At 40.2% G+C, this 115,048-nt stretch overlaps 2 protein-coding genes and 1 long non-coding RNA gene across 3 annotated transcripts; 2 read left to right on the forward strand and 1 right to left on the reverse strand.

Moving 5' to 3' along the window:
- The first annotated feature begins 3,753 nt into the window (after nucleotides 1-3,753).
- ccnt2a (cyclin T2a) lies at nucleotides 3,754-13,851 on the forward strand. The gene is given in 11 exon segments (XM_030124477.1): nucleotides 3,754-3,933; nucleotides 4,625-4,706; nucleotides 4,822-4,950; nucleotides 5,250-5,310; nucleotides 5,850-5,912; nucleotides 7,433-7,478; nucleotides 9,626-9,789; nucleotides 9,938-10,008; nucleotides 10,760-11,162; nucleotides 11,165-12,046; nucleotides 12,939-13,851. Coding segments are annotated over 11 exon segments (2,178 nt in total). The 5' UTR covers nucleotides 3,754-3,775; the 3' UTR covers nucleotides 13,058-13,851.
- Nucleotides 13,852-56,103: 42,252 nt separating this feature from the next.
- Nucleotides 56,104-78,218, reverse strand: map3k19 (mitogen-activated protein kinase kinase kinase 19). Its single transcript, XM_030124103.1, has 11 exons — nucleotides 78,162-78,218; nucleotides 77,154-77,241; nucleotides 75,758-75,871; nucleotides 75,395-75,549; nucleotides 75,187-75,218; nucleotides 62,513-64,738; nucleotides 60,445-60,543; nucleotides 60,044-60,282; nucleotides 58,555-58,807; nucleotides 56,843-57,051; nucleotides 56,104-56,718 (listed from the first exon to the last, which is right to left on the reverse strand). Exons 2-11 carry the CDS (start codon nucleotides 77,207-77,209, stop codon nucleotides 56,586-56,588), a joined length of 3,516 nt encoding a protein of 1,171 aa, XP_029979963.1. The 5' UTR covers nucleotides 77,210-77,241; nucleotides 78,162-78,218; the 3' UTR covers nucleotides 56,104-56,585.
- Nucleotides 78,219-88,583: 10,365 nt separating this feature from the next.
- Nucleotides 88,584-103,796, forward strand: LOC115411803 (uncharacterized). Its single transcript, XR_003934267.1, has 3 exons — nucleotides 88,584-88,594; nucleotides 93,050-93,059; nucleotides 103,615-103,796. It is a non-coding gene; the product is annotated as an uncharacterized LOC115411803 (long non-coding RNA).
- The last annotated feature ends 11,252 nt before the right edge of the window (nucleotides 103,797-115,048 follow it).

A 115,048-nucleotide genomic window follows, 5' to 3' on the forward strand; every position in this document is an offset into this window, starting at 1 on the left:
CAAAATACCAGTAAAACTATCTGCATTCCATAAACAAACACTTTTAGCATGGGCACTCATATTTAACCTCCTAAGACCCAGCTATGGGTTTTCTGTCCACATTTGTGGACAAGGGTTTCACAACTTTGTACAAAAACAAAAGGAAAGAAAACTGTCCACCACAAAGGACATTCCATAAAAATTTAAAAAACTGCATCTGAAAAAACTTTTGCATCATGATGTTTCCAATATAGGCACTTATTTAATAACAAAAAAGCTTGTGCTTTGCTGTTAGGGATGCAGTGTCCAGCGAAGTAGTCACCATGGATGGTGTTACCCTGAATCCCAAAACTACTGTGAGGAATCTAGGCGTTATTTTCGATCAGGATCTATCGTTTAGCTCTCGTATAAAACAGATTTCTAGAACTGCTTTCTTTCATCTGTGTAATATTACTAAAAGTAGGCATATTTTAACACAGAACGATGCAGAAAAATTAGTCCATGCTTTTATTACATCCAGACTAGATTATTGTAACAACTCACTTCTCTCAGGCTGTCCCAAAAAGTCCTTAAAGTCCCTTCAGCTAATCCAAAATGCTGCTGCCTGTGTACTGACTAGAACCAGTATCAGACACCATATTTCTCCTGAGTTGGCTTCTCTGCACTGGCTCCCTGTAAAAGCTAGGATAGACTTCAAAATACTCCTCCTCACTTACAAAGCCCTTCATGGCCAGGCACCTACTTATCTGAAAGAGCTTTTAGTTCCATACAATCCATCTAGAGCACTACGCTCTCAACATACAGGCTTACTGGTGGACCCTAGAATCTCCAAAAGTAGGACCTGCTGCTGTGGACCTGCCTCTCTCCTACCTTCATTGTCATCACGCACTTATCCATATAGTTTTGATAGTGTTTATTATATAGTTCCATAAATGGTAGAGGTTTCTGTTAATTGTACTAACTGTTGTAATGGTAGTATATACACTATTAGTACTTGTATTTGTTGTAGTAGTATGAACAGTCATGGACCTTTGTTCTGGTTTTAGTAATTATACTAACACTAGCTGATCTACTTTTGACAGTTCTAGTTCAGTTATCTGTGCATCAACTGCATCCATGTGTCTCCCCCTTCTCCCGCTCTGCCCCAGTCTCTCTCTATCTCTATCGCTCTCTCTTTTTCTCCTCCTTTACCCTCTATCTCTAACCCAACTGGTCAAGGCAGATGGCCATCCTCCAGGAGTCTGGGTCTGCTCGAGGTTTCTGCCTGTTAAAAGGAAGTTTTTCCTCGCCATTGTCACCAGTCACAAGTTTTTGATCCTGGAGGATTCTGTTGGGTTAGAGTCTGGGTTTCGACCAACTCGATATGTAAAGCGTCATGAGATAACTTTTGTTATGATTTGGTGCTATATAAATAAAATTTGATTTGATGATTTGCTGACATTTCCGAGGTGTCAGGAGGATAAACTCTACCCATAATTTCTTTATCTGGAATAACAAATATATACTTTGTAAGAACAAATCGTTATGTTATCCTCATTGGTTTGACAAGAATATCCAACTGATGGGTCAGCTTTTTGACAGGGATGGACATTTATTGAGATATGATGAATTCAACCTGAAATATAACCTTACTGTAACTCCTATTGTCTTCGATGCTGTTGCTAGGGAAACCTGTGAACTATTTAAAAGTATGATCATTGATGAATGCACGTCTTCATTATCTGTAACTGACACCCCTGTTGGTAAAGCTTGTTTTACTCCTGCTCATAAAAATAACAAAAGAATGCATGCATTGTTTCAACAAGATATCATCTCTATGCCCTATTCAGTTTTTTTATCAGTAAAACTTTGTCCCTGATGACAAATGGAAAAAACGCTGGTTGTTATATGAAAAGTTATTACTAAACAACAAAATGAAAGATGTCGCTTTTAAACTTATGCACAGAATTTATCCTACTAATCTATACATGTTAAGATATATTAAGACAATTGACCCTAACTGCACCTTTTGTAAAGAACACCCAGAAACAATCAGTCATCTTTTTTGGAAGTGCTCAGTCACAAAGAGTTTTTGGAAAGATTGCTTGCAGTTTATAAGATGTAATTTTGATTCTGGATTCTTGTTAAATTTGAACATATCATTTTTCGTTTTCATAGAAAGAATATGGACACAAACAAAAAAAGGCAATTACTTTAATTATCATTTTCAGCAAATTTTATATCCATAAACAGGGGCGTAGAATTGGGCAGGGACGCTAGGGACACGTACCTACCGATATCAAGCCACTACTGTGTATTCCTTCTCAATACAACCGCTGTCCATAGCGTTTAGTCAATGATTATGGCCTAAAGGGTTAACAATTGGTCTCTGCAAGAAGTCCCTCCTCTAACCTAAATATCGCTCTCCGATAGGCTTTGTGATTTTGCTAACGTACATGCGATTGGTCGTCCCCGCTGTCACTCCATCTACTTGTAAAAGGAGCCTGCTAATTGGACAGTTGTACTGCTAGCGCAAGTTGTCAATATGTTTGGCATTTGCTCTACGTGGGCCACGTCAGCTAGACGGATTTTAATATCAGTGGTGTCATTTACATTTACATTTGTACATGTGTCTGTTCGCCTGCCTGCGTGTGTGCGTGTCTGTGCGTGTGTGCTTGGTAATTAGGATTTGAAGGATGTCAAAGAAAAGAAAACTGGTCAGAAGACTCTTCTTTAGGAGTCAAGGGTATAGAACTGTAGAGGCTCAACAATACAGATATTGAATAAAAGACACCATTTAATGCCAAACAGATACACTTTTTTACAGTTATTTTTTTATTTATTATTTTCATGTATTTCAATAGAAGAGGGCAACTGTATAAAAAGCACAAATAAATAAAATTTCTGGGGGAAAATACAATAAAACCTCAGATTCTAGATGTGATTTTATCCATATTCTTGGGGAATAAATTACATGTAATAATTGAAGGTAAAAGCCTTTTTTGCTCAGGCAAAAACTGTACCATCAAACTCTGATCATTGTATTCATAATCTATTCATATGTCATGCATCATCATATTTTTGTCAGGTGACAAATAGTTGAGAGACTGGAAGAAGTAGAGGAGGAGAAGCTGGAGGAGAGGCTAGGAATTCACAGGTGAGGTTAAATAATGATGGAGATGTTAGTCATGAGAATAACATTGCAGAATGCATTCAATTCTTGTATTGTCTTTAGAAATTCGGATATGCATGATAAACAAAGACTTTTTTTTTGGACTATGTTTACTTGTTTGCTGTACATGACGTGAAATTATGATTGCAAATGCAAAAAAAAACATCAGCTTTCAGGAGTACTGCCTTGGAGCACTTTTGTGTCCCCATCAATGTCAGAATCAAACCTACTCCCTTGTCCATAAGTGTAAATTATCATCTTCATCTCTATTTGTCCCTGTTTTAATTAATGAAATTGAACTGTACTTTTCAACTATTTCATAGAGCTTGTACAAAAAAGCTGTTAACACATATGAAAATTGTTTATCACTGAATGTCTTTAAAATGTCATAACCATTTTATATTTATAATATATATATACATATAAAGTATGGTTTTGTTTTTGTTTTGTTTTTTGTTTTTTTTGTTTTTTGATATTTGAGCTTTCTCTGTATATTCCCCCCCACCCCCCCCCCCGTAAACATGTCTATGATGGCATCGGTCTACAGGGCTCTGGTGCGTCCGTCTCGCTCGAATAAGACACTGTTTCCTGTGCGTGCTAACGCCACATCCGCTGCCTGTATGCCCCAGGGAACGTCGGAGCGCTATGGCCGTGTGCCGGGGATCTTCGTCAAAATGGTTTTTTACCCGGGAGCAACTGGAAAATACGCCGTCCCATCGATGTGGGGTAGAACCAGACCGGGAGCTCTCCTACCGTCAACAGGCGGCGAACCTGATCCAAGACATGGGTCAGAGGCTCAACGTGTATCCTTTGTAAACAAACTTAAACGTTGCTCATTGAAGTAGACTCGGTGGCCTTACGTTTCGCTGCGGCCCGTTAACGTTCAGTTAAAGCTAGCTCACTCCTATCTTATTACTTGTGGCTTTTGTCAAGTGGGAGACCGTTTTGGTTCTTTGGTTGACTTGTGTTACTTGTGTTCATATCTTATGTTGTCGTATCATTTAAGGTATTTTTTTTGTCAGTGTCTTATTGAGTCTACTCGCACACTCGGCTACTCGCACACTCGGCTAGCTGTGAGTGGGGCTGCGCTAATAAGGCCATTTGCTTTAGCATTAGCGTAGTCGCGTTTGCAGCCATTCGTAGCTTCAGTGTTGACCACAGAAAAGAAGAGGCAGTCGTTCTCACACGGCAAAACCGATGTCGTTAATCAAACGTACTTATATTTCTCAAAAGACATTTTGTTGGCCTCATAAAATTGCCCCAGTTCAGTATAAAACCTGCCTTATAGCTACGTGGGCTAGCTCGCCGTGTAGAAGTTCTCTTTACTATATAGGTAACCAGTTGTTATTGAGTGTTAACCAACTGTTTAATTGTACTAAGCCACCTAACAAAGTTATCAAATTAAAATACCTCAGCAAAGGTAATCCTGTGAATTTAAGGAATAATCTATGTTTACTTTATTTCCACATACATTTTCCTTGACACACCTTCCAGCTCTCAATTAACAATAAATACGGCAATTGTTTACATGCATAGATTTTATATGCACCGCTCTTTCACCAAATTCCATAGGAATGTAAGTACCGCATTATCTTTAGTTCTTTTTGTAACTTGGTGTCCAACATTCGGTACACTGACATGATTCTCATAATTGCAGTATATCCAACATTTATGTCTTCACGTTTTTACAGATTATATCTCCAACCACCTTATTCTTGGCTGCAAAAGTGGAAGAGCAACCTCGCAAACTCGAACATGTGATCAAAGTTGCACATGCTTGCCTAAATCCCCAAGAACCACCTCTAGACACAAAAAGTAATGTAAGTTTGGGTAGTTCTGCCAATGGTATGGCTCTGAAAGTTTCTCTCCCTTTCCACATGTCTGTTTGCAGTTCTCTGCATATGGGTTGGGGTTTTTCTTGTACTGCATGTCTTTTCCTGGTACAGAACAGTGTTACTTTTCCTACTTTGGCCTGTGGCTGGTACGTACAAGAACACAACATGTATATTGTAAGTGAAAGGAGCCTCTTGCTTTTGAGATTTGACTATTTGAGATAAGTTGTTAGGGGATGAATGGACTCATTACAATTGTTATGTAATGATTGTGTATCAAACTTTAGGCATACCTCCAGCAAGCTCAAGAGCTGGTGATACTTGAATCCATAGTGCTGCAGACCCTCGGTAAGTAGTGCTGACTGGAGTGATTGGCTTGAGAAAGCGCACACTTTCTTTCAAATTTAGGATCGTTGGCTTATTAACATTAAGGGAGTTGTGTTTTTGACCATTGTTGACTTTATACATCACAGCTTGTTGAGTTAAATGTTTTATCAGCTACTGTATGGGTACCTTGTCAAATATGTATCTTCAGTAAGTAATATAAAGGTGACATGTCATTTTATCTCATTATTTCATGGTCATTTTCAAAATATTTGATCTTAAATGTATATCTGTGATCCCTGTGGCAATATTTTATGGCCACAACGTATTTCATATTTGCATTGATATTATACTAAGTAATGCTAGTGGTTAATCGTGGAAGTTTTAAGGACAAACAATTTAGCCACCAAGCTAAAGAATTCACTAGGAATATCAGCATGTCTACGTAGGCTGAAACTGAACAGTACAATTGTTTGGTTCATTGTAAAAAAAAAGAAAAAAAATGGAATGTCACCTCAGAGCTGTGTCTGTGTTGAACTCACCTGTCATGTATTTTGTTCCAGGCTTTGAAATTACTATTGATCACCCACACACTGATGTGGTGAAATGTTCCCAGCTAGTGCGAGGTAGAGGCTTCCTTCTTTGCTCTTTGTGCCCTCTGCTCTTGTCTGTCCCACCTCAGATATGGGTGGGAAGGGGGTCAAAAATCCTGCCAATTTTAATGATATAACGTGAAGACATTTTTTTTTTTCTTTCTGCTGATCTTTCAAGTCCATTTTGCATCAGTGGACATGAAAGACATGCATTGGCACACTTTGGGCTAAGTCCAAGACTGATTTGTAAGCATTAATTTTATTTCTCTAATTCAGTGAGATTGTTGATTCCACCTAATATTACATTAATGTTCCTTAGTAGTTCATGAGTACAGTGTACACAGCACATCACATGTGATCACAGAACCATCTTTCAACCATTAAAGGGGCATTTAGGTCTTTTTTGGTCCAGAGGACTGGACTTTCAGTTAAATCCAAGTCAGATTTGTAGGTGTGGAGTCCAAACAGACCAAACATCTGGTCTATAGTACAACCATGGAGAACTTGGGTCGTATCAAATTGAACCATGATTTGTTTAATTTACAGTGTGAAGACACTTTTGAAGATTCTCTAGATGTAGTAAAGATAGTAAAATAATCAGCAACTTGTTTGTGAGATTGGATCAGCTGAAGCAGTGCTGTTACTTTGGTGTGATACGGTCATATGCATCGTTTTTGATTCGTTAGTTGCTACAGCTCTGAAATATGTGTTAATACCACTAATGCGCTGATCAAGATTAGTACCTTACTTAAATGCGTAACACTCTTGAGAAAAAAGTACTAACAGCTGTATTTACCACCATTAGATTGCAATATTTACAGTGTGTTGGTCAAATTAATGTGCATATATATAAACATGCAGGTCAGTCATGTTCTTGGCAGAGTTGCTTGTTAATTATTTTATCAAACTGCTTTATTGGTGACAAATAGCCTGCATGAGTTTTAAAGACCTAAAGTGTTATTTTTACAGACCTGATTGGAAGCACAAATGTTTTCTCAGGTCTCTAACCCTCTTTGGTTTACCAGAGCTGTAGCATTAGCGTTAGTTGCTGATGACATAGCAATCATCTGTCAACTGCATACCTGCTGCAATCCTGCACATAACTGTCCATCTTAAAGCTAAGCAGCAGTGTTTGAGAGGTTTTAGCATCACTTGGCTAAAATCCATTAATTGTCTTTCAGCACTTTGAACTTAAAGTGGTGTGAGAGGAAACAAGACTGCAGCATCTCCCTTTGCCTGTGCTATCAGACTACAGAAAATAATCTGCCACCCATATTTTGGTAAATTACAGGTGTTTTCAGACAGGTGGTGTCGGGGGTTAACTCATGGTTTTCATATAAAGAGCCTTATCTCACAGTCAAAGTCATTTCACCTCCCAGCTGTTCCTGTCAGAGATTATTTTCAGTCTTGGTCTTGGTTCAATTAGTGTTTTGTAAATTAATAAACCTATTAAACAACAAACATTCTATTCTTGTCCTGGTGATTATAAAATGCTGTTGATGTGCAGGACTAGTAATGTCTTCTCTCCCAATGTTTGTTTTTCTATCTTACAGCAAGCAAGGATCTGGCACAGACTTCCTATTTCATGGCTACCAACAGGTTGTTATCCTGCCCCTCCTTTGTTGCACTTTGACTGCACACCATAGCTTCCTGTAATGCAGGGTACCCTTTCAGTGTCCAACGGGCCCTACTTGCGCTGGTGGTTGTTGGGGCGCTTGCCTTCTCCCCTCACCCCCCCCCCCCCCCCATTAATGGAAGGGAATGGGAAGGGGGCGGCTCGTAGCGTTACCGGCCCCAGTTGCAGTGCGGTGTATTGTACAAGGGACCAAGTGTTGGCACAGATGGGTTGAATGCAAGATGTGAAGTGTAGTGGTGCGCTTGAAACCCACATGTTTGTTTGGTTGCGAAAAAGTGCATAATTCTAAACGAAAGACACTTTGGTAGCCTGAATAGCAGCTAAAGATTTCACAGATGTAAACATTTCTCGTAGAGGTCCTTCCGGTAAGTACCACAAGTTCATTTTAAATTTTTTTTTTTTTTTACATTGATTTGTTCAAATGCACTATCCTGAAAAAACTCATCTTTTGCAGCATTTCTTGTCTTATCTGCACATTTTTCTGGCCATTCTAACGTTTGTCATGAATTAACAAAAGACAATCATCATCATTAAGACCCATTAAGGACCTGTAGTTTAGAATAATTCACACCATTCTGAGACCATAGGCTGATCACACATGAGTCTGGTGGTGATAGTTTTCAAATTGCAAAACAGTTTTGTGTATTTAGTTTATTTAGGACAAACAAGATGGTCAGTAGGAAGACTGGGTCCTTAAAGGGTTTAATAGAAGTAGGTTGTCGTGGAAAAGAACTATTATTCATGAAATTAGCCTGCACTTACTTTAAATCAATTGACAATGTCTGGATACTGATTGTGGATAGTGATGTGGAGTTCTGCACAAAGCTATGGACAACTGTCACACTTAAAATGACTCTTAAATGAACTCGTATTTAACAAGAAACTAAGTTGTAATGTTGCAAAGGTCTAGGGGTATGTACAGCTGAGATGGGTCTTCAGGGCCCCTGGAATCTAACACATCAGACTCCAGACATTGGATTTTACCACATCCTTAACATCCAGATGTGTAAAATGTAGTGCTACATAAGTTGTTCTATTTTGTTTTTTTAAATGAATGAGTGGATGCAGACTCATGGTGTTTGTAAAACTTGATTGCTGTTGAATCTAGTGTAGGAATGAGGACATTTTTAATCTCATGACCTAGGAGTGCAATGTTCATGTTTATCTTGGTCGTTCACCATAAAACTTGAAACTGAAACTCCAAATTATTACAAGGGACTTGAACATTATTTGGATGATAGCCATATATCTAATTTTAATTACTGTGTAATTTCATCTTTGCTAAGCCCCTCCTAACAACTGTCACTGTCCAATCCTACGATTTCAACCGCAACCTGCCACAGGAGGCCCATACAGGTTTTAGAAATAGTGAAAATAGTGGGAAAAAACAATATATATGGAACCTAAGTCTGTTAGTAGATAACATCAATCTTTAGACGTACTTTTCCACAGCTAAAAACTGAAAAGGTTGGGATCTACTCGGGTATAACTTTTCACTCTTTCAATTCCACTGCTGCCCCATATATTCAGACTTACTAAATTCTTGTTTAATATGATAATGAGGCCAGGTTTGTAGTGACATTTAGCATGGCTCCTAATTCATACATTTCTCTGCTGTACATGTTTGCCTCTGTCCTTGAAATGTACAATTCCACTGACTTATCTCTAACCTTTGAGTTTTGTATTGTACAACAGCCAGCTCACACTTAGCTACACAGGGTGACCACACCCACTACTAACCATGTTATGTAACGTGACATTCAAAGCAGCCACAAACTGTAAAATCATTGTCATGTGGCACATCCCAGTGATTCCTTCCCAGGAAGTGATGGTCTTAGTTATGTTGCATAACAACTGTTCCAGTATCAGAGTTGACCGTGTCACAGTCAAAGGCCTTACCTTTTGAAAAGTTTTCTATTTTTGCAAACAGTGCAAACAAGAAATTAATGCTATGTGCTCCTTGTGTTTTTGTTTTTTCTTTTCTCCACATGTTGGACCAACTGTGACTACGCCTGGCTTGAATCCACTCTCACATACTTATACCCTTCCTCATATAAACTTGTCTAACATACACCACACACTTTTTTCATATACCCTCTGACACCAACAGCCTACACCTCACAACTTTTTGCCTCCAATACAAGCCCACTGTGATCGCCTGCGTATGCATTCATCTGGCATGTAAGTGGTCCAATTGGGAGATTCCAGTTTCCACTGATGGGAAACACTGGTGGGAGTATGTGGATAACACCGTCACTCTGGAACTGCTTGATGGTGAGATTCAGTTTCTGCTTTTCTTTACTGATTGGTCTGTCCAGCTTTATTAGAATGGTTTAGTTCTTATGTATGTTTTGACTACTTAAACAATGGCTGGTGCTGTGAATGTGCAGTTTGACATGACCTTGTGTCCTATTATTTGTAGAGCTGACCCATGAATTTCTGCAAATTCTGGAGAAGACACCGAGTCGGTTAAAGAGGATACGCAACTGGCGGGTGTGTTATTTTAGAGAGTTGTATAGGTGTATAACTTACAGTGTTTTTCGAGAATACGTCCATGTGCATGCTGTCTTCAACTGGCTCAAGGAAAACACTTTTTACAACCAGTGCATGTTAGGAATTATGACCATGTCATTGAAGAACTTAACAGTTCTCACATGGTAATGGTGTGGTAATAGGTGCTGCTTATTAGCCTGCTGCAGCAAATTAGTGGCTTCATAAAAGGAACAAAATCAGGGGATATATGATACAGATGCATGTGTTAAACATATTTTCAACCCAAAAATGTCTTCATTTTTAGACATTTCATGCAGCTATGAACCTCTCCTTAGCTTTTACCCATGCATGCACCTGCTAACCCTATTTAAACTTAAAGTAAACCCTAGGCTGAAAGAGGGTGCTAATGGAATCAATATTTCATTATATTTTTGCAGGAAAGAACTGTTTTTAGTGAAATTACTTGTAGCCATGTCAGTTTTCCACACTAACATAATGTAAACTGAAACGGGATGTAGTGTAAAGCAGTAAAATGGATTTGTTAGAGTTTTTTCCTTTGCATAAAATTGTGTGCTATGTTCTGATAGTTGAAATTTTAAAGAATCTCCTTTTAATACACTGGGATGTATATCCCAGTGTATTAAAATATAACCCTTTTTGTGATGATACTGTGAGTAGATCCTTATCACAGCTCTTTGTTAAAACGAAATACCTCACAATTTGAATTTCTCTCTAATTTCTTGTTTTTCAGGCAACACAAGCTGCCAAAAAGCCCAAAACAGAGAGTAGCCACTTGGCTGATAACTCGTTTGCTGGGCCCTCCATGCTCCAGGACCACTCCCAGGGTGAATCATCACTTCCAGGAGTCATCTCCTCTAATCCAGGTTTTTCCAAAGTTGGCACTAGCTTTACTGCGGCCATGCCTGGTCAGTCTGTTGACGCAGCCCTGTCTCTGGACACAATGACTACCACATATAATCCAGCCAGTCACAGCGAATGGCCCCAGGCCAACCAGAGCCAAGCAGGACACCCCCCCACATGTATAAAACAGGAACACTTCAGCATCCCCCCCCAGGAGCCACTGTCCCTGCAGACGTCCACGTCGTCTTTACTTCCACATGCTGCAGTATACAGAACTGATAAACCAATTTCATTGCTGTTAAACAGGAACAAAAGGGAGCTGGTGGGAGCACAGGAGGGAAGCATCAGGCCCCACCACTGCCCCCCTTCCCTCCAGCACCTCAGCCTCTGACATTTCAGCCCTCCCCAGCACAAAAACTGTCTTTAGACAAATACAGGGAGAAGCAGGCTGCAGAGCTATCCATGTCTGGTCAGAAACGAAGACCGGAGCTGCACGGGGGAGATTTATTTGATGCAAGTGGCGGGGGGTTATTGTCTTCCTCATCTTCTAACTATGCAATGTCATCCACAACCCCACTAGACCACAGAAAACATTCACAGCCTCAGCTAACAGTGCAACATGGCCATGGCAGTGGCAGCACCACTGCTTCCCCTGTGAAAAAGGCTCAGTCATCCACCGATCGTCGTCATCACAGCGACAAGCGCGACAAAGGCTCCCTTAAAGTCCGCCTGGCTGTTCCTGGGTTGGGGGGTGGTTCCCTACTGGAGAAAGGTGCAAACAAAGATGAGTTGAAAATGAAGATAAAGGTTTCTTCATCAGAGCACCACAGCTCATCAGAGGAAGGTGTGGCCAACAACAACACAAAGAGTAAACATTCCAGCCCACTGATCAGCAAAGAGAAACAGCACCGTGGACTTGCTGAGCACAATTTTCATCGGCACTACAAGCACAGTCACCCCCACAGCGGCAATGGACGAGGAGGTTCGGACAGCGCCACTGGGTTGATGCGAGGTCCTCCCGGTCTGGTCAGCATTGAAGGAATGAGTTTAGCTCCTTCCGGAGCCACCTCATCACGCAAGAGGGTTCACCCAGAGGTCAGCCACAACCACCACCCTTCATCCTCAGCCTCTTGCTCCAAAACGAGCAAAATCTCTAAGGGTGTCGTTGGTGCTCCAGGTACTTCACCTTTTTCTCCACCCTTTGTTCCCCCTCTCTCCTCTCTTGTACCGCATTGTGTCTCCTCTGGCGTGAATCATTCCCTCCTGTGACGGAGCACTAGGGCCACTTCAAAAGGGCACAAGTCCAAGAGTTAAAGTTGTGAGAAAAAAAAAACAGTTTCTGGAGGAGCAAAAATTTTTCATAATCTCACAAACACATAATGTTAATAACAACAAAATATATAAAGTGAAATATACATAAAAATAGTAATTTGTGGCCTGAGGATTGTCTTCAGAAGTCATGTTTCATCAGTAATATAATGAAACAATCTCTTCAGCTTTAAAACTGTATTTACAAAATGCACTTCAGTTTTTGCATTGTCACTGCTGCTTTTGGGTCATTTAAGAATTTTGACAATCATTGCTACCACTTTATTCTTGTCATATCTTTTTCCTTTAACTATTACAACATTATATGTGTAATATTGTGACCCTTATCCCTGTTGTTGACTTTTCGTAATATTTACTCTTGTTTGGATATTGACTTTTTCTTTAGAATATGATTTTAGTCTTCCAACATTTTTTCAACCTTTTTTACCCAAAATATTTCAGTTTTGTTGTTTGTTGAATTTGATTTCTGTCCTACAATAACAATTTTTCTTAATATTTTTTTTTCCATAAGGCCTTATTTGCAAAATGCCATGAGCATATGAATTTTTTCCCAACATTGACTTTTTACTTGTAATATTCTCTGTTCTTTCGTATAACTTTGACTTATAACATTATTCTGGAAGTATTTGTTTTTTAATTTCTTTGTTCCCCTTCATTGTGGACCTAATATTCTGTCATCCCCTTCTCCTTCTTTTCTTTTTCCTCCTCACTCTTATTTCTTCTTATGCCATTACACCCAGGTGGGCTGCGGACCTCTCAGCAGTACCCTCCTCCTCCTCCACCTCCTCCTCCACCACCTCCTCCTCCTCCTCCTCCTCCTAGTGAATCACCACATGAAGTGGGAGAGCAGAGACACTGAGTCGGCCACATGTGGGCAAACGGCTACAGACTACCCACAGTCTGAGACTGAAGACTATGCTCACCTCCCTGTTAAGTGCCCAAGAAAAAAAGGACTCCTTATGTGTTGATAAACCCTTTACTAAAAGGCAGAAAGGCATATCTGCAACAGAGTACGTTGGACTTTGAAGATGAAACTCGATGCTTCCTTACTGTCAGATGTTGGAGCTGTGATGCTCAGCCCGGTCTTTCTGTTAGTGTCGAGTTGCTCTTTGGTTCTTCCCCAGATCAGTCTAGGAGTGTGTAAAGCTTATTGGGAGAGGGCTAATTTCCATTAGGTTGGGTGGTCCATCCCAGCATTTCACATTTTCATACCGGAAAGAATAGTATTACAGTTCTATAAAGACAGATGATGCACTTTCTGTATTTTTCTTTCCTGTGTTTGAAACTACTAATTTAATTGAGTTGCATTTCTGCAGAGGGCAGAAAAAATCACTTGGAGATGTGTATAACTTATATTTGCTGGCATTCAGTTTGTTGATGGATGCATTTTTTTTTTTTTTTTGGTGTAAACTTTTATCTCCTTGATTCCTTTCTCATCTCCATTTCTTTTTATACTCTACTACTGTGCGTTAATTTGCATGTTTCAATCATCAAAGGGATTTAAAAGGAGAACTCCCTGTTTACAGAAAGTGGAGATAAATGTACATACGTTTTTGTATGTTTAAAGAAAAACCCATGACTTCTCAGGTTTGGAGCTGCTTGTAAGTATAACAAAGTAATACCTATAAAATCCTCTTATTTTGTCGATGAACAGATTTGTGTCATTCAATTCAATTTTATTCAATTTTATTTGTAGAGCCCTATACAAGGTTACCTCACAGGACTTTACATAATTAGTTCAATATGAAAACAAACAACAGTCATCAGGTGAATGATTGCGGATTTTATTAGTGTGTGTGAGTATTCAGCAATTAATCATAGCCAGTGGCAGCTGGTGAAATAATTTTTTTGTGGAGCGCAGTATGCAAGTTGGTTTTTGGGTACACTATAACCACATCACCACTAGAATACACCAAAGCACATGCACCACTATTTTAACATTAATTTAAATTAAAATAAAAATACAAAGTATGTGTTTTCAGTTTTTTTTATATGTAAATTTCACCTGTCTATCCGTCAAACGTGTCACTTTTTCCATGATTCTACTGTTAAAAGTTAGGCATGTTCCTGACAAGTGTCTTTTCCACGGATAGTATAACCAATGCATTTAGAACAGGGGTGAAAGTAGTACGAGTAGATCACATGACATTAAAAATATAGAAAACTCTTGTCTCCCACATCAAAGCCAGTAGTGCTACCCGCTGAGCAATCCAGCTGCGCCTTAGAGTCCTCTATTGATGAGCGGCTTGTCTGTCCCTACTTAAAACTTTAGAGATGTCAACTGAGACTCAATCTGAAACAGTGGCGGCTGCTCGTCTTTCAGAGAGGGGAAGCTCATTGTAGGCTTACAAAAAGAAATATTCAAGTTATTTAAACATAAATTAGGCCCTCTGTTCCTTTTTAAGTAAATGGTCAGTGACCTTATCATATCAAGTTGGTGTCTTTTCCAGGGACTTGACTAGTGTCCTCTCAATGACCAGCAGAGCTAGGCTGCTTAGACGGCCTTGGCCGATTGTGTAGGACTTGAGCCTTTTTAAACAAGAGAAGCTCCTTTCACTCCGACAAAGCCAACAGTAGGCTATGATTGATTTAACTATCTACAAAACGATATTAAACTCAAACAAGAAATGATTAAATTATGTAACTGAAACAAGAAAACGTTGAAATTGTGTTAATTTGAAACAAGGAAGTACAATGAGTGTGTTTTATTTACAGTGCAAGAGATGAACAAGTAATTTCATAGTGGTTTCTCCCGATTTCACAAGCAGAATGCACAATGGTATTAAACTGAACTGCCAAGTGAAGGAGTATATCAAAATAGCTGTCAGTCAAAAGGGATTCAGCCTTTCGACTGATCCTCCAATCAGCACGTGGAAGCTCAGCGTCCAGCCCAGCCGAGGTCCACTCACAGCTCCATTCACCCCCAGAGACGCTGAGCGTCCGGGGTCAGGACAACATCGTGGCATTTATCTAATTACCGTACAGTTTTGAGGTAATGAAAAAAACTGTTCCATGAAGTCCCACTGAAGTGCATGGACGCTGAGCTTCTACAAATACATTGACCATAGCTCATATGAGAAAACAGCACAACAGGAATGTATGAGAAGTTAACATTGAGTCCGCTGATTTGTGATAAAGCTGATTCTGAACGAACTTGTCTTTGAGATGAACGTGTTCTAACACATTTGTAGTCAATGAAATGTCAACACAACTGTACATATTTGACCATTTAATTTTTATAATTTTAGGGGAAGCTGAGCTTCCCTTGCAGTCTTTGAGAAATCGCCTCTGATCTGAAAGGCTCTGTTTGGACCAACACGTCTGCAGTCTATGGAACATTTAAGTGCTTCTTACAGCCTTTCTCCAGCAGGGGGCACTGTGAACTTTCCCCAACATGAGATTCTACCAGTAGATGCCCCTTAGCAGTGAACACTTTCAGAGACTAGATTATCACAGGCAGTTTATATGAAAAGTGTCTTTTCTTCAAAGTTCACCCTAAGCTGGAGATCAAAAGTTGTAGTAGTGATGGAGACTTACAGAACTTTTTTGTTTTTTACTTTGAACTGCATCAAATAGATTCACAGGATAGTGTTGGAGCCATTCAAATGTCCACCAAGCAAGAAGGAGAATTAAAGCCGCAAGCAGCATCTAAAGGCCCTCGCCACAGGCACGTCCAGTAGAAGTATGTCCATCATTCAGCAGGTGGCGCTCTAGCACCAAATTTCAATGTCTTGTGATGAATGGGTGTAGGCCTGGGAGATTGACAACTGATTCAAATTTGAGGCAGATCTTTGTTCGTATGTCCAAACTAAAGACATTTTTTTATAAGTAGATCTGTAGGGGGCGCTATGCAGCTAAAATTACATTTCTTCCATTGAATGGGTGTAGGCCTGCGAGACGTACCACTGAGTCAAATTTGAGCCAAATTGGTGTTCGTATGTCCGAATTGATGCAATTTTCATGAAGGTAAATTTGTAGGGGGTGCTATTGAGCGAAATGGCAATTTCTTTTGATAAATGGGTGTAGGCCTGAGAGATAGACGTCTGAGTCAAATTTGAGGCAAATTGGTGTTCGTATGTCTGAACTGAAGCAATTTTAATAAAAAAATTTAATTAATTTAAAAAAAAAAAACTTGTAGGGAGCGCTGTAGTGCAAAATTTCAGTTTCTTTTGACAGATAGGTGTAGGCCTGGGAGACAGATGTCTGAGTCAAATTTGAGCCAAATCGGTGTTCGTATGTTCGAACTGATGTCATTTTTGTAAATGTACATTTGTAGGGGGTGCTACAGTGCAAAATTTCAATTTATTTTAATAAATGGGTGTAGGCCTGGTCGATGGACGTCTGAGTCAAATTTGAGCCAAATCGGTGTTCGTATGCCTGAGCTGAAGCAATTTTTGTAATGGTAAATTCCCGAAGAAACTTTGCAAAGTTTGCGATGTCGTCACACAAAAACGGTGACGCCAATCCCAAGAATTTGGCTAACTTTTAATGTCCCACTTCTCTAGATACTGTACACCGATTTTGAGGTCATTTGGCCAAACGGCCAAGGAGGAGATAGTTAAACTACGACGTCAGCGAAAACGCTGACTCAGCATTTTGGAAATTTCAATCCAATATGGCCATCTAAGGGTTGGTTTTGGGGCGTGGCCATAATAGTATTTTTTGTTTGTCTCCTCATGATGAATCTGTGTACCACTTTTCGTGGCTCTACGACAAACTTTACGTTTGACGTGTTCCCATTGGCGTAATGCAGTTCCACTTTTCAAGGGGGCGCTGCAGCAACATTTCTTTACTGACATCTATGAAACCTATATGTAAATTCAATTTCTCGCACTTCTGAATTTTGGGCAAAATTTGGTGAGTTTTCGTAAATGTTCAGGGGGTCAAATTTGAGCTCAAAGAGCAGGAGAAGAAAAAAAAAATTAAAGCCGCAAGCAGCATCTAAAGGCCCTCGCCACGGGCACGTCCAGTAGAAGTATGTCCATCGTGCAGCAGGTGGCGCTCTAGCACCAAATTTCAATGTCTTCTGATGAATGGGTGTAGGCCTGGGAGATTGACAACTGATTCAAATTTGAGGCAGATCTTTGTTTTTATGTCCAAACTAAAGAATTTTTAGTATAAGTAAATCTGTAGGGGGTGCTATGCAGCTAAAAATGAATTTCTTCCTTTGAATGGGTGTAGACCTGCGAGATTTACCACTGAGTCAAATTTGAGCCAAATCGGTGTTCGTATGTTTGAATTAATGCAATTTTCGTGAAGTTAAATTTGTAGGGGGCGCTATTTAGTGAAATGTCATTTTCTTTCGATAAATGGGTGTAGGCCTGGGAGATTGACAACTGACTGAAATTTGAGCCAAATTGGTGTTTGTACGTCTAACGTGAAGTAATTTTCGTAAAGGTAAAATTGTAGGGGGCGCTATGGCACCGAATTTAAAATTTTTCTGATAAATGGGTGTAAGCCTGAGAGATAGACATCTGAGTCAAATTTGAACCAAATCGGTGTTCATATGTCCGACCTGAAGCAATTTTAATAAAAAAAATATATATATATTAAAAATTTTTGTAGGGGGTGCTGTACTGCAAAATTTCAGTTTCTTTTGACAAATCCGCGTAGGCCTGGGAAAAAGATGTCTGAGTCAAATTTAAGCCAAATCGGTGTTCGTATGTCCGAACTGATTTCATTTTTGTAAATGTACATTTGTAGGGGGCGCTATATTGCGAAAATTCAATTTCTTTCAATAAATAGGTGTAGGCCTGGGAGATAGACATCTGAGTCAAATTTCAGCCAAATCGGTGTTTGTATGTCTGAGCTGAAGCAATTTTCGTGATGTAAAATTTTCGAAAAACCTTCGCAAAGTTTGTAACCTCGTCGCACAAAAATGGTGACACCGATTCAAAACATTCAGATAACTTTGGATGTCCCACTTCTCTAGATACTGTACACCGATTTTGAGCTCATTCGGCCAAATGGCTTAGTAGGAGATAGTTAAAATACAACGTCAGCGAAAACGCTGACTCAGCATTTTGGAAAATTCAATCCAATATGGCCGACTAAGGGTAGGTTTAGGGGCGTGGCCATAATAATATTTTTTGTTTGTCTCCTCATGATGAATCTGTGTATCGATTTTCGTGGCTCTACGACAAACTTTATGTTGGATGAACTCCCATTGGCGCAATGCATTTCCACTTTTCAAGGGGGCGCTGCCGCAACATTTCTTTACCGACCTCTACGAAACCTATATGTAAATTCAATTTCTCGCACTTCTGAATTTTGTGCAAAATTTGGTGAGTTTTCGTAAATGTTCAGAGGGTCAAAATTGAGCTAAAATAGCAGGAGAAAATTAAAGCCGCAAGCAGCATCTAAAGGCCCTCGATAGGGCACGTCCAGTAGAAGTATTTCCATTGTTCAGCAGGTGGCGCTCTAGCACCAAATTTCAATGTCTTCTAATGAATGGGTGTAGGCCTGGGAGATTAGTAAATTAAGTAAATCTGTAGGGGGCGCTTTGCAGCTAAAATTAAATTTCTTCTGTTGAATGGGTGTAGGCCTGCGAGATGTACCACTGAGTCATATTTGAGCCAAATCGGTGTTCATATATCTGAATTAATGAGATTTTCGTGAAGGTAAAATTGTAAGGGGCGCTATTGAGCGACATGGCAATTTCTTCTGATAAATGGGTGTAGGCCTGGGAGATTGACAACTGATTCAAATTTGAGCAAAATTGGTGTTCGTATGTCTGAAGAGAAGTAATTTTCGTAAAGGTAAAATTGTAGGTGGTGCTATGGCACCAAATTTCAAATTTTTCATATAAATAAGTGTAGGCCTGGGAGGTAGACATCTGAGTCAAATTTGAGCCAAATCGGTGTTTCTATGTCCGAACTGATGTCATTTTTGTAAATGTAGATTTGTAGGGGGTGCTATAGTGCGAAATTTAAATTTCTTTTAATAAATGGGTGTAAGCCTTGGAGATGGACATCTGAGTCAATTTTCAACCAAATCGGTGTTTGTATGTCTGAGCTGAAGCAATTTTTGTGATGGCAAATTTTCGAAAAAACTTCGCAAAGTTTGCAACGTCATCGCACAAAAACGGTAACGCCGATTCAAAGAATTCGGTTAACTTTTGATGCCCCACTTCTCTATATACTGTACACCGATTTTGAGCTCATTTGGTCAAACGGCTTAGTAGGAGATAGTTAAAATACGTCAGCAAAAACGCTGACTCAGCATTTTGGAAACTTCAATCCAATATGGCCGACTTCGGGTTAGTTTAGGGGCGTGGTCATAATATATTTTTTTTGTCTCTTCATGATGAATCTGTGTACCGATTTTTGTGGCTCTACGACAAACTTTATGTTGGACGTGCTCCCATTGACGCAATGCATTTCCACTTTTCAAGGGGGCGCTACAGCAACATTTCTTTACCGACATCTACGAAACCTATTACCTATAATTACATTTTTCACATTTCTGAATTCTGGGCAAAATTTGGTGAGTTTTCATAAATGTTAAGAGGGTCAAAATTGAGCTCAAAGCGCAGGAGAAAGAAAAATTAAAGCCGCAAGCGGCATCGAAAGGCCCTCGCCAAGGGCACGTCCAGTAGAAGTATGGCCATCGTTCAGCAGGTGGCGCTCTAGCACCAAATTTCAATGTCTTCTGATGAATGGCTGTAGGCCTGGGAGATTGACAATTGACTCAAATTTGAGACAAATCAGTGTTCGTATGTCCGAACTGAACAAATTTTTGTATAAATAAATCTGTAGGGGGCGTTATGGAGCCAAAATTCAATTTATTCCATTGAATGGGTGTAGGCTTGCGAGATGTACCACTGAGTCAAATTTGAGCCAAATTGGTATTTGTATGTCTGAAGTAAAGTAATTTTCGTAAAGGTAAAATTGTAGGGGGCGCTATAGCGCCAAATTACAATTTTTTCTGATATATGGGTGTAGGCCTCAGAGATCGACATCTGAGTCAAATTTGAGCCAACCTGGTGTTCGTATGTCCAAACTGAAGCAATGTTATTAAAAAAAATTGTAAAAAAAAACTTGTAGGGGGCGCTGTATTGCGAAATTTCAGTTTCTTTTGACAAATAGGTGTAGGCCTGGGAGACAGATGTCTGAGTCAAATGTGAGCCAAATTGGTGTTCGTATCTCCGAACTGATGTCATTTTTTTTTAAATGTACACTTGTAGGAGGCGCTATAGTGCGAAATTTCAATTTTTTTAATAAAATGGGTGTAGGCCTTGGAGATGGACGTCTGAGTCAAATTTGAGCCAAATCGGTGTTTGTATGTCTGAGCTGAAGCAATTTTTGTAATGGTAAATTCGCGAAGAAACTTTGCAAAGTTTGAGACGTTGTCACACAAAAACGGTGACACCAATCCAAAAAATAACTTTTGATGCCCCACTTCACTACATACTGATTCTGATGAATGGGTGTAGGCCTGGGAGATTGACAATTGATTCAAATTTGACACAAATCAGTGTTCGTATGTCCAAACTAGAGAAATTGTTGTATAAGTAAATCTGTAGGGGGCGCTATGCAGCTTAAACAAAATTTCTTCCGTTGAATGGTTGTAGGCCTGCGAGATGTACCACTGAGTCAAATTTGAGCCAAATTGGTGTTCGTATGTCTGAATTAATGCAATTTTCGTGAAGGTAAATTTGTAGGGGGCGCTACTGAGCGACATGGCAATTTCTTCTGACAAATGGGTTTAGGCCTGGGAGATTGACAACTGATTTAAATTTGAGCCAAATTGGTGTTCGTATATCTGAAGTGAAGTAATTTTCGTAAAGGTAAATTTGTAGGGGGCGCTATAGCGCCAAATTACAATTTTTTCTGATATATGGGTGTAGGCCTGAGAGATCGACATCTGAGTCAAATTTGAGCCAACCTGGTGTTCGTATGTCCAAACTGAAGCAATGTTATTAAAAAAAATTGTAAAAAAAAACTTGTAGGGGGCGCTGTATTGCGAAATTTCAGTTTCTTTTGACAAATAGGTGTAGGCCTGGGAGACAGATGTCTGAGTCAAATGTGAGCCAAATTGGTGTTCGTATCTCCGAACTGATGTCATTTTTTTAAATGTACACTTGTAGGAGGCGCTATAGTGCGAAATTTCAATTTTTTTTATAAAATGGGTGTAGGCCTTGGAGATGGACGTCTGAGTCAAATTTGAGCCAAATCGGTGTTAGTATGTCTGAGCTGAAGCAATTTTTGTAATGGTAAATTCGTGAAGAAACTTTGCAAAGTTTGCGACGTTTTCACACAAAAACGGTCACACCAATCCAAAAAATAACTTTTGATGCCCCACTTCACTACATACTGATTCTGATGAATGGGTGTAGGCCTGGGAGATTGACAATTGATTCAAATTTGACACAAATCAGTGTTCGTATGTCCAAACTAGGGAAATTGTTGTATAAGTAAATCTGTAGGGGGCGCTATGCAGCTTAAACAAAATTTCTTCCGTTGAATGGTTGTAGGCCTGCGAGATGTACCACTGAGTCAAATTTGAGCCAAATCGGTGTTCGTATGTCTGAATTAATGCAATTTTCGTGAAGGTAAATTTGTAGGGGGCGCTACTGAGCGACATGGCAATTTCTTCTGATAAATGGGTTTAGGCCTGGGAGATTGACAACTGATTTGAATTTGAGCCAAATTGGTGTTCGTATATCTGAAGTGAAGTAATTTTCGTAAAGGTAAATTTGTAGGGGGCGCTATAGCGCCAAATTACAATTTTTTCTGATATATGGGTGTAGGCCTGAGAGATCGACATCTGAGTCAAATTTGAGCCAACCTGGTGTTCGTATGTCCAAACTGAAGCAATGTTATTAAAAAACAATTGTAAAACAACTTGTAGGGGGCGCTGTATTGCAAAATTTCAGTTTCTTTTGACAAATAGGTGTAGGCCTGGGAGACAGATGTCTGAGTCAAATGTGAGCCAAATTGGTGTTCGTATCTCCGAACTGATGTCATTTTTTTAAATGTACACTTGTAGGAGGCGCTATAGTGCGAAATTTCAATTTTTTTTATAAAATGGGTGTAGGCCTTGGAGATGGACGTCTGAGTCAAATTTGAGCCAAATCGGTGTTTGTATGTCTGAGCTGAAGCAATTTTTGTAATGGTAAATTCGCGAAGAAACTTTGCAAAGTTTGCGACGTTGTCACACAAAAACGGTGACACCAATCCAAAAAATAACTTTTGATGCCCCACTTCTCTATATACTGATTCTGATGAATGGGTGTAGGCCTGGGAGATTGACAATTGATTCAAATTTGACACAACTCAGTGTTCGTATGTCCAAACTAGAGAAATTGTTGTATGAGTAAATCTGTAGGGGGCGCTATGCAGCTAAAATTAAATTTCTTCCATTGAATGGTTGTAGGCCTGCGAGATGTACCACTGAGTCAAATTTGAGCCAAATCGGTGTTCGTATGTCTGAATTAATGCAATTTTCGTGAAAGTAAATTTGGAGGGGGCGCTACTGAGCGACATGGCAATTTCTTCTGATAAATGGGTTTAGGCCTGGGAGATTGACAACTGATTTAAATTTGAGCCAAATTGGTGTTCGTATATCTGAAGTGAAGTAATTTTCGTAAAGGTAAATTTGTAGGGGGCGCTATGGCACCAAATTTAATTTTTTTCTGATAAATGGGTGTAGGCCTGGGAGATAGACATCTGAGTCAAATTGAGCCAAATCGGTGTTCGTATGTCCGAACTGAAGCAATTTTAATAAAAAAATATAAAAAATTTTTGTAGGGAGCGCTGTAGTGCAAAATTTCAGTTTCTTTTTACAAATAGGTGTAGGCCTGGGAGACAGATGTCTGAGTCAAATTTCAGCCAAATCAGTGTTCGTACGTCCGAACTGATGTCATTTTTGTAAATGTACATTTGTAGGGGCGCTATAGTGCGAAATTTCAATTTCTTTTAATAAATGGGTGTAGGCCTGGGAGATGGACGTCTGAGTCAAATTTCAGCCAAATCGGTGTTTGTATGTCTGAGCTGAAGCAATTTTTGTGATGGTAAATTTTCGAAAAAACTTTGCAAAGTTTGCAACCTTGTCGCACAAAAACGGTGACACCGATTCAAAAAAGTCGGCTAACTTTTGATGCCCCACTTGTCTAGATACTGCACACCGATTTTGAGCTCACTTGGCCAAACGGCTTAGTACGAGATAGTTAAAATACAACGTCAGCGAAAACGCTGACTCAGCATTTTGGAAATTTCAATCCAATATGGCCGACTAAGGGTTGGTTTAGGGGCGTGGCCATAATAATATTTTTTGTTTGTCTCTTCATGATGAATCTGTGTACCGATTTTCGTGGCTCTATGACAAACTTTATGTTGGACGTGCTTCCATTGGCGCAATGCATTTTCACTTTTCAAGGGGGCGCTGCAGCAACATTTCTTTACCGACATCTACGAAACCTATATGTAAATTCAATTTCTCGCACTCCTGAATTTTCGGCAAAATTTGGTGAGTTTTCATAAATGTTCAGGGGGTCAAAATTGAGCTCAAAGAGCAGGAGAAGAAAAATAAATAAAAATTAAAGCCGCAAGCGGCATCTAAAGGCCCTCGCCAAGGGCACGTCCAGTAGAAGTATGCTCATCATTCAGCAGGTGGCGCTCTAGCACCAAATTTCAATGTCTTCTGATGAATGGGTGTAGGCCTGGGAGATTGACAATTGACTCAAATTTGAGACAAATCACTGTTTATAAGTCCGAACTGAACAAATTTTTATATAAATAAATCTGTAGGGGGCGCTGTGGAGCCAAAATTCAATTTTTTCCATTGAATGGGTGTAGGCCTGGGAGATTGACAACTGATTCAAATTTGAGCCAAATTGGTGTTCGCATGTCTAACGTGAAGTAATTTTCGTAAAGGTAACATTCTAGGGGGCGCTATGGCGCTGAATTTAAAATTTTTCTGATAAATGGGTGTAGGCATGGGATATAGACGTCTGAGTCAAATTTGAGCCAAATTGGTGTTCGTATGTCCGAACTGAAGCTATTTTAATGAAAAAATATTGAAAATTTTTGTAGGGGGCGCTGTAGTGCAAAATTTCAGTTTCTTTAATAAATAGGTGTAGGCCTGGGAGACAGATGTCTGAGTCAAATTTGAGCCAAATCGGTGTTCGTATGTCCGAACTGATGTCATTTTTGTAAATGTACATTTGTAGGGGGCGCTATAGTGCGAAATGTCAATTTCTTTTAATAAATGGGTGTAGGCCTGGGAGATAGACGTCTGAGTCAAATTTCAGCCAAATCGCTGTTCGTATGTCTGAGCTGAAGCAATTTTTGTGATGGTAAATTTTTGAAAACACTTCGCAAAGTTTGCAACCTCGTCACACAAAAACGGTGATGCCGATTCAAAAAATTTGGCTAACTTTTGATGCCCCACTTCTCTAGATACTGTACACCGATTTTGAGCTCATTCGGCCAAACGGCTTAGTAGGAGATAGTTAAAATACAACTTCAGCGAAAACGCTGACTCAGCATTTTGGAAATTTCAATCCAATATGGCCGACAAAGGGTTGGTTTAGGGGCGTGGCCATAATAATATTTTTTGTTTGTCTCCTCATGATGAATCTGTCTACCAATTTTCGTGGCTCTACGACAAACTTCATGTTGGACGCGCTCCCATTGGCGCAATGCATTTCCACTTTTGAAGGGGGCGCTGCCGCAACATTTCTTTACCGACATCTACGAAACCTATATGTAAATTCAATTTCTCGCACTTCTGAATTTTAGGCAAAATTTGGTGAGTTTTCGTAAATGTTCAGAGGGTCAAAATTGAGCTCAAAGCGCAGGAGAAAGAAAAATAAGACAAAAAAAAAAAAAAATTAAAGTCGCAAGCGGCATCTAAAGGCCCTCACCAAGGGCACGTCCAGTGGAAGTATGCTCATCGTTCAGCAGGTGGCGCTCTAGAACTAAATTTCAATGTCTTCTAATGAATGGGTGTAGGCCTGGGAGATTGACAATTGACTCAAATTTGAGACAAGTCAGTGTTCATATGTCCGAACTGAAGAAATTTTTGTATAAATAAATCTGTAGGGGGCGTTTTTGAGCCAAAATTCAATTTATTCCATTGAATGGGTGTAGGCCTGCGAGATGTACCACTGAGTCAAATTTTAGCCAAATTGGTGTTTGTATGTCTGAAGTAAAGTAATTTTCGTAAAGGTAAAATTGTAGGGGGCGCTATAGCGCCAAATTGCAATTTTTAGTGATATATGGGTGTAGGCCTGAGAGATCGACATCTGAGTCAAATTTGAGCGAAATTGGTGTTTGTATGTCCGAACTGAAGCAATTTTACTACAAAAAATTTAAAAAAAAAACTTGTAGGGGGCGCTGTATTGCGAAATTTCAGTTTCTTTTGACAAATAGGTGTAGGCCTGGGAGACAGATGTCTGAGTCAAATGTGAGCCAAATTGGTGTTCGTATCTCCGAACTGATGTCATTTTTTAAAAATGTACACTTGTAGGGGGCGCTATAGTGCGAAATTTCAATTTTTTTTTATAAAATGGGTGTAGGCCTGGGAGATGGACGTCTGAGTCAAATTTGAGCCAAATCGGTGTTTGTATGTCTGAGCTGAAGCAATTTTTGTAATGGTAAATTCGCGCAGAAACTTTGCAAAGTTTGTGACGTCGTCACACAAAAACGGTGACACCAATCCAAAAAATAACTTTTGATGCCCCACTTCTCTAGGTACTGATTCTGATGAATGGGCGTAGGCCTGGGAGATTGACAATTGATTCAAATTTGAGACAAATCAGTGTTCTGTAGGGGGCGCTATGCAGCTAAAATTAAATTTCTTCCGTTGAATGGGTGTAGGCCTGCGAGATGTACCACTGAGTCAAATTTGAGCCAAATCGGTGTTCATATGTCTGAATTAATGCAATTTTCGTGAAGGTAAATTTGTAGGTGGCGCTACTGAGCGACATGGCAATTTCTTCTGATAAATGGGTTTAGGCCTGGGAGATTGACAACTGATTCAAATTTGAGCCAAATTGGTGTTCGTATATCTGAAGTGAAGTAATTTTCGTAAAGGTAAATTTGTACGGGGCGCTATGGCACCAAATTTCAAATTTTTCTGATAAATGGGTGTAGGCCTGGGAGATAGACATCTGAGTCAAATTTGAGCCAAATCGGTGTTCGTATGTCTGAACTGAAGCAATTTTAATAAAAAAAAATAAAAAAAAATTTGTAGGGGGCGCTGAATTTTTGGCAAAATTTGGTGAGTTTTCATAAATGTTCAGGGGGTAAAAATTGAGCTCAAAGAGCAGGAGAAGAAAAATAAATAAAAAAAATAAATAAAGAAAGAAAAATAATAATCTGAGCAAGAACAATATAGCCGTTTCTATGGCAACCACGTATTTGGCCTTATGTCAAAGCTCTCAACGTCCCCCACATGTCTGTGGGGTCAGATGTCACGTGTCGTGCACTTACACCCACATGACTGACCGCGACTGGGCGTGTCCCATTGACTCCCATTCATTCTGAGCAGGTGTAAATATGCGATTTGTGCACATGTCATGTACATCGTCGGAAAGGTCTCAGTGCCGTGAATGTGAATATGTGTGAGAGTGGCGACAGTGGCGAAAGGCGACCGCGTCACTGGCGATTTCGTCCCCATGCGCCCACTGTAGACTCAATAGGCCCTGCGCCGGCTTTACTCGGCTTGGGCCTAAAAATAAATAAATAAATAAATAAAAATAATAATAATCTGAGCAAGAACAATATAGCCGTTTCCGTGGTAACCACGTATTTGACTTTATTTGAAAGCTCTCGAGGTCCCCCACATGTGTGTGGGGTCAGATGTCACACGTCGTGCACTCAGACACACGTGACTGACCCCGACTTGGCATGTCCCATTGACTCCCATTCATTCAGAGCAGGTGTAAATATGCGATTTGTCCAAATGTCATATACATCGTCGGAAAGGTCTCAGTGCCGTGAATGCTAATATGTGTGAGAGTGGCGACAGTGGCGAAAGGCGACCGCGTCACTGGCGATTTCGTCCCCATGCGCCCACTGCAGACTCAATAGGCCCTGCGCCGGCTTTACTCGGCTTGGGCCTAAAAATAATAAGAATCTGAGCAAGAACAATATAGCCGTTTCTATGGCAACCACGTATTTGGCCTCATGTCAAAGCTCTCGAGGTCCCCCACATGTCTGTGGGATCAGATGTCACGTGTCATGCACTTACACACACATGACTGACCGCGACTGGGCGTGTCCCATTGACTCCCATTCATTCTGAGCAGGTGTAAATATGCGATTTGTGAACATGTCATGTACATTGTCAGAAAGGTCTCAGTGCCGTGAATGTGAATATGTGTGAGAGTGGCGACAGTGGCGAAAGGCGACCGCATCACTGGCGATTTCGTCCCCATGCGCCCACTGCAGACTCAATAGGCCCTGCACCGGCTTTACTCGGCTCGGGCCTAATAAGACAAAAAAAAAAAAAATTAAAGCCGCAAGCGGCATCTAAAGGCCCTCGCCACGGGCACGTCCAGTAGAAGTATGTCCATCGTTCAGCAGGTCAGGTTCAGCTCTTGCACCAAATTTCAATGTCTTCTGATGAATGGGTGTAGCCTGGGAGATTGACAACTGATTCAAATTTGAGGCAAATCTTTGTTTGTATGTTCAAACTAAAGAAATTTTTGTATAAGTAAATCAGTAGGGGGCGCTATGCAGCTAAAAATAAATTTCTTCCATTGAATGGGTGTAGGTTTGCAAGAATTACCACTGAGTCAAAGTTGAGCAAAATCAGTGTTCGTATGTGCGAATTGATGCAATTTTCGTGAAGGTAAATTTGTAGGGGGCGCTACTGAGCAAAGTGGCAATTTCTTTTGATAAATGGGTGTAGGCCTGGGAGACTGACAACTGATTCAAATTTGAGCCAAATTGGTATTCGTATGTCTAACGTGAAGTAATTTTCGTAAAGGTAAAATTGTAGGGGGCGCTATGGCACCGAATTTCAAATATTTCTGATAAATGGGTGTAGGCCTTGGAGATAGACGTCTGAGTCAAATTTGAGCCAAAGCAGTGTTCGTATGTCCGAACTGAAGAAATTTTAATAAAAAAATATTAAACATTTTTATAGGGGGCGCTGTAGTGCAAAATTTCAGTTTCTTTTGATAAATAGGTGTAGGCCAGGGAGACAGATGTCTGAGTCAAATTTCAGCCAAATCGGTGCTCGTATGTCTGAACTGATTTCATTTTTGTAAATGTACAGTTGTAGGGGGCGCTATACTGCAAAATTTCAATTTCTTTTAATAAATGGGTGTAGGCCTCAGAGATAGACGTCTGAGTCAAATTTGAGCCAAATCGGTGTTCGTATGTCTGAGCTGAAGCAATTTTTGTAATGGTAAATTCACGAAGAAACTTTGCAAAGTTTGCGATGTCGTCACACAAAAACGGTGACACCTATCCAAAAAATTCGGCTAAGTTTTGATGCCCCACTTCTCTAGATACTGTATACCGATTTTGAGCTTATTCGGCCAAACGGCCAAGGAGGAGATAGTTAAAATACGACGTCAGCGAAAACGCTGACTCAGCATTTTGGAAATTTCAATCCAATATTGCCGACTAAGGGTTGGTTTTGGGGCGTGGCCATAATAATATTTTTTGTTTGTCTCCTCATGATGAATCTGTGTACCGATTTTCGTGGCTCTACAACAAACTTTACGTTGGACGTGCTCCCATTGGCGTAATGCATTTCCACTTTTCAAGGGGGCGCTGCGGCAATATTTCTTTACCGACATCTACGAAACCTATATGTAAATTAAATTTCTCGCATTTCTGAATTTTGGGCAAAATTTGGTGAGTTTTCGTAAATTTTCAGGGGGTCAAATTTGAGCTCAAAGAGCAGGAGAAGAAAAATAAATAAAAATTAAAGCTGCAAGCAGCATTGGGCGGGACCTCGCACCGAGCGTTCCGCCTCCCCCGCGATCCGCCTCCCGTGACCGTCAACACCTCAGCTCCACTCACACCTCTCCGTCCCCATACCAGTTCCTACCCTTTAGTGTCTGTCCTCCTTACATCTGTACAGAACACCAGCAACCCTCTGCTGAAACCACCATCACCTTTAAAGCTATACCTACCGATGTGGCATTTCTCACAGCACTTAGTAAAAGTTTGAACATGAACAACTTGCCTCCCTCCAAAGCCCCGCCCACTCATCCCAAGTCGTCAGAAATGGACACACAGTCAGAGCCCCGTTCGGCATTATGACGCAGGGGGTACCCCTTCTGCGTCGGATTTTGACGCGGAGGGCAGCCTGATAGAACTGCATGTAAATCCCTCAGTGTCATTGAGCTCTGACGCTTTCCTCTTACCTGATGCGCGTGATCGAAGCGGAGGTGGAAGTGGAGGTTCGATTCACTTCAGCGTGTCCGTGGACCCCTCCCTCAGTAATCAGATCCATCATTCACCTGCCGCGGCCCCTGTTCCATCATTAGACCCTGAATTTAAAGGTCTGGTCTGTGCAGCGCTGGGTCAGTGTCTTCAGCTGATGAGGTGCCCAGCACGCGCACTGTGAACGCGCGGCCTCTGTGAATTTTCTGAGGACATTTAAGGTTTCATAGTCCATACATTTATCATCTTACATAATCCTACATTGTGTGACACCAAGTACATGTACCTGAATCAGTACTGCGGTCATGAAAGCTGAGCTTCCTGCAGACCTATCTGTTTAGTCCAGTACAGCTGACTTCCGGACTTTTATCTCCATCCTTCATTCATCAGACTCCTGTTTGTGCCCCTCAATTGTTGTTTCTGTTCATAAATCCGTTTTTTTCCTTCCACATGTGCATTTGAGTTTTATCCATACACATCCTAGACAGTAGACTGTGGTCAGTGACAGGAGAAGCAGCGTGAGTGAAGTGTCAGATTCAGAGGGACACATATGGGATGCGGAGCGCAATAATGGATTGGATTCTGGACGGCCTTAATGGATGATTGACAGAAGTCTCAGCCAGGTTCGACCAATTATTTTATTCGGACCGACTAAAATGGTTGGTCAGACTTTTATCAGAACTATATGAGAATTAAATATTTTTGAGTTTCAAAACCTGGTGGATTTCTTTTACATTTTAGTTTGACACACACTTATTAGGAGCATTTTAAGATGACAAAAGAAAAGTGTAAAAATGCCACATCAAACGGTATAGCTTTAAATCAGACTTTTATTGTGGAAACCCAACTGTGTGTATGTGCATTTGTTTTGTATGTGAGAGAAAGAATCAGTTTGAAAAATGAATTGAAATTGTGTGAATAATTGAGTAATAAAGTGATGATTTCTCATATTTAAGGCTATTATTTTGGAAAAACCCCATTGTGTGAGCATGTGTGTCTGTGAGAAAGAGTACTTCTGAATGAAGAAACATTGTACAAACAGTTGAGCGTTTGGTCATAAAAGTGAAAAGAAGTTATGTAACAGACACTATGTATTATTTTTAATAAGGGTTTTTTTTTTTTTTTTTAATGTACTGTGTGTACTTTGTAATGTGTGCAAAATGTCCAATATCCACAATATTATGCAGTAAAAAGATGTTTTAAAATGTGATGAAGGGAAGAAAAACAAAACAAAACCAAAAAAACCCCAAACAAACCAAAAAAAACCAGCTATTTCCCTGTCTGGGGTTTGAACCCAGGACTCCTGTATAACAGAACACTGCTCTAACCCCTGGTAAATTGTCAGACAGCCACAAGATGGCAGTAGTGTCCTTTAAATAGGGATTTTGTCATTGTGAAAAGTGAAAGTACACATACTCTTCAAAAAATTGTGATTATTCCAGAACCGTAGGTCGTATCTGAAAAATTCTTTCACTTTTGGATTCTGCAGACTTGTGGGAATTTAAAGAGGTATAAGTTTTGTGTCAAAAGCCTGAAATGACTAAGCAGTAATTGAAGAAACGTGGAGTAACTTTCAAAGGCAGATTGCCAACTTCCTGTTGGAGTTAGCTCATGAGTGTCAGTGTATGATTTGTTGGGCTCAATCAGACCAACATTTTGACATTTGTTTCATGTTTCTGTGACATTCCTACTGGCCGCTAGGGCAGATTTTGTGCGTTTTTTAGTACATAGGTGGCGCTACAGACTCAATTTTGGCACGCAAGGGGTTAATTTTGATATTGTATGAAAGTGTTCACCAGCCATAACATACATGCCAAATTTGGTAAGTTTTGGAGCATGTTAAGGGGGTCAAATGGCAGTCTAAAGTGGAAAAAGTATGAAAAGAAACAAATTGTTATAAATCAGTAACTGGATGTGAGAGTTTTGCTGAGTCCCATGAACACGTAGATATGTCACATGTAGGGAAAAACTCCAAAGTGAAAAATGAGTTCCAAACATGGCAACTTTGCGGGCTTGTAAAAAAAAAACTAAGACAGTTATGGAAAAGTGTGAAATCGTTTTATTAAGGAGGTCTCACGGTATCTTTTGGCGCTATTTAGAAGTCAATACGACAAACGGTGTCATCAGAGTTAGTTTTGAAAATTCTATTTTGAAAGGCATATTGCGAAGTTCCTGTTGGAGATAGGTCATGAGTGTCAGTGGAAGATTTGTAGAGCATGATCCAACAAAAATTTTGGCAGTGGTTTCATGTCTGTACGACATTCCTACTGGCCACTAGGGCAGTTACCGTTTTTTTTTTAACATAGGTGGCGCTAGAGAGGCCATTTTGGCACCTATGGGGTTAATTTTTTCAATTAATAAAATTTTTCGCCAGGCCTGACATGTGTGGCAAATTTGGTGAGTTTTTGAGCATGTTTAGGGGTTCAAAATCCAGTTCAAAGTGAAGTCGGAAAAAAATAAATAAATAAAGCTGCAAGCAGCATTGGGCGGGACCTCGCACCGGGCATTCCGCCTCCCCCGCGATCCACCTCCTGTGACCGTCGAAACCTCAGCTCCACTCACACCTGTCCGTCCCCATACCAGTTCCCACCCTTTAGTGTCTGTCCTCCTTACATCTGTACAGAACACCAGCGATCCTCTGCTGAAACCACCATCACCTTTAAAATGAGACTTTTATTTTGGAAACCCTACTGTGTGTATGCGCATTTGTTTTGTATGGGAGAGAAAGAATCAGTTTGAAAAATGAATTGAAATTGTATCAATAATTGAGCATTAAAGTGATGATTTACCACATTTAAGGCTTTTATTTTGGAAAAACCCTATTGTGTGAGCATGTGTGTCTGTGAGAAAGAGTACTTTTGAATGAAGAAACATTGTAGAAACAGTTGAGTGTTTGGTCATAAAAATGAAAAGAAGTTATGTAATAGAAATGTTGTATTATTGGTAATTGGGGTTTTATTTTGAAAAAATGTACTCCGTGTACTTTTGAATGTGTGCAAAATTTCCAATATCCACAATACAATGCAGTAAAACCTGTTTTAAAATGGAGAAAGAAAAAAAAAAAAAAATTGGATTATCTGGGACTTGAACCCCAGTCCTTTAGTTCCATAGGTAGCTACATGAACCACTGCACTATAGACAGACACTTACAATCTTGCACCAGGAAGAGTTTTATAGGGACTTTGTCATTGTTAAAAGTGAAACTAAACATAGTCTTCAAAAACTCGCCATTATTCCATAACCGTAGGTCGTATCTGAAAAATTCTTTCACTTTTGGATTCTGCAGACTTGTGGGAATTTAATGAGGTACACCCAAGGGGTTATTTTTGATATTAAATCAAAGTGTTCACGAGCCATGACATACATGGCAAATTTGGTGAGTTTTGGAACATATTAAGGGGGTAAAATGGCAGTCTAAAGTACAAAAAGTATGAAAATAAACAAATTGCTATAAATGAAGAACCGTACATGCTATCTCAAAATTTTTTGCATGTGAGTGTTGTGGTGAGTCCCGTGAACGCATAGATATGTCACATGTGGGGAAAAACTCCAAAGTGAAAAATGAGTTCCGAACATCGCAACTTTGCGGGCTTGTAACAAAAAAACTAAGACAGTTATGGAAAAGGTGTGAAATCGTTTTATTAAGGAGGTTTCACTCTATCTTTTGGCGCTATTTAGAAGTTAATATGACAAACATGGGAGTTAGTTTTAGAAATTTTATTTTGAAAGGCAAATTGCGAACTTCCTGTTGGAGTTAGGTTAGGGACATCCGTGTATTATTTGTAGTGCTTGATCCAACAAATATTTTGGCAGTGGTTCCATGTCTCTACGACATTCCTACTGGCCACTAGGGCTGTTTCCGTTTTTTTTCATATAGGTGGCGCTAGAAAGCCCATTTCGGCACCTATGGGATTAATTTTTGCATTTTATGAATATTTTCGCCAGGCCTGACATGTATGCCAAATTTGGTGAGTTTTCGAGCATGTTTAGGGGGTCAAAATCAAGGTCAAAGTGGTGTGTGAATAAAAATAATAATATCATAACGAACGAAAAACAATAGGGCCTTGCTTGCAGGCAAGGCCTCTCACTGTGTGAGAGGGCCTTACCTTTCGGCTCGGTCCCTAATTAAAGCCGCAAGCGGCATCTAAAGGCCCTCGCCATGGGAACGTCCAGTAGAAGTATGTCCATCGTTCAGCAGGTGGCACTCTTGCCCCAAATTTTGTGTCTTCTGATGAATGGGAGTAGGCCTGGGAGATTGAAAATAGACTCAAATTTGAGACAAATCAGTGTTCGTATGTCCAAACTGAACAAATTTTTGTATAAATAAATCTGTAGGTGGCGTTATGAAGCCAAAATTCAATTTGTTCCATTGAATGGGTGTAGGCCTGCGAGATGTACCACTGAGTAAAATTTGAGCAAAATCAGTGTTCGTATGTCCGAATTAATGCAATTTTCATGGAGGTAAATTTGTAGGGGGCGCTATTCAGTGAAATGGAAATTTCTTTTGATAAATAGGTGTAGGCCGGGGAGATTGACAACTGATTCAAATTTGAGCCAAATTGGTGTTCGTATGTCTGAAGTGAAGTACTTTTCGTAAAGGTAAATTTGTAGGGGGCGCTATAGCTCCAAATTTCAAATTTTTCTGATAAATGGGTGTAGGCCTGAGAGATAGATGTCTGAGTCAAATTTGAGCCAAATTGGTGTTCGTATGTCCGAACTGAAGCAATTTTAAGAAAAAAAATTAAAAAAAATTTGTAGGGGACGCTGTAGCGCGAAATTTCAGTTTCTTTTGACAAATAGATCTAGGCCTGGGAGACAGATGTCTGAGTCAAATTTGAGCCAAATTGGTGTTCGTATGTCTGAACTGAAGTCATTTTGGTAAATGTACATTTGTAGGGGGCGCTATAGTGCGAAATTTCAATTTTTTTTATAAAATTGGTGTAGGCCTGGGAGATGGACGTCTGAGTTAAATTTGAGCCAAATCGGTGTTCGTATGTCTGAGCTGAAGCAATTTTTGTAATGGTAAATTCGTGAAGAAACTTTGCAAAGTTTGCGACGTCGTCACAAAAAAAACGGTAAAACCAATCGAAAAAATAACTTTTGATGCCCCACTTCTCTAGATACTGATTCTGATGAAAGGGCGTAGGCCTGGGAGATTGACAATTGATTCAAATTTGAGACAAATCAGTGTTCGTACGTCCAAACTAGAGAAATTGTTGTATAAGTAAATCTGTAGGGGGCGCTATGCAGCTAAAATTAAATTTCTTTCATTGAATGGGTGTAGGCCTGCGAGATGTATCACTGAGTCAAATTTGAGCCAAATCGGTGTTCATATGTCTGAATTAATGCAATTTTCGTGAAGGTAAATTTGTAGGGGGCGCTACTGAGTGACATGGCAATTTCTTCTGATAAATAGGTGTAGGGCTGGGAGATTGACAACTGATTCAAATTTGAGACAAATTGGTGTTCGTATATCTGAAGTGAAGTAATTTTCGTAAACGTAAATTTGTAGGGGGCGGTATGGCACCAAATTTCAAATTTTTCTGATAAATGGGTGTAGGCCTGGGAGATAGACATCAGACTCAAATCTGAGCCAAATTGGTGTTCATATGTCCGAACTGAAGCAATTTTAATTAAAAAAATTTAAAAAAAAAAACTTGTAGGGGGCGCTGTAGTGCAAAATTTCAGTTTCTTTTGACAAATAGGTGTAGGCCTGGGAGACAGATGTCTGAGTCAAATTTCAGCCAAATCCGTGTTAGTATGTCCGAACTGATGTCATTTTTGTAAATGTACATTTGTAGGGGGCGCTATAGTGCAAAATTCCAATTTCTTTTAATAAATGGGTGTAGGCCTGGGAGATGGACGTCTGAGTCAAATTTCAGCCAAGTCGGTGTTTGTATGTCTGAGCTGAAGCAATTTTTGTGATGGTAAAGTTTCGAAAAAACTTCGCAAAGTTTGCGACGTCGTCACACAAAAACGGTGACACCGATTCAAAAAATTCAGCTAACTTGTGATACCCCAATTCTCTAGATACTGTACACCGATTTTGAGCTCATTTGGCCAAACGGCTTAGTAGGAGATAGTTAAAATACAACGTCAGCGAAATCGCTGACTCAGCATTTTGGAAATTTCAATCCAATATGGCCGACTAAGGGTTGGTTTTGGGGCGTGGCCACAATAATATTTTTTGTTTGTCTCCTCATGGTGAAACTGTGTACCGATTTTCGTGGCTCTACGACAAACTTTATGTTGGACGCGCTCCCATTGGCGCAATGCATTTCCACTTTTCAAGGGGGCGCTGCAGCAACATTTCTATACCGACATCTACAAAACCTATATGTAAATTCAATTTCTCGCACTTCTGAATTTTGTGCAAAATTTGGTGAGTTTTCGTAAATTTTCAGGGGGTCAAAATTGAGCTCAAAGCGCAGGAGAAGGAAAAATAAGACAAAAAAATAAAATAAATAAAGATAAAAATAATAATAATCTGAGCAAGAACAATATAGCCGTTTCCGTGGTAACCACGTATTTGACTTTATTTGAAAGCTCTCGAGGTCCCCCACATGTGTGTGGGGTCAGATGTCACGTGTCGTGCACTCAGACACACGTGACTGACCCCGACTTGGCATGTCCCATTGACTCCCATTCATTCAGAGCAGGTGTAAATATGCGATTTGTGCACATGTCATATACATCGTCGGAAAGGTCTCAGTACCGTGAATGTGAATATGTGTGAGAGTGGCGACAGTGGTGACAGGCGACCGCGTCACTGGCGATTTCGTCCCCATGCGCCCACTGCAGACTCAATAGGCCCTGCGCCGGCTTTACTCGGCTCAGGCCTAATAATAATAATCTGAGCAAGAACAATATAGCCGTTTCTATGGCAACCACATATTTGGCCTTACATGAAAGCTGTTGAGGTCCCCCACATGTCTGTGGGGTCAGATGTCACGTGTCGTGCACTTACACCCATGTGACTGACCCCGAGTGGGCGTGTCCCTTTGACTCCCATTCTTTCTGTGCAGGTGTAAATATGTGATTTGTGCACGTCATATACATCTTCGGAAAGGTCTCAGTGCCGTGAATGTGAATGTGTGTGAGAGTGGCGACAGTGGCGAAAGGCGACCGTGTCACTGGTGATTTTGTCCCCATGCGCCCACTGCAGACTCAATAGGCCCTGCGCCGGCTTTACTCAGCTCGGGCCTAAAAAAAAAAAAAAGAAAAATAATAAGAATCTGAGCAAGAACAATATAGCCGTTTCTATGGCAACCACATATTTGGCCTTATGTTAAAGCTCTCGAGGTCCCCCACATGTCTGTGGGGTCAAATGTCACGTGTCGTGCACTTACACCCACATGACTGACCCCGAGTGGGCGTGTCTCATTGACTCCCATTCATTCTGAGCAGGTGTAAATATGTGATTTGTGCACATGTCATGTACATCGTTGGAAAGGTCTCAGTGCCGTGAATGTGAATATGTGTGAGAGTGGCGACAGTGGCGAAAGGCGACCGCGTCACTAGCGATTTCGTCCCCATGCGCCCACTGCAGACTCAATAGGCCCTGCGCCGGCTTTACTCGGCTCGGGCCTAATTAAAGCCGCAAGCGGCATCTAAAGGCCCTCGCCACAGGCACGTCCAGTAGAAGTATGCTCATCGTTCAGCATGTGGCGCTCTAGCACCAAATTTTGTGTCTTCTGATGAGTAGGTGTAGGCCTGGGAGATTGACAATTGACTCAAATTTTCGACAAATCAGTGTTCATATGTCCGGACTGAACAAATTTTTTGATAAATAAATCTGTAGGGGGCGCTATGGAGCCAAAATTCAATTTGTTCCATTGAATGGGTGTAGGCCTGGGAGATTGACAATTGATTCAAATTTGAGCCAAATCGGTGTTCGTATGTCCAAACTGATGCAATTTTCATAAAGGTAAATTTGTAGGGGGCGCTATTAAGCGAAATTGCAATTTCTTTTGATAAATGGGTGTAGGCCTGGGAGATTGACAAATGATTCCAATTTGAGCCAAATTGGTGTTCGTATGTCTGAAGTAAAGTCATTTTCGTAAAGGTAAATTTGTAGGGGGCGCTATTGAGCGAAATGGCAATTTCTTTTGATAAATGGGTGTAGGCCTGAGAGATAGACGTCTGAGTCAAATTTGAGCCAAATTGGTGTTCGTATGTCCGAACTGAAGCAATTTTAATAAAAAAAATAATTCAAAAAAACTTTAAGGGGGCGCTGTAGCACAAAATTTCAGTTTCTTTTGACAAGTAGGTGTAGGCCTTGGTGAAAGATGTCTGAGTCAAATTGGAGCAAAATCGGTGTTCGTATCTCCGAACTGATGTCATTTTTGTAAATGTACATCTGTAGGCGGCGCTGTAGTGCGAAATTTCAATTTCTTTTAATAAATGGGTGTAGGCCTGGGAGATTGAGAACTGATTCAAATTTGAGCCAAATTGGTGTTCGTATATCTGAAGTGAAGTAATTTTCGTAAACGTAAATTTGTAGGGGGCGCTATGGCACCAAATTTCACATTTTTCTGATATATGGGTGTAGGCCTGGGAGATAGACATCTGAGTCAAATTTGAGCCAAATCGGTGTTTGTATGTCTGAGCTGAAGCAATTTTTGTAATGGTAATTTCGTGAAAAAACTTTGCAAAGTTTGCGACATCGTCACAGAAAAACGGTGACACCAATTCAAAAAATTTGGCTAACTTTTGATGCCCCACTTCTCTAGATACTGTACACCGATTTTGAGCTCATTTGGCCCAATGGCTTAGTAGGAGAAAGTTAAAATACAACATCAGCGAAAACGCTGACTCAGCATTTTGGAAATTTCAATCCAATATGGCCAACTTCCAGTTGGTTTAGGGGCGCGTCCACAATAATATGTTTTGTTTGTTTCCTCATGATGAATCTGTGTACCAATTTTCGTGGGTCTACGACAAACTTTATGTTGGACATGCTCCCATTGACATAATGCATTTCCACTTTTCAAGGGGGCGCTGCAGCAACATTTCTTTACCGACATCTACAAAACCTATATGTAAATTCAATTTTGCACATTTCTGAATTTTGTGCAAAATTTGGTGAGTTTTCGTAAATGTTCAGGGGGTCAAAATTGAGCTCAAAGGGCAGGAGAAAGAAAAATAAGACAAAAAAAATAATAAAAAAAATAAAAATAATTAAAGCCGCAAGCGGCATCTAAAGGCCCTCGCCAAGGGCACATCCAGTGGAAGTATGCCCATCGTTCAGCAGGTGGCGCTCTAGCACCAAATTTCAGTTACTTCTGATGAATGGGTGTAGGCCTGGGAGATTGACAACTGATTCAAATTTGAGGGAAATCATTGCTCGTATGTCCGAAGTAAGGAAATTTTTTTATAAGTAAATCTGTAGGGGGCGCTATGCAGCTAAAATTAAATTTTTTCAAGTGAATGGGTGTAGGCCTGCAAGATGTACCACTGAGTCAAATTTGAGCCAAATCGGTGGTCGTATGTCCCAAGTAATGCAATTTTCGTGACGGTAAATTTGTAGGGGGCGCTAGTGAGCGAAATGGAAATTTCTTTTGATAAATGGGTGTAGGCCTGTGAGATTAACAACTGATTCAAATTTGAGCCAAATTGGTGTTGGTATGTCTGAAGTGAAGTAATTTTCATGAAGGTCAAATAATAGGGGGCACTATAGCTCCAAACTTCAAATTTTTCTGACAAATTGGTATAGGCCTGAGAGATAGACGTCTGAGTCAAATTTGAGCCAAATTAGTGTTCGTATGTATGAACTGAAGCAATTTTAATGAAAAAATTTTTTAAAAACTTGAAGGGGGCGCTGTAGTACAAAATTTCAGTTTCTTTTGACAAATAGGTGTAGGCCTGGGAGACAGATGTCTGAGTCACATTTAAGCCAAATCAGTGTTCGTATGTCCGAACTGATGTCACTTTTGTAAATGTACATTTGTAGGGGGCGCCATAGTGCGAAAATTCAATTTCTTTCAATAAATGGGTGTAGGCCTGGGAGATAGACGTCTGAGTCAAATTTCAGCCAAATCGGTGTTGATATGTCTGAGCTGAAGCAATTTTTGTGATGGTAAATTTTCGAAAAAACTTCGCAAAGTTTGTAATCTCATCGCACAAAAACGGTGACACCGATTGAAAAAATTCTGATAACTTTTGATGTCCCAATTCTCTACATACTGTACATCAATTTTCAGCTCATTTGGCCAAACGGCTTAGTAGGAGATAGTTAAAATACAACGTCAGCGAAAACGCTGACTCAGCCTTTTGGAAATTTCAATCCAATATGGCCGACTAAGGGTTGGTTTTGGGGCGTGGCCATAATAATATTTTTTGTTTGTCTCCTCATGATGAATCTGTGTACCGATTTTTGTGGCTCTACGAAAAACTTTAATTTGGACGCGCTCCCATTGGCGCAATGCATTTCCACTTTTCAAGGGGGCGCTGCAGCAACATTTCTTTACCGACATCTACGAAACCTATATGTAAATTCAATTTCTCGCACTTCTGAATTTTGTGCAAAATTTGGTGAGTTTTCGTAAATGTTCAGGGGGTCAAAATTGAGCTCAAATCGCAGGAGAAGGAAAAATAAGACAAAAAAAAAAAAAAATTAAAGCCGCAAGCAACATCTAAAGGCCCTCGCCACAAGCACGTCCAGTGGATGTATGTCCATCGTTCAGCAGGTGGCGCTCTAGCACCAAATTTCAGTGTCTTCTGATGAATGGGTGTAGGTCTGGGAGATTGACAACTGATTCAAATTTGAGGCAGATCTTTTTTCGTATGTCCAAATTAAAGAAATGTGTGCATAAGTAAATTTGTAGGGGGCGCTATGCAGCTAAAATTAAATTTCTTCTGTTGAATGGGGTTAGGCCTGCGAGATGTACCACTGAGTCAAATTTGAGCCAAATTGGTGTTCGTATGTCCGAATTAATGCAATTTTCGTGAAGGTAAATTTGTAGGGGGTGCTACTGAGCGAAGTGGCATTTTCTTTTGATCAATGGGTGTAGGCCTGGGAGATTGACAACTGATTCAAATTTGAGCCAAATTGGTGTTCGCATGTCTAATATGAAGAAATTTTCGTATAGGTAAAATTGTAGGGGGCGCTATGGCACCGAATTTCAAATTTTTCTGATAAATGGGTGTAGGACTAGGAGATGGACATGTGAGTGAAATTTCAGCCAAATCGGTGTTCGTATGTCCGAACTGAAGCAATTTTAATAAAAAAATATTAAAAATTTTTGTAGGGGGCGCTGTAGTGCAAAATTTCCGTTTCTTTTGATAAATAGGTGTAGGCCTCTGAGACAGATGTCTGAGTCAAATTTGAGCCAAATCGGTGTTCATATGTCCGAACTGATGTCATTTTTGTAAATGTACATTTGTAGGGGGCGCTATAGTGCGAAATTTAAATTTCTTTTAATAAATGGATGTAGGCCTGGGAGATCGATGTCTGAGTCAAATTTCAGCAAAATCGGTGTTTGTATGTCTGAGCTGAAGCAATTTTTGTGATGGTAAATTTTCGAAAAAACTTTTCAAAGTTTGAAACCTCGTCACACAGAAACGGTGACGCCGATTCAAAAAATTCGGCTAACTTTTGATGCCCCACTTCTCTAGATACTATACACCGATTTTGAGCTCATTCGGCCAAACGGCTTAGTAAGAGATAGTTAAAATACAACGTCAGTGACAACGCTGACTCAGAATTTTTGAAATTTCAATCCAATATGGCCGACTAAGGGTTGGTTTAGGGGCGTGGCCATAATAATATTCTTTGTTTGTCTCCTCATGATGAATCTGTGTACTGATTTTCGTGGCTCTACGACAAACTTTATGTTGGACGCGCTCCCATTGGCGCAATGCATTTCCACTTTTCAAGGGGGCGCTGCCGCAACATTTCTTTACCGACATCTACGAAACCTATATGTAAATTCAATTTTGCACATTTCTGAATTTTAGGCAAAATTGGGTGAGTTTTCGTAAATGTTCAGAGGGTCAAAATTGAGCTCAAAGCCCAGGAGAAGGAAAAATAAGACAAAAAAAAAATAATAATAATGATAATAAATTAAAGCCGCAAGCGGCATCTAAAGGCCCTCACCACGGGCACGTCCAGTAGAAGTATGTCCGTCGTTCAGCAGGTGGCGCTCTAGCACCAAATTTCAATGTCTTCTGATGAATGGGTGTAGGCCTGGGAGATTGAAAATTGACTCAAATTTGAGAAAAATCAGTGTTCGTAAGTCCGAACTGAACAAATTTTTGTATAAATAAATCTGTAGGGGGCGTTATGGAGCCAAAATTCAATTTGTTCCATTGAATGGGTGTAGGCCTGCGAGATGTACCACTGAGTCAAATTTGAGCCAAATCGGTGTTTGTATGTCTGAATTAATGCAATTTTCGTGAAGGTAAATTTGTAGGGGGCGCTCCTGAGAAAAGTGGCAATTTCTTTTGATAAATGGGTGTAGGCCTCGGAGATTGACAACTGATTCAAATTTGAACCAAATTGGTGTTCGCATGTCTAACGTGAAGTAATTTTTGTAAAGGTAAAATTCTAGTGGGCACTATTGCGCCGAATTTAAAATTTTTCTGATAAACGGGTGTAGGCCTGGGAGATAGATGTCTGAGTCAAATTTGAGCCAAATTGGTGTTCGTATGTCCGAACTGAAGCTATTTTAATGAAAAATATTGAAAATTTTTGGAGGGGGCGCTGTAGTGCAAAATTTCAGTTTCTTTTGATAAATAGGTGTAGGCCTTTGAGACAGATGTCTGAGTCAAAATTGAGCCAAATCGGTGTTTGTATGTCCAAACTGATGTCATTTTTGTAAATGTACATTTGTAGGGGGCGCTATAGTGCGAAATTTCAATTTCTTTTAAGAAATGGGTGTAGGCCTGGGAGATAGACGCCTGAGTCAAAGTTCAGCCAAATCGGTGTTAGTATGTCTGAGCTGAAGCAATTTTTGTGATGGTAAATTTTCGAAAAAGCTTTGCAAAGTTTGCAACCTCGTCACACAAAAACGGTGATGCCGATTCAAAAAATTCAGCAAAACTTTTGATGCCCCACTTCTCTAGATACTGTACATCGATTTTGAGCTCATTCGGCCAAACGGCTTAGTAGGAGATAGTTAAAATACAACTTCAGCGAAAACGCTGACTCAGCATTTTGGAAATTTCAATCCAATATGGCCGACAAAGGGTTGGTTTAGGGGCGTGGCCATAATAATATTTTTTGTTTGTCTCCTCATGATGAATCTGTCTACCGATTTTCGTGGCTCTACGACAAACTTTATGTTGGACGCGCTCCCATTGGCGCAATGCATTTCCACTTTTCAAGGGGGCACTGCCGCAACATTTCTTTACCGACCTCTACGAAACCTATATGTAAATTCAATTTCTCGCACTTCTGAATTTTAGGCAAAATTTGGTGAGTTTTCGTAAATGTTCAGAGGGTCAAAATTGAGCTCAAAGCGCAGGAGAAAGAAAAATTAAAGCCGCAAGCGGCATCTAAAGGCCCTCGCCAAGGGCACGTCCAGTAGAAGTATGCTCATCATTCAGCAGGTGGCGCTCTAGCACCAAATTTCAATGTCTTCTGATGAATGGGTGTAGGCCTGGGAGATTGACAATTGACTCAAATTTGAGACAAATCACTGTTTATAAGTCCGAACTGAACACATTTTTATATAAATAAATCTGTAGGGGGCGCTGTGGAGCCAAAATTCAATTTGTTCCATTGAATGGGTGTAGGCCTGCGAGATGTACCACTGAGTCAAATTTGAGCCAAATTGGTGTTCGTATGTCTGAACTGTTACAATTTTTGTCAAGGTAAATTTGTAGGGGGCGCTATTGTCTGAATTTTCAGTGTCTTCTGACAGATGGGTGTAGGCCTAGGAGATTGAAAATTGATTTGAGACAAATCAGTGTTCGTATGTCCGAAGTGAACAAAATTTTGTATAAATAAATCTGTAGGGGGCGCTATGAGCCAAAATTTGATTTGTTCCATTGAATGGGTGTAGGCCTGTGAGATGTACCACTGAGTCAAATTTGAGCCAAATCGGTGTTCGTATGTCTGAACTGATGCAATTTTCGTGAAGGTAAATTTGTAGGGGGTGCTACTGAGCGAAGTGGCAATTTCTTTTGATAAATGGGTGTAGGCCTGGGAGATTGACAACTGATTCAAATTTGAGCCAAATTGGTATTCGCATGTCTAACGTGAAGTAATTTTCATAAAGGTAAAATTGTAGGGGGCGCTATGGCACCGAATTTTAAATATTTCTGATAAATGGGTGTAGGCCTGGGAGATAGACGTCTGAGTCAAATTTGAGCCAAATCGGTGTTCGTATGTCCGAACTGAAGAAATTTTAATAAAAAAATATTTAAAATTTTTGTAGGGGGCGCTGTAGTGCAAAATTTCAGTTTCTTTTGACAAATAGGTGTAGGCCGGGGAGACAGATGTCTGAGTCAAATTTGAGCCAAATTGGTGCTCGTATGTCCGAACTGATTTCATTTTTGTAAATTTACATTTGTAGGGGGTGCTATAGTGCGAAATTTCAATTTCTTTTAATAAATCGGTGTAGGCCTTGGAGATAGACATCTGAGTGAAATTTCAGCCAAATTGGTGTTCGTATGTCTGAGCTGAAGCAATTTTTGTAATGGTAAATTCACAAAGAAACTTTGCAAAGTTTGCGACGTCGTCACACAAAAACGGTGAGACCTATCCAAAAAAGTCGGCTAACTTTTGATGCCCCACTTCTCTAGATACTGTACACCGATTTTGAACTCATTCGGCCAAACAGCCAAGGAGGAGATAGTTAAAATACGACGTCAGTGAAAACGCTGACTCAGCATTTTGGAAATTTCAATCCAATATGGCCGACAAAGGGTTGGTTTTGGGGCGTGGCCATAATAATATTTTTTGTTTGTCTCCTCATGATGAATCTGTCTACCGATTTTCGTGGCTCTACAACAAACTTTATGTTGGACATGCTCCCATTGGCGTAATGCATTTCCACTTTTCAAGGGGGCGCTGCGGCAACATTTCTTTACCGACATCTTCGAAACCTATATGTAAATTCAATTTCTCACATTTCTGAATTTTGTGCAAAATTTGGTGAGTTTTCGTAAATGTTCAGGGGGTCAAAATTGAGCTCAAAGCGCAGGAGACAGAAAAATAAGACAAAAAAATAAAAATAATAAAAATAATAATAATCTGAGCAAGAACAATATAGCCGTTTCTATGGCAACCACGTATTTGACTGTATTTGAAAGCTCTCTAGGTCCCCCACATGTCTGTGGGGTCAGATATCACGTGTCGTGCACTTACACCCGCATGACTGACCCTGAGTGGGCGTGTGCCATTGACTCCCATTCATTCAGAGCAGGTGTAAATATGCGACTTGTACACATGTCATGTACATCGTCGGAAAGGTCTCAGTGCCGTGAACGTGAATATGTGTGAGAGTGGCGACAGTGGCGAAAGGCGACCGCGTCACTGGCGATTTCGTCCCCATGCGCCCACTGCAGACTCAATAGGCCCTGCACCGGCTTTACTCGGCTCTAGCCTAATTATAATCAACCATGAACGGGATACAGAACATCATGTTGGCTGTTTTCCATCCCAGCAATAAGAGACATGTCAGAACATGTTTACATGCACTGAATATCTCGTGTCTGTACTGCAACAAAACCAACCAAAAAACAAATCTTCCAGAGGTCAAGTAATAATGGATTTTTTTCCCCCACCTTGTTTTATTAGAAGCAAGGTCGAAAAAGGTGCCAAACAAAAACAAACAAAAAATATACACACACACCTACACACACACACACACACACACACCTACACACACACACACACACACACACACACACAGAGTCAGGAATATTTACTGAACCGAGCATTGAAGTCCAAGTAATAAATACCCAAATGAATCAATAAACCTGTCATTTCAGTATCTAACATTATCCATCAGCCACTATTGATGCTTGTTAAACCCATAAAGACCCAAAGACCCACCATTGACCATAACCATCTACTGATATAAAATGTTTAATACCTGTTGATCCACTAATCCTATCAAAACATGCAAATACTTGGTGTAAAATGCAGTTTGTCATCTTTTCATGGTGATCACATATGACCCATTTGGACATTCAGAGACTCTGTAGTGAATGTGGAAACACCGTCATCTTCTACAACACTGATTCACCAGTAAAGCCCATGGAGTTGGATCAGTGACAGTGGATTGACACTTATTTTTATGTTAATGATATTTTGCTGAAAAAGTAATTTTTTCTTCATTTCTTTCTTTTTTCATGAAATAACCATTGAATTTACTTACTTATTTATGAACATTTACATGATCGTTGAATTAAATATAGGAAGATACATGATTTATGCTGAAAAAATGTAAAAGAGAATAATATTACAATAAATGGTGACAAATCACTTAAAGGGGCCCTGTTTTGCTAAACCCATTTTTATTAGACTTTGGTACATTTATTTGTGTATTTGGGGACTCTAATAGTTCAAAAACATTGAATTTGAACCCTCCAGGTGCTGCAAAGCTATCTTTATATTCATTTTGGCAAAAATCAAGTGGCTTTCTACACCCTGTTTTAATTCCTGCTTAATTTGTTACGTCTATAACTAGTTGCATTGCGACATTTGCACACACAAGGCCAAGACTTCCGACGAACATTTCTCCAAGTACACAATAATTGTTTGTCAGTAGCAGTGGTTTTAGACCATACTGAAAATATGTCCAAACTTAGAGCTGATTACCTAAACTGTTCAGTTGTTGGTTAAACAGGACAGAGCAGCACAGCCAACAATCTGGAGGGGGTGGGGTGTAAAGTGGCTCATCTGCATTTAAAGGGCCAGCGGTCAAAATGACCATTCTGGTGTCATTACTCAGAAACTGGTTTGAAGATGGACCTGTGGAGTTGAATTAATGAAGAATTCAGACCCAAGCATAGCATTTACAGTTTATGTAGACCACAGGGAAATGTTTTAAAATGCATAATTCCATTTAAAAAGTCAAAATATCACTCATTTAAGAAAGCTGAAATATAGAGAAAAATTAATTTGGGAACTGCCATAAAAGTGGCACTGCATCTTTATGGGTTAAATGATACCTTCACTGACTTCCTATTTGATACGGACATACTTTGGCATATTGTTAATTAGTACTCAACGAGTACAGTAATCCATATTTTAATCTAATACACATATGCAGCAACAATTAAAATCTCTTGATTTTTGGAATCAGTAACTAACTTGAAAAACTGAATCATGTCAAGAAAATACAGGTCGATTACATATGAGCAATATCGAAAGTTTTAAGAGTCCTTTAAAGAGTACCTGTAGTGAATTTTTGCTGCTAGCTCTTTCAAAAGATTGCATATAATCATATGATGACTCAAGTAACTTATGTTATAGTCCGTTGTTAAGTATGCCTAAGTACTAAGTCACTGCTCTGTCAGTCAGTAACTTGCACAATTTTCAAAGCCAAATTTAGTTTATAAAAATGTAATTCGTTTCTGTTATATCACCTGAGAGCTAAACACCTGCTGAATCCACCAGTACAGGGCCTCCCAGTTCACACTGCAGGAGTGTGATGCTAATGGGTGCATAACAAAAACTGTGTGAAACCTGAACCAGTTTCTTGGTTACTTGGATAAAAACTGCTGATTGATTTGTACAGTAGAAGAAAATGGATTGATTCTGCATCTTGTATAATCTAGCCATGAGTCGCTGACTGTATGAGGACGAGAGGACCCGTGTTTGTGCCATTAAGAGGCATCGCCAGTGGCGGATTTAGAAAATTTTACATGGGGTGGCAGGAGGTCTTGGCAGGGTGGCATAGAAATGTCCTCAGTGCAGCATGGAATTCCCATATATGTGCAAAAAGAGTCAATAACACTTTTAAACTATTTATTGAATTGTTATGCAATAAAGTACAAATTCGCTTAATCTTTAGTTTTCTCATAATTACTGATAAAATAAGATACATGTAAAGCTTTACATATCTAACCTTACGACAAAGGCTTTTAGTGAAAACATGTCACTGCACTGAAATCTATATGGAAAATAAAATCATATTGTGGTCCAGCTGAAATCAAGGGTGAATCCCCTGACTCCCTGCCATCACTCTCTCCATCTGCCTCCTCAGCATCTGTTTCTCTCTGTCTTCCTCATTTTCATCCCTTCCACTGACATCATATTTTTCCTCTTCTTCACTTACTTCCTGGTCTGTTCCTCTCTCAGAGACGCTCTTCACCTCTAACCCTCCTGGTTTCTCTACCATTTGTTCTTCTCCTTCATTTCACTCCTTTTCTTCCTCCTGCTCATTCCTCTTTTTTTTTTCCAAAATAATTAGTAATGATGTTACTTTTACTTTTTCATTTTAAATCTAATCCATTATTATTATTATTATTATTATTATTATTATTATTATTATTATTATTATCATTATTATTATTATTATTATTATTATTATTATTATTATTATTATTATTGTCATTATTATTATTATTATTATTATTATCATCACTGTATTTGTTATTTTCCCATTTTGACAGTAAGGCTGTAACATGGTTTAATTTTGCAAGCTTTTTGTTGTGATATTGATCACACTGTCACTGAAACTTAAGCCCCTGATACACTGCGCCCCCCTGAAATCAAGCATGCCAGTTTTATCTAAATGCTTCATAGACTGTTTACTATAGTCAACCAGCTAACCAAAGGGGAAAATGCTCCAACAACTCATACACGAGTGAGTTACTTTTGGCTAGTGATGAATGAACGTACTGAGCCATCACCTTTGACTTTAAATTTGTTTGTTAGGGAAACTGATTTCAGCTGGAGAAAACTGGGTGGCTCAGTCACTCCACTCAGCCGAACTACAGACACTGTTTCCAGACACACACCATGTGTGCGGCACAGGATGCTCGATCATTACACAGACTCTACGTGTTTGATGCAGGGTGTAGCTAAGTATTGTCTCTACAGCCCCTTTTCCACCACAGGACGTTTTTCAGGAACTTTGAAGAACCTTTGCACATTTCTACCTTATACATATTTCATTTTCTCATTTGTCAGACAGATGGAAAAACAGTTAATTCTTTTACCTTGACATGTTTCGGCTACAACCTTTAGCCCTCCTCAGAGGGGTCACTTGTTGGGGGGTTCTACTGAAATTGTGCGGGAAAAAAACTTTCCCTGAAAAAAGTTCCTGGTAGGGGTAACCCAGAGTATTTAGGCCCTTTTCCACCAAAAGCCCAGGAACTTTATTACCAGGAACTTATTTGGGGTAAAAGAGTTCCTGGTAATTGCATTTCCACCGCACCCTAAAGTTCATGGTAATTTATTCAAATCAGGTTGATGATGTATCAGGGTGCAGTAACAGAAACTGTAGTCCAGTTCATGTACTAACCTCTAGCGCAATAAAATGACACAGTGCTTAAGTGGACGAGTTGGGTTTAATGTTTTACTGGTTGTTGAATCACTTAATCAATCTGGAATACATTTTAAAAGAAGTTAACCATCATTACATATCCCTAATTTGTATTTAAAAATGATAGAACATGTATTTTCAACTTCTTTTTCCTTAAACTCAATCACATGTAACTTTAAGTGTGATGGATGGTTCTTTTTCATGGTTCCTAAAGTCAGACAGATTTACTCAAATGCCTGCATTTAATTCGACTGCATGCTACTTATAAAAGTACTTATATTCTACTCATATTTTGATGCCTTGTAAATGAACAGACAGTATTAGGTTAGATTTTTTTTCTTTCTTTTTTTTTTTTTTTTATTAAAAATTGAAACAAAACAAAAGGTGCATAAAAACAAGGTGCCTTGAGATTAAAAGGGAAATAAACATGTGTGAAAGGTTTGGGCTTCTGGACCAGTGTGTGGACCAGCTGGTCCTGGACAGCCGGTCAGGAACTCAATGGTCCTGGTCCCTTTCTCGCTTTCCTACAGGAAAAGTATTAAAAATGCTAAAATGAATAACAGAATACATGATGACAGATTCCTACCAGTGTGATGTGACATGTGAGATGTCTGACCTGGGCTGTTGTAAACAGCAGTAGACGATGGACCAGTGCACAAACAACCCGCAGGTTCGGAAAAAGAGGAGAGTCCGTCCGGTTCATTTCAGGTGGAAATCACAAGAATAAATCAGTGTTCAGCTCACGGTGACAACATGAATACATCCAGTTCTCTGATTTAGGTTTAGGGTCAGACTGTTGACCAGTTACTATTAGGCTAACCGGACTTCACTTTTGACTAAACAGCTGATGCCGCTGACTACTGTTACAGCACGGAACCAACTAAACAGTGAATACTTCTATGATATACATACTATTGGTTTGTTCAACAGTCGGATCCACTGCGACTGTTGTAGTCCTTTAGTTTCTTTTAATCCTACATAAGTTTCTTCGGCTTTTCTCGTATTTCTTTAGGCTTGTGTCTTATATTTGGCTCCGACAGCTTTTACTCGAACCTCGCTCATTTCGTTTCCGCGATTCAAAGTGTCTGAATTTCCTTGTTGTCCGTCCACTTGTAGCTTCTCTTTTGGTCCATTTTCCAAATTATCAAAATACAAAGCTTGTGGAAATTAAATGAATGAATTAAATATTGGTGGGTGAACAGAATGCGGAAACGCCGTAAGACTAGTCCACCACTCAGTGTTCTGCAGCACACAGCCCCGCCCCTTAGAGTTCCTGGTAATCTGGAAAGTACTACCTCCCTACCAGGAACCTCTTCGGGGTAAATTCGGGGCCGGGGGAAAGTCATTTACCCGGGTAATTTTTGGTGGAAACGCACCGGGAACTTTGAAAGTTCAGGGTAATGCACAAAGTTTCTGCAAAAGTTCCTGCGGTGGAAATTGGCCTTTTGTCTCACTCCTACAAGTGCATTGCAATCACCTCTGTCCATCCAAATACTTTAAAGAGCAAATACACTGGACCTCATAGAACTTATGCTGAATACTAGTGATGGAGAAACTGAAGCTTTCTGAACCACTGAATCAATCTGAAGCAGTTGTGTTGAAATGGTTCAGTGTTTCGAAGCATTTGATACAATTAAGTGTAGCGACATCTGCTGGATAAAATGATACACTGCATTCACATTAAACAAAGGGCAAAGGGTCATGAAACAGTAAGGCACTGTTGTGTTTGTTTAACAATAAAGGATCTACAGAATGTGCAGCTTGAAATGAGTGATTTTTTTTTCTTTTATAGAAAATAATAATATACTTGTGTGATTGTGCCATCATATAATACTGTATGTTTTAGATATATGTTTTTGAAAGAGTGATAGAAATACAGAAATATGTTTACAAAATAAAAAGTGAAATGCTTGTGCAACAGAGGACTGTGATGACAGTAGTTGTATGAAATGCTTGTGACACTGGGAAGGGGATTTGGGTGTTTCAAAGATTTTCATTTAAAAACAAAATCATTTCAGCTGTGTTTGGTTTCAGTCTGTTCCTCTTCTTTGAGATGACTTCTCCAGCTTTGGAGAAGACCCTTTCGCATGGTACTGAACTTGCAGGCATATGTAAATACTGTCTTGGTTTGGTATTATTTCTGTTACATATACAAAAAAGTCACTGCTGATGATCTTGATGGTTTTGATGAAAATTTGTGCTTCACACAAGAGAAACTGTGTTTCAACTTTAAAGAAAGCTATTAAAATAGTTCTTGAATTTAAATATACATTTTTGTGTTAATTCTGCGTTAACTATGATTTTGCATAATTAAATGTCAGTTACAAGCTTCAGTCTTAAGGAGAAAAATGTGATTAAACACAATCAGTCTTTTGACAAATGAATCATGACTAATTGCAGAAAATTGTGTGTTTAATTATTTAAGTTTTTTAAATCAGTTGACCCCTCTAAACTTCATTGATTCTTTCATTAACTGAACCCGCTTTATCCTCACTAGGGTCACGGGGGACACTGGAGCTTATCCCAGCTACTTATCGGCAAAGGCAGGGTACACCCTGGACCAGGCCCGGACTGGCTAATCGGGAGGACCGGGACAATTCCCGGTGGGCCGGTATAATATTTGGGCCGCGAGGGCCGGAGTTCACTTTAAATATGTATTTAATATTTTATTTATTTATTTTTTGGGGGCCGGTGTTCAGTCATAGCACTGAGTTGATCAAGTAATCTGCAGCCGCTGTTCCTGGGCCCCACCCCCTCTACTAGCAAACTGTTTGTTTTCTTCCTCTTTTTTTGCGGACACACCGTGACCTGACGTAACATGTCCGTGCAAACGGTTAGTAGTGTAAGCGATCTTTCTGTTCTGCCCATTTATGGAAGGATTTGTTCATGTAAAATGACAGGCTTAACTTGGGAGGCACTTTATTTCTCCACACCGTCCTTAACACCGCAGCCATAACAAATCAGCGCTTCCACCCACACCACACTTTCTGCCTTCACAATAAAAGCACTCCTCACCACATCCTGTCAGTTTACATGAACAAATCCTTCCATAAATGGGCAGAACAGAAAGATCGCTTACAGTAGCTCTGTACTGTAGCTGTGGAGCATATACGATCTGTGCTCTGTAGGCTGTGGATGGTCAGCTGTGTTTGCTGTTTTAATAGAAAGAACAAGGGTGGCACAGAGAAGGCAAGAATTAAAAAGAGGAAAGCTCTGGAAGCAAACACAGCCAAATGTGCCAAAATCTGCAACTTTTTCACAAAAACGACCTCCGGTTGGAAACAACTAATGAGGACGATGAACCGGGTAAACCACCTTTCAAGTTAGTTAATTACGGAGTCAGTGAATTGTGTGGCATTGTGGCGTGGAACATAACGTTATGTAATTTGAATAATAGTATGATGTGACGCCACATAACTGGGAAACTTTGTCTTGTAGCTCCTCAGAGCCAGAAAGCAGATCCAGCACCTGCCATGAGCCCCCAAGTCCAGAGTGGGCAGGTAGGACTGCTCATAGACTGAATATTATTAATAAATAGGCTCCAATGAAGAGTATGGTGTAGGCCTGTTCAGTATGAAAGGGGCTCTGAGATGCTCCAGGATTCAGCACTACATGAATGAAACTGACACCAAGGCTTTGAAAATAGAAGATCTGTGCTGAGAATTAGGACCATTTTTAAAATGTGCTTTAGTGTCAGAAGCAGAGCCAGGAGCCAGTAGTGATGAGGGGATTGTTCCTGTCAGGATGGAAGGAAAAGGTGAGCTGTTGGAACAGACTGTGTGAACAAGCATTAGTTCCAGTAAAACCACTTTCTAGACCCAAATGATAGTCCTGACCTATTTTAATTTTTATTATTAAAAGTGAGACAGTAAATACACAAAGCCCACAACTGAAAGGCAATAGCATAAAGTAATATCAAATAAGCCTGCATATTTTGCCAATGTAAATATCTTAATTAGTTAAGTAAGTCAAAATGTCTGTAGATATTATTTCTTATTGTGATCCAGGTGCAGGTGAGTCTAGAGAAACTGGAGGAAGTGTGAAAGGGAGAGCAGAGTCTACTGATGACAGAGGAGCAGCTCAGCAGCACAACCCTGAACCACTAGGCACAAATGACACAGATGAAGAGGAGTCTGTTGTTAGCTTTGACTGCTTTGCTCCTCCTCAGTCACAGGATATACAGGCATTTTTTTCTTATCATCCTCATCAAACCCCTAATATCACTATACCAAAAGTTTTCAATAGCAAAGATGGAACAAACTGCAAGTAAGTTGTGATGGAAATCTTTTGTTGCAGAGGATACAAAAATAATAGTTATTAGAAAAAGCAGCAAGCTTTATTTTTTTTTAATTTTTTTTTTTTTTCAATATTTTTATATATTCTTTCATTTCATTTCAAACATTTTAAATGTTTGAAGAATGTTAACACTTATAAGAACAAAAATATAGATTGTGTTATTGTTGTGTTGTGAGGAATAATAATGTAGGAGATGTGGATGTGCACTCACTGTTGAAATAAATCCACATTGTGAAGCAACCTTTACCTGCACTGAATTGGAAATATTTTAGAAAATACACTGAATTACAAGGCTTTGGAGAACAGTGTGTAGACCTAACATGTAAGGTTAGAATCGTATGATTTTAATAATAATCGGTCGTGATCTAAAGTGGGCCGGTCTGAGGTATGAAACTCCAGGGCTGAAAATGAGTCTCAGTCCGGCCCTGCCCTGGACATGTTGCCAGTTCATCGCAGGGCTGACATATAGAGACTAACAGGCACACTCACATTCACACCTATGGGCAATTTAGATTAACCAATTAACCTATCAGTGCATGTCTTTGGATGGTGGGTGGAAGCCGGAGTACCCGGAGGGGAGGGAACCCACACAGACACAGGGAGAACATGCAAACTCCACACAGAAGGGTCCCCATGGACTGGTGTTGGAATCGAATCCAGGATCTTCTTGCTGTGAGGCATGACTGCTATCCACTGCACCACTGTGTGCACCCCCTAAACTTTATTCATAAAATGGAAAAGAAATAAGAGGAAACTGTAAGTTATACTGAAAAGTAGTGTAATTATTTTAAACTGCCTTGCGTAGAGAAGTATGATGGCCCAGAGGGGCAACAGCCCAAAAAATTATCCACTGTAAGAAAAAAAGGAAATTGTGATTTATTTAAAAAGAAGTATCTGAAAAAAATAAATGTACCCCTTAAATAAAAATACGCTTGCATGAAAAAAACTATCTCCAAAAAAAAAAAAAAACAACTTTACATAAAAATAAATTTGTACAAAGAAATAAAATAGACTTGTGTGATTTTTTATTATTTTTTTTTCAATAAAATAATCTCCTCCAAAGAAATAGACTTCTACAAAAAAAAAGTGTCTCAAATTGAATTGAGTGATATCAAAAATTATACATTTATCCACAAAAAAGAGGGTTTGAAAATGTAAAATTTCACATGCCTAAAAAGAAAGGCCCTTCACTTTTGAAATAAGGGTCACCAAAAAAAAAAAAGAAAGACAGAAAAAAAAAACATCATCCACCTTTTCAATTAAAGGGGCCTCTGTTTACCTGAAAGGTCTCTTGCTTTAAAATTAAGGCCACCACAAAAATGCATGATGCAGCTCCATGATAGTGGAGCTCCACAGGAAGCTCCACTTCTCCTCTCAAAATAAACTAATTTTAAAACTGCTTGTTGTTAATATTCATCAAAATAATATTAATTGCCAGGCAGTTGAACAATTCGACACCATAATGAAACTTTTACGCACCGACTTCCACTTCCGGTGGGTTACTTCCCCCACTTCCCTCACAGTAGCTCAAGGCCTTAAAAATGTTCTGCCTATGCCCTTATTATTTGTGGTGGCCTTAATTTTAAAGCAAGAGACCTTTCAAGTAAACAGTGCCCCCCTTAATTGAAAAGGTGGATGATGTTTTTTTTTTCTTTTTTTTTAATAAATCTTATTTAAAAAGTGAAGGGGTTTTGTTTTTTAGGCATATAAAGTTTTATATTGTCAAACACTCTTTATTTTTGGATAAATGTATAATTTTTGATGTTGCTCAATTTTATTTTGAGACACTTTTTTGTAGAAGCTTTTTTTTTTGGAGATTATTTTATCTAAAAAAAAATCTTACAAGTTTATTTCATTTTTTTGTACAAATTTATTTTTTGATTTTTCTTTTTTTTTTTTTCATGCAGGTGTATTTTTATTTAAGGGGTACATTTCTTTTTGCAGATACTTCTTTTTCTAAATAAATCACAATTTTTTTTTCTTACAGTGGATAATTTTTGGGCTGTTGCACCTCTTGGCCACTGCATTGAACTGTACCAAGTCGCAATGCATTTGAAAATGTGACTTTTTCCAATATTCATTGTTTCCTTGAAGTGAACTTGAAGCTTTATTTGCATCACTGAATGTGGCTTTGTAAATACATATAAACACTGACACACTGAACAAAGTATTTTATAGTGAAATGTTTCAACTGTCCTCCCATCATAAACCATTCATGCAGTTCTCTCACTCTATTTTTTAGTTTAACAACCTATAATTTATTTCACTTGAACTCTGAATTTGAAGGCCCATTATAGATAAGATTAACCGTGGCAGCACACAGACAATGAAATCTGATTGGACAAAATATCTTACATCCCCATCCACGTACTGGAAGCAGTGCAGCCAAGAGAAACACTAAGAAATGAAGAGAATAGCCTATTGGGAATAAATTAATACAATTTTATGGAACAAATATTAGAATTTAGATTGTTAATGTAGGTCAGTGTTTCTGATAGTGTTTAGGCCAGCAGAGAAGGCCTTGCTGGCCCTGACGGCCCACCACTGCTGGGTTCCATGGACAGACCTGCTTTTAAAGCTCTATTAGAGAGATATAAAAAAAAAACAGTCAAAGATCAAATACTGCTGTCATCATTAGATACTTAAAATATCTAAAAAAAAGTTAATCAAAGCTGATATAATCAGAAGAACTCAGTATAACAGGAGTAGACCCTTACCATCACCTGCTGTTGTGGAGGCAGAATTTCTATAAAAAATAAAAATAAAACCCTCAAACACACAACAAACACACAGACACAGTGGAAAATGACAACAGTCAGGCAATGTTTTATTTTTTATCTCTGCAGAGTTTATTGTTACGTGATTTATGAGTCGCTGGAAGGAAATGAGCTCCATAGGGCCTCTGTTCTATCAATTAGTTCTACTACTGGAGCAAATGAAATACACTGGACAAAAGTGCTTCTTGTTACATCCAGTTTATATTCTTGAATATCTTGAAAACCGTTGGTCCGATAAAGTTAAAATTGTAAAGTTTGGCTTTTTTGGCTATTAATGACTCATACACCAAATTTCATCAAAGTTGGAGGAGGTGGGGTTTTACTCATTGGGTGAACTGAGATGGACTGACCCTTACTCTTTTTACTTCAGAATGTAACTTCCAGAAGGGTCTATGACATAAACCCCAACACCTCCAACTCTGTATCAACTAATGGCTCCAGCCTCTCTCAGCATCAGAAAAGAACGCTTAAATGGTTCATCAGTCTACAATCTTTCTTCTTTTAAGTCTAAGTTCTTGTCATCCACACAGTCCCTGTTCGTGGCCACAGCAGGGTTTGCTCTTTGTTGCTTCAGCATGTCCTTCAGCTTCATTTCTGGGAATAAATGAGTGTTTGAGCAGCTGATCTGCAGATGGCCGATGTGCCTGGTCACTGGAAATGAGAGAAAAACCAAAAAGACAAACTTGATTGAAAGTAATCTTGAAACACAGCTACTCATTTAGAAAAGGAAAAGGTTCCAGAGACAGTTTTTGTGCTTAGGAACCACATGTCTAACCTCGTCAAGCATATTTTCACAAAGTCTTTAGCATTTTCTGAGAAAGTGTCTGGTAAAGTGGGCATCAAACCCCTCTGAGCCCCGATGTAGAACAGGGCAGCCATCTTGTCCATGTGCGCTAGTGGTGGTTTCCCTGTGGCCATCTCAAAGACGGTACAACCCACACTCCATATATCTGACTTCCTGCCATAGCCTGTCTCATTGATAACCTACCGAGGAGAATAAATAAAAAGGGATACCACTCAAAGAACAGAAAAGACAAAAGTAGAACTTATACAAGTGTTAACATCGCTGTGTAAACCATGTAATGACTTCATGATTTGATTAGTTTTGCTGTCTGATTCAAATAAAAAAACATTTTTGATTCATGGCAATATATCACATCCTCAGTTTTCAATCAACTGAACATGCTCAGCAACATTTTAATTTCCTTTAACTTTTAAAGTTCTTACAGCAATCAAAATACATACAAATATTTGATGATATAAAGAGCTGCATATTTTTTATAACATTATGTGACTCATATCAGTAAACACACAACAAACATAACCCAAAAAGTAAGAACAAAAAGAAACCTCTGAAAAATTTTGATGAAATTTTCAGGAAATGTTGATACTGGCACAAGGAACAAGTGATTAAATTTTGGTGGTGGTGGTGGTGGTGTGGATGGGGGGCTGATCTGCCTTGGCAGAGGTCTGTGCTTTCTGAGTGCTTTACTAGTTTTTTTGTTTTGTTTTGTTTTGTTTTGTTTTTAACTCTTTTTAAACAACTTCAGCTCTTGCCCTGCTAACTGCAGTTTGCATCTCACTTAAACACGTGATATCTTAATGAAGCAAAAATATACACATTTACGGGATATAATATAATATGTCTGCTATAACATTTCAAGTAGTGTGTGGTAAATTGCTAAAAACTCAGCTAAAAGTGATCAGATTCCATTGATGAAACTAACTTAGCTACACACAACAATTGGCAGTATTGGCGTAGAACAGAAACTTCTCCTGGTAAAATGAAATGTTTTTGTCAAAGGACTCTTGTGGTTTTGAGAAGAGCTTCAGGGTTTCAATTCATCCTCATAAACTGATATAAAGCATGTAACACCAAAATGCTAACAATCTACTGCTGCAGTGGATTGGACTGCATAAGATAAAATAAGATTTTATCCCACCGTGGGTAAATACAAAAATAAAGTGCAGGGAAGACAGAAAAACAGAAAATACTTGTCAAACATAAAAAAAGAAAATCTGCCATTTATTCATATTAATGCTGCTGCTGCCCCCTGTCCATACTGTTGGAGCTTTTTTTTTTTTTTTTGTTTTTAATTGTATTATTTCTGAATAATCTTTCAAATTATTCTGAAATAGCAGAATTTTAGGTGACTAAATAATCCCTTCCGTCATCTGCATGACACCTTGCTCTAACCAAATTTTATGGCGTCATGGTTTGCATCCCCGTTGCCTAATGTTCCAAACAAGATCTACCCCAAGTCCCTTTGCAAAGGCACTGTTTCATGCATTTTGTGCTTAGTGCCACTTGAGATGATACATACAAAGACATGCAAACTAGATAAACCTTGTGTCTAGACCTATGCATGGCACTGCAAGACCACTTAAAAGTAGTATTTATTGACAGCACAGCTAAAATAAGTCACACAGCTGGAGAGAATTCTGCTGTAATAGCTAGTAGTACTTAAAAATGTGAAATAGACGTACTTCTGGTGCCATCCAGTAAGGTGTGCCATGAACAGACTTGAGCAGGTCTCCACTGTTGCTGGCAGTTTGGTGTAAGCAGTTGAGACGGCGTGCACAGCCAAAGTCTATAAGTTTGATGACACCAGTGGGCATCAGCATGACATTGTTGCCCTTTAAGTCTCGGTGAATCACCCTGTTCAGGTGAAGGTAGGCCACCCCTTGCAGGATCTGATGAGTGTATAGGGCCAGTACTCGCTCAGGCAAAGGACCAAACCTGAGGGCAGCGGTACAATTTATTGGCAACTGGGACACTACCCTGAGTATGTTGTCATACTGCTTAAGGGTGTATTCACACCTGCCTTGTTTGGTCTGTTTAAAATGGACCAGAGTTCGTTTGCTCCCTTGGTTTGGACCTTTTGGGCTGGTGTGAATAAAAACCACCGAACTCTGTTCCAGACCAAACAAGCGAGACCCAGTTGAAGAGGTGGTCTCAGCACGGTTCCATACGAACCGTGGTGCGGTTCGTTTGAGGTGTGAAAGCAGCCCGGACCCGATCCGACACAGTTGGTTTTTTTTGTACCTAACAAGCTCCCATCGTGTGTCGACCATTATGGACAACAGAGGTTCACCAGAGACCAGAGAACCACTCAGAGTGAGAATAGGCTACGTAGCTGAAAATGAGCCGTGGTCAAACTTGGAGCTTGGAAGAGACACGCTGCCTTTTGGACATCTGGGCAGATGTCCATATAACACAACTGCTAGAAAGGACACATAAAAACTCCGACGTTTTCAGCTTGTTCAGTGAGAGAATGATTAGGATGACGGTTAGATTTGTCTGTTGTGCTTGAAAAGAAAAAATAATAAACGAGTTCATCACCCCCAGCAAACTTTACCTGCAGAATTCTGTACCTGGCAAAACTTAACGGTGATATAGGATAGCTACACATAGGTAAGCAGTATGTAGCACTAATGCTTTTTGATAACAGTGTTTGGATATACTTCATACCTGTTACATCTTGCGTGAATAAGAGCAACAGTCACAACATGATGTGCACACATGAGCGCTGTCCTCCATAGCTGTCTGGCCCCGTGTCTTCGTCACTGAGAAATGAATTCTACAATATTGTAAACCTGATGTTGCATCAAACGCTCTTGCTGCTCAAACACTTGTGAAAACACCTGCATCTGTAAAAACCGCTATGACGATAACAAAAACAGCACGCAAAATTTCCATGATTCTCTCCTTTCACTTTGGACTGAGCGCTTTAATCGACACTGCTCATTTCTGTCCAATGGATGAACGACCTCAGCACATGTGGTTTTGTTTACAGATTTTGGTCCACTTACAAAAATGTACAATGTGAATGCGAACCGCACCAAATAAAAAAATTAAAATGAAAAAAATTTGGCCCGGACCAAAGCAAGTGAACTATCGGACTTTCCTGGTGTGAATACACCCTAATATCTTGACAGATGTGTTTTGTAAATTAGCTGCTGAGGTCAGCCTGACCTGTGTAGGATGCTGGCAATGGATCCTCCTGGAACATACTCCATGAAGATAGAAACCACATGCTGATAAAGCGACGTCCCCAAAAACCCCACAATGTTGACATGACAGAGGGCTTTAAGCAGCTCGACTTCCCCTTGCAGGCGACAGTATTCCCTCTTGGCAGTGTCAGGATCAGAGGCGTCGAGGTTCACCTGCTTGACAGCGATTAGCTGACCCTGGCCGGTCAGGCCACAGTACACCTGGTAAGAAGTAGGTAATGCACCAGTTAGCCAAGTACCAGAACCTGCCTTACATGGACCATGATTCATGTGGTGTGAGCATGTCTGATGAGTCAGTAAAAGAAAGAAAGCAGCATATCCACATATTTATCTGCTCAGCATCTATGCTGTCAGCATACTTACCGTCCCATAGGCCCCTCTGCCAAGAACTTCACCCTTTGTCCATGTTATTGTGTCACTGAACCCAGAGCCATGAAGAACTGGACTGCATACAGAAGATCCCTGCAGTAAAACACAGTGGATATCATATCCTCCTGAGACCCAGTGAAGCATTTTAGTCTTCTGTAGAGGAGAAGATTCACAGTTTTACTAAACAAAACCAAACGGTGTCCACTGCAAAGGAAGTTCAGTAAAAACTGTTACATCAGGCTGTTTGCAATCAGTACAATTTTATATATATATATATATATATATATATATATATATATATATATATATATATATATATATATATACACATATACATATATATATACATATATATATATATATATATATATATATATATATATATATATATATAAAAGAAGCCAAAAATATTACTTTCCTGGGTCTCTAGGAGGACATAATTATAACAATTCAAGTAACTGTGTGCTAAGTGATCTCACATTAGTTACTATCTTATTTTGGAGCAAACAAAGGCTTTTTATTCTTCAAATTAAAGCTAAATTGTAAATGCATATGGTCCTTTCTTGGTCTTTCTTCTGTGACATATCAGTGTAACAACAGAATTTTGCTATTATTTCCTGAAGTGTCTCAAGTGTCTGATCTATATCTAAGGAAATACAACCAAAGTCCTCTCTATTAATCTAGTTCTATGCATCCAAGGTGAAGGAGAAAAAAATTGTGATGAGCTCTTCCACACTATCTCATTTATATCGAAAAGCAATCGTCAAAGCTTTTGGCCTCAGTAAAGTGAAATAATACAACGCCTTCATCTAAACTCTGTATGCTCTGACGTCAGACTTGAAGGTTTCATTAGCATTTAAATCTTTTTTCTGAAAACTTGATGGACCTCCTTAGTAATGTTTGCTTGTGTAGGATTGGCCAGTGGCTGACCTTGGGAAGAGCTTATCCAAGGGTCAGTCAGAAAATGTAGATAAAGGATTAGGCCTGTAATGGTACACATACAGAACCAAACTGTTTCAGTACACACATGTTCGGTTTGGTACACAGCTGTACCGAAATGGCACACTATGTAGAGAAAAAGAAAAAGGAATGAAAGACGTCGGTCAATGCGGAACTTTCAATCCACCCAAGTTCCACACGGACATATTGAAGGAGCGCACATTTATGAAAAATACGAAATAGCAGCTGCCATAAGGTTAAAAAAACAACAAATATGATGTCAACTTGGAAGGAAGAGACTGAAGACCCTCTGTCATCATTACGGTGCCATTTGGGATCACTTTGTGTTCAGGTGAAAGACAACAATGGGGAAAGAGACGTTGATAAGGCCAACGTTGTTTGCGTCCTATGTACAGTAGTTCTCAAACACTTACACTTGCTGTCTGTCTGTCTGTCTCTCTCTCTCTCTCTCTCACACACACGCACACACACACACACACACACACACACACACACACACACACACAGAAATACACAAAGTGGCCTGAACAGTTTGTTAGCTGTCCTAATATAAATAATTCGGTTTATTTAGTTGTCAATATTGCTATTCAGTTTGTTAAAAGAAAATAAGAGTTTGCCCTCTTCTTAATGTTGCACTTCATGTGGAATTTTTTTTGTTATTTTTTATGCAGAATGTGAACTGACAGAACTGTGATTTGATTTTTGTTGTTTGTTCAAAACTACCTTTCAGGGAAGAGTGAAATACTAATGTTTAAAATACATTTAGTAATATTTTCTTTATTTTATTTTCTATTTGATTTATAGCAGCAAAATTATATTACTCCTGTTTTTTCTATATTCTATTGTCTCCAAAAATTGGAGGGGAAATGTTCAAAAATTCATAATAAATGCATTAAAGACATTTTGAGGGGTTTTCTTTCTTTCCATACCAAACCGAAAAAAAACAAACCATGGCTTTCCAAACCGAAAATGTACCAAACCGAAAATTTTGTGTATTGTTACAGGCCTAGAAAGTATAAATACATTATTTAGGGCTGTGTGTGCACTGGTTCAGACCCCATGAAAATCGCAGCCTTTCTGGTGAAGCTGAGAAAATATTTACCTTTTGAGACGTACTTCTTCCTGAAGCAGAGTTGGCCTCCTTTTTATTTGGTTCCGTGTTGCCTGAACTTGGGCTGAGGGATACATCCCTCTCATCCAATGAGATCAATTCCTCTGCCAAACACTGGAGTAGATCATCTGTAAGAGGCCCATCCCCATATTCATCCAAAAATCTCTGGTAAACCGGTGACATGGTGTTTCCAAAAGAAGAGGTCCAAGTATTGATCTTGGATTGTTGGGGGCTCTGAGATAGTTCGAGTCTAGGGAGAAGGCCGGTCTGAGTTCTGGTTTCTGGTGGAGTCATATCTGCTGCCATCTGCATATTCATCTGCATCTGGTTCAAACCATGGGCCTGGGTCAATGTGTGGTCAGTTCTGAGTGTTTCAGACCCAAACTTAGAATGAACCTCCTCTATTGTCGATAAGTTACGATCCTCATCCTTGCCTACTGCAGTATTATGATAAACTTCAGCATCCTCTGGAACTACCTCTGTCTTCATATGCTCTCCAGTTTTATGCAGTCCCTCCTGTTTCTGCGTGGCCCTCCTGGACACGGAGATAAGAGCAGGTTTTACCTTTGATGGTCTTGGTTTGCTTTTAGCAGAAACCATTGTACTCTCCCCTGGGCTTCTCCTCTTACTCTGTGCATGTTTCACGGGTCTGTGTTTGGCTTTGTGGTTTGGTGGTGTCTTTTTGGACGGCGCAGACTCTACTTGTCTGCCTTTACTTTTCTCACATGAACTAGAAACCCTCAGGTTATCATAGATCGGACCAGCAAACATCTCGTAAATGGCCGGTCCTTCATCCCCACTCTGTATTGGCTGAAACATGTCTTTATAAGTGATCAAGTCCACAGCAGATTTGGATCTGAGTGTCCCAGCTGCTCCATGTCTCTTTAGCTGCTGTGAAGTATTCATCTCCTTTACTTGTAAATGCTGCTGGCCTCGATTCAGCTTGTCCAGATTGTTTCTTTTCTGCAGATGATGCACCTCCACAGCCTTTTTTTGGCCTGATGGGACATCAGTGTTACGATGAGAACTCATCACGGATTTAAGCTTTGATTTCATTTTTGTAAGCGCTACATCTCCATCAATTATTAAATCAGGTTTGACTTGAGTGGAATATGAGGAGTACTTCACATTGCTTTTGGATTTGTTCTGATTCAAGAGGTTTTGGTCTCTGTGCACTAAGGACTGATTACTTTTGATATTTGCTCTTAGTTCACAGTTCATGCTCATTCTTCTCTCATTGTTACATAATGATTTAATGGTTTTAACTTTTCTCTTGTTTGGTTTTTGTACCACATCCACTGATAGTGATTGGTTTACAGCTGGGGTAAAAAACAAGGCTTTTGTCACTGCGGGAGAGTTTACTTTTACTTCCTTAGTGAGGGTGGGAGTAGGTTGATGGGTTTCTCCACTCAAAAAATTCTGCATCGTTCTTGCTTCCTGTTTTACATGCTGTTGGTCATTAATGTAATTCCCTCCAGAGGATGCTATAGCATCACTGTGGTCAATATTAATATAGCACACCCCATTACTGTCCAGAGTCTCAGGTTCTATAGTGCAGACCACAAGGTTTTTTGATGTGATTGGTATATCATCATTCACAGTGTCCTGAATGTGACCCACGGTGTCTTCATGTTGTGCATAGGTAATTTTCAACTGGGATTGATGATTGAAATTCATTAATAAGACTTTCCCTTCATAATTTAGACTTTTTTCAGTGCTAAGTAAATTAATTGTTTGAGTGATAGGTTTGTCTTCATTGTTCTGATCTGATCTGTGGATTGGTGGTATGGGGGTCCTCCTTGGTCCAATACTAAAATGCTCTGTCACCTTCTGAAGCCTGCAGTCAGTGTATCCGACATGATTTGGATGATCCAACAGGCTTTCTCCCACAAACCTTACATGGCTGTCATCAGAATCTTTCTTGTGGATATCCCCACCATCTTCCTCCTCCAGATTGATGGAACTCTGGCTGCTGCTGTGACTGCTGGACCCACTTTCCTCACTTCCACCCTTACCAGAAGGAGAGTTGATGAGTGGGCTGCCCCAGGATGACCTGCCTCTCCTTAGCCAGACCCTTGAGCAGAGGGGCCTCTGGCTGATGGGTTTCAGGGGAACATGGTGTTTAAGCACTGGAGCCCCACTGTCTCTGGGCCTGACCTTCAGAGGGGCCAAGCTCTTTGGAGTCCTGGGGTTTGGATGCAGCACTGGTACGAATCCCTGTGAAAGTGAAAAAACAAATTATCAGCAGTATAGTTGCTATGTCTAATATAGATGAAATGAAGAGAATGACAACAAAAGCACAGGTTGGTACTGGAATGGATCATCCGAGAAAATGCTCACTGATTAGTTGTTATGGCAACAGGAGGTCTGCTGTGATTGGTTGTAACACTGCATAATTTTATTGACAGAAACTGAAAGCAAATGACAGTAGAGCTACACGTGTTGGCCATGATGGACTAAAAACTGTTATCTGACCAACACTACTCTAAATTTTTTGTATTAATTATGAAATAGGAGACAATTCCTACTGCTTTACATTTAGGGAAAAACATTCTACCTCTTGCCTTTCTGTGTCTACCAGATAGCTTTAGTAAGTAGCTATTTTTCACATTTTTATACCATGCAAAACTTGTGAAGAGCTGATGAAATCATGTATAGCTTTAGAGGTGAAATATTTTAATGATGAAACACAATTACAAACTGTTTGATATGTAATGTAAAATCCCCAAATTACTACCTTTTTAAATGTGATGAACATGTACATAATTTAGTATTAGTCTTAGTATTAGTTGGACAGTTTGATAAATGTGGTACAAACCTAATGAAACCATGTCCATGGACATGGTCTTTGAGACAAACTTATGCTATTCATCTACAGCAAAGCACTTTAAGAAAACATTAACAAGCAACATAGCCAAGTCCACCTTGACCCATGTGCTTACGCTGTGTGGACACTGAGCTAATTAACTAAGCCCCATTAAGAGTTTTACAAATGGATAACAGACATACAGTACTTGAACATAAAGAAAGTAAATGCTGACGTTTGTGTATTTTTGCATTTCCTTTCTTAGTATTTGAATGTGAGATACTAATGGTGATATGTGGTATCAGCACATATTTCATTTATTAGCATTTTTTTTTTCCAACCTTTGTTTATTTGGAGCTTTACAGAAATTGGGCAACACAAACACTGTATCATATGTGACATCAGTTGAAAATAAATTGTTGCACAATTTCCATTTTTTTTTTTTTTTACATGCAAACAAACCCAAGAACAAGGACAAGTACACCAACCGTCTCCATTAACAAAAACACAAAACAGAGACAACAAACAAAAAAAACAAACAAACAAACAAACAAAAAAAGGTCTTGAAAAGTTCACATTTAGACTATCAATGCGATATGTGTTACACAAGGTACATTACTGAATAGAAAAAACAAAAAAAGAGGACCAGGTGGAAGAATTACCATAAAGATCAATCTGGAACAAAGGGGAAATTTGTTTTCCTGACTAGCTGAAACAAAGGATTCCAGATTTGTGAAAATTTATCAGCAGAGGCATAAAGTGTCATTCTAATTTTTTCTAATTTGAGAAAATATAAAACATCTCTGAGCCAGTGAATAAAGTAAGGGGGCTGTGGTGATTTCCATTTCAGGACAATCACCCTTCTCACTACAATAGTCATAAATGCAAGAGAATTACTTTGAGAGGTGAAGAGGGGAAGTGTCCCGACAAAAATCCCAAATAGGGCACTCTAGGGGTTTGGATAAATTTTCCTACCAATCACATTAGAGATGATGGAAAAAACTTCGGTCCAAAAGTCAACAAGCTGTGGACATAACCAGAATGTGTGAATAAGATTACTCGGGGATTGATGACATCTGTCACATTCTGGGGATATGTTATTGTACATTTTAGATAAACAAAATTTTGTATAGTAATAACAATGGATTAGATTTATATAGCGCTTTTCTATGAATGCATACTCAAAGCGCACACAGTGGATCCATTATTCATTCGCTCTCACATTCCCCCTCTGGTGGTGGTAAACTACATTTGTAGCCACAGCTGCCCTGGGGCAGACTGACGGAAGCGTGGCTGCCAATTTGCGCCCACGGCCCCTCTGACCACCACCAAACATTCATACGCATTCATACACCAGTGTGAGTAGCATCACTGGAGGCAAGGAGGGTGAAGTGTCTTGCCCAAGGACACAACAGCACATGGACAGAGCGGGATTTGAACTGCCAACCCTTTGGTTATTGGATGACCCACTCTACCATCTGAGCCATGGCTGCCCCAGTAGATGTGATGGACTAGTTTGCACGGTATAAGAGAATGCTTTGCACACATGGATGATCTATGTACCCGCTTTAAGATTAAAGACTGTCGTTTGATATAGTTTCTCCCAGATCCTCCTCCCAGAGAGTTTTAACTGAATTAAGAGAATTAAGAAAGACTGAATGTATAGTTGATATTTGATTATAAACGAATGAAATGGACCCCTTCAAATTAGAAATGGGTGAAAGCAGGGAATCCAATGTGGAGTCTTCAGGTAAATTAGGAAATGTAGAAAAATTACTACGAACAAAGCTACGAACTTGTAAATACCTGAAAAAATGTTGTTTTGGGAGAGAATATTTGTTTGAAAGTTGTTGGAATGAAGCAAAATTATTATTAACAAACAAATCTTTAATTTTCCGTATACCTAGATTTGACCAAATTGAAAAGGCTTTATCAGTTAAAGACGGAGGAAATACATGATTAGCCGCTAGTGGGGCATTATGTGAGTAAAGCTGCAGACCAAAATACCATTTGCATTGAGTCCAAATCTTAAGGGACTCTCTGACTATTCTATTTTCTGTATAGGCTTTGGTTGAGCACTGAATTGGTGAATATAACAGAGCTGCAAGTGATGCTGGTTTTTCCGAAATTTCCTCCATGACCACCCAGTTCACAGACAAACTACTGTCCGCTTGAAGCCAATATTTAAAAATTTGAATATTAGAGGCCCGATAATAATGTCTAAAATTAGGTAGAGCCATTCCTCCCATTAGTTTAGGTCTTTGCAAGTATTGTCTAGACCAGGGGTGTCCAAACTTTTTTTAAAGAGGGCCAGATCTGATAATGTGGAGATTGCCAGGGGCCAGTGGTCCCTTCGGACGTTTTTTAAACAGTAAAAATTACATATAAATGCGCTGTTCTACAATAATTTTATTTTCATTGTCACAATATAATTTTTTTAAATGGCAATGTAACCAAATCTACGCCACTCAGGTGTGAACAAATTTAAAAAAAAACAAAAAACAAAAAAAAAAAACAATTCTGCCTTCCTTTCACATCTGGAGTCAGATAACATAGAACAAACTGTGTGGAGTATCTGAAACTTACAAAAAGTTGATAAAAATCTTAACCCCACATTCATTTTAAACATGACTTATATGAGTACTCATTACTCATATATTACTCAGTAATGTAAAGTCTGTTAACGTTTAAGATGAAAACATATGACTCTTACTCTTGTCTTTCACAAAATCATTCAGAAAGTAATATTTGTGTCACATCTACAAGTACATAACACCAGCAGTTAGAGGCAACTAACCTGGCAACTTGGTATCCTGCCCTGGTGGTGAGTTCACTGAACTCACTGGTTCACATGAAGAGTCACTGTTGTGAGTTTAAAGCAGCTTGATTTGCTTCACTTTTTCAGAACGCTCACTCCCTGCTAGCTTGTCGTATGTGTTAGCATGTTTTGTCTGCTAGTGTGTCTTTACATTGAATTCCTTAAACAAGGCAACAATCTCTCGACAAATTAGGCAAACACAATCACCTCGATTTTCAGTGAAAAAAAATTGTAATTCCCATCTCTCCTGGAAGCGGCGGCCCTCACTGTCAACTTTCCTTTTTTTTTATTTACAGGCGCCGTGGTTAGAAATTAGCGAAAATGGTTCACGGCAAGGTCACAGAGCCAGATAGAGTTAGAGTGGTGCTGCCACCATGAGGTGAAAGGAGGAACTGCATTTGGAACCTTTTATGATTCATGTACTCAGTTCAACAGTCCAAGCGGGCCATAAATAATACATTATAAAACCCAAGCTGTGGGCCGTATAAAATCTGACCGCGGGCCGTGATTGGCCCCCGGGCCGGACTTTGGACATGCCTGGTCTAGACAATCTAGAGACTTTTTTATCCCAGAGAAATTCGGACACAAGTGAGTCCAACTGCTTAAAGAAAGAGCTAGGTAGGAAAAGCAGGATACATTGGAATAAATATAAAAATGAGGAAGAATATTCATTTCAACCCAATTAATATGTGCATCTAAAGACAATTTAAGCAAGGACCAACGTTCAAAATCCTCTTTAACTTTTGATAATAAAGGAGCAAAGCTGGTTTTAAATAAGTCTTATGTGGGTTTATGTGGGACTTGGATTCCAAGGTGTACAAATCCATCATGAGCGATCCTAAAAGGAAAGTCACGTAGGTAAGAGGTATTAGCAGCTGGGTTAAGAAGGAAAAGCTCGCTTTTACCTCAATTAAGCTTATACCCTGATAATTGTCCAAAGTCCAAGAGTAGGCGCAGAACAGCTGGAATTGTTGTGTTCATGTCTGAAACGTATAAAAGTAAATCATTGTCGTATAAAGAAACTTTTGCTTCAAGACCATGCCGGTATATGCCTGTGATCCTTGGGTTGGAACGGATTGCAATAGCCAAAGGTTTGATTGCCAGCGCAAATAAAAGGGGACTAAGAGGGCACCCCTGTCTTGTTGAACAGTGTAAATGGAAATAGTCAGAGTATATAGTAAATAGTATTATTGGTTCTGACTGAGGCCAATGGATTAGAGTAAAGAAATTTAATCCAAGATAAAAAATTATATCCAAGGCTAAATTGTTTAATCGTATAAAAGAGGTATGACCACTCTACTCGATCAAATGCCTTTTCAGCATCTAAGGATATTAAGGCTTCGTTTGAATATTTTTTTTTTTTTGGGGGGGGGGGGGGGCGGGGTATTGTAAATAATATTAAACAGCCTTCTTAAATTAGAGAAAGAATGTCTGTTTTTAATAAATTCCATTTGGTCTGGATTGATGATATTTGGTAGGATAGATTCGAGTGCATAGCTAGAACTTTGGACAATAATTTGAAATCTATATTTAAAAGGCTTATGGGACGGTATGATGAACAACAGTGAAGGTCCTTCTTTAAAATAAGTGAAATTATAGCCTGGTTAAGTGTTTGTGGTAACACTCCATGTACAAATGATTTGTTATACATATCTAACAACAGCGGGGCAAGCTTATCCTTAAACTTCTTGTAGAACTCTGATGGATACCCATCAGGGCCTGGACACTTTCTGCTTTGAAGGGACAGTATAGCTGTATTAAGCTCTGAGACGGTAGTAGATTTTCCTAAATTACTGGCAGTTTTTTTGATCAACAGTAGGGATAGTTAAGCCAGAGAAAAAATTATTTAGTTCCTCATTTGAGGGGGTATATTTGGATGAGTATAGCGATTCATAGAAGTCCTTAAGAACCAGATTAATTTGAGATGGATCTGTGGTTTCATTTTGATTGGACTCAGTCTTAAGTATTTGGCAAGCAGCCGATGCCTGCCGAATCTGGTGCACTAGTAGTTTACCGGCCTTATCACCATGCTCAAAAAACTGCGCTCCTGACTGGAGCATTAGTTCGGTGGTACGTTGGTTCATAAGTGTGTCGTATTCAGCTTGTAATACAAGCCGTTCTTTGTATATAGTTGGTGAGGTTTAGAGTGCGTATATATTATCTAGCTGTAAAATTTGTTGTCTTAGAGAACTTAACTTTTCGTACCTTACTTTATTCTCATAATGCATTTACGAAATTATCTCTCCTCTGAGAAACGCCTTGAGTGATTCCCGCAGGAGAGTGAAAGACACGCCTGAGGTTCTGTTGGTATTTAAAAAAAAGTCAATCTGTCTCGAGATAACTCCAATAACTGAAGGGTTGGCGGTTCGAATCCCGCTCTATCCTAGTCAGGCCGTTGTGTCCTTGAGCAAGGCACTTCACCCTCCTTGCCTCCAGTGCCACTCACACTGGTGTATGAATGCGTATGAATGTTTGGTGGTGGTCGGAGGGGCCGTAGGCACAAATTGACAGCCACGCTTCCGTCAGTCTGCCCCAGGGCAACTGTGGCTACGAATGTAGTTTACCACCACCAGAGGGAGATTGTGAGAGTGAATAAATAATGGATCAATAATGTAAAGTGCTTTGGGTGTCTAGAAAAGTGCTATATAAAATCCAATCCATTATTATTATTATTATTATTATTATTATTATTATTATTATTATAACAAGCATACATTTAGTCACCAAAGTGGATGCTCCGTTGATAGTACACTCAGTTTAATGTCCATTAAAAGCGGTGCATGGTCAGAAAGAACAATGGCCTCATACTTACACATACAGTACAGGCCAAAAGTTTGGACACACCTTCTCATTCTTCGCATTTTCTTTATTTTCATGACTATTTACATTGTAGATTCTCACTGAAGGCATCAAAACTATAAATGAACACATGTGGAATTATGTACTTAACAAAAAAGTGTGAAATAACTGAAAACATCTCTTATATTCTAGTTTCTTCAAAGTAGCCACCCTTTGCTCTGATGACTGCCTTGCACACCCTTGGCAGTCTCTTGATGAGCATCAAGAGGTAGTCACCTGAAATGGTTTTCACTTCATAGCTGTGCCTTGTCAGGGTTACTTAGTGGAATTTCTTGCCTTATTGATGGGGTTGGGACCATCAGTTGAGTTGTGCAGAAGTTAGGTTGATGCACAGCTGACAGCCCTATTGGACAACTGTTAGAATGCATATTATGGCGAGAACCAATCAGCTAAGTAAAGACAAACGAGTGGCCATCATTACTTTAAGAAATGAAGGTCAGTCAGTCTAGAAAATTTCAAAAACTTTGAATGTGTCCCCAAGTGCAGTCGCAAAAACCATCAAGCGCTCCAACGAAACTGGCTCACATGAGGACCGCCCCAGGAAAGGAAGACCAAGAGTCACCTCTGATGCTGAAGATAAGTTCATCTGAGTCACCAGCCTCAGAAATCGCAAATTAACAGCAGCTCAGATTAGAGACCAGATGAATACCACACAGAGCTCTAGCAGCAGACACATCTCTACAACAACTGTTAAGAGGAGACTGCGTGAATCAGGCCCTCATGGTCAAATAGCTGCTAGGAAACCACTGCTCAGGAGAGGCAACAAACAGAAGAGATTTATTTGGGCCAAGAAACCCAAGGAATGGACATTAGACCAGTGGAAATCTGTGCTTTGGTCTGATGAGTCCAAATTTGAGATCTTTGGATCCAACCGCCGTGTCTTTGTGCGACGCAGAAAAGGTGAACGGATGGATGCTACATGCCTGGTTCCCACCGTGAAGCATGGGGGGGGAGGTGTGATGGTGTGGGGGTGCTTTGCTGGTGACGCCGTTGGGGATTTATTCAAGATTGAAGGCAACCTGAATCACCATGGCTACCACAGCATCCTGAAGTGACATGCCATTCCATCCGGTTTGCGTTTAGTTGGACCATCATTTATGTTTCAACAGGACAATGACCCCAAACACACCTCCAGGCTGTGTGAGGGATATCTGACCAAGAAGGAGAGTGATGGAGTGCTGCGCCAGATGACCTGGCCTCCACAGTCACTGGACCTGAACCCAATCGAGATGGTTTGGGGTGAGCTGGACCGCAGAGTGAAGGCAAAAGGGCCAACAAGTGCTAAGCATCTCTGGGAACTTCTTCAAGACTGTTAGGAAACCATTTCAGGTGACTACCTCTTGAAGCTCATCAAGAGAATGGCAAGAGTGTGCAAAACAGTCATCAGAGCTAAGGGTGGCTACTTTGAAGAAACTAGAATATAAGATATGTTTTCAGTTATTTCACACTTTTTTGTTAAGTACATAATTCCACATGTGTTCATTCATAGTTTTGATGCCTTCAGTGAGAATCTACAATGTAAATAGTCATGAAAATAAAGAAAATGCAAAGAATGAGAAGGTGTGTCCAAACTTTTGGCCTGTACTGTAGATATAAAGGACAGTAATCGGTTATCAACTAAAAATAGATCAATACGGGTAAATGTCTGGTGTACGGGCAAGGAGAATGAATATTCTCTTTTTGAAGGATTTAAAAAACGTCAGGAATCCATTACCACAAACTCTTCCATAAAAGACTGAACTGTCTTTGCTGACCGTAAAGGTGTTACTTTTTTTGTGGAAGAGCGATCTAGTTCCGGGTCAAGCCAACAATTGAAATCTCCACCTAGAACTAAGCGGTAAATAGACATATCTGGAAGAATAGAGAAAAAGCGTTTGAAAAAAGATTCATCATCACAGTTTGGTGCATAGACATTGGCTAATGTGATATGTACACCCCGAATAGTACCGGTAACATTAACATACCTGCCATTAGAATCTGCGATGGTCTGATCAGAAACAAAAGGGACAGACTTATGTACAAGAATGGCTGTTCCTCTGGCCTTGCCCGAGAAAGATGAGTGAAATACTTGGCCAATCCAGCCCCTTTTCAGCTTCAGATGGTCCCAGTTCCTCAGGTGAGTTTCTTGTAGAAAGATGACTTTCGCCCTCGGCTGCTGAAGATGGTGGAGTACTTTGCTGCGTTTAATAGGATTGTTAAGCCCCTTACAATTAAAACTGGTGAACCGGAAGTCCTGACCTACTGAAGATAACATAACATTGTTTTTAAGCAGTAAATTAACACAGTGAGCCTTTTGTCAATAAAAAAAGAAAAGAAAAAAATGAAGAGAAAGGTTGGTGTACAAACACAAAAAACACAGAAAACATGAAAAAACTCCAAAATCTTGCAGAAGCATTCTTCCGAAGAGAATGCACAAAGCCCCATCCTCCCCAAAAACCCATAACGTAGCCTTCAAGGACACTAGAAGTAGTCAAAACAACTAAAATCTCCATATGGAATGTGACAAATGTGTATAGAAAAGATATTCCGCAAGAATGCATTTTATATTAAAGAAATTATGGACACCCTCAAACAAAATAATAATAATAATAGAAATAATAGTAATAAATTGAGAAAATACAGAACTAAATTAAATAGAATAATGTAAATAAGTCATTTAGTGTAAAAATAAATAAGTAAATAACAAGTGTTACAAAAGTGTTCATAGAATAGTAATAATGAAATGTATATATTCATAATATTCAATAATAATACATTTTATTTTATTTACCGTTATATGACACTGGTCGATAAACTTAGAATAGAATATTCAATGTGACACTGGTTACCCTCTGTTACATTCTGTTATTAAAACAAAAAGACAATATAACTAATTACTTAAAGTAACAGAGCCCACAGGGCTTTGCCAGTTGACTAAAGTGGTACACAACTCTTAAATTATGGACTGGCCTATGCAGCAAAACAAAGTAATATCAGAAGGATAGAGTACTCACAGGGTCACAACAGTAATTATAAACTTACACTCTACCTAAATTGTCAGAATAAGCATCAGACTGAGTTTGGAGCCACCACATTCTTCAGGTGCTTCTCTACAAAATCCCTGGCAAGCGATGGGTCTTCAAATCTGCGAACTTGTCCATTTGGAAGAGTAATACGCAGAGTAGCAGGGTAAAAAAGTCCAAACTTCACACCCGGACATAAGTGAAGCTCCTTCTTCACCTTGGTGAAAGTAGTTCATTTTTTAGCCACGGTGGCAGTGAAGTGTGGGAAGATTGAGACCCTTTTTCCTTGGAAGAGGGGGGCAGAGGTTCCAGCTTTTCATAGGATTTCATTCTGTTGTTGAAATAGGTTCTGTTGAAATTGGTGAAACGGAGGCTCTCCGTCTTTCAGCTTAGGGCGGAGGGTCCGATGCGCCCTGTCCAATATGGGTTTACTGTCCAGGTGTAGCAGATCCCACAGCAGTGTGGCAACAAAATCAGTTGTACCGGGTCCCTCCGAGCCTTCAGGGATCCCCACGAGACTCATGTTGTTCAGCCTAGAACGCCCCTCCAAATCTTCACATTTTTGCGATAGTGAGTCCACTTGATTAGTCAGTGAAGCTACTATAGCTTGTAAACTAGTTAGCTGATTTTCGTGGTCGGTAGCTGCGAGTTCGAAGCTAGCGATAGTTTGACTGTTAGCACTAATTTTCCCTTCTAATGGCAAGAGAGCCACCACAATTTCTTTATGAATTGTCCCAGATATCATTTGTTCAAATTCTTTAACCATATGCGTACGCATATTGTCCATCATTGCCTCCATGTATTTTAGCAAGCGTTCGTTAGCATCTGACTCAGTGACGGCTTCGGGCTCAGGTGAGGAGGGAGGCTTGTTGCGGCCTCCTTTAGCAGCTCCGGGCTTTCCTCGTGTTTCCATAATTATGGCAAAATTTTCGGGTTGAGATTAGGAAAAACTTAGAACTTATGGTGTCGACTAAAGTTGACAAGAGCGTGCAAAAATGACTTTAAATGACACATTCCAGCAGAGCGGTTGCAAACACGTCTTACATGCTCTCGAGTACCCCATTTATTAGTATTTTATGAACCAATCACAGGAGAGTAGTGCATCCCTCTGGCCAATAGCATAGCACCAACCAATAGTACAAGTGTTGCTCATATGAAGAAGTATTTTGGTGAAACCTACCTTTTGCTCAGTAGTAGAACTCGAACCAAGTCCTGCAGATACAAAAAGATGAGAAAATATCATGTTAGATATGGACTCCATAAATGACTTTTATTTCAAAGTGATAAACTATCATCCAAACCCTCTGCTGAATATTTAATTTCACAGTGATTCATCAGGTATCACAGCTAATCTTATGCTGAAATCAGTTAATATATTCAGTACATACGGCTGTGGATGTGAGCCCTGGCCTGGCTCATGGCGTTTGCACCCAGCAGTGGTTCCATGATAGTGGGGGCTGATCTGCTTAGTTGACTGGGCTCAATCCCACACTGAACACTGGACGAGGATGGAGAGGTAGCCACCACACTTCTAGTTCTTTGTCTTTGAGGGACAACAATGGAAACATGGGCTTGAAAAGCTCTCCATGTCCTCATGTATCTTATTAAGAGTCTGGTCTAGACTGAGTCTGAATATTATGTATCAAGAGATAATGTATGTTGTGATTTTGCACTATATAAATAACATTTGACTGATTGATTGACTGATCCGTGTCTTTTTCTTTAGTTTTTTTATTTTTGTTGTTGTGTACCTGTGTGCAGGAGTTGCAGGGATGCAGAGGCTACGGGTATTCACCAGGTCAGAACCATCTGAATGGATCCTGGTGTTTCCATTCAGACTGGGCAGACACAGGCCTCCTCTGGTACTGACAGAGGATGGAAACAGGAGGATTATTTGGTTGGGGAAAATTGTGGGGAAAAGTGGCGAAATGATCAGTAACAATATTATAAAAATTACAAATGTTCAGTTGAAATATTGACAGTCCCTTTTACTTTCACTATAGGTATGCTTTATATTATATTATATTAGTTATGTACGTAACTGAGAACCAAATCTTACCCTGTAACTTTCTGTATTTTCTGCAACAGCCTAGAGGATTTACAAAGTCTTGTACATTGTTCCCAGAGTTCTGAGTTCACATTCCTTCACTTCTATTTGGTTTTAGGATCAAACACCAAAAGGGCTTTGGTTCGGATTAGAAAGACATCATGGTTTGGTTTAAAGGTTCACTGTGTGATACCTAGTGGCATCTAAACCAAAACCTCCTTTACCCACCTTCACCTCTACAGAGGCAACTAGAAAAGGAGCTATTATTTTGCTCAGTCCTTAAACCAGATAATATGGGAGGAAACAGTAGAAGTCTCTATGTGCTACTGTAGAAACAGGGCAGAAACAACACAGCTGTTATCATTTTCATGTGAATATACACAAAACATAATTAGAACTACCATATTCCATTTCTGCAATTCAGTCCCCCTAAGTCTTACACATTGGACATTCAACGTAATATCTGACAAACATGAAAACCACGATAACTGTCAACATCTACATTGAAACACAGATTTTAAACAGTTTTGGATCACAGATGTTGAGAAAATACATATACAGGGTTTGCAGCGACATACATTATATATTTTTTTGGTTGAGTACAAAGCCATTTTTCATTCCATTTCCTGATTTTCTGGGGGCTGCGGCTATGAAACTAAAGAATGGCTCAAAGCCCTTTATTCCCCTTTTAGACCTGATTCAGTTGCTTGGGCTCCAAACACCAGACAATGGGCTGATTCACCAGTGCTCCCTCTCCCCATCTCTGTGTTTCTAACCTGTCTGGGTAGAACAGGTTGTCCTCCGGACATGGTGACAGGTGCCTGCAAACAGGTCTGAGTGGAACCCGACACCACACTGTTCTATTGTTGGTGTACAAATAAGAGGTGGTGCTGACTAAACCATGGACAGACTTTGTGTTTGTGTTGTAGGTGCACATGTTTGTGCCTACACAAGTGTTTTTAGTTACGCATGAACAGATGCTGATGTGTTTGCATGTCAGCTTGGTGCCATCCCCAGAGCACTGTTTTTTGTGTGGCTATGCTAGCAGCTACAAAACAACATACATGGATTTAGAAGGAACAAGCTTCTACAGTGCCCACCTGCTTCTCCCCCCTGCATCCTGATAGGCTCGTCTGATGTCTCTCAGTGTTTCCATGGCATTTTGGAAACAGATGGGGGTCCCCTTATCTGCTTCAGACACACAAACATCCACCAGTCACAATTGTATTGTGTTTCCTGTGTTCACAGTCAGCCCACATTTAAGAGTCCCTAAGAGTATCATTATATAATTCCATCATTTAGTAAAAGCACCATTTTAGTCACTATGTGGAGTCACTATGTCTTTAATACATTGTGACTGGTAAAAATGTCCATACTAAGTGTATTTTTTTTTGATATTTCGTATTTTCTCTGGTCTTATTGAGTAGCTGATACAACAGAAAACAGTCTGATACAAGAAAAAAATAACTTGAAAAAAGTAGTCTCCAAATGGTAAAGATAAAATAAAATTCTAAAAACTTCTGATCATTATTATTAACAACACATTTAATGTTATCCCGTGTGTGTGTGTGTGTGCACGCGTGTGTGTGTGTATATGTATATGTGTGTGTTTATACTTTTGTTTTTTAAAAGTTCAAAAGTTTAGTAAGTTTGTTCTACCAGATGGTTGAAAATAGTGAGACTGGGCTTCTGTAATTAAAATAGACTATTTGATAAAAATTTAAAGAAGAAAAAAAGCTGATCTTATTGTCAAATGTATGTTCAATGTCATCACCTTTCATATGTGCTGAATTAACTGTTGCACAAGGTAAAATTTACTCTGACAAATAGCTCCACTGTCCTTTTATGCCAAAGATAGTAAACTTGAATTAAAACAACACACTTTAAACAAGGGCTAACGTCCTAAATTTATAAAACTATGGGGTCCATTACCCCACAGAAATAAAATAATAAAATTGATTTTTTGTTTTATGGTCCATGGGTCCTGAAGAACAGTAGCAGTTCCTTATATCTGATGGATCACACACCCTTCATTTCTAGACTTAAAACCTAAATCAAACCTGAACATCCACACATAATACAGAATACTGACAAAACATGGACTTTACCTGAGTTTGAGTTTTTTGGTTGATTCACTTCCCATCCACATCAAAACCCCATTCAGTGTTTGTCTCTATGTTTTAATTCTAGTTCTATTCTTGACCTTTGTTCCATGTTGTGTATGTCCTATGTTCTGTTCAATCTTTGAATGGCTTTTCTCTGGTCCCGTTGGTTTCTCTGTTCATGTCTGAACCATCCTACATCTGAGCTAACATAGCCTGTCAGTGGCTGTATTATGTTGTAGACCCCTCCCTCAGACCACGTCCCACCCCCTTCATCCCTCATCCCCGGTGGAAGTGATTTGATCTGAGGGCCTATTTGGGATTTAAATTTCAATATACATGGCTGGTTAATGTTTATTGTGCTTTCTTTAAGCTGTCTAATATCCTGACAGTCAGACTAAATCAATTACAATTCAAGAACAGTTGATTCTGTAGAAGAGTCCTTACCTTCACTGAGGGCTTTATGATGCTCAACTTGAGGAAGGCTCCCTGGACACTGATGCACTTCCTGCGAATCAGCAAAACTCAGAATTACATATTTTATCACCTAAAAGTCTGAATTCATCTCCGAGGCAGGTAAACAAAGATAAGAGGAGCAGAACTGACACAAATGTCAATGTCAGCTTTATCATAATGTGTTGGTTCATGTGTTGTAGAATGCTTCTACAGTCTTTTAAACATAATCCACTTTGAACAGAAAATGTTCATGTTTTATCAACAAATCTACAGATCTCATACTGGTTTCATTAAATTATTTTGAAGTTTGTCACACATTTCTGTTTTCAGTAGTAGTTCTTATGTTAAGAGAAAAATAACTCAGTCCCAACCACTAAAACAGTATATTTAGTATAACTCAGGAAGCTGAGAACTGCTCAGCTCATATACAAGTTAAATGGTTCCATCACAATGTAAGATTTCAGACTGAATCTATCAGATCAATACACTAGTCTTTCAGAAGCTTGAAGAAGGAGAAAAGAAATGAGACTTAATGCCCAGGACTGAGTTAATATTTACAACAGTTCCTTCACCTTCAAGAGTTTTCAGATTACATTTATGGTGTGCCTAATATCACATCTGCTGAAAGTATAATAGACTGTAGGTTCACAAGATAAACTGTATATTGAAGCCAGTGACATGGAATTTGGGCATTGCCATGTTGTCTTTTTATAGCCTCAAATGACTATATTTCCACAAAAAAGGTGGAGCATTGGGAGCCCAAGTGGTCAGAGGTGAGCTAATGCTAGTGTTAGCATACAGACTCTGAAAACATCACACAGCAAAAAATTATTTTTTTTTTACTGCACTGTCAGAAGAACCCATTAACCACAATTACAGTGAAACTGTCTGTTAGGGAAAACTATGTTTTATTAAATAAATTGAAACTCTGTCATATAGACCTGTCAATCAAAGCCTGACATGGCAGATGCCATAGCCTTCTATTTGACCTTAGGAACATGGACCACCACATCATGTATTAGAGGTTCCAAATAAAACAATTGGAACTTTAAAAAAAGTTATTAACTTAGTATTCTTAGACAAGTCCATTGTAAGTTTGCAGTGCCAATAGCTTTGGAGTCAGCCCTAGTGGCTATCAGACAACTTAAAGATGCTTCCACATTGGCTTCATTTAGGATCTGTGGTTGTTGACCTTTGGTGGAAGGTTAGTGGAGGTGATACTGAAATCACTGACAACTGCATTACTGAACTGAACATCATGAACCTTTGCTTATCGTGGAGCTTATTTACTGAAATATTCCAAAAGCCAGAACAGTCATAATGGCTTTTTGTCCAGGGAACTGTGTGATACTATCCTCTGGTCTATCCTACAAAATACACCATCCCTGTTCAAGTCTGTGCACTTTTTTTCATGTAAGACAACACAAACTCTGCCAGCATTAGGAGTTTGAAGTTCCTCTTGGTTCATTGTAAATTCTCCTGTCTACATCCATTTTAACCTCTGAAGAAGTTAACTATGGCTCTGATGTAGATATTCTCTGTAAACCACTTGCTCCTTCTTTCCAGCTCATCAGCTGTCCTCTTGTCTGCTGCTTTTACCAAAACACCCAGAATACTTAAGTATGGCAGCTAAGTGTCAACTCCACCCTCCTACCCCAACCAAGTTAGTGCATATTTGTCCTCCAGGTCCCTCAGTCTGCATGTGGGTCTGTTTATCCTGTTTATCTGTTTTTTGGGGCTTCCTAACAGCCATATTGCTGCTGTAGCTGAACTCCAAAACCAAAACTGACACTCATGATGCATTCCAAAGTGGTGGGATGTAGAATATATCCCACCTGGAGTTAACTACATCCCTCCTCAAATCATTCCAGATCATCCATGTTGAACATAAAAAACAAATATGGAGGACCACAGATCTAAGCTTCTATTTTCTTTCTTACTGAAGAGGCATTTTGATTGGCGACAGTACAGTATTCTCACATATACAAATGAAACGGAAGAGGCAAAACAACGGATGAGCATTGTGAAGTTTTTTTCCATTGCAAACTTGCACTCTGTGCCCCCACATTGTTGTGTTGACAACACATTGTAGTTTGTGGTGAGGTTGGGGTACTTCGATCTGGCCCCACTTTGCAACTAATTTTGACGGGCGTTCCAATGCATTTTACTAAGTTGGACATCAGAAACTTCTCACCTGCCAGCACTTTGGAATGCGCAGTCTATAGGATGAAGGCAGACAGGTCAGAACATGACTGACGAAGTGACCCTTACCCTAGTGTGACTGTACAGCAGAGGTTGGTGCTGTAAGGACAGTGCTGGTGTGGGAGACTGATCAGGACGAAGGCTTTCTAGGTGAAGATGTAGGTCCAAATCTCTGAGCTCCAAGTTGAGATTTTGGCATGAGTGTGTGTCAGTGGCCAGAGGTGACAAGAGATCAGCATCTGCATAAAAAGTAGAGAAGGCAGGTGAAGACTTTCCAAACTCCACAGCCCTGGACGCTGCGCTGTTTACAGCAGCCAATGGATTTACCCTGAAACATTCTGTTACTTTCCTCTGCATTTGTATCTGTACAATGGTCTGTGTGTGTCAGTCCATTTGTGTTAATGAGTCACACACTGCTCTGACAGTTGTGAACAACGTGGTCTCTCCCTCTCTCTCTCTCTCTCTCTCTCTCTTTCTTTCTCTCTCTCTCTCTCACACACACACACACATACGAACAGACCTGTCTTAACCCCTTCCCACAGTAAGTACAGCCTCAGGGACTGGTCTTCTGCTGGTGCCCAGAGTGAGGACTAAACATGGTGAAGCTGCGTTTCAGTTCTATGCAGCTAAACTCTGGAACAGTCTTCCTGATGATGTGAGACAGGCCTCTACTGTGACAATGTTTAAGTCCAGGCTGAAAACAGCTCTGTTCAACTGTGCATATAACAACTGAAAGGGTTCTATCTGCACTCTCCTCTTTTACTTTGTTTTAATTGATTATTATTTGTGTTTTATTGATTATGTTTTAATTGTATGTTTTTAACCTGTCTCTTTTCCATTTTTTAAAGCACTGTGAATTGCCCTGTGTATGAATTGTGCCATACAAATAAATCTGTCTTGCCTTGCCTTAGGCCCTGTCTATATGAAACAGTTGCGGTTATATCCACAAAAGTTTAAAACTGGATAGGCCTTTCGTCCACACAAAACTGGCATTTTCAGTCACTGAAACCGCAACTTTTTGAAACCGGGTCCCAGAGTATATGAAGTCACCGGTTTCATGTCGTCATCTGTACGACCAAACTGCAACTTTTCTAACACGATGATGCCATTGCCCCACCTCTCTAACCATTCACACCAGAAGCAAGACGCCACTTCAAAACAACAACAGTGACTGACCACAGAGTAGTGCTCATGCTACAACAGCTATTGAGCTTATTGAAAATACTGCATCAAAATCTTTGACTACTCTTTCATTACAATGAGCAACAACCAGGAGGAAATATTGGATTAGATTCGATATAACCAAGTAAGTTTTACATGCATGCTCCACGTATTCTTCTCTGTTTTTTGCGAGAACATCATAACTCCACTTACAGGCCTGGCATTTGTACTAAATAATTTTCAGCTGTTTTCAGTGGTTTTGTGTGGAGGCAGATATTTCCTGAAATGACTCTGTGTTTACGGAGCACTTTTTTGAAAACAACAAAGAAGTAGATTGGATAGGAAAAGATGAGGTTTTGTGTGGACATAGTCTCAGAGTTGGACTGAAAAACAGGGTTATGAATGAACCAGGTGTAACAGGCCAAAGTATACCCCCAATCAGAATATACCTGTGGTTAAAGTGGCTTAGGCCAGATTATACCCTGGGTATGTTCTGGCCTAGGCCAGTTCATACCAACATGAGATCAGTAGTGTTGAGTGATATACACAAGCATTACTTAATTTTTCAACATTTTAATGGGGTTCAACTTTGTCAGGTAAGTTAAGTGAAAAAGCTAACTGATTTAAATCTTAAAATGCTAAATTATTGTCATTACTTAAACCAGAAAAATCTTAATCAGTAAAAACTAGACTTCCATAAAAATCAAAGATTATGACCACACTTCACAGTAGTGTTTATACATTAAAATAAGGCAATGGCTACTGCCACAGTACTGTGGCACAAAATATTGGTTGTGAATTGCCACAGAGCCAAACAGTCTAGACATGATATAATAAGGGCACTGAATGGCTCTGTGGTAATAGACCAACAGATATTTCATGCTACAGTACTGTGTCAATAGACACTTCGTTAAAATAAAAGCACATTAAAAACAAAACATCCATCCATCCATCCATCCATCCATTTTCTATCGCTTATTCAGGGCCAGGTCACGGGGGCAACAGTCTAAGCAGGGATGCCCAGACTTTCCTCTCCCCAGACACCTCCTCCAGATCTTCCGGGGGGATCCCAAGGTGTTCCCAGGCCAGCCAAGAGACATAGTCTCTCCAGCATGTCCTAGGTCTTCCCTGACGCCTCCTCCCAGTGGGACATACCCAGAACACCTCCCCAGGGAGGCGTCCAGGAGGCATCCGAAACAGATGCCCGAGCCACCTCAGCTGGCCCCTCTTGATGTGGAGGAGCAGAGGCTCTACTCCAAGCTCCTCCCTGGTGACTGAGCTCCTCACCTTGTCCCTAAGGGTGCGCCTAGCCACCCTACGAAGGAAACTCATTTCGACTGCTTGTATCCATGATCTTGTCCTTTCAGTTGTGGCCCAAAGCTCATGACCATAGGTGTGAATAGGAATGCAGATTGACCGATAAATCAAGAGCTTCACCTTTCGGCTCAGCTCCGTCTTCACCACAACCGACCAATACAGCAACTGCATCACTGCAGACACTGCACCGATCCATCTGTCAATCTCACACTCCATCCTTCCCTCACCTGTGAACAAGACCCCAAGATACTTGAACTCCTCCGCTTGGGCAAGGACTCCCCACTGACCTGGAGAGGGCAAACTACCTTTTTCCGGTTGAGAACCACGGTCTCGGATTTGGAGGTGCTGATCTTCATCCCACTCGCTTCACACTTGGCTGCAAACCGGCCCAGTGCATACTGAAGGTCCAGGTTCGATGAAGCCAACAGGACAAAAAGCAGAGACAAAATCCTGTGGTCCCCAAACCAGACCTCCTCCAGCCCCTGGCTGCGCCTAGAAATTCTGTCCATTAAAATTATGAACAGAACTGGTGACAAAGGGCAGCCCTGCCGGAGTCCCACATGCACCTGGAACAGGTCTGACTTACTGCCAGCAATGCGAACCAGGCTCCTGTTTCGGACATACAAGCCCTTACCAGAGGGCCCCGGACCCCATATTCCCGAAGCACCCCCGACAGGATACCATGAGGGACGCAGTCGAATGCCTTCTCCAAATCCACAAAACACATGTGGACTGGTTGGGCGAACTCCCATGAACCCTCAAGCACCCGATGGAGAATATAGAGCTGGTCCAGTGTGTTCCACGACTGGGACGAAAACCATATTGATCCTCCTGGATCTGAGGTTCGACTATCTGTCAGCTCCTCCTCTCCAGCACCCTGGAATAGATTTTCCCCGGGAGGCTGAGGAGTGTGATCCCCCTGTGGTTGGAGCACATCCTCTGGTCCCCCTTCTTACAAAGGGGGACCACCACCCCGGTCTGCAAATCCAGAGGTACTATCCTGGACTGCCACTCGATGTTACAGAGACATGTCGACCAAGACAGTCCCTGCAAATCCAGAGACTTAAGGTACTCAAGGTGAATCTCATCCACCCCCGGTGCCCTGCCACCGAGGAGCTTGCCAACCACCTTGGTGACTTCAGTTTGGGAGATGGATGAGTCCACCTCTGAGACTTCAGCCTCTGCTTCCTCCATGGAAGACGTTGCAGTGGGATTGAGGAGATCCTCAAAGTATTCCTTCCACCATCTGACAACATCTCCAGTTGAGGTCAGCAGCTCCCCACTTCCACTGTAAACAGTGTTGATGCTTTCCCCTCCTGAGGCGCTGAACGGTTTGCCAGAATTTCCTCGAGAGCGACCGATAGTCCTCCTCTATGGCCCCTCCAAACTCCACCCAGACCCGAGTTTTTGTCTCCACAACCACTCGGGCTGCAGCATACCTAGCCTGCCAGTACCCATCAGCTGCCTCGAGAATCCCACGAGCCAACAAGGCTCGATAAGACTCCTTCTTCAGTTTGACGGCCTCCCTTACTTCCGGGGTCCACCACCGGGTTCAGGGATTGCCGCCACGACAGGCACTGGAGACCTTGCAACAGCAGCTCTGAGCAGCCACTTCAACAATGGAGGTGGAGAACATGGTCCACTCGGAGTTGATGTCCCCAGCCTCCCCCGGGATCTGGGAGCACCTCTCCTGGAGGTGGGAGTTGAAGACCATGCTGACATCTGCCTCTGCCAGGACGTTCCCAACAGACCCTCACAACACGTTTGGGCCTGCCAAGTCTGTCTGGCTTCCTCCTTCACCAGCGGATCCAACTCACCACCAGGTGGTGATTGGTTGACAGCTCTGCCCCTCTCTTCACCTGAGTATCCAAAACACGTGGCCGGAGGTCTGATGACATGACAGCAAAGCTGATCATCGACCTCCAGCCTAGGGTGTCCTGGTGCCACGTACACTTATGGACATCCCTATGTATTTATTGGATTGATTTGTAACAAAATGTGTTATTTAGTTTTTCATGTTTTGTATCAGAAAACTATGTTGTATTATTTTAAACAAAGGACATTTGTAAAACTTGCTTTGTTTGTTACTTGCGTTTTGGCAGTAATTTAACTCCATACTTCTGTTAATTGACTTTTTTTATTATTAATCCATCAGTCAATAGTTTTACTCATGACAACCTACCAATTCTGTACAAATATATGTACATACATTTCTTTGATATGATTCTACTTGTAAACAATTGTAAATGTTATTGAAAAGGATCCTTTTCATGTTACAAAGTACTTTTGTGGCAGCCAAATCAAAGATGATTATTATTGTAAGACAAACAAAGCATGCAGAATCCTTTTCTAGAAGCAGCTCACATGCTGTTGGAATTAAAATGGGAATTTTCCCACAACTTCAGTCTGGGGACAAAATAGTTTCTCTGAAACCTATTAATTATTTTTATGTTTCTTTACTGTGGGTGTGAATGAGGCATTTGTAAAATGTACCAGATCCTATCACAGTCCTGAGTATATATGTGTGAGTCTGTATAATGCTGAGTGTGGTGGTTGTGCATTTTTGTGTCAGTTGGTTGTGTATTTCTATGTGAGTTGGTTATGTATTTGTGTGTGGGTGTGTATTTGAATGTCGGTTGTGTATTTCTGTGTGAGTTGGTTGTGTATTTATTTATTTATTTATTTGACAGGGACAATGCAGTCAAATATAGTTACAGGCTTGCAGCTGATTTGATGCATATGGGTCAGTGACAAAACATGGGTGACTACATTAGTAATTTAAAAATATTTTGAAAATTTGATTTCAGCACTTGAGTCAAGTTTATTAGTGTGTACATTTTTTATTTTTGCTTGTTTTATACATATTGAGAGGGGATTTATACTTTTTTCCTGAAGTTTAAAACTTTCTTTCCGTGAAAATATCAAGTGGTGTAACCAAAACAGAATGAGAAATTTATTACAATTTTTTCTACAAAATGAGTAGCTGAGAGAGCAGATTTAAATCATCATTTTGTTCTACCAGTGTCCTTTAGAAGATTCTAAGAAAGAGCATATTTAAATCAGAAATTTGTGTCTTCTTGTGTCATTGAGCAGACACGCATACCAAACAGCATATCTGTTTTTCCACACAACCTTTGACCAAATTAATTAAAAAGGCAGAAAATCTTTATTTACCTTTCAATAGACATTTAAAATAAATCCTACAAATATTTACTTTGCATTTTCATAATATTTTGGGTGAAATCTTGGTTACACCAAAAGACATAAACCAGTTACACCATAAGACACTGCCATCCCTTTAAGCCAAAAGCGGTTATTGAAGACATTAATACAGAATGTCAAAAAAAAAAAAAAAAAGTCCATAAGAGGAACTGAAATTGTTTTTTTTTAAATTATTTTTGATGTATCCAAATCAAAGGTTTGCACCCATTATTTGTGATCTTAGTAAATCAGGCCCTCCTTTACCCAAAACCTGAGTGACTTGTCCCACTAAAGGCTTCCATCATAACTTCTAACAACTAATTTGACATTTAGCTCTTGCAGACATTCATTAGAGGCAGAGGGAAGGCTTTCTGTTTGGTTGCAGAAGTTAACTGTTAATGGACTGAAACAGTGGCATACTTCAGGCTTTGAACAAAAACATGAAACCTCTCTCCATCAGATCACAGCTACTTGCTCAGATATCACTTGGTGAATCTTGAGTGTTCCTTTCACTGGTGGGATATTAGCTGGGACACAGTCATCATATTACAAAATGGCCTCCTCTGAATTAAAAATTTGAATTTGACAGAAATAACAAATATTGAACCATTTATTGATTGAAATAAGTAAATAACACAAATGTCATTGATATTTCAAGAAATATAAAAATATATATATTTTTGGTTATAAAATAAATTTAAGTGATTATTTATGTGAATTTAATCAGTCTAAAAGTATTGGTAAAAAAGCCAAGTTTCATTTCTTTTAAAGCTGCCCGTTCACCTTTGTCAGTGAGTATCACTGCTAATAAAACTTCTCTTTTTAAAATCATAGGTCTGTAATTAACAAATGTACCATATTTAGTTGGCCTAAAATGAAAGCATTCACCAAAGAGATCAATTGGTGTAACTGGTTACACCAATTGGCATTTCAATTTCAAATCATTTTTTCAGGCAATAATATCTATATATCTTTTGAACAGGTGCCGTGGGCCTGGGGTGGCAGCGTGATCCCTGGTGGTGGATTTTCTTCACAGTTTCCAGTTTTGTTTGGTGTGCAGCCTCACAGGTGTTGCTTTGCAGTCCCCTTTTTATATTTTGTTGGATCCCTGCCACAGTGGTAAGCCCTGGCCCTGTTCACCTTTATGGGCCACATGCTGGTTTTTAAACAATAGTAGTATTTTTAACATTTTGATCAATAAATTTGTTTTTAAATTGGAACCATCTCATGCCCCCTGTGGTATTTGCCTGAACCTGTGAGCCTGTTGACACTAATTTTCTGGGGTGTAATTCCCCAGGTGGCGTTGTCGTAATTTACATTCCTCGCACTCGCCACATGTGGTTACACTAATTAGACATTTTCATGCAAAACTGTTAAATACACAACCAAAATAGATTAAATCTTTATATTTACCGTTCAAGACTACTTTTAAAAGATGTTTTTGGCCATTCTGTAAAGTTACTTTAAGCTTTTAAATCCTTCAAATGTATATAAATTGCTGGGATTAAAAAAAGGGGTATCACATCACAGACCCATATAGAGTTTATAGCTAGTGCTAATTTTGTGTGTTTTGGTTGTGTATTTCTGTGTGAGTTGGTTGTGGATTTGTGTGTTCGGTGTGTATTTGTGTGTATCTGGGTTGTGTACCTGTGTGATGGAGCGTCTCCTCCATGGTCTGGATGAGTTCTTCTCTCAGAGTGCTGCTGATGTTGGCTGTGTAGTTCAAAGCAGAACGGTCTCTGTGGTCTCGAACCCTCACATCACTGAAGGATTTTAAAGAGAAGTTTTAGATATTTATCAAAATCACCTCAACTCTGTCATTTCAAAAGTAGAGTTTGTGAGGTCAGGATTCAAAAAGTCAGTCCTACCACCACCAGAAGGAGGCAGTATTTTACCAGAAGGTCTGAGGTTGTGGTCACCACCACTGGAAGAATCAAAGCTTTACCCTCTAAGCTAAGCTTTACCCTTTAAGGTTCATGAAAGAACTGAAGGTGTGATGCCTCCATCAACTCGTGTTTCTGTTATTGATTCCTTTTTTTTAAACACCTTAGTTTGGATGAACTGACAACGCGTCCAGGCTAAACCCCGTCTTTGCCAGAAATGTAGCTGGGATAGGCTTCATCTTTGTGACTCTCTTGAGGATAAAGCGTTTCAGAAGATGAAAGAATGAATGAATGAATGACATTAGTTTGGAGCCAAATGAACAAACTGTTTAATTCAGTCCAGTGAGTCTGGTGGCCTTGAGAAAAATAGATCTTTAGCTCAGTTTTTAGTAATGTATAAACAGCAGCCTCAACAGTCCTTGGCCCCCCCTCCTTTCGGTTTGTGTACAGCCTCAGGATGCTGGACTTCGGGTGAAACCCTCCATGCATAGTAAGGAGCTTTCTTGTCTTAATATCAGTGGTTTGTATCTCTTCCAGTGGCCAGGATATCATGCCAGCAGGGTATCTGATCACTAGCAGGGCATAGGTGTTAATGACTTGGATCTTATTTTTGCTGTTTAGCTGACTTTTCAGGAACTGCCTTACCCTCTGTAGGTATTTGACTGTAGCTGACCTCCAAGCTGCCTCCTCAGGATTACCATTTCCCTGAGGGATCCCCAGGTATTTGTAAATGTCCTGCACATCTGTGCCCTTCAAGTAGTTCAACCCTTTCAGTTGTGATCACCTTTCCTCTTCTAGATATCATCTGCCCACATTTATCTAGTCTGAATGTCATCCCGATGTCTTTGCTGTATATCTGAGCGATCCATGTCATCCATGTAGAGGAGGTGGCTGATGGTTGTTCCACTTCGGAACCGGTACCCAAAGCAACTCTTTGAAATGATCTGGCTGAGGTGGTTTAGGCCTATGCAGAACAGCACAGGGGACAGAGCATCTCCTTGATATATGCCGCATCTGATGCTCACCCGCACAGTTGGTTTTGAGTTGGCCTCCAGATTTGTGTTCCATGGCCTCATCGAGTTCTGGATGTTATACAGCTTTAGGCACTCCAGTATCCGTGTGTAGCAATGAGTCATAGGCTTTCTTGTTGTCAATCTAGGCAGTGCACAGGTTGGTGTTCCTGGTTTTACAGTGACGGGCAATTGGCCTGTTAACCAGTAGCTGGTGTTTGGCTCCTCTGGTGTTGTTTGCTGTTCCTTTCTGTTGCTCCATGTGCCTACTCATCTTAGCTGCTATGATACCTTCCATTGTATTGGTATTTTTCCCTTCTGGGGGTCCTTCATTATGAGGACTGTCCGGCCCTGTGTTAGCCACTTGTGAACATTAGCAGCTGGTTCATCTGTACTGTGTGTTCAAGGAGTGCAGTCAAGTTCTTAAGGCAATGACTCTTGTCAGGCCCTGGTGCTGTCTGTTCATTTTGGATACTCTTGTTTGGATGCTTGCTAGGGTGATGACTACAGGATCTTGTTCTGGAAGTTGGCTGTCTGTAGTCTGGCTACTGTTCATCTTATAGCCAAGCATTTCTAGGATGACTGTTGCTGCTGCATATATAGGAAGTTGAGTTCTTGGTAGTGAATCTCGATATTTGGGGGGTGATGGTGAACCCACCCCAAGCTGACCTGTCGTCCTGGCCCCCCCTTGCCGTAGCATCTTTGTACCATGAATGAGGTACAACGCTGTACCTCATCAATTTAACTGTGATAGCAACTTCTTATTGTGGATATTTGAACACTGAGCTAAGAGCTATTTCTTGGTCAGTGAGGATGTGGGGTTTCAAAGCAACCATTTATCCCACATCCTCTGCATGTACCCTCTCTCACTGGGATTGCTGCCATAGCAGCACTCCATCAGTGCTATGTTCTCTGCCGTGCACAAACCCCACATCCTCACTGACCAAGAAACAGCTCTCACCAGTCTTGTTCCAGTAGTCAATTGGACATCAGCATGTCCTGGTTCCCCAACATCTGATGATGTTGTCCTGGGTGACGTCCAATCTGGCCTATGCCTATACCTCATTCTGAGGTATAGGCATATAGTGTAAAGGGCCTTGCCCAAAGGTCCACCAGTTGAAACTGGTGACCTTCAGCTCAGTGGTTTACACCACTGAGCTATCCAGAGTGTGTGTGTGTGTGTGTGTGTGTGTATGTATATATATATATACATATATATATATATATATATATATATATATATATATATACATACATACACACACACACACACACACACACTACTACTCAAAAGTTTTAGAACATCCCAATTTTTCCAGAATTTCATTGAAAATGATGCAGTTTAATGTCTCAGTGTACTCTGAAATTAAAGCATACAACAAATAAATAATTGAAGTTAAAAAATAAATCATGGAATCAATTTAGAAACCAAAATGTATTCTAAACTTTTGACTCATCAAAGTAGCCACCTTTGGCAGATATAACAGTTGGACACACTTGTGGCATTCTTTCTACAATGGAAATCAAATATTCTTCAGAAAGTTCTTCCCAACGCTGTTGCAGAAGTTCCCATAAATGTGTAGCACTTGTAGGTTGCTTTGCTTTCACTCCTCTGTCCAGTACATCCCAAATGAATGAGGTTTAAGTCTGGAGACTGTGTTGGCCACTCCATGTTTTCAAACATACCATCTTGTTCTTTTTGCTTAAGGTAGTTCAGGCATAGCTTGGACTTATGTTTTGGGTCATTATCTTGCTGTAGGATGAACCCCTGACCAACTAGGCGCATTCTGCATGGCGCTGCAGAATGCTGTAGTAGTCATTTTGGTTCAGGGTGCCTTTCACTCTGTACAAATCACTGACCCTGGATCCAGCAAAACAGCCCCAGACCATCACACTTCCTCCTCCATGTTTGACAGTTGATGTCACACACTGAGGAACCATCCTTTCACCTACTCAAAACTGCGTACATAAGTCCTGCAGGATGAACCGAAGATTTCAAATTTGGATTCATCCGTCCATAACACCTTCTTCCATTCTTCAGTACTGTAGTCCACTGGTGGTGTTTCATGTGCCAGGCAAGCCTCTTTTTCTTACTCTGAAGTCTCAGCAATGGCTTTCTTGCTGCAACTTGACTCATCAGACCTGCAACTCAAAGTCTTCTCTTCACAGTTGAAACTAAGACTTTCTTACTACGACCACTATTTAACTGTGCTTGAAGCTGTTGTCCTGTGAGTCGCCTATCACGCAAGCTGTTGACTCTTAGAAACTTGTCTTCTGATCCCATTGTGGCATTGGGTCTGCCAGTCCTGTCAGCATTTCCCCCAGTTTCTAAGTGCCTTTTGATGGTGAAGGAAAATGTACTTATTGACCCCTTGACGTTCTTGTCAATTTCTCTGTAGGAAAGACTTACATTTTTAAGTGTTATGATGGTCTGTCTCTCTTCTATCGTTAATTGCCTTTTCCTCGCCATTTTTATAGTAACACACTACTTTCTGCAGTACAATATTGTTCAAATAACGCTCACAATGGTATGGTACCAAAGTATGCCCAGCACTGCTTTTATGCGGACAGAGGGGGTTACAACCCCCTCTGTCCGCGAGTGATTAAGAAACGTTGGGACACCTGTAGGAATTGGTAGCCCCAACTTTCGAGGCTTGATCAACCTCCATTGCTGCAGAACTGCTTTAAGTTGTTAACCCATCTCTTGTTCACTGAAAAAGGCCTTTTTGTATAATTCTGAAATGTACATTATTTTTCAGTTTTGTTTCACCTTACCTTTTTTTTTTTTTTTTTTTTAACCTCACCACTTACCTTTGTACCATTTCATTGGACTTGAACTGCTTGAATACAATACAAAACTGGAAAAATTGGGGTATTCTAAAACTTTTGACCAGTAGTTTGTGTGTGTATATAAACATATATATATATCCTTCCTCTTGTGTTAGGGTCAGCACCGACCCATTTTAGATTTTAAATGCATAAAAGAACCACATAAAATTTGTTTATTGCATCAAGGCTTTTTGACTTTGTCAGGAACCTCTGTTTCAACAAAATAATACAAAAAAAAATGTTTTCACTAAATTATAAAATGCTCTAGTTGAAATTATAACCTTTGTTTTGTTAGGGTTGATTTCAACCCAGTTATAAAAATGAAATAATAAAGCAGAAATTAGAGCCAAAACTGAAATCCTAAGTGCACTGTCAGCCAACGCACTGACAGCCAGCTCCTCTCCCAATCATGTGAGCTTTTTGGGATTCTCATTTTGCCTTGTTATCCAGTATACCTGCACAAAAACAAAACAAGCACAGATGGGCATGTCCACATATGTGAGGTCAGTTCAGTATAGAGCTGGTGGCTGATGGAGTGCACATCAAGGGGTATACTGACAAAAAAAAAGACCCAGAGGTTCACACCAAAAATATTAAAACCAATATTTTTATGGATAAGGAAATCTAACAAGGAAACCAAGAGATGAGAAACAAATTGGATGATAGATAATTGTTTTTAGTGTATTTTACCGCTGATTTAAGACATGGGTCAAAACCGACCCGGTAACATGAGAGATGGTAACAGAAAGCTAACACAAGACGAAGGATATATATATATATATATATATATATATATATATTAGGCCTGTAACGGTACACAAAATTTTCATTTCAGTATGTTTTCAGTTTTGAAAGCCACGGTTCGTTTTTTTTTTTTTTTTTTGGTTCGGTATGGGAAGAAAGAAAACCCCTCAAAATGTCTTTAATGCATTTATGAATTTATGAACATTCTTCTACCAATTTTTGGAGACAATAGAATATAGAAAAACAGGAATATTATAATTCTGCTGCTATAAATCAAACAGAAAATAAAATATTACTAAATGTATTTTAAACATTTGTATTGCACTTTTCCCTGAAAGGGAATTTTGAACAAACAACAAAAATCTAATCACATTTCTGTCAGTTCACATTCTGCATCAAAATAACAAAAAAAAAAAATTCCACATGAAGTGCAACATTAACAAGAGAGCAAACTGGTATTCTGTTTAAACAAACTGAAGAGCAACACTGACAAATACATTCACCAAATTATTATTTATTTTAGGATAGATAAACTGTTTAGGCCACTTTGTGTACTTGTGTGTGTGTGTGTGTGTGTGTGTGTGTGTGTGTGTGTGTGTGTGTGTGTGTGTGTGTGTGTGTGTGTGTGTGCGTGCAGGGTGCCATTTGTCAAAAACAAGGGGTGGGGGTGGGGGTGGGGTTGTCGGAGGCGGGGAGGGTTATACGTGCACTGAAAAAAAAATCTGTTGAAGTAACATAATAAAAGTATTGAAAGCGGTTCCACTAAATAAAGTTATGTTTTGGCAACTCATAAAAATCATGTGCATGTTTCATGATCTGCTTATGTTACACTCACATGATTTTTTCATGCTCTTTTAACATGTTACATTTTTGTTAAATATTTTTACTTTCCTTATTTTAACTGAACAGAGATATATCATATTAACCAATAAAAATGTAATCATTTTAATTGGATTCAACTTCAAAATGATAAACTAAAATAATTATTTTATGTTACTTTAAAAGGTACCCTTTTTTTCCACCATGGAATACTAGTTTCGCAAAGACTGCAATGAAACCCACATCTTTCTTGTGCCACCTAAACACTGCACATTTTTCAGAGAATAAAGTGAAGAAAATAAAATATCTTGACCCACTTTTAATCCAAAGATGGATTACAGAAATCAAAATTGTCAAGAACACTTTGGTGATAAACTCTAAAGCATTACAAAGATGCTGTAGTGGAGAGTATTTTTCATGTACCTCACAAAAAATTGTAATACTTGGCAAACAGGTCTTTAAGTAAAAAGAAACAATAAAACTGCACATCAAAAATATACAGCACTGTGCAAAAACAAATCACATATTCAAAGCACTGCCAACACTGAGGAAAACAAGTTTTTTTCTGAACACCTTGAAATCATCAACAGTACTGTTCTTGAATTCTTGAGCTGTCTTGCAGAGCATGGTGCCCACTTTAAACAAAACATTACAAACATGCTTTAGTAGTGGAAAAACACACTTCTTTAACTGCAAGAATGAAAAAAATATAATACTGTTTACCTATCAAAAATATATAGTAACTGTGCAAAATTGCAAATGCTGAGGAAAACAAAACTTTCCTCTGTAAACACTTTGAAAAATGCTTATCTGTCTTGGCAGATAAAATGTTCATTCATAGAGTCTGTTCTTGAGCACTTGAGCTTTTTTGGAAAGAGTGGTGCCCTCCAGCTCCATGATGATTTTTTGGAGCACCTCAAAGGTATATTTGAGGTCACGAGGGTAGTCGACGTTCAATGTGTAGATCAAGCCAAACAACATGGCAACAGCTAACGGAAAGTTGTCCAGCTCCTGCAAGACCACCTGACCTTCAATCACTATGCCGATGTCATCTGGTTTTGAGTTGCAGTCTGCTTTCTGGATGTAAATGCGGTCTCCTCGATGGATGTTTCACTGGTTTTGTCTGTGCCCTTAGAAACACATATTGCCAAAAATCAGATTCAACATATCCCTGGACAATCCTCAAGAAATATTAAAAAAAACAATTACAGTACCTTACAAAAGTGTTCATCCCTTTTAGGATTTTTCACTTTGTCATATTATAGCATTATGCTAAAATCAGTTATATAATTTTTCCTTATCAATCTACACTAGTAATTATAAGAGTAATTTATTTGTTTTGGTATTTGTTTATTTGGTTGTTTACCCCTCTGACCAGCAGGTGGCCTTTTTTGGTTTCTTGTTCAATTGATTGACTATTTTAAGAAAGTAAAGGTGAGCAGACAGGTGCTGCTGATGAGGAGGAAATCACAGTTTTCTTACAACGCGTGTGTAAATGTGTTCTGGAGAGCTCTGCAGAAGCCTTTAAAAATAAAATAAATTTAAAAAACTGGACTTCAATTTTTCACGAGCACAGTGGCCTTCATTATTCTTAAGTGCAAGAACAAACAAACACACAAAACATTATAACACTTAAATACTCACCACATACTCTTTGACTAAATTTCCTGGTTCCTCATTGAGGTATACACACAATCCTTTGATGATACAACCTCAACCGAGATCAACATCGTCATCCTGGACAAAGGTGACAAGATTACCAAGTTACTTTTAAAAAGTACCACATACTGAATTAAAACTGATAATGCATTTTCATTTGTTTCTTACTGATTTGCCCACAGGCTTGTGCTTAACGGAGTTCACCAAAATCTCAGGACATCCCAGCTTTCTCAAATGAGTACAGTAAATTGCAAGTTTGTTCTTTAAGCTTGCCTTCCAACCAGCATATCCTGTCACTGAGCCCCTCTCTATTAGACAAGAGTGTTTTGAGATGAGTGCCTCACCAACCATGTTGAACTCTCTGTCTGTGACATAAACTTTGTATTTGACAATTTCTTGAATCAGACCCTCTAGAATATTTGACTTGAGTTTAAGATCTGGGATAAGCACTTTGCCATTCTCTCTGAATGCTGCATTGCCTCTTTCAAGTTTTAACTCTGCATGAAAGCCAAACTGTGGAACATTGAAGGTGCTAGGCCAAAATGTCCTGGAGGTTGAACAGGTGAATGTGTCCGAGTCCGGTGAAGACGAAATGTCAGTATCAACACTCCCACTGGACACTGATGAGCTTTCTTCCATAAAACTGTAGTTACAAGCACTTCCTGAGGTATTCTGGACCTCCACACGCTCTGGGGTTGAGGTGTCTGCCATATAGATTACTCTGATTGTTCCACGATCCTTCACTTCATCCATTGAAGTGAGGTTCATGAACTCATTGTTAAACAGGGGATCCATGAACGGAAGCCTGAAGTTTGTCTGAATAGCACACTGTCTCTGCACAGTATCAACAAGTTCATTGACAGATGTTGGAAGTCCATCTGGGGAAAGTCAAGCGTTGACTATTGTTGTCTCCAAGGATCACTTTCAGAATAGCCGGGGCCACCGGGCTACCGACAGGTTTCAATCTGTTAAGAGGATGAATAAAAGTTAGATTTTTTTACAAGTAGTTATAAATTTATTTAGACAGTAAAACTGACCACTCAATACCTTTAAAGGGCCAAAGACAGAAAGAGGACAGCCTAACATGCCACAAGAATTTAATGAATGAAAGATGGAAAGGCACTGTGCATTGGATCCTCAAAAGTAAACAAATAAAAATTAATAAAGCAAAATAAAAAGTCTGAAAGAATACAGTGAGTGTGGAGGGGGGTGGGGGGCACACACACACTCACCCTGAGAACATTTTAGGATGTATGGACAAAACATGCAAAATGCATTGTGACAAACAAAGCTAGTATATTTAGTAACCAACCTTTAATGAGGATGTGCCTTTTTAAAGTCACCATACGGCTGGATCCAACCATGTAGTCAGCTAATGGATAGACATCAGTCAGTTCACTGAGTGCTAAGAGTTTGACTTCTCTTGTAGGAGACAACCTTAGCTCAAAGGTTCTGTAGTGTTCAATATACCAACCACACAGCACTCTCACAATAAAAAACAAGTTCTGATCGACAATGCACATCTGAGTAATTTCAGTAAATTCTGGTAATCCATGTGCCACTATCATGCCCTTGCTGTAGGCAATACCCCAGAATGTAGCATTTTTTGCAAGATTTACTTCATCAGTGTTGGGATACTTTGAACGAATTGCACGAGCCACCTCTTCTTTTAATAAATCAACTGGAACTGTTGACACACATGGTACATCAAGGTAAGGTTTCCCATAAGATGGCGAGCTGATGTGGAAAGCAATCATCAACGGATGCTTTGATGCCAAAGTCAAAAGTAAATTTTTGAAGCAACTGGTATGTTTCACTATCTACTTAAAATATTTATGTTTGGCTTCAAAGCGCATTGTCCAGACAGACAATAAAGGTCCAAAACAATGAATCAACCAAGGATAGTGCTCGAGGAAGTGGTGTTTTGGCAGAAGTCTCACAGTAGGAAACAGCTCTTGGAACCTCTGTCTGTGTTCAACTATCTTACTTTCCAGGTATGAGATGGACTCATCATTATGTACCGGGGCCACAACCAATTCAGTAATGTCTTTTAAATCTAACAACACAACCCATGCTGGTTCATTTTTTGGAACACAAGATCCAATTAAAAATGGGAGGAACCTAAGCAAGCTCCAATTTTCATGGGTGTTGCCTCCAATTGATTTCTGACTAGAGAAACTCTTTGGGACAACATGAGGCTTATTAGTCTTGTCAGACCATTTGTATGGGAATGAAAATATAGCTTTGTTTAGCTCATCTAATGTGAAAAATTTCTTTGATATCAAAAAATTCAGGCAGTACGCCAATTCAAATGGCACAATTCCCTCAAATATGTCGTGAGCAATGTCAGGGGGATATCCAATCACAACATTAAAGTGTGACTAGTTCTTGGTCAGAGCACACTCTCATTTTACAGCCAAGTGATGCGTGGCATTTTCAATAACTATTTGCACATGTTCTGCATGTTCTTCTTTTGTCTTCAACCTAAAAACACCAGATGCAACACAATGAGAACTGATTTCACAACTTCTTGCTGTGCAAAAATGACAAAAGTAATCTCCAGAAAAACTCTCAATGAAACCAGCAATACTGTGTGCTCCTAGATTATCAGCAACAACACCATGCACCGCACCTTTCAAAGACGTACCATACAGAGGAACATAAAAACCATGGTCCTCCAGAGTTTTTAGATCTTTTAAGAGAGGTTCCAAAACATTATCTAAACCATAGGTTTTAACATCATCACTCTTACAAAGCAAAGCAAGATAAATGGAGGACAAAGAGGAATGAGAGCCTGGAGGTAGGTTAGAGAGTAACCAATAAACAGCACAAAGCTTGTGCTTTTTACAGGAGGTGCCTAGGGGATTACAAGTTTCAAAATCATCAACATACAGACACACTGATATTCATAACTCATCACTACTCAGAAACTTGTTTTGTTGGAAATGACTACCATCTTTAAACGGCCTGTATTCATAACATGGGTCTCTTTCGAGGTTTGTTTGTCCTCTATGACTTTCTATGAGCTTGTCAAGAATAACGTTTCTACTAAATAACTGCTGCAATGACTTTAAGATTGGGACATACTGAAAGGTTCTGAATTTTTTGCCATCAAGTATAAAAGTCACAGGTTCCACAACATTGAAGCAATAGGCCGTAAGGTGAACGCCATATCGTTTCATCCTGTACCGACATATGGGGCACTACAATTTTTTTACTCAGTTACAAAGATATATTGTTCCTGAGGTAAATGTCAAAAGTTCTCCATTTGCAATCCTGCAGTTTTTTTAAAATCCGTGTTTGAAGTCGGTACTACTTAACTTTATTCGCGCAGTGCAATTGTTATCATGCGTGCTGCAGTTTGAGTCACGTGTAACCTGCTGGTCCAATAAGAAAGCGCAAAACATCCAAGATCGCTGCGACCAGGAAGCGAGCTTCCTGTAGTTTGGAGGAGGAAAATACAATGAAAAATTTTAAAAACCCAGCAAAAATATGGAATAGGCACCTTATATCTGTAAAAAAAAGAAAAATTACAGGATTTTTCAGCCAAACAATGGGAAACGTTAAAAAAATGTGTCGAACGATGGCTTTATTTGAGTGGTGAGAGAAGGACTATAACTGAAACTTATAAACACTATCACTATTGACTTTGCCAATGTTCCAGAAGATGCTGGGTTTCACGTAACATGCTACAGACGATTCATTGATAAAAAACAATTGGATTCCGCGGAGAAACATAAAAGAGAGAATTCAGATGTCAATGAATCACAGGGAGGTGAGTGATTCACCTCCCTGCGGTGCAGCAGCACCGCAGGATCAACAAGTGAAAGCCCAGGAAGAAATAACGGTCCTGGATGGGTCTACCTACTGTTTCATCTCGTCCTGTTCTGCCTGCCTTGTGCATAATATGTAAAAAAAAAAAAGAAAAAGTAGATAAATACATTACCGTGTCTGGCAAATGCACAAAGGATCATCTTTCACTGGCACAGACGTTATCAGCAGGTGTGTAAAAAAAAATTAAAAAATCTGTTTCTCACACTCACACACAAATACTGTATATAAGTAAGTGTGTAAGTTTATTCTATTCTCTACTACTACTACTGCTATTACTACTATTATTACTGCTACTGCTATTACTTCTACTGCTACTGCTATTAGTACTACTGCTACTATTATTACTACTACTGCTATTACATCTATTACTACTACTGCTATTACTGATCATAACTCATTCTCTCTTTCACACACAATGCTGCTTGCAGCTTTGTGAAACTGGGTGTATGTGTGTTTCAGAAATGAGCCACCTTCAATGTCAACTACAAGATCTTCTCTTCTGTGAGCAGATCATCACGCAAAGAATTATTATTATTGTGAACCACCACCAAACATCCATACACCAGTGTGAGTGGCACTGGGTGAAGTGTCTTGCCCAAGAACACAATGGACTGACTAGGACAGAGCGGGATTCGAACCGCCGACCCTTCAGTTATTGGATGACCTGCTCTACCATCTGAGCCATGGCCACCCAGTCTTGCTGACAATGTGTCATTATTGCTCCTTGGTAGTTTGCCCTATCCATGCCTCCAACATGTGATGCTCTACACCAACACTGCAAAAGGGCAAACTACCAAACAGCAATAATGAGACATTGTCTGAAAGGTATTGTGTGTGCACCCTCACCCATTGGTAGTGGATGGCACATTGAGGATGGGGAGTCAACAGTGACCTGGATGACTAAAAATCCTGCTCCTCAAAGTGTTTTGCAGTTCGTCCACTGCACTTGGAAACAAGGCAAATGTGATACAGACAGGTGTTCCTGTATGTCAGCAAGACTGTCTTGCACTGATTTGTGTAGGTGACAGCACTGTGTGAATGTTCAGAAGGACACAGAAGATAGAGCTACATGGGATGATGTTTCTGACAGTGATGGTGATGATAAGACATGTTATAGAACCATGAAATATCCTCTAAAAAAAGCCTCCATTGAACAAAAATAAAAGTTTACAGTGTACTGTGTAAAAAACCAGACTGAGATCTATTAAAAACTAGAAGCACTCGGAGAGCGCAGACCTCCGCCAAGGCTGATCAGTGCCCCCCCCCCCCCCCCCCACGCCAAGGAGGTTATGTTTTTGCCAGGGTTCGTCTGTCTGTTTGTCTGTCCGTTAGTGTGCAACATAACTCAAAAAGTTATGGACAGATTTTGATGAAATTTTCTGGTCTGCCCCCCCACCCCCACCCCCGATCACCACCAAAATTTAATCATTTCTTCCTTATCCCATTTCCAACAAACCCTGAAAATTTCATCCAAATCTGTCCATAACTTTTTGAGTTATGTTGCACACTAACGGACAGACAAACAAACAAACAAACAAACAAACAGACAGACAAACAAACAAACCCTGGCAAAAACATAACCTCCTTGGCGGAGGTAAACATGTATTGTTACATGACAAACGCATCATTGTTAAAAGAAGAAAAGAAACCCTGCAACTGTAAACACTGTAAATGTCAAGCAATGCTGTTACATTGATGTATGTGTGTTTGTGTGTGGCTAAATTCACCATGTGTAATATGTGAAATCAGTAGAAGCTTTTTCGCACAAATTTCCAAGATTTCATGGTCTAAATTCACATTGCATGGTAATAATTCATCAAGACTTGTCTAAAATGTTAATGTGTATAAATATCAATTTGTGAGAGATTTTGTGTTGCTAAAATGAATGTTGATAAATAAAACAAGTGAATCTAGGATCACAGAATTTTTGTTTTTTAATTTTATATTCATATAGATTTATGGCTTGTGACAAAAAACTGCAGGATATATTGCGGAGAACTTTTAACCCAAAGTCGATGAGGGTACAGTCTAAACAAAAATGCATTTAAAAAGTAGTGCCCAGACACGGGAACGAAAATCATTTTCTAGCCACTTTTCATGGTTCACCTTATGGCCTACAATCCCTGTAGTATTTTTTACGCTGATACGAAGTAGAAAGTGTCCCTCCCTTTCCAACAGCCTTTTATATTGGATTAGCAGTACACACTGCAGAAGTGATATTAGCAACTACTGAGTCCTCAAATTGAAAGTTATGTCACTTTAAGATATCAGCAACAATACCTCTTGAAAGTGGCACAGATGCTGAACTTAAATAATAAATCTCATGTAAAAACTCATCTATAGCTGTACCTGGCACATGGATAAGATATTCCAACTTGAGTAAAGTTGCTGCAAGCTGCTTCTCAATTGCACTTGAGAGGACCTTGGGATCAGCTGACTCTACAGGGTCGCTCTCCACACACTCATCCTCCTGGTCATCAGTGGGTGAAAGTTCAAAAGGCAGAGGTGCATTTGTTATTACAATGCCTGGTTTAAAGTCAGTCAAAGAAAGAGATGCATGTCTACGACTCTTGTGAGATTTAAAGGTTCCACAAACACTTGTGTGAAAATCACAACCAACAAACATGCAAGTCACTTTTTCATTTTTCTTTAAATGAGCATTTATGTGAGCAAAGTACTCTCTTTCATTTCCCAAATTTTTACACAAGCAAATGTGACACTTAAATATAGATACTACCTTTACTGCTTTATTGTTTGTGGAATGATCTCGAGAGTGATGAATATGTAATGCATTCCACGTTTTAAATGTGCAAGGACACTCTAAAAATGTACATGGATAACGGCTGGTACGTCCAAGGTGTGGATGCTTGAGTTTATAGTGGTTCAATAATGTCAATCTTCCTGCAACTGCCACAGAGCACAGTTTACACTGCCACATACACTGGTGAAAGAGACACGAGAAAAAAGAAAATAAGCATGGACAATAAAACACAAATGCAATCTGGAAATTACTAAATGAGATGTAATCAACTGAAGTTAACTTATAATTACAGTAGTCATACTTACCACAGCTACAGAGCCTTTGGACGGAGAATATAGAATTATATAGAATTTTCCAGTCCTGCTGATAATACGAATCTGTAAGATATCACAAAACCACATTATGCTTCAGCACATAAAACTTTATATTCATTAAATATGGATACAGCAAACTCCTATCTGTATATACACAAGAATGATACTTGCTTAATGTGTTTATGCATCTCATTTGACAATATCTAAAGCTTTTTGGTTATGTTACTTTATCCCCTAAATGCCTGGCTTAACTAAGACACAATGGTATATAAAAACTAGTACAAGACCTGAAACAGTCAATTACTCTGCTGATTAAAAACGTAAAGAGAGATCTGCTTTGTTAAATGTTCTTTATCCATTCCTTGCAAAGAAATTCAGTGTCTCGATATATAAATTAATTAAATAAATAATAATAAAAAAATAAATTAAAAAATAAAAGCCGTCTACACTATAGTCTTCCTCGATCATTATCGGTATCACAGTGTGTACTCCAAAGACGGACACGTTAAAAATCTGTGAAAGGATCGATTCAGAATTATTATAAACCCAGCTAAAATATTTTATTCCGTTAATGTCAATCACACAGTTGCTACCAACCTCCGGTTACGCACCAACTCAGAGACACTCATAACGCAACAAATTTGACAAAGTGTCTCTCCACGGTAATTCACTCCGTGTTGTGACACTGGCGAACACGGTCGCCCTTTTGAAGACTGTACTTTGCTCGTGTTTTTTCTCCCCCCTATCTTTTGTCAGATAATAGACGTAGCCAACTTAAGCCACGTTACACATGACAAAATCCTGAACCGTTGTGATATGACCTGTTCAAAATGTTCGGAATGTAATTAACCGTGTTCAATATGAGAATACGGTGAATGTAACTGTATTCGCGGTAATTCACTGTTTTCGCCGGTGAATACGGTGAATATAATTAGCCAGTATGATACGTGAATTACATTCCGAACAATCTGAACAGGTCATATCACAACGATACAGAATGTTGTCCTGTGTCACACGGCTTAAATTGGCTACGTCTATTACCTGAGAAACGATAGGGGAGAAAAAACACAAGAGCAAAATACAGTCTTTAAAAGTGCCAAGGACATAATTTGCGATGTATAAGGTCGACATCCGCATATGAAGTAAATACAAACAAGGAAAATATATTTGACAACTTTGAGTCGCTGCTTAACATAAGAATAGCGGGCGTAGGTTCTCAACAATTAGCCCACCGTAGGTCACAGCTAGCAATTAGCTGTGGCTAGTTAGCTAATCAAGCCAAGTTGACAAAAAAATATAAAATAAAAATCACACAGAACCAACCATAAGGACAAAATACAAATGCAGAAACAAGATGTTGGATTAAGTGTGCCATTTTCCAATTCCCATAAACGTTTATACCATTTGAGAGACGCTTAATTTTTCAAAATAGCCTGGAGGTTGCACCTGCACCGCGGTGTTCTCGTAATGGCGGACAACTTGGCATAAAAGTTGAAACTTTCACAGGCAGGGGGCGTGGTTTTTGGGAGAGAGCAAGACTGTTATATGTCACAGTGACATGACATTTTCCTTAAGAGTGAATATCCTCCAAAAATGTGTAAAAGTCCAATGACCAAATCATGTTTACTCCTCAAACATAAAACAATCATGTCGAATGTAAAAGCTAATTTCGAAAAGTCCACAACCCCCTTGAGGCCATTTTTTCAGTGTGGGGGTTCGGTCCATAACTAACGTAATAACTAACACTGGCGTGAAACAAAAGTGAAACTTTACATCCTTTCAACTCCTTTACAACTTCCAACTCCCAGGTTCTATTCCTCTATTATACAGCCTGTGTGTGAGTGTGTGTGTGTGTGTGTGTGTGTGTGTGTGTGTGAGAGAGAGTGTGTGTGAGAGTGTGTGAGAGAGTGAGAGAGAGTGAGAGAGAGAACTAGTGTCTGTTTTAGAACTACCGTAGTTCCTAGGGGCCAAACAACGTCCGTCTTATCACCGTCTCTTTCGTCGTTGTTGTCTTTCACCTTAACCCATACTGATCCCAAACAGGACTGTAATGATGGTGGAGGGTCTTCAGTCTCTTCCCTTCAGGTTGACATCATATTTGTTGTTTTTTTTTAACATTATGGAAGCAGCTATTTCATTTTTTGAGTCATTGTGCGCTAGTTCCATATGTCCGTGTGGAACTTGCACGGATTTAAAGTTCCGCATCGAACGACGCCTTTTGTTCCTTTTTCTTTTTCTCAACATTCTGTGCCGTTTCAGTACAGCTGTGTGCTGAACTGAACAGGTGTGTACCGAAACGTTTCGGTATGTGTACCGTTACAGGCCTAATATACATATATATATATATATATATATATATATATATATATATATATATATATATATATATATATATATATATGTATATATACACACACACACTTTACAGCCTGACCGAAATGGGATTTTTGGGGTCGATGACGATATCCAGTATATCGGCCGATATCCAATATGTGAAATAACAACATTGATCTGCACAGGATATAATAGTCTTATATTAGATAATGGTGGACATGTGGATTAACAGTTGCATAAATCTTTGTTCATCTCACACAGATAAATGACCCAACTTTGAAACGTTGCATAATAGTCTTATATTAGACTAGTATGTGACCTGTGGGGAACCAGGGGTTGTAGATGTGGTAGTTTTTATGCTGAGGAGAGCCGACTTTAGGGAAAGATGTGAGTCTATATTTTATAAGTACTGACATAAAAATGATTTGGTAAATCATTCTTTAAAATGTAAGTGACACCTACCTTTAATGAGTCCATCTACAAAGCAACCTATGCAATCACAAAAATAATTAGAGTAAAGGATATTACCACAAAATTATGTTCCCCCCTTACAAATTTTGATGTCTGCCTCACGGCACTACAACTTCCCATGTAGACAAAGGACTAAACTGAGCATGTGCAGAGTGAATTAGGAGAGTCCTAAGTTGTTCCTGATTGGAGCAATTGGAAGAGTTACAACTGACCCGTGTTACAACTGTCCCTGGTCTCCCCTCCACCATTAATACCCAGGCGTGCCTGCCAGGGCCGGACTGAGACTCATTTTCAGCCCTGGAGTTTCATACCTCAGACTGGCCCACTTTAGATCACGACCAATTATTATTAAAATCATGGAATTTTAACCTTACATGTTAGGTCTACACACTGTTCTCCAAAGCCTTGTAATTCAGCGTATTTTCTAAAATATTTCCAATTCAGCGCAAGTAAAGGTTGCTTCACAATGTGGATTTATTTCAGCAGTGAGTGCACATCGACATGTCCAACATTATTATTCCTCACAACACAACAATAACAGAATCTATATGTTTGTTCTTATAAGTGTTAACATTTTTCAAACCTTTCATGAAGAGTCATGAAGAGACACAATCACTGAGTCGTCTGCAAACTTGAGGACAACAGCACCAGGGTACTGAGTTTGGCACTCATTGTTGTTTTTGTACAACACAAATAAAAGAGGGGAGAGGACGCAACCCTGTGGCGACCCAGTGGAAGATAAAAGAACATTCGATAAAACAGTGTTTACTCTCACACGTTGCAACCTCTCAGATAAAAAGTCCACCAACCAAAATATGAGGCCGGGCTTGATTATGTGGATGCTCTTCAGTCTTTCTGCTAAAATATGTGGTTGGATGCAATTAAAAGCTGAAGAGAAGTCAATAAAAACTAAGCGCACAAAAGTCTTTGCACCTTCCAGATGTGTAAGGATCAGATGAAGCAGGGTACCTGTGGCATCATCAGCCAGACCTATAAGCAAACTGAAATGGATCCAGATTGGCCTGGACAGCATTCAAAAGCTCCCCCTTCACAATTTTCTCAAATGTTTTCATCACCAAAGAAGTGAGAGCCACAGGTCTATAATCATTAAGAGCTTTAGGACAGTTCATTTTTGGCACAGGAACAATAACAGAATCCTTCCAAACACAAGGGACCTTTTTGAGTTGGAGAGACAACCTAAAAATAAAAGTGAAAATGTCTGCCAACTGGTCCGCACAATTTTTGAGGATACGAGCCCCAACACCATCAGGGCCGGGGCTTTTCCTCTCATTAAATCCCCTAAAAAGTTTCAGGACCTGATCCCTGCCCACCTGCACAGTGGTCTGTTCAGAGGTATTTTTAAAAACTGACAACTTGCTAAAATCGAGGATGTTAAAACGGTTATAAAAAATATTCAGTTCATTTGCCAGCTCAAGATCAGACTGATCAGTCTTTCTGGGAGATGACACTCTTTTTCTTAAGCGGCATCCCCATCATGGATTTAACCCCCTCCCAGGCTGGGCGGGAGTTTCCAGAGCTGAGGAGCTTCTCCACTTTGTCCTTATAGGAGAACTTTGCAACCTTCAAGTCTTTCCTCACTTGCCCCTGAAGCTCCCTATATCGGGTCATGTCACCCTGGTTAAAACATATATTACGCTGTGTAATCGAGACTTTCAAGGATTCAGAAATCCACGGCTTATTGTTTGGATATACAGAAATTAACTTCCGGGGAATGACCAAGCTTTCACAGAAAGTAACATATGCAGAAACAGTCTCAGTCAATTCATCCAAATCCACACAGGCTTCTTTAAACACGTCCCACTCTGTACAGTCATAACAGTCCTGGAGACACTAAATGGAGTCCTCCAACCAAACCGGAATCATTCTTCTCTCCGGCTTGTTCCTCTTCAGGATTGGTTTGTAAGACGGAACCAAATAAACAACATTATGGCCCGACATGCCGAGTGGAGCTCTGCGGAGGGATTTATAAGCTCCCTTCACGGATCCAAAACAGAGGTCCAAACATTTCGCCAGACGTGTCAGACAAGTGACATACTGGTAAAAATTTCCTAAAGACTTTCCCGGTTTACAGTTGTTAAAATCACCCATAATAAAGTTTGGTGCGTCCGGCGCGATGCTTTGAAGTTGCTGCACAGTATTAGCCATAGCCCGGGTTGCCTTGTCAACATCAGCCTTCGGGTGAACAAGTGTCACAAACAACTGTGGGAATTCCCTCAGTAAATAAAAGGGACATAGGGATACAGACAGTAGTTCAATGTCAGGTGAGCACATTGACTCCCTGACAACCACAGTATTGCACCAGCTTTTATTAACATAAAGACATAAACCTCCACCCAGTGACTTGCTGGTCACTGCAGGGTCTCTGTCCAGGCGATATGGAGCTCCAAAGCCCTTGACTTCCAAGTCAGACTGAAGATCCATGTCTTTAAGCCACGTTTCAGTCAGGGTGAAGAGGCAAGCGCTGTTATCCTCCATCAGGAACCGGATGTTCTCCCGAAGCTCATCGATTTTATTACGGAGAGACTGGACGTTGGCAAGCATCATCGTTGGAAGAGGCATCCTCCGGTGCCCCTGTCTCTTCAGCCACTGCCACACACCACCACGTCTCCCCCTCTTCCTCACCCTCGTCGGCTTGGATATCCAGCTCCGGTCACCTGCTGCAGTATCTGACTGGATGATCTCTGCGGGGAAGGCTGCCGAGGGATCCACGGTGCCCAAACCGGAGTCGCGGAGAAGCAGGAGGAATACCCAGCCATACTGGAGAGGCTTCCGGAGTTCACAGAGGCCACATAAAAAGTGGCATAGAAGCAGTAGAATTAAGAGTAAGTCTCTCAATCTTACGTGAGTCAACGTTGCTTCCATTACGCACAGATCAGTTGAAGAAAAAAAGACGATCAACACAATAAGCACTTGTTAAAGACTACCACACACAACACACTGCACAACTGCTGCTGCCTGTCGCCATTACCAGTACCATTCCCTTTCCCTTTCAGGTCTTAAATGTGCATGGACAGTTTACATATATACACGGATAACATTGGCTGGGTCCATTACGGTGACGTAATCTGTAGTGTTTCAATAATTTGTACCTACTTCTCTCCCTGATGGAACAACGTTTGCACTGTCTCATACACGTCACTGAAAGAAAAAAAAAAAAAAAAGCAGCTGTAAAGGATGTTTTTTTTTTTTTTTTTAATTGACACAATGTGCATTTCAGTTAAATCATAAAACTATCATAAAAAATCTATGAATGTAAAAACTTACCATGTATTAAAGAGGAGGTGCAAACAAACAAAGCGGGAAGCTTTCTTTGTGGTGTTACTCTGGTAAAGAAAACAGACAAAACAATTTTACAAAAAATTCCATAGTGAAATCATTTTTCAAAATTTGTTTGAACTTTGTTGTAAATGTATACCAATAAATGCCATGGAGACTATAAAAAATAAAAAAGTAAACAAAAAAAACCAAACATAAATTCAGAAACTATAGCAGATGTTAAAAGTGTAACTACACCCCCTACTTTTTGCATAACTCGTCCCACCACCAAATTTTGAAAAATAACCAAAACTGCGAGGTGTGAGGATGATCAGGGGGCAGAGGTGTGATCAGGGAGCAGAAAGTGTACACAGGCAGAAATTGCTGAATGGCAGCCTGTGGCAACTCGGAGAGACAGCATGCTCAAATTGTGGCAGTGGCCAACATGCTGCAGCACTTCCGGCAGTTGCCACAAGTTGCCACAGGCTACTGAAGAAGCTGTCGGAAACGCTGCGGCATGTTGGCCACTGCCACAATTTGAGCATGCTGTCTCTCCAAAAGTTTAAATTCGGTAAAAGTCTTAAACTAACTAATCTGTTATCAGATAACAAGTTCACATCTGTATGGTGGACGTGGTTTCTATCCCTGCACAGTGAGAAACTGCCTTTTTTGCATCTGAAGGGAGGGGCTTTTTTATTATTATTATAATTATTATTTGCTTGTGAGGTAGAAGAGCACAAAGTACGCTTCTACATCATGTTTCAGTGTGAAAACCAAAACCTGGTTTTACTCTGTAGTTTTTGACCCACAAAATCCAGATTTTTAAAGAAATAAAAAATACATAAATTTTAACAACAGTAGAGGTGGTGTTAATCTCAATAAAGTTATACTGTGTTGTTTACAGCTCAAAAAACACGTTTAAGGGTGCACTGCCCCTTTAAGGGCTAATACATTATTGCACAGTAGAGATACTGCAAGAATACAATCTTAGTCAATTACAAACTGGATCTGCAGCAGCCAATGATAAAACTGTTTTTGTTTATTCTTCTCAGATCCAAGGCCTTCAATGGTAAGTATGTTTACTGTTACAACTTTCCCTGCACATAACACAGGCTTATTGTGTTTTAGCTTTATCATTCAACCCCCAAAATGCTTCTAATCTGTTGCCAACTGTTATGGCACAAGTGTTTGTCACTGTGCAACAAGGAGGGAAATTCAAAAAGATGCTGGTAGTTGCAGACAAGGTCAGAGAGGTGCTGTTCAGAACTATCCACCATTGTGTTTACCTCTAACCCCGTGTTCATGCTCTGGTTCGCATGAGCGCCTCTAGCGTTCAAGTCGGTACTGCACGTTACCTCGTATCAACCAAGCGGCCAACTTTCCATAGCAGTCATGATAAGTCGAAGAAAAACAAGACATGTTTATTACTAATAATAATAATTATAATGATGATGATAATAATGAAGAAAGAACACAATGATCTGTCGCACAAGCAATGACATTCATTAAAGAGCAAAGTTAATGCTAACAGGGCACGGTTAAACTACAGTTATGCCGTATTTCCACTACGTGGAACCAGCTCGGCTCGGCTTGACTCAGTATTCCTGGAGACTGTTTTCCATTACAGGATACTACCCACTTTACAGTACCTGGATGTCACAGCGATGTGGCACATTATTTTGATGTCGTCTGCTCAGAGAGTTGTTGATGAACTCGCTCGTTGCGTGTTGTCTCGTGCTGAAGTTCTACGTTGGCCACCAAAGACTGAATCTCCTCGACCGACCATGGTGTAGTTTTGGGCTGTCATCATGTGGATTAACGTACCGCTATATTTACTGTCGCCTTCCGCATCTGTGTTTTGTAAAACAGCGGGTCACAGAGAAAACTGTCTGACCAGTCAGTGGTCGGCAGTGTTTATACGTCACGGTTTTAATCGCTTGGATCCTCGGCGGAGGTGATACCAAAAAACTAGTACCAGGTACCAGCTTAATTTACTGTGGAAAGGTAAATTACAAACGCGCTAAATGTTTTATTAAATAGACAAACAACCACTCAAAACACTACTCCAGACAGAAACAAGTTTACAAGGACAATGACACTTACCTAAGAGCAATAACGAGATAATGCTAATGGTAACACCAATATTGCCGGAGTGGATTATAAAACTGGCATTAGTAAACTGTAAAATGGCAATTTAAACATTTGGAGTTAAAACATTTATTTAACCATTAACCCACAGAATGACTTACATTCACTTAGATATTTTCACTTATTCAGTATTTTCGACCTATAATGTCGAAAATGCCACAGAAGCAGACAGCAGTTCAATCACGTACGGTAGTTCCTGAGGTTTCCCACTTCTTTACATCCGGGAACTTAGAACATGCGCACTAGACATCCATATTAGTTTTTGATTTGAGGTAATTACCCTTCATTGGACTGAAGAATGCTAATCTAGTTAATTCAACTGTTCATTGTTTTATGTTAAACCAACAAGACATAATAATTTAAAAACACAAACACAATATATACATGTTAAATGTAGAAATTTCTATTTATCTAATCAAACAAGTACCTTGGTTGAGTTTTTTGAGTGTATGTTTGTATGGGCTGACAACCAAGAATAGTTTGGTGACGACTGGAAAGACAGTTGGCAGCTCGGGAAGACGGCACGGGTCAGGGTGGGTTAGCACCTCGCCCTGAGTCTTCTGTGAGGAAGACACCCAACCAAGCTACAGGCAGACCTCAGAGAAAATACCCCCAGGGGATCCCGAGAGGGGGGGAGGATGAGATCCCCAACAGGATGGACCCAACGGTAACGAACCACACAAATGGCCAACCGACTATGATGAACACCGTTAGATGCACCTGTGGCAAACTTTGTAAGAACGAGCGTGGCCTAAAGATACATATGGCCAAGATGAAGTGCAGAGAGAAGGAGCAGGAAGAGCAGCGCACAGGCACCAGCCCTGGTGAGACGCAGGAGGGGCCCTGCCAGGAATCACCCCACAGCGCCCAGAACCTCCATGCCTTCCAGCCCCCTGAAGCCTGCGCAACATCACAGAGTAGGAAGATTAGATGGCCCCCAGCGAGCAAAGTGACCGAGTGGCAACAGTTCGACGACGACGACTTCTGCAACATCTTAAAGACCACATCCAAGGGTGACGTGGATGGCCGGCTAAACAACATGACATTAATTATTACCAGCTATGCAGTAGAGCGTTTTGGCCACAGAGAAGAAGGGAAACCTCCTGCCCCCTACAGCAAGAATCGTAGAGCTGCCCAGATACATCAGTTGCGAAACGAGCTCCGAGCACTGCAACGCCAATACAAGAGTGCAAGTGAGGATCAGAAAGAACCTCTTGCAGAGCTAAGGAACATCCTGCGGAAGAAGCTCATGACTCTACGCAGGGCTGAAGGGCACAGGAGGAGGAGAAAGGAGAGAGCCAGGAAACGAACGGCTTTTCTGGCCAACCCCTTTGGCTTTGGTAAAAAGCTGTTAGGGGACAAGCGAAGTGGCCAACTCTCATGCTCTCCAGAGGAGGTCGACCAGTTCCTCAAGAACACCCTGAGTGACCCACTGAGGGACCAGCCACTTGGCCCCCAGAAGGCTCTAATTGATCCACCACCACTTAAGGTCAATTTTGACCTAAGAGAGCCCAGCCTCAAGGAGGTTCAGCAGGTAGTCCAAAGAGCTAGGGCAGCATCGGCTCCAGGACCCAGTGGAGTGCCATACATCGTCTATAAGAGATGTCCAGGACTCCTCCAGCGCCTGTGGAAGATCCTGAAAGTGATCTGGCGAAGAGGGAGAGTCACCAAGCAGTGGAGATGTGCGGAGGGAGTATGGATTCCCAAGGAGGAAAACTCAAAGAGCATTGAGCAGTTTCGTTCCATCTCGCTACTCAGCGTAGAGGGCAAAGTGTTCTTTAGCATCCTGTCTCGGCGGCTGTCAGAGTTTGTCCTCCAGAACAACTACATGGACACATCAGTACAGAAAGGCGGCATCCCAGGAGTGCCTGGCTGCTTGGAACATACAGGCGTTATCACTCAGCTCATCCGTGAAGCCCGAGAAGCAAGAGGCGATCTGGCTGTCTTGTGGTTGGACCTGACCAATGCTTATGGGTCCATACCGCATGGCTTAGTCCAGATAACACTGCAGAAACATCATGTGCCCAGTAACATCAGCAACCTCATTCTGGACTATTACAACGACTTTAGGCTGAGAGTCTCCTCAGGGTCTGAATCATCCAGCTGGCACCAGCTAGAAAAGGGAATCATAACAGGTTGCACCATCTCCGTTACCCTTTTTGCCCTAGCCATGAACATGATGGTCAAATCGGCTGAGATGGAATGCAGAGGCCCAAAAATGAAGTCTGGCTCGAGACAACCCCCAATCAGGGCCTTCATGGATGATCTCTCTATCACAACCTCCTCAGTGCCTGGAACCAGATGGATTCTTCAAGGTCTAGAAAAACTCATCACGTGGGCCAGGATGAGCTTCAAGCCCAGCAAGTCCAGATCACTGGTGCTGAAAAAGGGGCGTGTTGCTGAACAGTTCCGCTACACACTAGCAGGAGTCCCCATCCCATCTGTCTCTGAGCAGCCGGTGAAGAGCCTAGGTAAAGTGTTCCACTCTAGCCTCAGGGACTCCAATTCCATCAAGAAGACCATCAAAGACCTTGAAGAGTGGCTCAGGAAGACAGACAAATCTGGTTTGCCGGGGAGGTTTAGAGCTTGGATTTACCAACATGCCATCTTGCCCAAGATCCTGTGGCCACTGCTGATATACGAGGTCCCATTAACAACAGTTGAAGCACTGGAGAGGAGGATTACTAACCACCTCCGTAGGTGGCTAGGTCTCCCACGGAACCTCAGCAGCGCGGCACTGTATGGAAGGAGCAACATCTTACAACTCCCATTTAGAGGCCTTAAAGAGGAGTTCATGGTGTCGCGGACAAGGGAGGCACTCCTATACAGAGACTCGAGAGATCCAAAAGTGGTAGCTGCAGGAATCGAAGTCAGGACGGGCAGGAAGTGGAGAGCAGGCGAGGCACTTGAGGTGGCTGAGTCTCGGCTGAGGCAGAGGGAGCTCGTGGGGAATGTGGCCAGAGGCCATACAGGCCTGGGTTACTTCCCCAGTATTAACACCCGCAAGGCCAAGGGCAAGGAGAGGCACCAGCTCCTCCAGGAGGAGGTTCGGGCAGGCGTGGAAGAAGAGAGAGCAAGCAGGATGGTGGGGCTGAGGCAGCAAGGAGCTTGGACAAAGTGGGAATCTGCAGAGCAACGAAGGGTCACCTGGGATAACATCCTGCGAGCAGACAACCACAGAGTCCGTTTTCTGATCCAAGCAGTGTATGACGGCCTACCAAGCCCTGTAAATCTCCACGTCTGGGGCAGAATCGAGTCTCCAGCCTGTGCATTGTGCTCTGGGAGAGGATCCCTCGAACACATCCTCAGCGGCTGCCGGAAGGCACTTGCAGATGGCCACTATCGCTGGCGGCACGACCAAGTGCTCAAAGCAGTTGCAGAAGCGGTTGCCTTGGCCATAACCACCAATAAGCAGCACCGCCCAAAGCCCACCACCTTTATCAAGGCTGGGGAGAGGCATCGTTCACAGCTCGGACCGGTGCCTGGCCTCCTTGCCTCAGCGGCCGACTGGGAGTTGAGAGTGGACCTGGTCAAGCAGCTGCGCTTCCCAGAGCATATCGCCCCAACCTCACTGCGTCCAGATATGGTCATCTTCTCCAACTCCACCAAAAAGGTGATCATGGTGGAGCTCACTATACCCTGGGAGGAGCACATGGATGAAGCCCAAGAGCGGAAGCGTGCTAAGTACCAGGAGTTGACGGAGCAGTGCAGGAGCAATGGCTGGGTAACTTTCTGTGAGCCTATCGAGGTGGGATGTCGAGGCTTCGCAGGTCGGTGTTTTTGCAGACTCTTAGCCAAGCTAGGGATTGTGGGCCTGGCGAAGAAGAGGGCCATCAAATCAACCACCGATGCTGCAGAGAGAGCCACTAGGTGGCTCTGGCTAAAGAGGGAAGCCCCGTGGTCAACTGCTGCTGGGATGCAGGCTGGGACTTGATCACCCCAGTCGGGTCGCCTGGGCGAGGGTGTATGATGTTCGAACAGACCCGAAACACCCGTTGACCCCAGGAAACGTCACTGATGATGCATCCCAGCGCATCCACAGGATGTATTCTAGAAGCTATGTATATATGTATGCACATACATACATATATGTATATATTTATGCACATACATACATATATGTATGTATGTAGTAGTAGCTTAAGGATTTTTCTAGTTACTAGGCCTACTAGTAGTTATTACAGGCAAATATGTGTCTGCATGTAGTCTAGATATCATCCGCCCACATTTATCGAATCCGAATGACGCTATATGCTGACACATGTCCAACAGTCAGTAAAGGCAGTAAAATGTAGCTACACATCTTTGTGTGTTGTGCTCTGCAGGAACTCAAAGATATTTAGTATTCAGTCCATGTAGTTCTATAAGTCCAACTATATAATAATACATTACATGCCGTATGTGGCTGCCCGTTGGTTTTTCTGGCATGCAGACACAAATACTGCTTGAATAGACAGTTGTCTCTTCATGATTA

Source organism: Sphaeramia orbicularis, chromosome 21 (genome assembly GCF_902148855.1).
Source record: "Sphaeramia orbicularis chromosome 21, fSphaOr1.1, whole genome shotgun sequence".
Taxonomy (NCBI): Eukaryota; Metazoa; Chordata; class Actinopteri; order Kurtiformes; family Apogonidae; genus Sphaeramia; species Sphaeramia orbicularis.

Excerpts from the sequence above, each read along its gene's own strand:
- map3k19 (XM_030124103.1), bottom strand. The coding sequence starts at position 77,209 with ATGGAAACACTGAGAGACATCAGACGAGCCTATCAGGATGCAGGGGGG. Across the intron at positions 75,550-75,757 it reads CCTGCAACTCCTGCACACAG|ACAAAGAACTAGAAGTGTGG; the intron begins GTACACAACAAC and ends TGTCCCTCAAAG. Across the intron at positions 58,808-60,043 it reads ATTGCCAGCATCCTACACAG|GTTTGGTCCTTTGCCTGAGC; the intron begins GTCAGGCTGACC and ends CGCTGCCCTCAG.